At 43.6% G+C, this 144,179-nt stretch overlaps 2 protein-coding genes and 5 long non-coding RNA genes across 8 annotated transcripts; all 7 read left to right on the top strand.

Moving 5' to 3' along the window:
- Positions 1-57,259: 57,259 nt before the first annotated feature.
- On the top strand, positions 57,260-58,889 carry LOC117186020. Its single transcript, XR_004471184.1, has 3 exons — positions 57,260-57,581; positions 57,662-58,375; positions 58,476-58,889. It is a non-coding gene; the product is annotated as an uncharacterized LOC117186020 (long non-coding RNA).
- Positions 58,890-60,916: 2,027 nt separating this feature from the next.
- On the top strand, positions 60,917-79,024 carry LOC117191421 (AP2-associated protein kinase 1-like). Its single transcript, XM_033396295.1, has 2 exons — positions 60,917-61,756; positions 78,524-79,024. The coding sequence occupies exons 1-2, from the start codon at positions 61,004-61,006 to the stop codon at positions 78,884-78,886; spliced, it is 1,116 nt and encodes a 371-aa protein (XP_033252186.1). The 5' UTR covers positions 60,917-61,003; the 3' UTR covers positions 78,887-79,024.
- Positions 74,044-75,632, top strand: LOC117191431. Of its 2 annotated transcripts, none has more exons than XR_004474055.1 (3): positions 74,044-74,313; positions 74,394-75,117; positions 75,218-75,632. It is a non-coding gene; the product is annotated as an uncharacterized LOC117191431 (long non-coding RNA). The 2 variants fall into 2 exon arrangements; XR_004474054.1 differs by having other exon boundaries at positions 74,049-74,313; positions 74,394-74,564; positions 74,726-75,631.
- Positions 79,025-88,131: 9,107 nt separating the features above from the next.
- On the top strand, positions 88,132-89,977 carry LOC117186010. The gene is made up of 3 exons (XR_004471175.1): positions 88,132-88,750; positions 88,831-89,554; positions 89,655-89,977. It is a non-coding gene; the product is annotated as an uncharacterized LOC117186010 (long non-coding RNA).
- Positions 89,978-96,855: 6,878 nt separating this feature from the next.
- Positions 96,856-98,704, top strand: LOC108151047. The gene is made up of 3 exons (XR_001774709.2): positions 96,856-97,514; positions 97,596-98,319; positions 98,420-98,704. It is a non-coding gene; the product is annotated as an uncharacterized LOC108151047 (long non-coding RNA).
- Positions 98,705-104,383: 5,679 nt separating this feature from the next.
- Positions 104,384-106,363, top strand: LOC117192891. The gene is made up of 3 exons (XR_004474461.1): positions 104,384-105,042; positions 105,123-105,846; positions 105,947-106,363. It is a non-coding gene; the product is annotated as an uncharacterized LOC117192891 (long non-coding RNA).
- Positions 106,364-108,379: 2,016 nt separating this feature from the next.
- LOC117189160 (RNA polymerase II degradation factor 1-like) lies at positions 108,380-109,790 on the top strand. The gene is made up of 2 exons (XM_033394230.1): positions 108,380-109,172; positions 109,206-109,790. Exons 1-2 carry the CDS (start codon positions 108,510-108,512, stop codon positions 109,647-109,649), a joined length of 1,107 nt encoding a protein of 368 aa, XP_033250121.1. The 5' UTR covers positions 108,380-108,509; the 3' UTR covers positions 109,650-109,790.
- Positions 109,791-144,179: the final 34,389 nt, after the last annotated feature.

Raw genomic sequence — 144,179 nt, 5'->3', positions numbered from 1 at the left:
CTTATTATTGTCATTATAGTATGTTCTGTGACAAGCCTTCATACAAATTTCTCTTGTACGATCGCGAATTATATCCGTGCTATGAGTTTTTAACTTCAAGTAACTAATAGCCAGATCAACCCTCAACAGGGACTTGGGCGATATATATATACATAATTAATATAATATACTTAATCAGAATCCATATTCTATAGTACATCTGTTTCAATGCAAAGTTGCATTGACGATTATACCCAACATGTCTTGTCTCTCTGGTCGCCACCAAGTGACCAATCTATAACCACGGCAAACCACGATCACCACTAAAGCAATCCCTTTGATCAAATATGTGAACTATTTTTATTTATTTTTGTTCCCATTTTCAAATTTGTCATCGTTTCACGCACTAAGGTGGGAGAGGGAGATTTGGAAATTGAATTTCATCATCGACCTTGGGGCAGTCGGTCCCGCAGGGAGGGCCAAGAGGCTCGTGAATCCCAACGAAGAAGTTCACCTCAATGTTCTCGAGGTGTTTCTGACGGGCGGCGCGCTGTGTGACCAAGACGGGGCGCCTCGTTGTGGCTAACACACTTTTGTTGTCGGTGGTTGTCAACGGCCTGGAAAATTTGTTGCAGTTACACCGCGCCTTGTCGTTTTGAGGGACTTGTTGCTGCTCTTTTTCTTCGCATTGCGTTTGCTTTACAACTTCCGATCCAAGTCGAGACCATCCTCCCTTCGGTGGATTATCCAGGTTATCGGCAATACTTTGCGCATTGGCCTTGGGAAAGACTTTTGCGCGGATATTAGTACGGACCTTTTGCTGCTGGACGACCAACTTGTCGGGAGTGTGCTGCTTCTGCTCTTCGCCTTGTTGAGGGGATGGGGATGGTGGGCACTGCTTTAAAACTTCTGATCCGAGTCGGGTCCATCCCACCGTCAGTGGAGTGCGGGCACCGACACCATTACACTTTTCAAAGACGCTTTCTCCCGTATCGTCCAATCCAGATTTGCGATCCTCTCCTAGTACAGCGCTGATCGTGGACGCCCCCTTGGTGCTCACGGCTCCTCCAATCCAGTAACCTTTTGGTCCATTGTATTTTCTTTGCCAGCCTTGTTTCGTCTTCACATCGATGGAAGTTTCATTATTACCTTTTTGCTTTAATGTGTTGGCAGCTTGTTTTGGTTTTTCAGTTGTCATCCTTTTGCCGTTCTGCCGTGCCGATTTGTCCCCTTTTTCGTCCCGAAGCAACTGAAAGCCTTTACACCTTTGCGAATCCATGTTCTAACAATACTAATCCCAAAATATATCAGTTAAATCAAAATTTTAAAATTTTAAACTCTGTTTCTGTTCTTTGACAACACTAGATGTAGATTGATAGAGCCTGGCCACTCTGCTTCATAAAAAGAGTCAAAACAATAAATTTATCAAAATATGAAATAGGATTCTTTCTGAAAAGAAAAAAAACAAAAACCATCTCAAACTAAAAAACTTTCCAACTATTTTGTTTAACTCTGAATTCTGATAATTTTTCGCTTTTATTGGTAGCATCCATGTGTTGTCCTGTGTGGGTGTCGAAAGGAAGAATAGAGGGGTTTCCTACCACTGGTAAAGAGTCGGTAACGAAAATGTAAGTAATGTTATGTGCTTTTAAGGTTTTTAATTTCTTATTACGGGAAAGCCCAGAATACCGGAGTAGGATGAAATTTTCGTCTGTTTTATGGAAAACAACGTTGATAGTGCTGGGGGCCGAACTAGTGGCGATAGAGTGTCAGTTTTAGCGGCCTGCAAAGAGCTTACGGAGGAGCTAAGTGCCTCTGGGCCGACATGCAGGTCAGAAGAAGAATGGCGTTGAGTAAGTGATACCATACCCACAAAATCCAGCTCAAAGAGGTCGTAGACGGCGTGGCAGGAGCCAAAGCGTTTGCACTTGATGAGGATGTTTCCTTGGTACAAGCAGCACGCTGTCGTTGTCGAAGATGCTGCTGAGGACGGTAATTATATGCGATTTAGACTTTAATACGACCTATTTAAAGACGTTGATTTCAAAAAACGCAGTGAAAGATGAGAATATATATTATTTTGAATTTGCTTATATGTTTTAAAAAAAAAAAAACGTGGAGTCATGAATTGAAAACATGTCTGACGTTCATAAAAGCATCCTGCGCTCTACCATTTTTCTTGTAATTTCCTCTGTCTAAGATTATCTATAGACAGTAAAATAATAATTTGCATGTCTCTTTAATACTTTTTTTAAATTTAAAATGTTCACAACTACAACCGAGGCTGTCATTCAAGCAATGAGGGCAAAAAATCATATTTCGTATTTTATACATTTTTAACAAAAAATTATCATATTTGCATATGAAAGAGTAATATTTTCCAGACGGTTAGCTTAAGCTACAAAGTTGTGAGACCCGATTGATGGCAGCATTCAATGGCTTTTCTTAAATGCGAAATTCTTCAAAATTAGGTCTAACATACTCCAGTTAAATGGAAAAACGCAAGCCCAAATCTGATCAAATGAAGTTAAATAAATAAATAAAAATCTAACCGTACAAAACGAGTGGGAACATTGGGAGCCAACTTTTATATATCGGGTACACAGTCAGTATAAGTTATACACGCGTGAGCGTATGCTTTATGTGACTAATAAAATATATATATTATGCGTAATTATAATTACGTCAGCCCCTGAATTGGCATCGAAGCCAATGATTGCCGCATGATTTTTCTCTCTTTTGTTATCGCCGTTAGTAAAAGGGACGAATTGATTTGTGCGTTAGTTTGGGTGGGGGGAGATCTCACCGTGATCTCTCTCAATTTTGCTTGCACTTGTCATGAGATATGGGGAACAAAATAAAGAGAAAAAGAAGATTCAGACAGCTTTGTTATGTTCTAGTGTTTATTCCTACACTTCCTTACCCACATCCACAAAACTAAAATATCCCTAAGCTCTTCGAGTACCGGGTATAAAAATCATAATTGATGAGATCCCGATGAGATCTGTCAATAGTAGATGCCAGCCAACAAAGTGAAATAGCTTCGATTATATATGAGTGCTTACTGCGTATTCAATTGAAAAGTAAATTATTAGTTCACTTATACATGAGTGCTAAGAGTCGTGCTTACACATAGAGTTTTAGAGACACGGTTGCTACGTGAAAAAATTTAAAACCCGTTACAACTTTCGTTCAAAAGTCGGCAAAATATTTTTAATAAATATATTATTAAATATATATAAATATATTATCAAAAATATTAGCCCACGCACCGTTCCCTTTATAGACCAATAAACATTTTTTCATTGCGCAATAAATATGGTTCTCAATCGTTAAGTAAAAGTTTTGTGTTCCATAAAATAATTTAAGATTACCTTCAGAGGGGATTCCAGTCTGAAATAATGATAAGGTAACCGAATTTATTCTGATTGGAATTCCGTATTCAACTCATTTATAGTTTTAAGGATATAATTTAAAATGTAAAAATATGTGTCTTTAATGTTTCTTCATTACGTTGGCTTTGACTTTATATTATTTTCTTTAATACCGTGCGGCAAGAAAAATAGTTCCAGAGTTTTCAATTGCTGGAGAATACACCACATCCCTATTTCTAGCGACCACCTTCTAGTCATGTATATTCCCAAAACCTTATGAGGTTTTACCTCTCAAAATCACTGGAGTTTTTAAATTCCTGCGATCTTTTAAGACTCCATTTAAAATGGGAATGTGTGTTTCGAGGCTGTGATCCAATGTCCGATGGCAATTTTTTGCATGCGTAGCCATCACATAGGTTCAAGGAATGGAATGTATATTTTAAATAAATTAAGCTGGTGTCCCCACTTAGCTTGGTTTTAAGAATATTTAAGGTCCCATAAATTGTGTTTGAATGAAGACGCCTTCAGTAACCAGGCCGGATAAGATTTTTAATGGTATTTCCTTTGCTCAAAGGAACGAAGCCCCCTAGGCATGTCGGCTAAGAAGGCCTATAAGTATATGGCGGAAACTTATCATATGGATGCTTACGAAAGGCTCGATTGAGAGAGAGCCAAGTTCAGAGGAGCCGATTTCTCCGAATTGGATCGGGTCCGAAGGCTTGGGAACGAAAGTGAGGCAGGGACAGATTCCGATGAAGAGTGAAAAGTTCCGAATTACACGCAAGCTATTACCAAGTAAAAATCAAATACCAACGCGAAAAGCTAAACGCCCAACTAGCTGATTGAGTCACCTACGGGAGCAAGCCACGTTCAGCATCTGGCCGCAGCATACGGCAGCCCATCCTCAGCAGCTGGAAGCAGGCCACAACAGTGCCGGCCCCATCAGCGCTTGTCTCAGCAACCATCAGCCAGCATAACGACCTTCTACATATATGTACATTGTAAGTATGTGGTTTAGTCGCCTTCAGCGCAATTACTTAGTTTCTTCTCATGGGATGGAAATACAGACCGGGAAAGGGTATGCAGAAAGCGACAGCGTAGCGATAGCTGTAGACCCTCTCATTCCCTCTCCCATCTCTCTCCTTCATTTCCTCTTCCCTTCACTGATCGCACGATCTGGGAAGGAAAGTGAAAGAGCGAGACAGGCAACCGCCGGTGCGGACGATCGTGGGAGCTTCGAGAGCATGTTAGTGGTCTCATAGAGCTATTCGTTTTTTTGCCCGTTTCAGCCGACGTTGAAGCGCTTCTACGTTGGAGAGGAACGAAGAGCAGAGCGCATGTTGCATTGAATTAACTCTCTCGCCCGCTCTTAATCCGGCCTATGCTATGTATCGTCTCCCTCCAATCTCCCTCACACCCCCTTCTACCAATACCTCGGCAGAGCTATTCAGAACCTTGTGCTTGCTGAGGAGAGCGATTCTAGCTTGTAATATCGTAACATAACCTGAACATTATACGCGCCTACAATTCCATGTTCAATTTATAGATTACAGATTTTAGTTTTACCATTGTTGGGTGGAGTTCCACAAGGCAGCGTCCTTGGGCCAATCCTGTACACATTGTTTACACACGACATGCCGCTACCGCACGTCAACCCAAGCAACTTCCTGGTCGCCACTTACGCTGACGATACTGCTATTCTTTCCTCATCCACCTGCCACAGAGCCGTTGCTGAACAACTTCAAATCTACCTCGAATCCGTGGAAAAATGGGCAAAAAAATGGAACATCACAATTAACGAAACAAAGTCAGTTAACGTAAATTTTACTCTAAGAAGCAAGCACCCACCAGACCTAACCTTCAACGGAAATATAATTCCGCGCAAGAGCAGTCACTGCTACCTCGGTGTCCACTTCGATAAAAGCCTAACTTGGGGACCGCATATCAGAGCTACAGTCATCAAATGTCAAAACAAACTCAAAAAGTTGCACTGGCTCATGAACTCAAAAAGTAAGCTTCCCCTACGCAATAAAGTCATATTGTACAAGGCAACTATAATCCCTATATGGACATATGCCATTCAAGTCTGGGGATGTGCAGCGAAGACGCATCTGAATAAAATCAGAGTCATGCAAGCGAAGGCTCTAAGGGCGATGACAGGTGCCCCGTGGTTTGTTCGGACCACAATGCTGGAAAGAGATCTCCTCATCCCAAAAATTGGAGATCAAATAAACCATCATAGCAGTCGATACAACGATAGGCTCATTAACCATCCAAATGAAACAGCTAGAGGATTACTGCACCCCCAAATCCCACGCAGACTCAAACGTCTCCACCCATTGAACATAAAAAATAGAAAAATTTGCTGAATAACACATCATTAAAATGTATATATAAACCTAATCATTAAACTCTTATAATATGTAGTAAGCCAATGTAAATATCACTAATATTAGATCATAGTTTAAGTAAAGCTGATTTCTAATAAAATAAAATAAAAAAAAAAAAATAAAAATAAAAAAAACCATTGTTGGGTCAGTAAAGTTAAGTTTTTTTATGTTAAATAAATTTGTAATGTTGTAATATTTTTAAGGCCTTGCGTTGGGTAACGTTAATGTCTAGCTAGTCATAGTGGCATAAGGGATCATCGTATCTGGGAGATGGATACGATGATCATGGTTGGGAGCTGCGAGTATTTGCGCCACTGTGACCTTGTCCGTTTCTGTTCTTTCTATCACCCGCTTTAAGTGAATGGTTGTCCTGTGTTTTGTAGATAGTGTCAAATAGAACGGGAATAATAAATGTGTTTTTAATATTTGCGAGGATGCCATCTGAGCAATGCCCAATATATACCCATCCCTACTCTACCGAATTTGGATGCCAGAGACATCACGTGCCTTCGTGTCGGCTACTTCAACGATTTGATGGCCAGATAGATCGACTCCGAGTCGCATGTTTTAACTCAATGAGGGTAAAGAACTTGTCCTTTACCATACCTGATAGGGTGTGGAAATAGCGTGCTACTATCACAATAGTCTTTCGGTTTGCATCTTCAGTGGTTTCATCGACAATCAACGAGTATTATGAACTTCTTAAAGAGCTTACAGTGCGTTCAATAAATATTGTGCCGAATTCGCAAAAAAAAAAAATTCTAATAATATTAAACAGCCGCATAAAAACGAGGGGGAACGTTGTAAGTTGCTGCTGCGACCGCGAATCTACATTTAAATCCGATACTCAGTCAGTATGGTTCTTTCGCCAGAGGGTGCATACAAATCACGATGAAGAGAGTGTAAAGGAGTGAGAGAGAATGAAAAAGCGCGTGGAAGGCGTTGCGTAGCCACTACAATTTAATTTCTTCTTTCTGGCTATAATAATTAACCCTTCCAATCAAAATTCGGCAATCTGGTCATTTCCTATGATGCTGTAGATGCCACAGATTTTCGTCCTTTCAGGGGGCGGAAGAGGTTGCTTGCGAAATTTGGTTGCTCTTATAGTTTCCGAGAACTAGGCGACAGACAGACATAGTTATATCGATTGATGCTGATCAAGAATATATATGTACATATGTACTTTATGGTGTAGGAAGCGCGTAGGAAACTAGTGTAATCAATGGAAAACAAACATTCGCCCGAATATATTATATTTAGAAATTTACAGAAATAAAATTTTCTGTGGGAGGATCGAGCATTGGACAGACTGAGAGGCTGTACCTCGTCTGGAAAGGCTTCCTTACAAGCTCTCCAAGTTACTCTCAAAATACCGCAATTATAATTCATATGAAATCAATTCTTGAGAGAGACCCTGGTATCTACGGAAGGATATGGAATTTTCTTTCAAAATACGCGTGAGATACAATTTAACTAATTGTATTTAATAAATATGTATTTATGTAAATTATTTGTGTATGTGTACGTGTTTCTTTTGATTGAAAGAGATTCTGCAGCATCATCGGTTCCATAAAATATTTACAAATAGCTTAAACGAATCAAGTTGATATTTGTCCAAAATACTATAGGATGATTGCGAAAGAGGTGGGCTCTTTGCGCTTAAATTGTTCATATTGTCATTATTTCTCTGTGTGGGGCATATTGTCGTTTCGTCAGTGTGTATGCATTATTGTTTCTATGTATCTGTGTGCCTAATTGCAATAAGTGCTATATATGCACACACATATGTACGTATGTGGTACATACACTCCTCGCCAGTTGAATAGGACACTCCACTAAGTCAGTTTTTATAAGCCTCTGCTCACAAGCTAAGCACGTTAGACTCAATTTACTCTTTATAGTAAGATATATTGAATGATTAATTTAATTAATCATTAATTGGACCAAAAGAAAGATTTAGTTATTATGGTAAAAGTATTTATAAAATAGTATTTACGAAAACACGGCAACATTCGGGGTCATAATATTGTTTCACTTGAAAATGATATGTAATGCCTGCCGTATGGTCATGGTTACACTAGGCAACAAAATTGAACTTTTACCTTAAGCTTCGAACCAAACCGAATTTTTCTGATGGATTTGAAAAAGGGGGAACGTTGTGAGTCGCAGCTAGTGCCGCAGCTCTACATTTATGCCCGATGCTCCCCTCCGTCCGGGGGCGCACACTGCAACAGGAAGAGTGTGTGAAAGAGTGGGAATGAGTAAGCGGTTGGAAGGAGTTGCGTAGCCACTCCACTGAAATTTCAATTGTGTTCCAGATTCGGCAATCTGCTAGATAGTTTAGTCTTTTTTGTATCTTTAAATTTGTGGATGCCAAAGATTTTCGTTTTTTGTGGGAACGAAATACAAAAATGGATACAAAAATTTGTTTGCTAATGTTTTCTAATGGTATTTGGTATTTAAATATAACTTAATATGAAGATTTAAGATATAAATTTCAAAATGTAATAGTTTGTTGGCTCAACCATTCTGCTCCAAAATTTGGCAAATCCTGTTTAGAAGAGTGGCATACAAATTGATCAAATGTTTGAGCTATTCAAGAGGATTCCATGTCCTAGATTAATGTCCTGCCAACCATCCCCAAACGTTTTTGATGATATTCAAACCTGGTGAGAAGGGGGGGCCAGCTGAATATCTCCATGCTTTGGCTCTTTTTAAACGCATTAACAATCTAGGCTGTATGTATAGGCGGATTATCATGTTGATAAATCCACGATAGGTGTTTAGAAAGATTTTGCAAGTCTGGGAAAGCTTCTTTCAACAAAAAATTGTTCGAAAAAGAATTTATTGTGCATTATTGTACTCTGCTATGCAGACTATCAAAATGATGCGGATGTTGTAAAAATAGTAGCTATAGCCATATGAGAAGACCACACGATGACACTTCGAGTCCCAGGTCACAAATGCGAGACAAAAACGTATGCGTTGCGCTTTTCGAATCGGTTTAAGAGGTGGCCTCTTCTTTATTTGTAGTTTAATTTTTTTTAAGCATTCGAATTACCTCGATGAATTGTTGTTATTAAGAGCAGAGTTTAGGTTTTTCTAAGTGTTGGCTCCACCGTTAAGCTGTTTTAGCAGTAGATAGCTTCCGTGTGTGCTAAAATTTTTCCTGTTTCCATTTCTGTTAAATCTAGGTTGACTTTAGGTTTTTATACCCGATACTCAAAATGAGTATTGGGGTATATTAGATTTGTGGTAAAAGTGGATGTGTGTAACGTCCAGAAGGAATCGTTTCCGACCCCATAAAGTATATATATTCTTGATCAGCATCAATAGCCGAGTCGATTGAGCCATGTCTGTCTGTCCGTCTGTCCGTCCGTCCGTCTGTCCGTCCCCTTCAGCGCCTAGTGCTCAAAGACTATAACAGCTAGAGCAACGATGTTTTGGATCTGGACTTCTGTGATATGTCACTGCTACAAAAATATTTCAAAACTTCGCCCCGCCCACTTCCGCCCCCAAAAAGGACGAAAATCTGTGGCATCCACAATTTTAAAGATACGAGAAAACCAAAAACGCAGAATCGTAGAGAATGACTATATCTTTTAGACTACAGAATCTGAATTGGATCGTATTATTATTAGAGCCAGCATCAAGAAAACAATTTCATTTTTTCTTGCCCTGTCTCTCTCTAACACACACGTAGCATAGCCGGCTTTGCTTAGAGTAAAACATTAGCGCCTAGATCTCAGAGACTATAAAAGCTAGAGCAACCAAATTTGGTATCCACACTCCTAATATATCGGACCGAGACGAGTTTGTTTCAAAATTTCGCCACACCCCCTTCCGCCCCTGCAAAGGATGAAAATCTGGGGATATTCACAAATCTCAGAGACTATTAAGGCTAGAGTAACCAAATTTGGTATCCGCACTCCTGTTAGATCTTACTATAAAACGTATATCTCAGAATTTCGCCCCACCCCCTTCCGCCCCCACAAAGGACGAAAATCTGTTGCATCCACAATATTGAAGATACGAGAAAACTAAAAACGCAGAATCATAGATAATGATCATATCTATCAGATTGCTGAATCTGGATCAGATCAGATCATTTTATAGCCAAAAGGAACAAATCAATTTCCACTGGCTACGCAGCGCCCGACGTCACACTCAGACTGATTTTCTGTCTCTCTCGCACGCACTCTTTGTCGTGTCGTTCAATATTAACGGCGTCTGCCGGAGGACAGCCATACTGACTTAGTATCGGGTATAACTGTAGAGTTGCGGTGTCCGCTGCAACTCACAACGTTCCCCCTCGCTTTTTTTTTTTTAATTAAATAGTCAGTTTTAACACTAAAAATCGTATTAATTAATTATGTGTCCATTTGTAAAAGATTATGATTAAACCAAACGCATATTATATTGGTCAAATTACACTCATTCAATAAATCTAATTTTGAACTTACAATATTAATTGAAACTGTATTGTTCTTATTTTGTAACCAGTGTGTGATAGAAAACTGACTTAATGGGCTGTCCTATTCAAGTGGCGAGGAGTGTATATACATACATATATCCGAAGAACAGCTTAACAAATACTGCGCTAAAAGCATAACCTAAATGAATTAAATGCGGGACAGAGATAGGAAGAGAAAAAGAGAGAGACAAAAGGGAAGCCGTATACAGTGTACAACGCTTCAAGCGGTGCTCCTGCTGCCTACCATGCAATCCCATACCATACCATCCCGTACATCTACATATCTCGCTCTCTTTCCCATCTGGCGACTGGAAGTTTCCATGAAATATCACAAAATAAAAAGTGAATTATGCTCCTGTGCGGCCTATCCAAGCAGCGCAGCAGTAGTTTCGGAAACAGTCAGGGAGTAACGGCGGAAAAAGCGCGAGATGGAGAAGAGAAAATAAATAGAAACATAAACATCATGAAAAAGTATGTATAGAACTTAATTGAAACTTTTTAGTTTTAATCTTCACTTTAATTATGAAAAATAGAACAAGCTTCAGTAGCAAATCAAAGGAAGGGCCAGCGAAGAGCAACATGAAGTTGTCCGAAGTTGCAATGTATAATCTGCTAGTTCAGTAAAACCTCCCGCAGTTCAAGAGTTTCTATATCGACTCTCAGCACTGGCCGCAGATAGTTTGAGCAATGATTTCAGTTGCTTATGCAATAATTGGCACATCGTTATTTTGGATGAGATGGGCTATCGGAAAGTTGTAGGTAGTGTAGATTGGGAAGAGTTTTGCGAAGCCCTTAGGGGCCGGAATCAAGATCACAAGGATGATGTATTTATGGAAGTGCGAGTTTTTGATGTTTTTTAAGACGACTTAATGACTCTTGAGCTATTTCTCTGAATGAGGATAGATTAGTACCATTCTTGGCATTCTTAAAAAATCTAGATTTTAAGCAGAAATTTTACGTTATTGACTACGGCATTGGCGAGGTACTTGTACAGTTATCAGACGAGTGAGTAGAGAACATCATGGCGTTTATGTCCTTAATAGTGCACAACGCAACTATATTGTTCGAGAACGTGAGTGTCTCGCAGGTCTCGAGGCAATCGAACGATTCCGTTGCTACTTAGAGTTGCTGGAGTTTGAAGTATGGCTACTGCGATAATCAAATCTGAAAGGTAGATTAGATCGGTGGGCGGTACATTATCGGTCATTTATAAATAGTTGGAAACTATGGCTTCCAGTGGGATTGACTCAGGATGTTATTAAAATATTTCACGATTCTATTGTTTCTGCACACTGCGGTATGGGTAAGACCAAAATAAATAGAGAAAAAATTCCTGGCTTACCACGAGATATACGCACTCTACAGTGTACTTTACAATATAATGAAATATATATATATATAATGAAATATGGAAAATGAAATAAAATGAATAATGAAATATAATGAAACGAATTGTAGAGATAGGTGGGTAAATAGCTGAGATATGTATTTGCGGGCAATTCAAAGCCATGTGATCCCAATGTCTATTTTGATGAATTCGTCTTCAAGCTAGGAGAATTACTTAAATAAAGAATGATATTTCGAGATTTTGTTTCCGAATATCTGTGAGAGCATTTAAATGCGATGCGACAGCCCGCGCTTTTATGTACATTGAGTGTGAAATATCATTCGGGTTTTTATTCTTGTAACTATTGCATTCAGAAAGGAGAAACTTGCTGTGAGCTTTAATTTTCAAGAAATCATTTAACCCACCACGAACCAATAACAGCTTCTGTTAAGCTACTGAGCTTCTTCAGGAGCTGTAACGCTTGGATCAGCCAAGAGCAGGCCTCGCAAATAACGGTTGACCCTTTCGGCGTGTCTGATAAAAACCTCTCATTTACGGACACATTGAGAAAAGGGACAGAAAAGACCCGATCTAATCTGTTTTTGCTTAACTCGCTCTTCGCTCAAGCAAAGACCGATTTTTTCACTTTTCTTTTGTTCCTGTTTTTTACTGAACATCTTTTGCGTCTGTATGCGTGCTTGTACGTGTGGTGGCTGTGGCAACGATCACTTGCCTTTGTGAATTGTGTGCGTTTGGATTAGTGGAGCTTCAAATGAATCGGGAAAATCAAAACAAAAATGTTCGTTTTTGTTATAAATGTAATCCAACAAATAACAAATCATTCAACGTATGTGGTGTGGAACTGATCGGCAGGAACAAAACAAATGTGAGGCGCCATTTGACAGCAACAACATTGAAGAGCAACCAAAATCGAAAAATAACATACGAAACAAGTGAAGAGGCATTAGTTTGTTCAGCTATAAAGATTGTAACCACAGGCGGGAGGCCAGTTTTGCTTTTGGATAGCTAAGGGTTCCGCGAATTGTAAACCCAATATATGATGCGCTCTCAATGAGTCCTATAAAGTTACGTAATGTATTGAATTATGTGAAAATTAGAGAGCAGTCTATCAAAGACAACATAAAAAGTCCTACAAAGGGAAAACTAATATCACTTAAAATAGATGTTGCAACTAGAATGGACAAAGCAATTCTTGGTGTCAATTTACAAATAAAACACTTAACACTGTGTAAAGGTGAGATCGTCGCGAAGACTTTAGGGATGATACAGCTACTACATTCGCATACCGGGCTGTACATCAAAGAAAAAACTATGGAGATTCTACAAGATTACGGTATAGAGCTTGATCAAGTCTTCAGGTAAGAATTAAATTACAGACATCAAATTTTAATTGTCTTCAACGTCAAAGAAAAATAATTTTACGTGCAGCATTACATCGGATAATGGTACGAGCATTTTCAGCGCCTTATTATATTTTGAATGAAAAACGTTGCTCTTTAAGTGCGAAAAATAGTAACTCCTTGTTACATACATGTACAAAATAATTTATAACGGTGAGAGACCGTGTCTGCGTGGTCTTTTTCAGTTTCGTCAGTGACGAGACAGCAAAGGAAAAAAGTGTTGAGAGAAAGCGCCATCTATGCTTTAAGTATGGGTCACGAAAAGGGGCATAGAAAGGGGTGAGAGATTAACAGGCTGAATTGCCAACTTTCGCTGGAAGTTCACCTTCCTCTTTGAGATGGCCCGAGGGCTCTAGCTTTGGTAGGGGCTTGGCCTCGGTCTCATCCCGTTTTGGCGCTCGACCCGAGCATTTCGATTTTTAGCAACATAAAGATATTTTTATGTGCTTCGAAAGAGATCAACCGCAGCCAGAGGAGAAAAGTGTCATTCAGCAGTGCGAGGGAAGGGCGTTTGTATTACTCCTGCATCAGCTTATATTTCAGCCATATTTCGTGATTGATCTTCGTTTCACAAAGTTTCAACAACAAGACGCCGAGACGCCAAGGAAATCGGGTGTCCAAGCAACACGAATCAAACTTTAACCCGGCGACCCCACAAGGGTCGAGAGAAGCAGCCGCCAAGATCGGAGTTGAATTTGCCGGCCCAAGTCAACAGGCACGAAAAAGGGTCATGGCGAGGTTCTTAAATTAATAGTGCGATAGATTCTCATCAGCGGAAAGGTCCCGGAGGAAAAACGGAGTAAATGCGAAAAAAATAAAAATAAACGGAAAAAAATACCTTCAATAAGAATATGTTTTAGAGTTAAGTAATCTTAAATATTTTTTTTTTTTTTTTGTTTTTTTTGTGTGTAATAATTGGTGGCAGTCGGCGAAAGGCGGACGAAGGCAAGGGCAAAAAGGGAAGACCCGAAGCATTTTTCCATTCAAAAAGTGATATGAATGAATATACAGAGTAACAGTGGAGAAAACAAAGAATTTTTTTTTGTAAGTGAGTTGTTTCCGTTTTGCTTATGTGCTACTCAATCTTGGGGCCCAATCGGAGTTCCCTTTTCAGGTCCGGATCAGGTCAGGAAATTAATTTTGCATTTCGCCTCAAAGCCCGCCACTCACGAAGAAATGGAGAGTGAGATAAATACCCGGATTTTTACCCCTATTTTTGTTCCGTTGTCTTCCTCCCTGTTCGGTCTTGTTATTGACTCTCCGCAAGCGGAAACGCTTCCTTCTGGACGTTACACACATCCACTATCACCACAAATCTAAAATATTTTGAGTATCGGGTACAATAAAATTATTGTGTGCCAGACTGACCAAATCGGCCACTGTGCGTCGCCTCGACAGCACTGCAGCTGCCGCTGTAATGGAATCTTTAAGATTGTTGATACAACAGCATCAGGTCGGTTTAACGGCACGTGTTTGTTTTTAGAGCAACAAACTTGATAGAGATTTGCTAGTTTTTGCCTGCCGCCATCACATCAATGAGATTGTACTGAAAGCTCTGTATGAATTAAAAGTTACGCAAATAGCAAAAAGTCAAGATATTTCCCTTTTTACAAAGCTAAAGGATACTTGGAAATTATGGACCTTTCTAAAATACAGTCCGTTCTCCAAAATTTGGATGTGTAATTTAACCGTTCTCAATGTAATGAGTACATGGAGTTTTTTTCAAGCAAAACTTTAAGAAAATTATACAAGAGATGACTTTCATGAGTATATTGAAGTTTCTATAGAATTCCTTCGTGGCGATATTGGACGGAAACAGAAAATTTGGCCTCCTGGGCCATCAAGCTCGTTGCATGTCACGAGCAAAATTGCATTTTTAAGCTTTTATCTCAAGTTTACAAAAAAAAAAGGAATCGCAGTTGCCTACGACCTGTAATTTTTCATATTATCAACCTATGTATGTAAAGCCATGGCTTCAAAGTGCCTCGGCAGTGAAAGCACCGTATTTATGCTCTTTAAAATCTGAAAATATTGAAGAAGCTATATCAAAAGCAGCTTTAAAGAAATTTTTTTAAAAATTGTGCTATGTTAATGAAATATCAGTTCTCGTACTTTTGGATGACGAAGTTACTTCTGATGTAAAAGAAAGAATGGTGACGAATAGTAGTAGACTCAGTTTAGAAAAACGATACATACATATGTACCATCGATGGAAGAACTTAATGGTAAAGACGCTCGAAACTACCACCTACATAGCACACGTAGCGATTAGCGATTACATACTATGGAGGATTTGATCCAGGCTTTACTCCACTGACATGCAATTTGTCAAAAACTGTTCGCAGAAAAATTGTAAATTAAATTTAGAAATTTTAAGCCCTGAAACCCTGAATCCGATTCTGAAAATATTTTGTATAAAAAAAATTAAGCTCAGAAACGATTTTTACTTCGTCAAAATAATTATGCCGACTGAAAGTGACCATGTGGACAAATTTTTTATTATTTATTTATTTTTTTTTTACTAGAACATAGCTCATTAAAAAAATTATAATAAATATTGCAACAACATTACGCTTTTAAAAGTTAGGTATTTTTCATATTTGGATATGTTAGAGAATTTTTTTGTATCATGAATCATAATTCTTAGAGCATAATGTCAAAAAAAAAACTTTTAGTGATTTAATAAGTTTTCAAAGTAAATGAAATAATATGTCAATTTGTTAAGTTTTTTAAGTTTCAATAAATTTATAAGGTAGTATTAGGAGAGAATTGTGTACAGACTTTTAACTCCTTGGCTTGCTTTCCATGGAAATGTCGATCAGTTTGGAAAGGGTAATATTTACTTTAGCTGCCCAAAGATCAAATTTTTTAGTTTGGAATTGCTTATAAATTGTATGCAAGCACTGGCAAAATTGAATAGTTTTGTCAGAAAACTTAAATATCTAAGGATTCCGTGTCACCTACAGAAAGCTCGGAGGATTTCGAAAAATCATTCCAGGCAAAAACACTTGAGTATATATTTAGTTTTCTTATCTTATCTATAAATAATTTTCGAATAGAGCATACCTAATTTGCTTTGCTTCCCTATTTCTGTTCCTGTCCACCTTTCATCCCATGTTACCACAACCTTGGCAGATTATGAAATCAGAATTGTTTCCCATTATGAAAGAAAGGATGGCAGCGGGCAGAGGTAGAGTTTAAATGTTGGAGAAAACCTTAATTAGAGCATTTAAAACGTTTGCTTTATGGCCGTTGAGGTCATAATGAGCTGGAAGCGGGGTCCGGGGCTCCTTGTCGCTTGTCCTTTATGGTTAAAAATTGTCTGATACAACCGACACTCGAGGGCGCCTGTCGCCATTATGTGGATTGTCAAGGCGACTGCTGGCGGAAAGAATGGGAGGCCTCTTCATGCTGTCTTTCTCCCCTCTGCCCAGCTCTCTATTCTCTTGCTGTTAAACTTCTTTTGGAAATTTTCCTTTTTTATTGCATTAGTTCCCTTCTCCGCTCTGCTGTGTTGTTCTGTTCTGCACGGGTCTTGCACTGCCAGTTAATAGAAAAATCTGCAGACAGCAATGTCTTTCAAAGTTTTCCCGCTCCGCTACTCCGCCGCACAGTTGCGCTTTTCTTTGGCAGTGACTGCATTTCATAATTTAGCCAGGCTTGTCGCTGCCCTGCCTCTATCCCGGGCCTTTTTACTGCTACCTCCTTTGCCAGCAATTTTGATTGTGCCTGGCAACGCCTTCAGCCTCCTTTAGCGCGGCGGGGACCACACAATATTTGAGTTAAGTTAAGTGGATTTTCCTTTCTTCTCGCTGCTTCCTTTCCTCTGATCACCCATATTCCTTAGCCTTCCGTTCTGTTTCATTCGGCTCTGTTCCGGTTTGTTCGTCTTTTGCGGTTTTGTATGAAATTGAATTGGGTCAATGCGTCAAGGAAAAGTGCCAAATGTATGAATTGCAGTCTACTAAATACAAAAATAAAATACAACAGAACAGAGCTGTAAATGAAATATGCTCCCCTTCCCCTTGAACCCACCGTATCCGAAAGAGTACAATCGGAAAAGTGAAAGGGAAAGTGAAACGGGAACTACTGGGGGGAAACTGATGAAAAGCGCAACAAAGTTCAGACCACAAACTTCTGCAGCAGAATATGGCGATGCTGGAACTTTTGGAATTGGCGGGGCACGAAAAAGTTCGATGGGAAATCGATGGAGAATTCTTTGGGAAGCGCTACTCAAGGAGTTTCTCAAGGAGCAAGCTCATAAGAATTTTTTGAACTTTGTTGGACTGGAATTTCTATGAAGAGAATGCAGTTCCTGAGAGCTTTTATTGTCCACGCCATAATTGGGTAAGATTCAATCTTGGCTTCTGATCAGTGATTGCCATTCGAGACTTGCATTTTGCTTGTACACGATGCAATATTTTTTGACATTTTCCCTTCGAGTGTTGCCTATTCCATGACTTTTCACCTGCCTTCCTTTCTTCTCTATGTTTAGCTCTTAAAAGCCAATTTAAGTGCTCAAGTCAACCGATTCCGCATCAACCCTCTTCACTCATTAAGTGCAATCCCCGAAAACAAATTGAAATGTGAGGCAACAGGGAAACGCATTAGGAGATCCAATCAGCCCATGGCCCCCATTATTCAGCCAGACTGCAAGTGACAAATGAGGCAACTAAATCATAATTTTGCCATCCACTGGAGCGAGCACGATGCTGATGCTGTGCACAGCTTTTCATAGCCCGAAACCGCTCAGCTGAGCCTAGCTAACGCGCTGAGCCCATTAACAACTTTAAATTATTTCGCATAATTTATTGTCTGACATCCCGGTCGATTGAGCTCGAAATTATACCAGAAGCAACAGCAGACAGAACACCAATATTCCTGTTCCATTACAAAGAGCGTTCGAGCTCTGTTTACTTGTTCATATTGATTATTTAGGCATATACGTAAATATACCCGTACTTGTGTACGCCTATTAATTGAATTTGCGCATTAATAGGTCCGTAAGGCATTAAGCAGAACGCGGCATGCTAAAAATGCACCATTAACGAAGCCAACAAGATCTCGCCTTTTGGCATAGCAAAATGATCAACGTTTCACGAAATGAAGATTCATTGCGGAGGTTTAGGTACACTCCGAGAAGTGTGGTTGCGGAGGTTTAAAATCGCACCGAGGAGAATTGGCGGCGAAGGATAAAGTACACTCCGACAATAAAGTATCGTTAAAGCTGTTGGCTGCAGCCGTCAATGATGATTATGGCTCTGGCGGGGCTGCTTTTATTCACAAAAATCAGCTGTTACGCCCGTCCGTGTTCCTAACGCGCTTAGCCTTGATCAGCAAGTAGTGTGACCGTTGGTGGCTGCACTGCGGACACAATTGCACGAACAGCTGAGAGTGTGACCGTTGGTCTGTTGCCGGCGGTCCCACTGGCTCCGGGCGCGGTTTTTTTTTTAATATCTTTTTTTTTATAAAGTCAGATATAATTGAAATTATGACTAAGGTTTGACTGCCTTCAGCTGGCTGCTAAGGCCTTCGTCTTGGTAGTGGCCTATGTATATAAGGTTATCTATTTTTTAACTGTTTAAACTAGTTTTGGGACATTTTTGGGTCATAACAGGTGGTATGTGTTTGTTAGTTTCAGGAATTTAATTACTTTGGGGATGTTTTATGCGGTTGGGTATGCAAGGATCGATATAAGTCATGAGTTTTGGAAAATTTGGGTTTTAAGGTGGGAAGTTGCGGTACGGTTGGTTAAGATATGTTTGATGAAATGTTTTTTTGTTATACCCGATACTCAAAATGAGTATTGGGGTATATTAGATTTGTGGTAAAAGTGGATGTGTGTAACGTCCAGAAGGAATCGTTTCCGACCCCATAAAGTATATATATTCTTGATCAGCATCAATAGCCGAGTCGATTGAGCCATGTCTGTCTGTCCGTCTGTCCGTCTGTCCGTCCGTCCGTCTGTCCGTCTGTCCGTCCCTATTAGCGCCTAGTGCTCAAAGACTATAAGAGCTAGAGCAACGATGTTTTGGATCCAGACTTCTGTGATATGTCACTGCTACAAAAATATTTCGAAACTTCGCTCCGCCCACTTCCGCCCCCACAAAATACGAAAATCTGTGGCATCCACAATTTTAAAGATACGAGAAAACCAAAAACGCAGAATCGTAGAGAATGACCATATCTTTTAGACTGCAGAATTTGAATAAGATCGTATTATTATTATAGCCAGCATCAAGAAAACAATTTCATTTTTTCTCGCCCTGTCTCTCTCTAACACACACGTAGCATAGCCGGCTTTGCTTAGAGTAAAACATTAGCGCCTAGATCTCAGAGACTAAAAAAGCTAGAGCAACCAAATTTGGTATCCACACTCCTTATATATCGGACCGAGACGAGTTTGTTTCAAAATTTCGCCACACCCCCTTCCGCCCACGCAAAGGATGAAAAGGGGATATTCACAAATCTCAGAGACTATTAAGGCTAGAGTAACCAAATTTGGTATCCGCACTTCTGTTAGATCTCACTTTAAAACGTATATCTCAGAATTTCGCCCCACCCCCTTCCGCCCCCACAAAGGACGAAAATCTGTTGCATCCACAATATTGAGGATACGAGAAAACTAAAATCGCAGAATCATAGATAATGACCATATCTATGAGATTGCTGAATCTGGATCAGATCAGATCATTTTATAGCCAAAAGGAACAAATCAATTTGCACTGGCTACGCAGGCCCCGACGTCACGCTCAGACTGATTTTCTGTCTCTCTCGCACGCACTCTTTGTCGTGTCGTTCAATATTAGCGGCGTCTGCCGGAGGAGAGCCATACTGACTTAGTATCGGGTATAACTGTAGAGTTGCGGTGTCCGCTGCAACTCACAGCGTTCCCCCTCGTTTTGGATTAGTTTTATTGCGTCCAGGATGGCTATGCATTCGGCTGATAAGATGAAATGGTGTAGTAAGTAGTGGGGTAGAATGCATCTTTTTGGCAAAAGTGGCTGAGTTGTTTTGTTACGAGCCGTCTGTATATATGAATGTGTGGTTGTTGTATTTCTACTGGAGTTCAAGAAATGTTTGTCTATATGTGGTTGGAGGTGTGTTTGATCTGCTACGTTTTGTAGTGTGGTGTTGTAGAGAGAGGGAGTAAATAACCATTGGGGGCTGATGGTTTTGTTTGGAGGTGGGAGGTAGGGGATGTTGAAGTCTTCGCTTGAGTCTATGATTTTTATACCCGATACTCAAAGTGAGTATTGGGGTATATTAGATTTGTGGTAAAAGTGGATGTGTGTAACGTCCAGAAGGAATCGTTTCCGACCCCATAAAGTATATATATTCTGGATCAGCATCAATAGCCGAGTCGATTGAGCCCTGTCTGTCTGTCCGTCTGTCCATCCGTCCGTCCGTCCGTCCGTCCGTCCGTCCGTCTGTCCGTCCCCTTCAGCGCCTAGTGCTCAAAGACTATAAGAGCGAGAGCAACGATGTTTTGGATCCAGACTTCTGTGATATGTCACTGCTACAAGTATATTTCAAAACTTCACCCCGCCCACTTCCGCCCCCACAAAGGACGAAAATCTGTGGCATCTACATTTTTAAAGGTACGATAAAACCAAAAACGCAGAATCGTAGAGGATGACTATATGTTCTAGAGTGTAAAATCTCAACCAGATCGTATAATTATTATAGCCAGAATCAAGAAAACAATTTCATTCTTTCTCGCTCTGTCTCTCTCTAACACACAGGTTTCATGGTCGGTTTTGCCAATTGCAAAATATGAGTTCAAGGATCTCAGAACCTATAAGAGCCAGAGCAACCAAATTTGGTATCCACACTCCTGTGATATCGGACCTTGACCGTTTCGTGTCCAAATTTCGCCACACCCCCTTCCGCCCCCGCAAAGGACGAAAATCTGGGGCATCCACAATTCTCAGAGACTATTAAGGCTAGAGTAACCAAATTTGGTATCCGCACTTCTGTTAGATCTCACTATAAAACGTATATCTCAGAATTTCGCCCCACCCCCTTCCGCCCCCACAAAGGACGAAAATCTGTTGCATCCACAATATTGAGGATACGAGAAAACTAAAATCGCAGAATCATAGATAATGACCATATCTATGAGATTGCTGAATCTGGATCAGATCAGATCATTTTATAGCCAAAAGGAACAAATCAATTTGCACTGGCTACGCAGCCCCCGACGTCACGCTCAGACTGATTTTCTGTCTCTCTCGCACGCACTCTTTGTCGTGTCGTTTAATATTAGCTGCGTCTGCCGGAGGAGAGCCATACTGACTAAGTATCGGGTATAACTGTAGAGTTGCGGTGTCCGCAGCAACTCACAACGTTCCACCTCGTTTCTAATGTTTACGTTAGTTTGCTTTTTCGGGTGGCTGTCTTGTTTGATGTATTTCTGGAGTGTAGTAGTGTTTTGTACGATTTTGTTGTAATAAAGTCTTTTCTTTGTTCTATTGCGGGTATGTTTGATACGAAGAGCAAATTAGGGAAAGGGGTTGTTTATAGTGCTCCAAGTAATATGCGGAGCCAAATAAAGATTTGAGTTCATTGAGGGTTGATTAAGGGGAGTGGCCGTAGATATAAAGTGCGTATTCTATTTTTGATATTAGGGTTGCTTTTGTTATTTTTATAAGAGAGTCTAGTGTGTGTTGCAATTAAGTTAAGGGCTTGCTAAAATTTAATGGCGGTATGTTTGTTAATTAATGTTGGTTGAATTTGTTTTATGTGCGAGTGCCATCTGTATTTATTATTTGTTTATTTATTATTTATTGTTAATCCTAAATTGTTTAGGCTGGGGACTGCGGAAATGGGGTTATTGTTGCAAGATATGGTGCAGATGCAGTTCTGCTTTCGGCAAATGTGGAGTTTTTGTGATTTTTGTAGGGGTAGTGATGCTCCTGAATATGAGCGGAACTCATGGATGCTAGCGAGATGGTTGTCTAAGTTGTACGTTTGGTTATTTTTCTTGTCGAAAGAAATTTATTGATTTATTCAATTTAACTTTTATTTTTCATTTTTTAAATAAAAGTTACGGAATAGGTCTTATTTGTATCTTTTAAGATACAAATCAAAATAATTCCTTTTTTTTAAACTAATGGAAATACTATAAAAGTGGTTTTCCTCATTTTTATTAAAAAAAAAAAAATCAGAAAAAACATGTTTTTTATTTTTTTAATATAAGTTTTTTGAGATGTCGCTTCATTCATATATGTCATATTTCATTCACATTGATTTATTTAGGTAAAATTTGCATTCAAAACTCTTATTAGCTTTCCCTGGTTTTTACTACTGGTGACTACTGTTCATTTAATACTGTGATCAGGCCACTCATCAGCTATTCTTCAATAGTGTACAGAATGGGAGCACTCTGTAGCGGTATCACAATGGGAACATGCCGCACGGTTGTCCCCGTGTTGACAAGTGTGGGAGGTACACACTTTCAAAACTAAAAAGTGGAGACCTTACTGGCCATCGAGGACCTTCTTAAAGCTTTCACTGTCCAAATTAAGAGTAGAATAGGGCGTACACCTTCTTAAAGCTTTCACTGTTCAAATTAAGAAGTAAATTGACAGTGCAGGAGCACGGTTCAATGAAACCATAGCCGTGGAAAATTCACCATCCAACTTACAGGCGGAGGTTCATGCATTTGAAGTATGCCCTCGCCCTCGATGCAGGCAGCGCTTCTAGCGTTGAGATCATTCACGATCAAATAAAAACTGGTCGAGGAATATGTCCAAGAGCTCAATCAGCTTGGGGCATACAGCGCCCTCATGGTAGGGTGAGTTCCAGGCTATGAGTGACGCTAGTGAAACGAAATGACAGATTACTTCGCCAAGAAATGTTCAAAAGCCATTCAAAGTTCTTGAGCCATAGTATAAGTAAGTAGTTTATAGTATAGTATATTTCACCCGCAGAAATGTGAACTGATTTTGTTTTAATATTTTTATTACACAAATTAGTATTTGTCGCAGTTGCGAATGGAAAAGAGCAATCGATATAGTGGGTGGGGTTGGCAGTAGAAACCCTTTCATGCAGAGACTCCTCCTTTCAGTTGCACTTTAATTAACATTAAACCTGCGTCGCTCTGAGCCCGATGCCTGGGCTCAAAGCTGAAAATTGTTTTCATTACTCTAAAGGAGAAGCACGAAAGCAGCATCGTCATCAGCACCATTATCTATGATGATGATGATGGCCGTACCAAAGCTGGGCCACGCCTACCAGGCCGCACGAAGCCCCGGACCAGGCACCATCGCAGATCCCAGATCCGGCCCCGCTCGAGCTTCGGCAAATTTGCATTAACCAGACGTGGATGAGCTGAGTCAGACGCTGAGAGCAAATGCGGATGCGGATGCAGATGAGGATGTGAATGCGAATGCGGATACCATCAGTTTGAGAGACTTGCGTTGGGGTGAGGGCCTTGCCAGGTGGTTGGATTGAAATAAAGGTAAAGCTGTGCTCTCACGCCATAAACAAAAACTCATTAACCCAATTTCAATATTAACGCAAAGAAAGTGCAGCGATGCCAAAGCAAACAGAGCGGAGCGGACCAGATATAAGGCGGATAAAAAGGGCCAGGGACACACCAGGGAAGGGCGGACGGAGGGCAGACAAGCAGGCAGGGAGGAAAAGAGATTGGGCATCCGTATACCAGTAATACGATGGGAGGGCACAGTTGGCCGATAACCGCACATTCATTTGCCAAAGGAACTCTCTGCAATAATCACTTAAAGTGCAAGTCATTAATTTTCATTAAATTTCGAGAGGATTATTTGTCAAAAAACCATTTTTCGATGTCGTGTCCTGTTCCATTCCCATCCCGTACTTTTTCCATTGTTAGTCTGGAATAAATTTTCACGAGAGTGGACTGGTCAGCTGGCTCGATGGCCCAGCATAATGGACAAAAATAAAGGGAAGCAGAACGAAAATGAAAATGGTTAAAGCTTTGCTTTTATTCAGGCGACACCGGTTGGGGTCGTCCCCCAAATGGACCGAAAAAATTAACTATTTAAAATTGATATTTAAATATTAATAGTGGCTTGTAAAAAAAATGAATGCAGCGTGGTGCTGCGACCTTGTGCCAAATTTGGTGACTGTACAAGAAACCTTTTAGCTAAACGGAATCGCTTTAAAAGCTTCCCTAATCTTCAATCAATCAATCAATTTAACTATCAGTAGTCGAGTCTGTCGAAACAAGTCCATAGTTTCGACACGCGAATCCCGCTGGCTGGGGCTCTGTATCCTGATCAATCGATTTGCGGACTCTTGCGGTTCGGGATCGCAATTAATGATTGGAAAGGCTATATCGCACCTATCTGGCACCCGGCCAAAGGTGACGATAAAAAGAGGTCCAACAGAGCATTTCCTACCTAACCTGTCCCCAGAAATAGTGGGACATTCGAGTGGGATTGCCATGATTCCCAGCCCCGCTATCACCCCGCCATCCTGGCCAAAACAAAACTTTTGCAATAACTGCAAATGCAATGCATTAAGCTGGACCACTGAGAGGGTCAGAGTGGAAAGCCTTTTCCAAAGCTCAACCCCAACCAATCCGCACTGCCACTCAACGCACCTGTCGCAGAACTGACATTAAATTCACATTACAAAAATGGCTACCTGCATTTGGCGTATCAGTTTTCGGTTACCATGTTGCAGTTGGAGTCGTGGTGAGGGGCGAGGGTATGCTGGCTCAAAGGGGAAGCCATCGATGCGCTGCTTCCTACATGCCCGAAAAGTTTGTTTTAATGGACAAAGTTGGCTGCTCCGGCTCCGCTCTTTTCTGCCGTGCTTCGGTTTGGCCAGAATTACGGCGACTCGAGCAGCAGCTTTCGCCCTGCTCTATTTGAGTTTCAAGTTGTGAGCCGCAGACGAGAGAGGGTTTTGCCAACTTTTTCCGCCAACACACAAATTAAATTATAAATCAGTGGGCCATTGGGGGCGGAGAGGGTTGCTCCCGGTGCGCCTCCTGGTGCCCCTCGAAATGACTGATCCTGTGAGGATGGCCCATCGCCGGCTCTTGCTATGAGTGATTTTCTTGCTCGTTAAATTCAGCTGCAGCCGCTTCTCACGATGCCTGGCGACAACGACAACGTGGCGTATGCGTAATCTGAGATTGATCCACAAAACAAACTTTTCCTCGCACACATATACGTACAACTTGGACCTGACATTTGATTTTGATTTTGTTGGCCGGATTCCATTTAATTTGAAAGCTCAAAGAACTTTGGCTGGCAACGAAGGAAAGTACTCAAGCCGCATCCAACAGTGAGGAGAATTAGAGTTGAGAAAAGCCCCGCACGTGAGAATGAAATAATTGCTAGAGTGATGCCAATCAGCAAAAATGCAATGGCAAAATATCCGCATGCCTGCACTTCCAAAATTCCAAAATTTCAAATGAAATGATATTTGAATAGTATGGCATTGTTAAATGAATCAATTAAACTACTGGTCCCACCCATACACCCAGCTTAAGGCTTTCAAATTTGCAATCATACAATAATTTACCAGCTCTGCCAGCCTTCAAGGTTATCCGCAGTATGGCAGTATGGTATGGTATGGATCTCCATACAATTCAATGACAAGTCCCTGGATTACGAATAATGATGCTATTGTCGATTGTCGTTCATGCCATGTTTCCTCGAGCAACAATTTAGTCTTCTGTTTTGCATTAAATGCTTAAGCTGCTTAATGAAGAAAATTAGCAAAGTAACAGGGAAATAGGGCTAAGAGAGGAGGGTGAAACTGGTTAAGAATAGTTTTATGGACGGCGAGAGCAGGAACCCAAGGAAAGACAAATAAGTTGCAAATAACAAGGCATCCAGGGCCCATGTTGCATTCTGCTGGCAAAAAGTTGCAAGGTTTCAGCCCTGGCACTCGACACCCACGCAGTAACTACTCCACTCCCGCAGCCAGTCACGCCCCATCTACAGCACAGCACCCATCTGGCGAGTCAGTGGAGCATGGCAGTTATGTTTTCTTTGAAGTTCATGAAGCAAAATGTCTTAATTACTGAAATGAGATGAGGCCGAGCAATAAAGAAGGAGCAAATGAAGAAGTGGTAGCAGCTGAAGCAGCTATGGATTTGGATCCAGCAAGAACCTCCATTATAATTAATTTGTTGGGGATGCGTTCAACCTAGCCAAATTCCAACGAAATCCAAGCCAAACAGAAAGTCAAAATGAAGCCCTTCTTCCTGGAGCAGCAATGGAATAAAACGAAACAAAGCGGAACGGAAGGCATACATGCTCGTATATGTATAAGGCATGAGTATATCCTGGGCGTCCTGCTGCACATCCTGCGGCAATAACTCACGACCACTTTATGCGCTTAAGTGATTTCTAATGCAAACCAATTTCCGAAATCAGGCACCAGGCACTCGAACCCAAGGACAACGACTGAAGACTGAAGGCTGATGCCAGAAAGGATATTCTGTTGATATGGCAAAGAGACAGAGACAGATAAAACGAAAAAAAGAATAAAGGGAGCTCTGACTAGGAAGAAGGCGCCTATACTGTCTGTCCAGGCAAATGACAGGCGCATCCTGTTTTTCCTGCCGCTGCCTGTGCTTTTTTCTGTGTGTGTTCCGTTTCCTGTGCTCTATATGCAGACTGTGCTTGCCTTTGACTTGGTGCTGGCTTAATATCATAGGAAGAACTATGCACATGATATGCCAGAACAAGCCTAGACCTTGGACAACTTCCGCATCCAGCACGGATGGAGCAGCATGACAGCAGAAGGGCAGCAGCAGCGCCAAAATCATAAAGGAAAATATTGAATTTCCTAAAAACAAATGCAAATTTTTCCTGCTTTGAGCTTTGAGTGCGGGGTAATAAAGGGTGTATGTGTTTTGTCAATCCGTTCTGATTGAGAGAGCCAAAGAAAATGAAAGTGGGAATACAAAACTATTCCCGAAACCTGTTATAAGTAACAGTAAGTAAGTAAATTAATATCTATCAAACGAAAGCTATTTAAAATTCGTAATGTATATATATTAGGTATATTCAATAGCCGAGTCCATATGGCATTGTCCGTCCGTCCCGTTTGACGGCTACTTCTCAGAGACTATACTGCGCAGCCTCCTGCGGGATAACACATAATCAAGTTTCTTTAAATGTATTTATATTTTATTGTTAAGTCCATAGTTTTTAAGACATAAGAAAACCGAGAGCACCCAATTATCATAGTATATGCATAAATGTGTAAGTACGTATTACATATTAAAGCCACAGTGAAAAATAAGTTGAACAGTACCTGACCTTTGTCAGTTTGAACACCTGGCTTTCGAACAATGCTATTGCGTTTAATGGCGTTTTTCCTTAAGCACAAAAAATATCAGATTTGATTAAAATTTTTTGAGTAATTCCATGAAAAGACCACCATTTGAAATATACAAGAACACCGTGAAAATATTTCAAGAATAAAGAACTACATTTTCCGCCAGATGCAACAGCCGGATGGTTCTTCGTTAGTGGGCTGAGTGGGAGAAAGAGCGAGAGAGAGAGAAATGTTTTGGACGGATCTATCTAAACCGCAGAGGCCCCACTGTAGGACGGTTCGATATATGTAGAAGCAGCTAGAATATTTGTAATTAGGTGGAAATAGAATAGTCTGAATTAATGGATACATTTAATAATCATATATCATAGATCATAAAATTAAACATATTGAAAAAGAGTACCAGGTAGTATCCAAACGTTCACACCTTTCTTTACCGTTTGGTCGATACCCACAGAGTTTCCGCTGCGCCGAATCCTGCTGTCAACACAGGGTCTTGGGACTGGGCAAGAACTATGTGCATAGGACCCCCAATGGCCAGGTCTTGCTGCTGTTCTCTGATTTTCATTCGAATCAGCCCAGTTTCTGTATGGTGCTCGTTGAGTCACCCTTTGCCTCTGTCAGTCTTCTCCTCTCTCACACTCTATCCATATAACATACATATACTTTTTTGTGTGTCTCTCTCTGCAGCGTATTTCAGTTCCAGTCCCCACACACGCCTGTGTTATTTTGCAGAAATTTTCTGGACAATGCCAGAGCCAGAGACCAAAGCAATAAGCAAAACCCATGGCTACCACGACCCTACACGTCCACCCGATTAGACTGGGAAAAATTTGGCGAGAACCTCGCAATGTAATCAAACATATTAAAGGCTAGGGGAGAGAGGGAAAGAGCAGGAAATCCAAAATGTTTATTACGGAATACCGCGAGCAATAACATTTAATATGGGCAAACGATGCAGAGGAGAATGGACCTTATGGGTAGGAGTCATGTAACCAAAAATAAAAGCGACTGGCAGAGGCAATGGCAATAATGAGTACCCAAAGTTTTGATCCACTTGCATATCCATCAAAACAATGCATTGCAATAGCAGATTTGTAATATATCTATGTCCCATTTCGATTTTATTTGGTAAAGAAATCAGCTATGTTTTTGAATATCCTACGAAAGAGTTTACTGGCGATACAAAAGCACAGTTATGCAATGACTGTCTACCTTTTAGGACGTGTGTTTGTTTTTGTGTGTTTGCGTAGCAGAGAAGGAACCCTGCAGTACCAGCAGTGAGCGATGACGAATGTCATGTACATGTCATCTAGGCGTTGACCGCAGCCAAGTCGAAGCCTTTGTTTTCTCTTTGCTTCTTTCTTTGCCGCGCGTGTCGTAACAGGGATCGATTTCTGGAACCTCTATGATCTGTTGCCGCTAAACTTGCGAGTGGATGAAATAGCGGTACCACAGGGAAAGAGCGACGATGATCGTTGCCCTCTGACCGAAAAACAGTCGGCCTAATTAGCTGACGCGATCAAGACGCTTCCCTCTTTCGCCCAGGCAGGTCTCGGAAAAAAAAAAACCAAATCACCCATTCTATCGATGTGGAAAAGCAAAGCCGGTAAAGCAGAGACACTTTCCAGTTTTTCCAGCAGTGGAGAAAGCCATGTACACGCCATGTAGGCGTTATAAAAGAGTCCGACAGTCCTTGGTCCTCGCCCATTGTGATGGTCCTAAGGCCCTGCAAGGTCCGAATTTGTTTGGATTGCCGAAATGTAAATAGTTATACCGAAAAGGATGCATATCCTTTACTCCAGATCAGTGAAATCTTGAGTCGGTTACTTAAAGCAGAGTATACAACAAGTTTGGTTCTAAAGGAAGCTTATTGGCAAGTTCCATTAGACGAGAATTCCCGGTTGTTCTTTGTACCTATTTGAAGTAACGTCGTTCGGTTTATGTAATGCTACCAGCATCATGTCGCGCGTAATGGACAAGGTGATCCCAGCCAATCTCCGAAACGAGGCTTTTATATATCTAGCTGACCTTCTAGTAGTTTCAGACAGTTTCCGGCGATGTATAATAACGATCTGAGTTCTCGTTTAGCGCATTGGGCCTTGTCGTTGCAAAAATATCGATTTAAGATCGAACATCTGAAGGGTTCCCAAAATGTAGTTCCAGACGTTTTTCTAGCATAAGGTTCTCTAGTGGATCACTTAAAATCATCGGAATTTATGGACGATTCCCAATTTCGTTCAGAAGGGTTTCCAAAACTTTGGAAGGACAGGATGTGTACAGGCGAAAATTCAAGCAGAGTTGCTTCCAGACAGGTTATAACACCAAATTTGGAACCACCTTCATAAAAGCTCGCGTGCGGAAAAGGATAGTTAGTGCATATTATGCATTGGAGGATTCACAGAGACGGTTCTTGGGGAATTATTACGCCGAAAATATACGACAGTAACGTCGCTTCATCAGCCATCAAAGTTGAGAAACTGCAAAAAAATTAGGTACTAATGAATCCATATACTCAGGTACCCTCAATATTAGAATAATTTTCCATTTCTCGCTACCTCAATTATGTTGTTGGTTATAAATGAATAAGCAGGCTACTATTTCTACCTTTACCTGTCTTTTTGACCAGGTTTTGCATGCAAGAACTATATGTATGGAGTTCATTTTAAAACTTGCATATACCATTCCGCAAGAGGGAGAATCTTTTGACAACAGCACGCTAGCCAAGGGAAAAAAATGCACGAAAAATTCTTAGACAATCTATCACTGATGGTGGAGTGCCCAAACAAGGATACAATACGATGGAAACAATACGATGGAAACTCATCAAGGACATTCTTTAAGAAAAACGAAATTACTGCAGAAATAATTGAGGTTGATATTGACGTTATCACAAGATTGGTTGTCATTTTGAATATTTTAAACTGCAAAGAAAAAACGAGGGGGAACGTTGTGAGTTGCTGCGGACACCGCAACTCTACAGTTATACCCGATACTAAGTCAGTATGGCTCTCCTCCGGCAGACGCCGCTAATATTAAACGACACGACAAAGAGTGCGTGCGAGAGAGACAGAAAATCAGTCTGAGCGTGACGTCGGGCGCTGCGTAGCCAGTGCAAATTGATTTGTTCCTTTTGGGTATAAAAATGATCCGATCTGATCCAGATTCAGCAGTCTGATAGATATGGTCATTATCTATGATTCTGCGTTTTTAGTTTTCTCGAATGTGCAATATTGTGGATGCAACAGATTTTCGTCCTTTGTGGGGGCGGAACGGGGTGGGGCGAAATTCTGAGATATACGTTTTATAGTGAGATTTAACAGAAGTGCGGATACCAAATTTGGTTACTCTAGCCTTAATAGTCTCTGAGATTTGTGGATGCCCCAGATTTTCGTCCTTTGCGGGGGCGGAAGGGGGTGTGGCGAAATTTGGACACGAAACGGTCAAGGTCCGATATCACAGGAGTGTGGATACCAAATTTGGTTGCTCTGGCTCTTATAGGTTCTGAGATCCTTGAACTCACATTTTGCAATTGGCAAAGCCAACCATGAAACCTGTGTGTTAGAGAGAGACAGAGCGAGAAAGAATGAAATTGTTTTCTTGATTCTGGCTATAATAATTATACGATCTAGTTGAGATTTTACACTCTAGAACATATAGTCATCCTCTACGATTCTGCGTTTTTGGCTTTATCGTATCTTTAAAAATGTGGATGCCACAGATCTTCGTCCTTTGTGGGGGCGGAAGTGGGCGGGGCGAAGTTTTGAAATATTTTTGTAGCAGTGACATATCACAGAAGTCTGGATACAAAACATCGTTGCTCTAGCTCTTATAGTCTTTGAGCACTAGGCGCTGAAGGGGACGGACAGACGGACAGACGGACGGACGGACAGACGGACAGACAGACATGGCTCAATCGACTTGGCTATTGATGCTGATCAAGAATATATATACTTTATGGGGTCGGAAACGATTCCTTCTGAACGTTACACACATCCACTTTTACCACAAATCTAATATACCCCAATACTCATTTTGAGTATCGGGTATAATAAATACCCACAAGTTTGGTGAATATGCCTCGAAGACTGCAGAGCTGTTACTGGAAAAATATCCTGAAAAGAAGCTAACTCCCACGCTTAATAAAATTCTTTCACAGAATTCTGCCCAGGAAACGAAAAAAAAGAAAGATTACAAAAAATGGATTGCTGGACATCGAGGGCCAATGAAGGCTACTTGAATGTAACTATCCATTTCAAAAACGAAAATTTCGATCTGAAAAGTGCAGTGTTGTGAACCGAAAAACTAGAAGATCCCTTTAATCCTTCAACAGAAAACATCGCCAATTCATTGCACAAGGTTCTGGCTAAGTGGGGTGTATTTTGTAATGTTGGCGTCATTGTAACTGATGTCATGATTAAGGCATGTGACATTCTTCAAAGACGACACCTACCTTGCTATGACCACTGCTTCAATTTAGTGGTGCAAGACTGCTTGACCCAAGAAAATTTTAAGTTAGTGATGATAAAGGGCAAACGCACTGTTCCCTTTCTTAAAAGTAGCACGATTACATATGAGAAGTTCAAAGAAGCTCAAGGGGATGGCTCAAGAGGCTCAAGAGGTAAACACTCGCTGGAATAGTGCATTTAAACATTTGAAGATCGCTCAGCAACTAGACTTGCCACCGTATTAGATCCCCGATATAAAAAAATAAGGATTTCGTGCACAGTTCAATGATTTTCAATTTTCAATATGTTGGCTAATTCCAAGAAATTACAAAAATCGAATAAAAAACGAGGGGGAACGTTGTGAGTTGCTGCGGAGACCGCAACTCTACAGTTATACCCGATACTAAGTCAGTATGGCTCTCCTCCGGCAGACGCAGCTAATATTAAACGACACGACAAAGAGTGCGTGCGAGAGAGACAGAAAATCAGTCTGAGCGTGACGTCGGGCGCTGCGTAGCCAGTGCAAATTGATTTGTTCCTTTTGGGTATAAAAATGATCCGATCTGATCCAGATTCAGCAGTCTGATAGATATGGTCATTATCTATGATTCTGATTGATTTTTAGTTTTCTCGAATGTGCAATATTGTGGATGCAACAGATTTTCGTCCTTTGTGGGGGCGGAACGGGGTGGGGCGAAATTCTGAGATATACGTTTTATAGTGAGATTTAACAGAAGTGCGGATACCAAATTTGGTTACTCTAGCCTTAATAGTCTCTGAGATTTGTCGATGCCCCAGATTTTCGTCCTTTGCGGGGGCGGAAGGGGGTGTGGCGAAATTTGGACACGAAACGGTCAAGGTCCGATATCACAGGAGTGTGGATACCAAATTTGGTTGCTCTGGCTCTTATAGGTTCTGAGATCCTTGAACTCACATTTTGCAATTGGCAAAGCCAACCATGAAACCTGTGTGTTAGAGAGAGACAGAGCGAGAAAGAATGAAATTGTTTTCTTGATTCTGGCTATAATAATTATACGATCTAGTTGAGATTTTACACTCTAGAACATATAGTCATCCTCTACGATTCTGCGTTTTTGGCTTTATCGTATCTTTAAAAATGTGGATGCCACAGATTTTCGTCTTTTGTGGGGGCGGAAGTGGGCGGGGCGAAGTTTTGAAATATTTTTGTAGCAGTGACATATCACAGAAGTCTGGATCCAAAACATCGTTGCTCTAGATCTTATAGTCTTTGAGCACTAGGCGCTGAAGGGGACGGACGGACGGACGGACGGACGGACGGACGGACGGACGGACAGACGGACAGACAGACAGGGCTCAATCGACTCGGCTATTGATGCTGATCAAGAATATATATACTTTATGGGGTCGGAAACGATTCCTTCTGGACGTTACACACATCCACTTTTACCACAAATCTAATATACCCCAATACTCATTTTGAGTATCGGGTATAAAAAGGTAATTTTTGTATTATTATTAATTACCTTCCAATACATAAAGTGGTCTTGATTTTCGTCAAGATTATGATTTGAGTACTACTTCCTGATTTTTATTTTGGAATCAGCTCTATCGTTTTGAATTTTTTCGTCGATATTCCTTTTTAATCGTTAAAAAATGTCTGGTTGGATTTGACTGGCTAGAGCTAGAGCTAGAGCTAGAATCGGTGAGGATGACCATATCTTCTCCAGTGCAAAATCTGAACCAGATCGTATAATGATTATAGCCAGAATCAAGAAAACAATTTCATTCTTTCTCGCTCTGTCTCTCTCTAACACACAGGTTTCATGGTCGGTTTTGTCAATTGCAAAATATGAGTTCAAGGATCTCAGAACCTATAAGAGCCAGAGAAACCAAATTTGGTATCCACACTCCTGTGATATCGGACCTTGACCGTTTCGTGTCCAAATTTCGCCACACCCCCTTCCGCCCCCGCAAAGGACGAAAATCTGGGGCATCGACAAATCTCAGAGACTATTAAGGCTAGAGTAACCAAATTTGGTATCCGCACTTCTGTTAGATCTCACTATAAAACGTATATCTCAGAATTTCGCCCCACCCCCTTCCGCCCCCACAAAAGACGAAAATCTGTTGCATCCACAATATTGCACATTCGAGAAAACTAAAAACGCAGAATCATAGATAATGACCATATCTATCAGATTGCTGAATCTGGATCAGATCAGATCATTTTTGTAGCCAAAAGCAAGAAATCAATTTTCAGTGGCTACGCAGCGCCCGACGTCACGCTCAGACTGATTTTCTGTCTCTCGCACGCACTCTTTGTCGTGTGGTTCAATATTAGCGGCGTCTGCCGCAGGAGAGCCATACTGACTTAGTATCGGGTATAACTGTAGAGTTGCGGTGTCCGCAGCAACTCACAACGTTCCACCTCGTTTATATTAATGAATATACGTTTTTCAGAACGCCAACAACGACGTGGTACTTCAAACGCTGGCGCAAAAATATTTATGTATTCCCGCAACGTCTATTGAAAGCGAGTATATGTTTAGCAAAGATGGATTGATTGCCACTTCAAGACGAGCTTCCTTAAAGCCAGAAACTTTGAATCTCAACAAAACAAAAATGGATTTTTTTTAGTTTAACATATTAGTTCTTGAAGGATCTCAAGCAACCAATCAAAACCACCCGCAGATGAACGGTATAACGATACCCACAGCTGATCATACCCAGTGTGCCCGTAGCCAAAGCACCAACGGTGGCGACTCTCAGAGTGTACTTCATTCTCCGCCTTCCATCCCTCTCGGAACCTCCGCATTCAAACTTCTCACCTCCGCAACGCATCTTCTCCTCGAAGCGAACTTACACCTCCGCGACCTAGACCGACGCCAACCGGACGATCGTCCGGACCAGCATGCAGCTATCAATCACGTGCGAAGGACAACCCCGAAGGAAGACACAGAAGGGAGATACGAGCCATCCTAAACTCTGTGACATTTAGAGCAATAAAGCAACCCTATTTGTGTACCGCTTAATCCACGCCCTATTCTTGAACACTAGACTCTGTTTCAGCTACCACATCCACATTTGGGTGGTATGCCTCGAAATATGTACACTTGCTCGTATATCTCTGCGTACACATAGAAAAAGAAGTACATTTGTATGTTCAGTTGCGGATAACTTTTAATATAAGGCACTTTGGGCAACGATTTTTTTTTATAATATTCTATATATTATATACTATACTATACTATACTATACTATTACAATATTTTATAATATATATTTATAATATAATATATTTATAATATATATATAATATATTATAATATAATAATGATATTTTATAATATTGCTTATTTCTAAACTTATCTACATTTGTTTTTTATTCTATAAAACAAACTTACAAGGAAAAAATAATCATTCAAAAAAACATAAGGAAAATTTGACGCCTCAAAAGTCTGCGTACACTCTAACAATTCTGCGTACAATGCCGGAATTCGCGATTACCGTTAGTTTTTTATACCCGATACTCAAAATGAGTATTGGGGTATATTAGATTTGTGGTAAAAGTGGATGTGTGTAACGTCCAGAAGGAATCGTTTCCGACCCCATAAAGTATATATATTCTTGATCAGCATCAATAGCCGAGTCGATTGAGCCCTGTCTGTCTGTCCGTCCGTCCGTCTGTCCGTCTGTCCGTCCCCTTCAGCGCCTAGTGCTCAAAGACTATAAGAGCTAGAGCAACGTTGTTTTGGATCCAGACTTCTGTGATATGTCACTGCTACAAAAATATTTCAAAACTTCGCCCCGCCCCCTTCCGCCCCCACAAAGGACGAAAATCTGTGGCATCCACATTTTTTAAAAAACGCAGAATCGTAGAGGATGACTATATGTTCTAGAGTGTAAAATCTCAACCAGATCGTATAATTATTATAGCCAGAATCAAGAAAACAATTTCATTCTTTCTCGCTCTGTCTCTCTCTAACACACAGGTTTCATGGTCGGCTTTGCCAATTGCAAAATATGAGTTCAAGGATCTCAGAACCCATAAGAGCTAGAGCAACCAAATTTTTGTATCCACACTCCTGTGATATCGGACCTTGACCGTTTTATGTCAAAATTTCGCCACACCCTCTTCCGCCCCCGCAAAGGACGAAAATCTGGGGCATCCACAAATCTCAGAGACTATTAACGCTAGAGTAACCAAATTTAGTATCCGCACTCCTGTTAAATCTCACTATAAAACGTATATCTCAAAATTTCGCCTCACCCCCTTCCGCCCACACAAAAGACGAAAATCTGTTGCATCCACAATATTGCAGATTCGAGAAAACTAAAAACGCAGAATCATAGATAACGACCATATCTATCAGATTGCTGAATCTGCATCAGATCAGATAATTTTTATAGCCAAAAGGAACAAATCAATTTGCACTGGCTACGCAGCGCCCGACGTCACGCTCAGACTGATTTTCTGTCTCTCTTGCACGAACTCTTTGTCGTGTCGTTTAATATTAGCTGCGTCTGCCGGAGGAGAGCCATACTGACTAAGTATCGGGTATAACTGTAGAGTTGCGGTGTCCGCAGCAACTCACAACGTTCCCCCTCGTTTCACTTTGCTTTATCGTTTTTCGTTGATTTGCGTTCTTTGCCATTGCGTTGAAAAAATATTTGCACGCGGTTGATAATGGAGCAAAAAGGAAAGGAAATTTCTGTCGAAGTCCGAAAACTTATTTTAAAATATAAGTTGGAGGGCAAATCCTACCGGGAAATCGGTCAATTAATTGGCAGAACGCATTCCTCGTGCCAAAGAGTTTACGAAAATTATGTGTGTTTCGGGCTCCATACTGTCAAAGCCCCGGTCTGGCCGACCACCGTTGTTGACAGAACGGGAGAAAAAGCGTATTGAGCAACTGGTACCACTTAATCCAAGGATTACTGCTCACCAAGGACAACTGGAAGTTGCAGAACGTTTCTCCAAAGTGGTTTCTGAAGAAACTGTCCGACGCACTTGGAGAAAGGCGGGGTTTCATGGCCGAGTTGCTCGCAGGAAACCGCATGTATCAGAGGTCAATAGAAAAAAGCGTATGGATTTCGCCAATGAGTACATTTCCAAGGATCCCAGCTTCTGGAAAAGGGTAATTTTTTCAGATGAGTGCAAATTCTGCATATTTGGCATAAAGGGGGAAAAAATTGTTTGGAGAAAAAGCGGAACAGCCATGGACAAAGAAAATTTACTGCCGACTATAAAACATGGAGGTGGTGGTGTAATGGTGTGGGGTTGTATGGCGGCCAATGTTGTTGGGAATCTCGTCTTTATAGAATCCACAATGGACCACAAAACATACATTACAATTTTGAAAGAAAACCTTCAGCAATTGGAATCCGAAAATTGGACCTTGAAGACGACTTTTGCTTCCAACAAGACAATGAGCCGAAGCAGGATTCGTGAGCACACCATAACTTCCAAAAACATGTTGAAGGATGTCATCATGGAGGAATGGGGCAAAATAACTACCGAGGACACCAGGAATCTGGTTGACTCAATGCCTAGACGTCTGGCAGATGTTTTAAAACAAAATGCATATCCCACCAAATATTAACAGTTTCGAATTTTAGTGTTATACGCAGAATTGTTACAGTGTACGCAGACTTTTGAGTCGTTAAATTTTCCTTATGTTTTTTTGAATGTTTTTTTTTTCCTTTTAAGTTTGTTTTATAGAATAAAAAACAAATGTAGATAAGTTTAGAAATAAGCAAAGAATATTATAAAACGAGGGGGAACGTTGTGAGTTGCTGCGTACACCGCAACTCTACAGTTATACCCGATACTAAGTCAGTATGGCTCTCCTGCGGCAGACGCCGCTAATATTGAACCACACGACAAAGAGTGCGTGCGAGAGAGACAGAAAATCAGTCTGAGCGTGACGTCGGGCGCTGCGTGGCCACTGCAAATTGATTTCTTGCTTTTGGCTACAAAAATGATCCGATCTGATCCAGATTCAGCAATCTGATAGATATATTCATTATCTATGATTCTGCGTTTTTAGTTTTCTCGAATGTGCAATATTGTGGATGCAACAGATTTTCGTCCTTTGTGGGGGCGGAAGGGGGTGGAGCGAAATTCTGAGATATAAGTTTTATAGTGAGATCTAACAGAAGTGCGGATACCAAATTTGGTTACTCTAGCCTTAATAGTCTCTGAGATTTGTGGATGCCCCAGATTTTCGTCCTTTGCGGGGGCGGAAGGGGGTGTGGCGAAATTTGGACACGAAACGGTCAAGGTCCGATATCACAGGAGTGTGGATACCAAATTTGGTTGCTCTGGATCTTATAGGTTCTGAGATCCTTGAACTCATATTTTGCAATTGGCAAAGCCGACCATGAAACCTGTGTGTTAGAGAGAGACAGAGCGAGAAAGAATGAAATTGTTTTCTTGATTCTGGCTATAATAATAATACGATCTGGTTGAGATTTTTTGTGTGGACGTTGACATGCAATGACTGCATCTTTCAAGAGGCGATGCAGTTACTGCACCGTCAAGTGGCCCGTGTGACACCAGCAGAAGGCTGTTACGCGCGGATCCCAGGCAAAACGCAGCCCTCCTCCCGCCCAACCGACCGAGGGGCGCTGCCGCATGACGCGCGGTGCGTAGCCGAACCAAACGCGAACATGCAAGAAAGATAGCTATTAGACTAACATTCGAGGAAAATTAGTACTAAACTTACTAAGAAACTAAGCATGCAATCAAAGTACAAATACCACTACAGTTACTAATTAATAGAAAGGTGTGTAAGGATTAATAATTTAATAAGAGGAAGAGAATTAGTGGTGGATATAATATGGTAGAGGGAATTATAATCCGAGCATAAGACCCTAAACGGTTCATGCAAGGAATAATTCGATCTACAAAGTGGAAGGAACAACGGTATAAAATTTCTAGTCAGTCTAATAGGAATCGTGAAGTTTATGCGGCTCAACAGATCAGGGCTGTCTATGTCACCCCTGATCAAGTTGTGCATAAATATCACACCAAGCATTTTTCTACGGTTAACTAAGGATGGGAGGTTTACTAATAGTAGTCTACTAGAGTAAGATGGGAGTCTTACACCCGCATCCCAGTTAAGGCCCCGCAGAGCAAAGAGTAAAAAGTTTTTCTGTACTGATTCTATACGGTCCTGGTGTACTTTGTACTGAGGGCACCATACACAGGAGCCGTATTCTAAGATCGGACGAACAAGCGAGGTATAGAGAGTCTTTGTTATATAGGGGTCGTCAAATTCCTTTGACCACCTCTTTATAAACCCAAGCACGCCCATGGCCTTATTTACCATGGTAGAAATGTGTTCGGAAAACTTTAACTTGGGGTCTAACATAACACCCAGATCATCCACCAGGGTAATTCTCTCAAGAGAACCACCAAATAGGGTGTAAGGAGCCAACAAAGGGCTAGAACGATGAAATGTCATAACTTTGCATTTCGAGGCATTAAGGTGTAACAAGTTTGCACAACACCATGACTGAAAGTTATTGAGATCGGATTGCAAGCGAGAGTGAAATGAAATGTCCTTGTACTGGACACAGAGTTTAACATCATCCGCATTCATAAGTACTCGAGAGTATGTTAATACTGAAGGTAAGTCATTAATAAAGAGTGTGAAGAGTAAGGGGCCTAGATGGCTGCCTTGTGGTACTCCCGAAGAAACCTTTACTGGTAAAGAGAGGGAGTTTTTGAAGAGGACTCTTTGAGACCTAGAACAAAGATAGCTAGAAATCCATCTCAGGAGGTTGGGCGGAAACCCTAAAAGGTCAAGTTTATGCGCTAAAAGGGAATGGTTTACAGAGTCGAATGCTTTACTAAAGTCGGTGTAAATAACATCCGTCTGTAAGTTACATTGAAAGCCTTTAATAATGAAAGAGATAAACTCTAACAAGTTCGTGGTGGTTGATCGCCGCCTTATAAATCCATGCTGAGTTGGAGATATAAGTGACTTGCAGAGATGTTGCAAGTGCGGAGTTAAAACCTTCTCAAACATTTTAGGAATAGCGGATAACTTTGCTATACCTCTATAATTTTTTGCATCAGACTTGCTACCTTTTTTATTGAGAGGAATTATAAACGATTCCTTCCAGATTGGGGGGAAGCAAGAAGAATCAATGGACAGGGTGAATAGTTTAAGCAAAGGTCCACACAGAGCCTCGGCGCAGTACCTGAGTACACAACCTGGAACCCCGTCTGGACCCGGTGAAAACACCGGCTTAACTAGTCGAAGATCATGAAGTAGGGAACATTCATTTAACAAGGGACTGAAAATGCCGTTCGACCTCGGTAAGCCGTATGGGTACGGATGACCAGAGTAGCTTTCCTCAGAATAGGTGGTTTGGAAGAATTGGGCAAAAAGATCGGCAATTGCCTGATCATTATTTGCCGACGTATTACAAAATGATAGCGAGGATGGGTGTGCGGACGTTCTACGCTTACTGTTTACGAAGCAGTAAAACTGTTAAGGCTCCTGAGAAGAACGTATCCTGCATCGAGATAGGTAGTTCTTATAGCATTGAGCATTAAGAACTGAAAAGTTTGACCGAGCTATTACATAGCGAGAGTGAGAAGTAGGAGAACCCACTTCTTGAAATTTTTTATAAAGTCTTGATTTTAAGTTTTTTAGACTGGATAACTCTTTGGTAAACCAAGGGGGTTTTCCAGATCTAGTCGGACAAGAAAGCGGGACACAAGAATCGAAAAATGTGCCAAGAGCATTGTAAAAAATGTTTGTGCCTTTTATGATATCAGTGCACAAGTACAAAGCGGACCAATCAAAATCCCTAATGAGGTTGTTAAGCTTCACAAACTGGGCTTTACGAAAACAGCGGACACGTTCGGGCAGCCTACTCGACCGATCCAATACAGTTGGTCCTATATCTAGCGACACCTCGAAAGTAGGGTGGTAGGCGTCTTCAGGTATAGTGAGCGGAAGGGCTCGGGTTAACAACACTATGGTCGGATCCGATACAAAGCACAGATCAAGCAATCGACCCAAGGAATTTTTCACATGGTTGACTTGAGACAGGGATAGGTCAAGCAAGCCGTCAACAAAGTCATGTCGTGACATGGGCACTAGGATACTAGACTCGTTTACCGAAGACCAAACAGTTCCTGGCAAGTTGAAGTCACCAAGAACTATCATACGATCTTTATCAGATAGCGAGGAAGAAACAGCGGTTAAAGCGGACAAGTGCTGCTCATAAATTGAAATATCCGAAGAAGGTGGGATATACGAGCAAGTAACGAATATAGCGAAAGCGGGAAGAATAAGTTTTACACACAGGAATTCCAGTTCCTGTTGAACTTGGACTGTGAAGTGTTCCGACGTGAAGTAAGAGTCCACTGCAATTAGAACCCCCCCTGCACGTCGAGACGAACGGTCCTTTCTAAAAGTTGTGTACCGACCTGGCAAAACCTCGGAACTAAGAATGTCCGGCCTTAACCGGAACCGGAAGCAAATGCAACACTATCCCGGAAAAGAATGCTGAGCTTACTACGCAAGCCTCTTACATTCTGATAGGTTACTAAAAGAGAAGTTAGTTTTTTGGAAAGGTGGAAGCAAGACGGGAAGTTGAGGAAGAGGAAGTTGAGGTTGAGGGTGGCACACTGGAAAGATTTGGAAGGGATATGGGGGGCCTATTCTTCTTCTTAGCCTTAAACTCCTTCACCACCAAATGCTCCGGCCAAAATTTGGCGGAGCAAATGGTGTCAAATTAAGTTGGGGAGATGCTTATCTTAAACGAGGCTATCTCCCTGGCATAAGAGAAGTTAAATTTCTCCACCTTTAAGCCCACGGCTTTTATTTTGCTTTGAATAAAAGCAATTACATCATTAGATGTGAGGTCAGGGGCCAGCCGTGAAACAAAAACTTGTCGTTTTGGTGGGACTCCCACCAGTGGTTTAGTCACCACAGGCCTAGTACATGTGGTGGCAATATCCGGAGGTCCGGAACGTCTATTTACTGGTGGGATCGGGATAGACGGGACAACTAGCGAACTTGCGGACACCACGGACACGGACGCTGCAGACGTACTTGGCTGCACATTCTCCGAGGCGATGAATTCGGCTACCGAATCTGCGTCGCCAGCAGCTGTCGTTGCCCTTGGAGTGGCAAACGAGATCAACTGCTGCACACTTGGAGTGGTCGGAGTCAGTTTTTCGGCGGCGCACGGCTGAGTGACGGTTGGCAATTGCAGATCCCGCGGAGTGACCTTTTTGCGCCTCGGAGACTCATTCAGCAGTTTTAAACCGCTAAACTGAGCCTCCATGGCTAGGAGCCGATCGTATTGGTTTTTAAAACCAACGGTCAGCTCCTTAAAGCCACTCCGCGTCTGCCTCATAAAAGCTACCATGTCTTTCTCCAACGCACGGCATGCCTCGCAACTGTAGTGCAAACTACGCTGTCGCAGAGCCAGCAGGGGATAATCGGCTGATCGTGGGTGATCTGCTTATTGCATGATTTTTTGGCACATACAACAGAAAACTCCATAATAAAAAATTTGAACAAAATTAAAATCAAGTAATATTTCAAAACAACATATGAGGAGAGGGAACAGTTGCATCAACAGCTAATGAGAGAGAGAGAGCTACTGAACAGAAAGTTACGAGAGCGAGAGAGAAAGAACAGTTATTTAAGTTTAGGTGATAGGGAGAGAGTGATAACACAACAAAAGCTACTAGACGAGAGCGGACTGCAATGCAATGCAATGCGTACTCACTCACTGCAACAACACAAACACAAGCACAAGCACAAGCCGACGCCGAAAAATAAAAAGTTAAATAATGTTTTAACACAAATCAAAAGGCATGCACTCGCGTAATAGAATAGGTTTCCAGATTGTTGTCTGGTTAGGAAGTATAATTAGAATTTAGTTAGGAAAACACCGGCTGTTTATTCAAAACAAAAGGAAAAAATGCGGAGCGCAAAACAAAAACACGTCTGATCACTACGAAAGATGACTATATGTGAGAAGAAAAGACAAAACTGAAGATTTGTAACTTTTCTCGGGGGAGTACTGTGGCAGCCCGGATGGCAGCCCCTCAGCAACCATGATTTTAGAGTCGTTCGCTGGCGTGGCAACACCGGCGACTCGGACAAGCGGTCTGGCATCTTGATATCTTACTTCGTCGCTAAGAAGTTAAAACGAGGGGGAACGTTGTGAGTTGCTGCGGACACCGCAACTCTACATTTATACCCGATACTTAGTCAGTATGGCTCTACTCCGGCAGACGCCGCTAATATTGAACGACACGACAAAGAGTGCGTGCGAGAGAGACAGAAAATCAGTCTGAGCATGACGTCGGGCGCTGCGTAGCCACTGAAAATTGATTTGTTCCTTTTGGCTATAAAAATGATCTGATCTGATCCAGATTCAGCAATCTGATAGATATGGTCATTATCTATGATTCTGCGTTTTTAGTTTTCTCGAATGTGCAATAGTGTGGATGCAACAGATTTTCGTCCTTTGTGTGGGCGGAAGGGGGTGGGGCGAAATTTTGAGATACACGTTTTATAGTAAGATCTAACAGGAGTGCGGATACCAAATTTGGTTACTCTAGCCTTAATAGTCTCTGAGATTTTTGAATATCCCCAGATTTTCGTCCTTTGTGGGGGCGGAAGTGGGCGGGGCGAAGTTTTGAAATATTTTTGTAGCAGTGACATATCACAGAAGTCTGGATCCAAAACATCGTTGCTCTAGCTCTTATAGTCTTTGAGCACTAGGCGCTGAAGGGGACGGACAGACGGACAGACGGACGGACGGACAGACAGACAGGGCTCAATCGACTCGGCTATTGATGCTGGTCAAGAATATATATACTTTATTGGGTCGGAAACGATTCCTTCTGGACGTTACACACATCCACTTTTACCACAAATCTAATATACCCCAATACTCATTTTGAGTATCGGGTATAAAAAGAGAGTAACAGAGGTACTTATAAGCAGCATGAAGTTAGTGGAGAGCACCACATGGCGTAAGCCAGCAGCATATCCGTATCATGGCAAAAACTAGAGGTCCGAAACAGTTGAGGCAAATACTCCTAACGAGTGTAGCACCAATATGGTTTGATGCAATGAAGCAAAAAACATATGACCAGTACAGAGACGGTGCGCCCTGAAAGTATGATGTATTTTCAGAACGGTATCCCAAGACGCCGCAAGAGTGGGAGCAGAAATGATTCCAATCCATCAGCTGGCAATAGAAGCCACAGGAGAGAGGACACACTGGAATTACTGACCAAGAGAAAATAGAAAATGGAAATGAAAAGGTTCGTTGGATAATAGAAGCAAAGGCCGTGCAAGCCCCTGCAGCCTGTCCAAAAAAAAATTTTATAAAAATACAATCACTTTGACATCGCGCAATGTAATATATTGATATTACATTGCGCGATGTCAAAGTGACATAGGCTAACAGAGCCAAATGTCAATCGGTGCTTAAATAGGGAACGAGACGAAAAAAGGCCTACAACGACAAATAGTAAAACAAACGGAGGAGAGGTATAGACGGTTAAAAAAGGGAGATGAAGCGCCGATTTGAACACGAGGAGACCTCCGATAGCGGAGAAGAGGTGGAACTGACCGACGGTGCGCGCGCGCCAACCGCTGCAGAGAAGGCCAGATGGAGGCAGCAGCGAAGGGCGGAGCCGGACGTAGGAGCCAAAAAGCCGCTGACCCTACGCGACAGATTCGAGGCGGTGAAGCGGAGGTTTCTGCAGGCGACGCCGGACGAAAAGCGCAGGATCCACCGGGTGCTGGAGGCGGCGCTGGCGATGAGTCGTCGGAAGCGCGAGCGGAAGGAGGCGCTGCGACGACAGGCGCAAGAGGGCACCGGCACAAAGAAGCCCGGCGAGGAGAGCGACGAGGCGCCGCCACCCCCACCATTCCGGGTGGTGCTGCCGCCGATGCAGCCCCAGGCCGAGGAGCCGGAGGCCAAGGGGGCGCAAACCCAGGCCACGGGCGAGCTGCCGGGGTCGACCCAAGCCCAGCCCACGGATCCCGAGTCCGAGTGGCAGCGGCGGCTGCAGCAGGCCGAGGAGGAGGAGGAGGAAATGTGGCAGCCAACGCCACAGTCCGAGGACGACGAGGGCCCAGCGCGGCATGAACAGCAGGCCGAGGAGGAAGAGCAGCAGAATCAGCAGCAGCAGTGGCAGCGCCAAGGGCAGCAGCATCAGCAGCAGCAGTGGCGGCAGCAACAGCAGTGGAGAGGACCCGAGGCGGCAGTGATGGGCCCGTACGTGTCGCAAGAAGTGCGGACCGCCGTGCGACAGGGGATGGTGTGGCACCACCAAACCCTGCACATCACGTGGGCCTCGGGGCCCGCGCCATTTGAAGCCCAGCCAGAGGCCGGTGTTCGGGTATGGGAGGAGCCTCCCCGAGGCAGCAACAGCAGGGACCCGCGGAGGAGGGACCCCGGACCCGCCCCCACGACCGGGACGGCAGAGGCCGATGCGGCGGCCGAATCAGCGGCGACGGCAGAGCCAACCGAGACGGCAGCGACCGAGACGCCGGCTGCGGAGACAGAGAGGGCCGAGGCGGCGGCGGCCGAAGCAGCGGCGACGGCGACGGCAGAGCCAACGGCAGTGGGCGGCGGTGACCCGCGCGCAAGCCCAAATCCGGCTCGTGGGGAGGAGGATTAAGAAGCTGGTCAGCGAGCGGGCCACCCGATACCACATCGCGATGTCGGCCGCACGCACGGAGGTGTTCCGGGAGCAGAAGCAGTAAAAAACGGGCAAGTAGGAAAAAAAAGGAAAGAAAAGAGAAGCACACATTTAAGAAAAATCAAATAAAAAGGAAATGAATAAACGCCAAGAGAGGGCCGAAAAAAAAAGGAAGAAACCGAATACTTACTTGGGGAAGAAAGGGGGGGCGAGGAGGATCGCCTCAGGAAAAGGAACCGACCAGCGGCCCAGAAAACCAGACCGTGGGCGGATCCGGAAGAAGAAAGGAAGCGCTAGAAAGAGGTCGAATAAAAACGGGATGATAGTCAATACTTACCAGAGGCCATTCATGAAACCATGATGCGGAAGTGAAATACGCACACGCCGGCACGGAATATCGAGTAGATCGCACAGACGTCCCTACGCTATATCGATAGTGTTAGGTTCTCTGAAGAGAACGCGTGCTTAAGTTCTGAGTGTCAATACACTACATATGTAATTGGCGACGAGCGTAAAATAAAACGTATTAATATACATACACATGTTAATATATGAACAACAATATGTCGAAAAATGAAGTACCAACATTCTATCAAATGGCAACAATTGCTGAGTTTTCGCCACATCAAGAAACGTTCTGCATTTGGAAAGAAAAATTCGACATACAGTGACGAACTAAATTTTTGGCACAGTAAGCTTATTAAACTTTCTGGCCACCGTGTGACCCTTGCGATAACGATATATGGTAAAAATAAATTTAGCCAACCAGATCATAGTATTTAGTATATATATATATTAAATTTGTTTACAAAAATTCAAACTAAGCATTAGTATTAAATAAAAAACTTTAAAAAGTGTATATTTCGTTGAACAAAATTATTGGCACACTAGGCTTTATACATTAATTTTTCAGTATTATGTCCGATTGGGCAGCTCTTTTTTTTTGGAAATATGGCAGCCTGGTTATCCCGTTATTTAAAATTTTTTTTGCAAATTAGCATTTGGAAATTTAAATTTGCGCTTAAATTGGGCTTGTTTTGATTTTTGCTGTCAATATGCCACCGAAACAAAAGGAAACCACCGTAGCGCAGAGGAAAATAATCCTGCACTTGCATAATCAAGGCAAATCGTATGCGGAAATAGGCGAAATTACTAAAAAATTAGTAGACTCGATGCCAGCTCGCTTATCGGCCGTCATTAAGGCTAAGGGATTAAAAATTTTTTACATACGTACAATATCTTATTTTTAAGTTTTTCTTGGGGTGTGCCAATAATTTTGTTCATCGAAATATACCTTATTTTTTAGTTTTTTAATTTTTACTATTACTATGTTTAAGTTTTTGAAATAAGTTTTTTGTTTATGTATAATAAATACTTTAATCTCTTTGTTCAAGATACTTTTTACGATTTATTTTCATTCCAAGGGTCACACGGTGGCCAGAAAGTTTAAAAAGCTTACTGTGCCAAAAATTTAGTTCGTCACTGTATGTACATACATACATACATATGTACATTTGTGCGAATTGAATGTGAAAGAGGAAAACACAAAAAAGGCAGTTTTGTTGAAGTCGATCGGTACAGCGGCTTACACTGTACTACATAGTTTGTGCAATCCGGTATCACCCGTATCAAAAGCATACAAAGAATTATGTGAAATTTTAAAAACACACTACACACCACCTACACTCATATTCAGAGAGAGAAAAAAATTTCACATGTCCACAAAAAGTGAAGATGAGACTGTAGCGGAGTGGTATGCTCGAGTTAAACAATTGGCGTTGGAATGCAAGTTTGGCTCAAATCTGGAAGAGTTTGTATTAAACCAATTTGTGATGAGCCTTCCCAACCCCATATATGAAAGAATACATATGTATGTATGTATGTATGTGAAGAAGACGAAAATCTAACTCTGGCTGATGCACTCAAGAAGGCGATGATCATGGAGACGAAGATGAGCACAAGGAAGACAGAACACAACGTCAACTACATGTATCAAAAGAACGGGACTAGTCAATGGCAGAGGCAAAGAGGCGAGAACAGAGATCAAGCAAAGAGCAACGGCAGAAGTCATTTCAAGGGCAACCGAAACGTGAGTTACAGAGGCGGCAGAAGCGACGGTGACGGCGACGGCGAAAACGACTGCGACGCTGGCAGAGAAAAGAAGCAGCAGCCATGCAAATTAAATAACTGCGGTAGCGGATTGCGTTTTTAAAAAGTTTTTATTTAACTTCTAAGTTTACAGATATAGATTTAAGTTGAGGGTCACAAAGGATTTCGGACAAAGGGTTTGCGCGATCTTAGTTTTTAGCTCGACTTTTCGGGAATAGTTTTTCTATAAACATCTCAATTGATTTCGCCATCCCGAGTATTGGATTTCGTCATCCAAAGAGAGAACTGTAAAATGCCCAAAGTGCAGGATCTGCAGAAAGCCGGGTGTGAGATTGTTTATGGGAAGCCGGGTGTGGGCAAACATTGGTTTTCCATTTAGGCGAGTTTCAAAGATTGGGATTGTGGCGGGAGCCATTGAGATTGTACATCTTAGAAATCAATAAGGCGGAGGCCCAAGATTGAAATTGTTTTCGTTTTGGAAAGCCAAAGATTGTTTACAACTCGTATAAGAGCTCAATAGAATTGGGTACGTTAACTCCCCCCATTCTTAAATGTTTCGTCCCGATACATTATGAAGTTCTGATAGAGCTCTAATTTCTTCTGATAGTATTGGAATGCTGCTTTCCACTATTTCTTCTGTCGGTATTCTTATTGATTTAATAAGTACAAATTTGGTTAATTTATAGCCGAAGTAAAATAACATTATCAATATCAAAATGATTAAAAATAATGTTGTTAATGGTAAGGCCGTATTACCTTATGTTATAAGGGGATTTAAAATATTAACATTATCAAAAGAAAATTTTTTATCATTCGATTGTACATAATCAACTAATTCAAAATCGCTATATCTATGATGCGATATGTATTTTAGAATTTTACCCTTATCATTTATGTGGGTTATATTATTTATTTTAATTGTGTTGTTGAATATAAGGAGATACGAACCTACCAAAGTAGTATTGTCTACGTTATTTTTGCCTGAAACTAATATGGCACCATCCTGAATGATGTCTATTTCTTTTTTTTCCCCTTTTTATACCCGATACTCAAAATGAGTATTGGGGTATATTAGATTTGTGGTAAAAGTGGATGTGTGTAACGTCCAGAAGGAATCGTTTCCGACCCCATAAAGTATATATATTCTTGATCAGCATCAATAGCCGAGTCGATTGAGCCCTGTCTGTCTGTCCGTCTGTCCGTCCGTCCGTCTGTCCGTCTGTCCGTCCCCTTCAGCGCCTAGTGCTCAAAGACTATAAGAGCTAGAGCAACGATGTTTTGGATCCAGACTTCTGTGATATGTCACTGCTACAAAAATATTTCAAAACTTCGCCCCGCCCACTTCCGCCCCCACAAAGGACGAAAATCTGTGGCATCCACAATTTTAAAGATATGAGAAAACCAAAAACGTAGAATTGTAGAGAATGACCATATCTTTAAGACTGCGGAATCTGAATTGGATCGTATTATTATTATAGCCAGCATCAAGAAAACAATTTCATTTTTTCTCGCCCTGTCTCTCTCTAACACACACGTAGCATAGGCGGCTTTGCTTAGAGTAAAACATTAGCGCCTAGATCTCAGAGACTACAAAAGCTAGAGCAACCAAATTTGGTATCCACACTCCTAATATATCGGACCGAGACGAGTTTGTTTCAAAATTTCGCCACACCCCTTCCGCCACCGCAAAGGACGAAAATCTGGGGATATTCAAAAATCTCAGAGACTATTAAGGCTAGAGTAACCAAATTTGGTATCCGCACTCCTGTTAGATCTTACTATAAAACGTGTATCTCAAAATTTCGCCCCACCCCCTTCCGCCCACACAAAGGGCGAAAATCTGTTGCATCCACAATATTGCACATTCGAGAAAACTAAAAACGCAGAATCATAGATAATGACCATATCTATCAGATTGCTGAATCTGGATCAGATCAGATCATTTTTATAGCCAATAGGAACAAATCAATTTGCAGTGGCTACGCAGCGCCCGACGTCACGCTCAGACTGATTTTCTGTCTCTCTCGCACGCACTCTTTGTCGTGTCGTTTAATATTAGCGGCGTCTGCCGGAGGAGAGCCATACTGACTTAGTATCGGGTATAACCGTAGAGTTGCGGTCTCCGCAGCAACTCACAACGTTCCCCCTCGTTTTTAGTGCAGTTGGCTTTAAAGCCATTAAGTTAATTGGTGAAACAGGTCTTCTTTAAATTTATTTGTGCGTAATTGTTAAAAGTTTCACTTTTAAAATTATTCATTAAATAGTATTTCTCCTCACATTCACAAACTTTTTCACTTATAACTAACATTCCATCAATTTGTAAGATGGCTCTTGCATGGTAAAACTTGCAAATATCATTAATTTGAGGATATTTTATATAAATGATTATTAAATCTGCATTTCGAATTACTTTAACCGTTGCAATGTCCAGTAGATCAGACAGTTCAACAGGCTGTTTTTCATGCTTATAAATGTCCTCTATTTCATTTTTACTTAAAATTTTTGTATTGAAAATGTTTACTTTTAAGAGGGTTATGGTATCAACTAAATTTAGTAGGTCAAAAGTTATTAATTTTAAACGATGCTTTCTCAGTATCGTTTTTTCATTGAAGATGACATTTTTTAATGAATTTTATAGCAATTCAATTTCTTTGAAAAATTGGGAATTTATTATAAATTGTTTATTATTATTTTCAGTTAATTCATTTACTTTATTTTGTATTTTCAAAAAGTCGTCATGATCAGGGCTGCCTGCTATCCATTTCCAAATGGTACCTAATTCATTAATTTCCCTTTCATTCCGTTTTGGAACTAGTTCTGAAATCATTAATTTTATTAGACTTAAGTCCATTGATATTTCCCACTCATCGTCTGAATTAATTGATTTGTTGACATATTTGGATTCTATATCAATTATCTCTCTATAAAAACTCAAATTAGTAATATGGAAAAGTTCGACGTATGTTTCATAAGTGTAAACGACTCTGTCGTCTTTGAGCAATAGATAGTCAATATGCGTATAGTTAATTACTTCCGGAGTCGTCAATATAACAAAAGTCAGTATAAGTATATTCGCATACATTTTCTGGAAAAATGGAAAGCACTTCCTTAATATTTAATGTTATCTTTATGTATAATTCTGTTTCTATTGTTGATTATAATTTTATTCGGTCGATTTTCCTTAACTACCTGCTTTTTGTATCGGGATTGAAGTTTATTTCTTTCCCCGAATTTCTTTTCATAAACTACTTCTCCTATTTTATATTCTTTTTCTCTTCTATCTTCGTTATGTAGCTTAAGCATTTTGGTCTGAGCTTCCTTAAGTAATATTGGATTATTCTTGTGCTCTATTTTGTTATACAATATGTCATATGGCATTTGAATGGTCGTTGAATGTATCGTCAGATTATATTTCAGTGCCGCCCTTATTATTATTTCTGAATAATCTGTTAGATTTAGTTCATCCTTGATGCACCGCGCTATTTCTGTTAGTGTGGAATGTACCCTTTCTACCTGACCATTTGAGGTGCTGTGTCTGGGATCAGCATAATAAATAGTTAAGTTACTTCTTTGTATGAATGATCTAAATTGTGCTGAAGTAAAGCTTGGTTCGTTGTCAGTCATTAATGATGTTGCTAACGGAAAGTGTTGCAAAATTTCCATTACCTTATTTTCAATGTTTAATTTACTTTGGATTTCCTTGACCACCAAGTATTTGGAATAAGAATCTATACAAGTTATGAATGTTAGGTTTTGGGCATAGTATATGTCTAAATGTAATTGATCTCCTTCTTTTGCTGGGATGGGAGCTTCCCCAATTGGAATTTTTACAGGGTGTCTGTGATATTTGTTTTTGTTACAGATCTCACAATTTTTTATATATTCTTTTAATTTTTTGTGTAGGTTTGGCCAATAATACAACTTAGTTATATGTTTGTAATTTTAGTCTAGTCCTCTATGGGCTCTGCAATGCTCAATTCGAGTCTGCACTCTTTAAGTCTCTGGCGAATATGCTCGGAAGCGAGCACATTCACACGACGCCATACCACCCCCAGTCAAATGGCATGATCGAGCGTTGGCACAGGTCCATGAAAGCCTCCTTGATGTGCCAACCGGATATACCAGGGATCAAGCTGCTTCCAACCGTCATGCTGTGCCTCCGCACGTGCTTCAAGGAGGACATTAAGGCATCCGCAGCAGAGATGCTATATGGGTGTACGTTACGTCTTCCCAACGAATATTTTTCCGAAGTGGATGTGCCGTCGGAACCACTCGACTTTGCAGGCCAGTTCAGGAGAAGAATGCAGGTGGTGAAGCCAAATCCAGCTTCGCATCACATCAAGCGCAAACTCTTCCTGCTTAAGGATATTCACAATTGTTCTCATGTCTTTGTCCGGACTGATGCTGTAAAAAAACCCTTGGAGCCGCCGTACACAGGACCATACCCGATTGTATCCAAGTCATCAGACCGGGTGTTCACTATCCGCATTAATGGAAAAGAGACAGCTATTTCAGTCGACAGGCTCAAGCCAGCATTTATGGCGAATTCCGAGACCAGCTCTTCTGACGATCAGCTATCAAATGTCCCATTACGGACATGTGAGAAGAAAAGACAAAACTGAAGATTTGTAACTTTTCTAGGGGGAGTACTGTGGCAGCCCCTCAGCAACACTGATTCGGACAAGCGGTCTGGCATCTTGATATCTTACTTCGTCGCTAAGCACAATAAATGTAGTTAAAATAATAATTAATAAAAATCCAGAAGAAGAACTCAAGCGTACATTGGCCAATGCGCCAAACACTGTAGCATGGTGGCGCCCTCTGTCGAGACACCTAACCTTTGTTACACGTAGATTTACATACATACATAGATCGTGGTTCTTTCTGATCTAGCTGTGCATGTAAGTCGCGTAGATCAACCTCTGCCAGTGGCTCAATTGTTCCGCTGCGGTATTGCCATTTTAGCCTATTTAAGGCTAGATCTAGCTTATTTGAAAACTCTAGCCTTTTTTAATTTCACTTAAAAATTCACTACGCCCCTTGGCAAAGTACAGATGACACTTTAAAGCTGTAGTGCTCATGGGTGGCAGAAATATAAGAAACATAAAATTGGATGTAGTTTTCATCCAATTAAGATTTTGATTGTCGACTAGGCGGGATATTTAAACACATTACGTTTTTACTTACGATTCGCGAGAAGGGGTTCTTAAAGGGCTCAGCGATTTGTCTCTTCCTTTTGGATTTTACAAGCGCACCCGAACAGACCTTTTCGTCTTAAAGCAAAGAACTCACGCGAATAAAACCAAAAAATATATGTAAAGCAAAATACCCGACCATTAATTTGAATCGCAAAGTATTGAAGGCATCCGTGGACAATTTTAAATAATTCCCGGTATTAATAGTGGCAAAAGTTACATATTTTTCGGTCAGGTAAATATAGAGTGAAAAGAATTTAAAAGAAAACACATGGATTTTCAAAAAAATATTCTTCAATAGTTTTCGGATGGCCAGGGCGTTTGCAACCAGTGTTTTTGTTCACAACGAGCAACACAAGGAGACGGAAAAATTACGGTTCTACAGAAAAGGTGAGAAACAAGGAATATCTCTCTCTGCAAAGAAAACAACAAATTCTGACATAACCTTTCCTTAAAAATCAGATCAGTTTTCGTCAAGGGCAGGAAAACCCTGGAAAAGTGGCTAGGCTCCCCGACGCAACATTCTTTGGCAGACCAGCAGCCGCAGCAACGCGAATTTTGCGCAGTCTGGGTCTGTTCGATTGTCAGGAGCGGGTGAGCGGGGTCAACGACCGGAGCAGAACGTCGGGAGAAAAAAACTCTGGAGACAAAAAGAAAGAAAGCAGAGCGCAGGCGAGGGCATGCCGGCCGAATTTTGCTACTTCATTTCGATTTCGGGAGTGTAGTTTGGGAGTTTGTAGTTGTAGAGTTTGGGTTTAACTAAACGTTAAAATCATTTAAAGTTAAAATATCGAAAATCAAAAACAAATTCAAGATCACAAACACATTCACAACTGGACCAAAAAAAAGAACAAGTGAAAATTAACTGTAACATGCAAACTGTGTGCAAGAAGATCTGAAATGATTTGTGAAACAACCAAAACAACAATGTAACACGACGCAAATAGTCTATCAGGCAAAACCCCAAATTAAAACACAAAAACATCTAACTACCACCGATCTTCGAGAAGGCCTTCGTCGAGTATCTGGGTGAGTCTCAACAAAGAAAACCAAGAAAGAGAAAAAAATAAATAAAATAACTATGTAAAATCAATTGAAACACAGCACGAGCGTCGAAGCGCCATACCCTTCTTTGCAAGATAGAGTATGCGTTTGAGCGACGTGTTGAGTGTGGAGAGAGAGAACGATGCAAGCAGCACAGCCCTTACTCCGATTCTTTCGGTGTTTGTTTTGATTATTGCGTTTGCTGACTTCTTCGTCTCGTTGGTGGTTGAATTAGGAAACATTTGCATTTCATCTTTATACGTATATATGTATGTATACTATTATTAATGTTTCTTTTGCTATTGATTAACTAACAATTCTTTTCAGCCGGTTGTGTTGTGTTAAAGTGAAATTATGAAGAGAGAGCATTTTTGAAGAAAATTATGAAGAGAGAGAATTTTTGAAGAAAATTATGAAGAGAGAGAATTGTTAAAGAAAATTATGAAGAGAGAGAATTGCTAAAGAAAAATATGAAGAAAGAGAATTGTTAAAGAAGAAGATTAACAAAAAGGGGAAGAAAAATAATAGAAAAAATACATATGTACATACAAAATACAAAGAAAAACAAACATATGTACATTTACATACAAAATACATTTATCCAATTACAAATAACTGATTACAAAAATAGGAAAATAAGAGAAAAAGAAAAAAAACAAACAAAATCGTGTGCAGTTGGCACAATGGTGGTGGGTAGTTTTATCAGTTATGATAACTTATTATGAATTTAAGAATTAAAGTTTTAGTAAATATTATGGATTAATAAACACGTATGTATATTTCCTGGAAGTAATGTGAAGAAGAAGAGAAATAATAGTTATCGTTTTTTGGGAGTTTTTCAGATTCTTATTACGCGCAGAAAAGCGTTGCTGCATAACATCAAGCAGACTCACTAATACATATATATATTAGAATGTGTGTATTGGTTGAGAAATAGAGGAAAGTAAGTGGCAGGCTCAAATTTAACTATCACGTCGTTCGTTGGTGATCCCGTTACCCTCTGCATTGCGCGACTCGACGGATGCAAACATTAAGGAAAGGGACATTTTTTTAATGTGTGCCCTGAGGTTGGAGATGGAATGGGTCAAGAACCCCCCACAGGCTGTTTTTGCTAGCTGTGTCCCATCGACCTTCTTCTCTGCCAACCGGATACTCAGGGAAAGGCCAACGTTAAGACCGGCCTTACGCTACGGTCTGCACTGTTGTTGTTGTTTACATTTATACAGAGGCGGTTGGTACATTACAAAGCTTTGGTCAGAAGTACATACTGACTTATCAATATGCTGGCAAAAACAAATCTTTTGAATAAATCGCTTTATTTGCCATTGGAATTTTAAGTCTACCGTGGTCAAATGCTGTGTTTGAACGGGTATTCAGTCAAATGATTATCGTTAAGGCCAAACATAATATTAAATATAAGTTTTGTTTTAGAAATATTTAATTGTTTTATGTATATGACTAAAATTCTTTTGAAATTTAACGAATATGGATTGCGCCGTCTTGGCAAATGTTGCCACAACTACCAATCCCCGGGAAATATTTAAATTGAACACGTTCGAGCGATAAATATGCCGACTCGAGTAATAACGAATTAGATGAAATAACAATACAATTATAAATCTGTTTTATTTGTAGCTGAGCCAGTTTTTTTAAATTTGTAGCTTGTTCTAGCTTGTAATTTTCTAAAATCTAGCAAAACTTGGCATCACTGCTGCACTGTCGATCATCTCCATATTGGCTTGAAAACTTAACTGAGTAAACTTTTTTACATTTTAAAGTTAGAAGAAAGTTTGTGCTTTGATGTTAATATTGATGATCTTCCACTTTATAAAAACTCGAATGCACAACTTTGGCCCATCCTCATTCGATTAGTGAATGGAAAAATGCACCCATTCTGCCCATTGGTATTTTTCTGGGAAAATCAAAACCCACCTGTTGTGATGAATTTTTAAACAAATTTACATGTGAATTACAGGATTTATTTCAAAATGGAGGTGAGCTAGGCAACAAACTTATTAAAATAAATATCAGGGCCATAGTGTGTGATGCCCCTGCTAGGGCTTTCATCAGCGGTACTCCTGGCCATGCATCTTCTCATGGATGTTTAAAGTGTACACAAGTAGCACGAAAATTAAATAGTCCTTTAGCATTTAAAACTGATTGTGGAATTTTAATAACAGATAATGATTTCACCAACAGAATTTACCCTAAACAGCATTCCCAAAAATACTTGACATAGATGACTGCATTTGAATCGGTTAACATCAGTTCATCGCTTGCCCAGATTCCCTTAGACTGTATGCATCTAATCGATTTGGGAGTCATGAGCAAATTGCTAGTTAGGATTATTATCAACAAAATTTTTTCTAAAATAGAAAAGCCTAACATTATTAATATGTCCAACAAACTTATCTCTTTGCGTAGAAATATACCTAAGAAGTTCGTTTGGAAACCAAGACCCTTGAACGAACTACTCAAATGGAAAGCTACAGAACTTAGACAATTCTTACTGTACACAGGAATTTTCGTTTTTAAAAATAAACTATCTGCGGATCAGTATTATGTTTTCCTTTTATTGCATTGCGCCTATAGGTTGTTGTGCTTCCCAAAGCTACGAGGATCTAATTTAGACATCTCCCAGGGCATGTTAGACAATTTTGTAGACAATTTTCCTCGTATTTTTGGCGACAATAGTATTTCTTATAATATTCACAGCTTGTTGCATGTGAAAGACACAATACAACAAGTGGGCGACCCAGTTGAGGGCTCCTCGTACGCTTTCGAAAAATATTTACAGCTTTTAGAGCGCTATGTCAGAAAATCAACGAAAATATTGGAAACAATTTATAGAAAAATTTACGAAGAAAGGTTTCCGACTTCCTCGCTTGACTCAGAACCTAAAATCTCCAATAAAGTTATAACTTTTAAGGGATGCAAATTGACAGAACATGCATCAAACAACTACTGTTATGTAGAAGGTTGTATACCTATGTATATTTATTGTATCAATTTTAGAAGATTTTGACAGAACAGTTATAGGGCGAAGACTGATTAATTTGAGGATTTTTTCTGATGAGCCCATTCCTTCATCCAGCTTAGGAATTTATTTAGTGTAGACAGAACCCTCTCATACGGAAGAAGTATTTGCGTTAAGTCAAATTGAATGAAATGAAGGCTATAGTGATGACATATTTAGGCGAGCTAATAGTAATGCCATTGCTACATCACGTACAAAATTAAGCTGTTTTGTTTTACTTTTTTGAAAATGATATTTAAAACTCTATAAAAATTTCATAAGCAGGTTTTTAGTCCGTAGGCACGCTAGGCACTCGTGCTATACGTTAATCGGGCATGCCCTCCACAACGGTGTATGGGGCATCTTTCAAACATTTTCATACCTTGTTTCGAAAAAAAAACGAGGGGGAACGTTGTGAGTTGCTGCGGAGACCGCAACTCTACATTGTAGTGGCGCCTGTCCAACCAAAAATATCGGATAACCGTCCCACGGTTTCCCCTTCTCTTAGACATGCACCTTGCACCTTTTGGGCAGTTACGCGCAAGAAAAAAATGACATAAGTTAACAGCGGCTACTGTCAAGGTGTGGTGAGAAAAGGGGAATGAGAGAACCAAGGGCTCAAGCGGAAGGAGAGTGGCTTGGGCATGTTCTTTCCAATGTTACTCGCGATCCCAGACGGACGTCTGAGGAAAATACTCAAGTAGTGCAGTGAAAGGAAAAATTCTAACCTCGACCGTAATTACCGCGTGTCCATCGTGGCTAAGACCTAGTCAAAAGATCAGCCGACCATTCCTACGTTTATTAAGCGAAGGCCGAACCCATCGGGTGAGTGAAAATTGTACCCCAACTGCCGGCCAACAGAAAATTAAAGTTCGTTTTTTTTTTTCTTAAAAACCTAACCATAGGTTTGGCCGTACGTAATACCGTACGAAACGCCGGTCGTAGTGCCGTAAGCCGTACCCACTACAGTCTCGTCACCTTACCACACATATAAATACCCAGCGTCCCGATCGACTACAGTATGTGTTAGCCGTCTTCGCCCCCAAATCTTCTTTCGGCGTGGCGTCTGCATACATGTGAGCATCACTGTATTTACCGCAGCGTGTACCGGCGTGGGTCCACACACATACAAGCCTTGCTCGGCCTACACCAGTGAAAAACGGTCGATGGGCTTTTATCTACGCGTGCAGTGACATACATATGTACATCTGTGTGAAATTGACTATTCCCTCTTCAGTGACTTTCGTCATTGCTACGTCGCTTACGCCGCCCGCATACGAACAGTAACGCTAAAGGAGAAGACATTTACCGGTGCCGAAATACTGTTTGCGTTGCTGATGAAGTCATTCGGTGTCTCGATCATGATGGCTATGCCCATGCATTTCTTCATATTAGAATAATACTTTGGAACCCCACTATTGTACTGACCCTGGGATTAACATTAAAAGTTAAATTCGTGGGATTCGGTTTTGTTGGCTTATCATAAAGAAATGTGCAGCTAGAAGGAAACGAACTAAAACTAATACTCGCGCGTATCGCCTATCTACTCTGACACACTGATATTTACAAGTTTTCATCGACCACATGGAAGCGCTTTCATCGTTGGATTTGATCGTAATGTGAGTGATAACCTGTGAACGTCTGCTATATGTGAATTCAAAATTTTACGCAAGTCGAACCAACATTAAAGATTCCATGCCTCGACCGTAAACTTCCCAGCCGTACTGTAACGCTGACCAATCCAATTGTTCACGTGTTTGTTTTGTTCTGCTCTTTCGCAAGCAATGTAACTTTCTGCAATTCCGAATCTATCGACAACCGAACTTATGATTGGGATTACCCCACAAGCAATTGCTGTGCACTTTAAAGATGCACCCATCCGTCCCTTGTTTTTGCATTTAAACTGAAAACCATTCGAATATATTTCTATTTGTGTAACGTAATTACCATTATTCCTGAATATACTCTTTATAATTAGTTGACTCTAGTCTAATAAGATCTTTCATCATGATATTTTTATATATATATAATTAATCTTAATTGCAGCTTATTTGAACATATTATCCTTATTACTTTAGTAGCCTTTATACATATATATCTACCCTCTTAGCGGCCATGAGAGCTTGTAGGAAAGTTTAATGAATAAACTGTTTGTTAATTGTTGCCGTTATTAAGGATCATGTGGCGCCGAGATGACGTAACCTAGCAGAAGTAGAGCGTTTATTTTAGGGATCGTTACCCATTTCTCAGCCTATTTGGACCGGTGCGATCAAGGAAGGGTGGGCATACCGAGTTGCAATGATACCGCAAGCAACTCCCGCTCGAATTAGTTCCGCTGACTCATCTCCCTACACTGTCATTTCTCTGTAAATTTCTTCCGTCTGAACCTTGAACCGCACGCGAAACTTATTTTTATTGTCTTTGCTCCTAATGCTTGAGCTCGTGACGCGATCTCTCCCTACCCCACCCCCAATCTACCCGACTAACCATGAGACCGGCAGCAGCGCGTGCATGGATCTCGATCATACCCTCCATCTGCTCGTCTACCGTTTCAGATCCTAGCCTCCTGCTTCGTTATCTGTTACAACATTTATACCCGATACTTAGTCAGTATGGCTCTCCTCCGGCAGACGCCGCTAATATTAAACGACAGGACAAAGAGTGCGTGCGAGAGAGACAGAAACTCAGTCTGAGCGTGACGTCGGGCGCTGCGTAGCCACTGAAAATTGATTTGTTCCTTTTGGCTATACAAATTATCTGATCTGATCCAGATTTAGCAATCTGATAGATATGGTCATTATCTATGATTGTGCTTTTTTAGTTTTCTCGAATCTGCAATATTGTGGATGGAACAGATTTTCGTCCTTTGTGGGGGCGGAAGGGGGTGGGGCGAAATTTTGAGATATACGTTTTATAGTGACATCTTAAAGGAGTGTGTGTACCAAATTTGGTTACTCTAGCCTTAATAGTCTCTGAGATTTGTGGATGCCTCAGATTTTCGTCCTTTGCGGGGGCGGAAGGGGGTGTGGCGAAATTTTGACACAAAACGGTCAAGGTCCGATATCTCAGGAGATACAAAATTTGGTTGCTCTAGCTCTAATAGGCTCTGAGATCCTTGAACTCACATTTTGCAATTGGCAAAACCGACCCTGAAACCTGTGTGTTAGAGAGAGACAGAGCGAGAAAGAATGAAATTGTTTTCTTGATTCTGGCTATAATAATTATACTATCTGGTTCAGATCTTACACTCTAGAACATATAGTCATCCTCTACGATTCTACGCTTTCAGTTTTCTTGTATCGTCGAAATTGTGGATGCCACAGATCTTCGCCCTTTGTGGGTGCGGAAGGGGGCGGGGCAAAGTTTTGAAGTATACTTGTATCAGTGACATATCACAGAAGTCCGGATATAAAATGTCGTTGCTCTAGCTCTTATAGTCTTTGAGCACTAGACACTGATAGGGACGGACAGACGGACAGACGAACAGACGGACGGACGGACGGACAGACAGACAGGGCTCAATCGACTCGGCTACTGATGCTGATCAAGAATATATATACTTTATGGAGTCGGAAACGATTCCTTCTGGACGTTACACACATCCACTTTTACCACAAATTTAATATACCCCAATACTCATTTTGAGTATCGGGTATAAAAAGAGAGTAACAGAGGTACTTATAAGCAGCATGAAGTTAGTGGAGAGCACCACATGGCGTAAGCCAGCAGCATATCCGTATCATGGCAAAAACTAGAGGTCCGAAACAGTTGAGGCAAATACTCCTAACGAGTGTAGCACCAATATGGTTTGATGCAATGAAGCAAAAAACATATGACCAGTACAGAGACGGTGCGCCCTGAAAGTATGATGTATTTTCAGAACGGTATCCCAAGACGCCGCAAGAGTGGGAGCAGAAATGATTCCAATCCATCAGCTGGCAATAGAAGCCACAGGAGAGAGGACACACTGGAATTACTGACCAAGAGAAAATAGAAAATGGAAATGAAAAGAGTCGTTGGATAATAGAAGCAAAGGCCGTGCAAGCCCCTGCAGCCTGTCCAAAAAAAAATTTTATAAAAATACAACAAATATATTACAATATATTACATTGCGCGATGTCAAAGTGACATAGGCTAACAGAGCCAAATGTCAATCGGTGCTTAAATAGGGAACGAGACGAAAAAAGGCCTACAACGACAAATAGTAAAACAAACGGAGGAGAGGTATAGACGGTTAAAAAAGGGAGATGAAGCGCCGATTTGAACACGAGGAGACCTCCGATAGCGGAGAAGAGGTGGAACTGACCGACGGTGCGCGCGCGCCAACCGCTGCAGAGAAGGCCAGATGGAGGCAGCAGCGAAGGGCGGAGCCGGACGTAGGAGCCAAAAAGCCGCTGACCCTACGCGACAGATTCGAGGCGGTGAAGCGGAGGTTCCTGCAGGCGACGCCGGAGGAAAAGCGCAGGATCCACCGGGTGCTGGAGGCGGCGCTGGCGATGAGTCGTCGGAAGCGCGAGCGGAAGGAGGCGCTGCGACGACAGGCGGAAGAGGGCACCGGCACAAAGAAGCCCGGCGAGGAGAGCGACGAGGCGCCGCCACCCCCACCATTCCGGGTGGTGCTGCCGCCGATGCAGCCCCAGGCCGAGGAGCCGGAGGCCAAGGGGGCGCAAACCCAGGCCACGGGCGAGCTGCCGGGGTCGACCCAAGCCCAGCCCACGGATCCCGAGTCCGAGTGGCAGCGGCGGCTGCAGCAGGCCGAGGAGGAGGAGGAGGAAATGTGGCAGCCAACGCCACAGTCCGAGGACGACGAGGGCCCAGCGCGGCATGAACAGCAGGCCGAGGAGGAAGAGCAGCAGAATCAGCAGCAGCAGTGGCAGCGCCAAGGGCAGCAGCATCAGCAGCAGCAGTGGCGGCAGCAACAGCAGTGGAGAGGACCCGAGGCGGCAGTGATGGGCCCGTACGTGTCGCAAGAAGTGCGGACCGCCGTGCGACAGGGGATGGTGTGGCACCACCACCACCAACCACCAAACCAGCCAGAGGCCGGTGCTCGGGTATGGGAGGAGCCTCCCCGAGGCAGCAACAGCAGGGACCCGCGGAGGAGGGACCCCGGACCCGCCCCCACGACCGGGACGGCAGAGGCCGATGCGGCGGCCGAATCAGCGGCGACGGCAGAGCCAACCGAGACGGCAGCGACCGAGACGCCGGCTGCGGAGACAGAGAGGGCCGAGGCGGCGGCGGCCGAAGCAGCGGCGACGGCGACGGCAGAGCCAACGGCAGTGGGCGGCGGTGACCCGCGCGCAAGCCCAAATCCGGCTCGTGGGGAGGAGGATTAAGAAGCTGGTCAGCGAGCGGGCCACCCGATACCACATCGCGATGTCGGCCGCACGCACGGAGGTGTTCCGGGAGCAGAAGCAGTAAAAAACGGGCAAGTAAGAAAAAAAAGGAAAGAAAAGAGAAGCACACATTTAAGAAAAATCAAATAAAAAGGAAATGAATAAACGCCAAGAGAGGGGCGAAAAAAAAAGGAAGAAACCGAATACTTACTTGGGGAAGAAAGGGGGGGCGAGGAGGATCGCCTCAGGAAAAGGAACCGACCAGCGGCCCAGAAAACCAGACCGTGGGCGGATCCGGAAGAAGAAAGGAAGCGCTAGAAAGAGGTCGAATAAAAACGGGATGATAGTCAATACTTACCAGAGGCCATTCATGAAACCATGATGCGGAAGTGAATACGCATACGCACACGCCGGCACGGAATATCGAGTAGATCGCACAGACGTCCCTACGCTATATCGATAGTGTTAGGTTCTCTGAAGAGAACGCGTGCTTAAGTTCTGAGTGTCAATACACTACATATGTAATTGGCGACGAGCGTAAAATAAAACGTATTAATATACATACACATGTTAATATATGAACAACAATATGTCGAAAAATGAAGTACCAACATTCTATCAAATGGCAACAATTGCTGAGTTTTCGCCACATCAAGAAACGTTCTGCATTTGGAAAGAAAAATTCGACATACAGTGACGAACTAAATTTTTGGCACAGTAAGCTTATTAAACTTTCTGGCCACCGTGTGACCCTTTCGATAACGATATATGGTAAAAATAAATTTAGCCAACCAGATCATAGTATTTAGTATATATATATATTAAATTTGTTTACAAAAATTCAAACTAAGCATTAGTATTAAATAAAAAACTTTAAAAAGTGTATATTTCGTTGAACAAAATTATTGGCACACTAGGCTTTATACATTAATTTTTCAGTATTATGTCCGATTGGGCAGCTCTTTTTTTTTGGAAATATGGCAGCCTGGTTATCCCGTTATTTAAAATTTTGCAAATTAGCATTTGGAAATTTAAATTTGCGCTTAAATTGGGCTTGTTTTGATTTTTGCTGTCAATATGCCACCGAAACAAAAGGAAACCACCGTAGCGCAGAGGAAAATAATCCTGCACTTGCATAATCAAGGCAAATCGTATGCGGAAATAGGCGAAATTACTAAAAAATTAGTAGACTCGATGCCAGCTCGCTTATCGGCCGTCATTAAGGCTAAGGGATTAAACACCAAATATTAAAAATTTGTTACATACGTACAATATCTTATTTTTAAGTTTTTCTTGGGGTGTGCCAATAATTTTGTTCATCGAAATATACCTTATTTTTTAGTTTTTTAATTTTTACTATTACTTTGTTTAAGTTTTTGAAATAAGTTTTTTGTTTATGTATAATAAATACTTTAATCTCTTTGTTCAATATACTTTTTATACTTTTATACGGTGGCCAGAAAGTTTAAAAAGCTTACTGTGCCAAAAATTTAGTTCGTCACTGTATGTACATACATACATACATATGTACATTTGTGCGAATTGAATGTGAAAGAGGAAAACACAAAAAAGGCAGTTTTGTTGAAGTCGATCGGTACAGCGGCTTACACTGTACTACATATGTAGTTTGTGCAATCCGGTATCACCCGTATCAAAAGCATACAAAGAATTATGTGAAATTTTAAAAACACACTACACACCACCTACACTCATATTCAGAGAGAGAAAAAAATTTCACATGTCCACAAAAAGTGAAGATGAGACTGTAGCGGAGTGGTATGCTCGAGTTAAACAATTGGCGTTGGAATGCAAATTTGGCTCAAATCTGGAAGCGTTTGTATTAAACCAATTTGTGATGAGCCTTCCCAACCCCATATGTATATGAAAGAATACATATGTATGTATGTATGTATGTGAAAAAGACGAAAATCTAACTCTGGCTGATGCACTCAAGAAGGCGATGATCATGGAGACGAAGATGAGCACAAGGAAGACAGAACACAACGTCAACTACATGTATCAAAAGAACGGGACTAGTCAATGGCAGAGGCAAAGAGGCGAGAACAGAGATCAAGCAAAGAGCAACGGCAGAAGTCATTTCAAGGGCAACCGAAACGTGAGTTACAGAGGCGGCAGAAGCGACGGTGACGGCGACGGCGAAAACGACTGCGACGCTGGCAGAGAAAAGAAGCAGCAGCCATGCAAATTAAATAACTGCGGTAGCGGATTGCGTTTTTAAAAAGTTTTTATTTAACTTCTAAGTTTACAGATATAGATTTAAGTTGAGGGTCACAAAGGATTTCGGACAAAGGGTTTGCGCGATCTTAGTTTTTAGCTCGACTTTTCGGGAATAGTTTTTCTATAAACATCTCAATTGATTTCGCCATCCCGAGTATTGGATTTCGTCATCCAAAGAGAGAACTGTAAAATGCCCAAAGTGCAGGATCTGCAGAAAGCCGGGTGTGAGATTGTTTATGGGAAGCCGGGTGTGGGCAAACATTGGTTTTCCATTTAGGCGAGTTTCAAAGATTGGGATTGTGGCGGGAGCCATTGAGATTGTACATCTTAGAAATCAATAAGGCGGAGGCCCAAGATTGAAATTGTTTTCGTTTTGGAAAGCCAAAGATTGTTTACAACTCGTATAAGAGCTCAATAGAATTGGGTACGTTAACTCCCCCCATTCTTAAATGTTTCGTCCCGATACATTATGAAGTTCTGATAGAGCTCTAATTTCTTCTGATAGTATTGGAATGCTGCTTTCCACTATTTCTTCTGTCGGTATTCTTATTGATTTAATAAGTACAAATTTGGTTAATTTATAGCCGAAGTAAAATAACATTATCAATATCAAAATGATTAAAAATAATGTTGTTAATGGTAAGGCCGTATTACCTTATGTTATAAGGGGATTTAAAATATTAACATTATCAAAAGAAAATTTTTTATCATTCGATTGTACATAATCAACTAATTCAAAATCGCTATATCTATGATGCGATATGTATTTTAGAATTTTACCCTTATCATTTATGTGGGTTATATTATTTATTTTAATTGTGTTGTTGAATATAAGGAGATACGAACCTACCAAAGTAGTATTGTCTACGTTATTTTTGCCTGAAACTAATATGGCACCATCCTGAATGATGTCTATTTCTTTTTTTTTCCCTTTTTATACCCGATACTCAAAATAAGTATTGGGGTATATTAGATTTGTGGTAAAAGTGGATGTGTGTAACGTCCAGAAGGAATCGTTTCCGACCCCATAAAGTATATATATTCTTGATCAGCATCAATAGCCGAGTCGATTGGGCCCTGTCTGTCTGTCCGTCTGTCCGTCCGTCCGTCTGTCCGTCCGTCCGTCTGTCCGTCCCCTTCAGCGCCTAGTGCTCAAAGACTATAAGAGCTAGAGCAACGATGTTTTGGATCCAGACTTCTGTGATATGTCACTGCTACAAAAATATTTCAAAACTTCGGCCCGCCCACTTCCGCCCCCACAAAGGACGAAAATCTGTGGCATTCACAATTTTAAAGATATAAGAAAACCAAAAACGTAGAATTGTAGAGAATGACCATATCTTTAAGACTGCGGAATCTGAATTGGATCGTATTATTATTATAGCCAGCATCAAGAAAACAATTTCATTTTTTCTCGCCCTGTCTCTCTCTAACACACACGTAGCATAGGCGGCTTTGCTTAGAGTAAAACATTAGCGCCTAGATCTCAGAGACTACAAAAGCTAGAGCAACCAAATTTGGTATCCACACTCCTAATATATCGGACCGAGACGAGTTTGTTTCAAAATTTCGCCACACCCCTTCCGCCACCGCAAAGGACGAAAATCTGGGGATATTCAAAAATCTCAGAGACTATTAAGGCTAGAGTAACCAAATTTGGTATCCGCACTCCTGTTAGATCTTACTATAAAACGTGTGTCTCAAAATTTCGCCCCACCCCCTTCCGCCCACACAAAGGGCGAAAATCTGTTGCATCCACAATATTGCACATTCGAGAAAACTAAAAACGCAGAATCATAGATAATGACCATATCTATCAGATTGCTGAATCTGGATCAGATCAGATCATTTTTATAGCCAATAGGAACAAATCAATTTGCAGTGGCTACGCAGCGCCCGACGTCACGCTCAGACTGATTTTCTGTCTCTCTCGCACGCACTCTTTGTCGTGTCGTTTAATATTAGCGGCGTCTGCCGGAGGAGAGCCATACTGACTTAGTATCGGGTATAACCGTAGAGTTGCGGTCTCCGCAGCAACTCACAACGTTCCCCCTCGTTTTTAGTGCAGTTGGCTTTAAAGCCATTAAGTTAATTGGTGAAACAGGTCTTCTTTAAATTTATTTGTGCGTAATTGTTACAAGTTTCACTTTTAAAATTATTCATTAAATAGTATTTCTCCTCACATTCACAAACTTTTTCACTTATAACTAACATTCCATCAATTTGTGAGATGGCTCTGGCATGGTAAAACTTGCAAATATCATTAATTTGAGGATATTTTATATAAATGATTATTAAATCTTCATTTCGAATTACTTTAACCGTTGCAATGTCCAGTAGATCAGACAGTTCAACAGGCTGTTTTTCATGCTTATAAATGTCCTCTATTTCATTTTTATTTAAAATTTTTGTATTGAAAATGTTTACTTTTAAGAGGGTTATGGTATCAACTAAATTTAGTAGGTCAAAAGTTATTAATTTTAAACGATGCTTTCTCAGTATCGTTTTTTCATTGAAGATGACATTTTTTAATGAATTTTATAGCAATTCAATTTCTTTGAAAAATTGGGAATTTATTATAAATTGTTTATTATTATTTTCAGTTAATTCATTTACTTTATTTTGTATTTTAAAAAAGTCGTCATGATCAGGGCTGCCTGCTATCCATTTCCAAATGGTACCTAATTCATTTATTCCCCTTTCATTCCGTTTTGGAACTAATTCTGAAATCATTAATTTTATTAGACTTAAGTCCATTGATATTTCCCACTCATCGTCTGAATTAATTGATTTGTTGACATATTTGGATTCTATATCAATTATCTCTCTATAAAAACTCAAATTAGTAATATGGAAAAGTTCGACGTATGTTTCATAAGTGTAAACGACTCTGTCGTCTTTGAGCAATAGATAGTCAATATGCGTATAGTTAATTACTTCCGGAGTCGTCAATATAACAAAAGTCAGTATAAGTATATTCGCATACATTTTCTGGAAAAATGGAAAGCACTTCCTTAATATTTAATGTTATCTTTATGTATAATTCTGTTTCTATTGTTGATTATAATTTTATTCGGTCGATTTTCCTTAACTACCTGCTTTTTGTATCGGGATTGAAGTTTATTTCTTTCCCCGAATTTCTTTTCATAAACTACTTCTCCTATTTTATATTCTTTTTCTCTTCTATCTTTGTTATGTAGCTTAAGCATTTTGGTCTGAGCTTCCTTAAGTAATATTGGATTATTCTTGTGCTCTATTTTGTTATACAATATGTCATATGGCATTTGAATGGTCGTTGAATGTATCGTCAGATTATATTTCAGTGCCGCCCTTATTATTATTTCTGAATAATCTGTTAGATTTAGTTCATCCTTGATGCACCGCGCTATTTCTGTTAGTGTGGAATGTACCCTTTCTACCTGACCATTTGAGGTGCTGTGTCTGGGATCAGCATAATAAATAGTTAAGTTACTTCTTTGTATGAATGATCTAAATTGTGCTGAAGTAAAGCTTGGTTCGTTGTCAGTCATTAATGATGTTGCTAACGGAAAGTGTTGCAAAATTTCCATTACCTTATTTTTAATGTTTAATTTACTTTGGATTTCCTTGACCACCAAGTATTTGGAATAAGAATCTATACAAGTTATGAATGTTAGGTTTTGGGCATAGTATATGTCTAAATGTAATTGATCTCCTTCTTTTGCTGGGATGGGAGCTTCCCCAATTGGAATTTGTACAGGGTGTCTGTGATATTTGTTTTTGTTACAGATCTCACAATTTTTTATATATTCTTTTAATTTTTTGTGTAGGTTTGGCCAATAATACAACTTAGTTATATGTTTGTAATTTTAGTCTAGTCCTCTATGGGCTCTGCAATGCTCAATTCGAGTCTGCACTCTTTAAGTCTCTGGCGAATATGCTGGGAAGCGAGCACATTCACACGACGCCATACCACCCCCAGTCAAATGGCATGATCGAGCGTTGGCACAGGTCCATGAAAGCCTCCTTGATGTGCCAACCGGATATACCAGGGATCAAGCTGCTTCCAACCGTCATGCTGTGCCTCCGCACGTGCTTCAAGGAGGACATTAAGGCATCAGCAGCAGAGATGCTATATGGGTGTACGTTACGTCTTCCCAACGAGTAATTTTCCGAAGTGGATGTGCCGTCGGAACCACTCGACTTTGCAGGCCAGTTCAGGAGAAGAATGCAGGTGGTGAAGCCAAATCCAGCTTCGCATCACATCAAGCGCAAACTCTTCCTGCTTAAGGATATTCACAATTGTTCTCATGTCTTTGTCGGGACTGATGTTGTAAAAAAACCCTTGGAGCCGCCGTACACAGGACCATACCCGATTGTATCCAAGTCATCAGACCGGGTGTTCACTATCCGCATTAATGGAAAAGAGACAGCTATTTCAGTCGACAGGCTCAAGCCAGCATTTATGGCGAATTCCGAGACCAGCTCTTCTGACGATCAGCTATCAAATGTCCCATTACGGACATGTGAGAAGAAAAGACAAAACTGAAGATTTGTAACTTTTCTAGGGGGAGTACTGTGGCAGCCCCTCAGCAACACTGATTCGGACAAGCGGTCTGGCATCTTGATATCTTACTTCGTCGCTAAGCACAATAAATGTAGTTAAAATAATAATTAATAAAAATCCAGAAGAAGAACTCAAGCGTACATTGGCCAATGCGCCAAACACTGTAGCATGGTGGCGCCCTCTGTCGAGACACCTAACCTTTGTTACACGTAGATTTACATACATACATAGATCGTGGTTCTTTCTGATCTAGCTGTACATGTAAGTCGCGTAGATCAACCTCTGCCAGTGGCTCAATTGTTCCGCTGCGGTATTGCCATTTTAGCCTATTTAAGGCTAGATCTAGCTTATTTGAAAACTCTAGCCTTTTTTAATTTCACTTAAAAATTCACTACGTCCCTTGGCAAAGTACTGATGACACTTTAAAGCTGTAGTGCTCATGGCTGGCAGAAATATAAGAAACATAAAATTGGATGTAGTTTTCTTCCAATTAAGATTTTGACTGTCGACTAGGCGGGATATTTAAACACATTACGTTTTTACTTACGATTCGCGAGAAGGGGTTCTTGAAGGGCTCAGCGATTTGTCTCTTCCTTTTGGATTTTACAAGCGCACCCGAACAGACCTTTTCGTCTTAAAACAAAGAACTCACGCGAATAAAACCAAAAAATATATGTAAAGCAAAATACCCGACCATTAATTTGAATCGCAAAGTATTGAAGGCATCCGTGGACAATTTTAAATAATTCCCGGTATTAATAGTGGCAAAAGTTACATATTTTTCGGTCAGGTAAATATAGAGTGAAAAGAATTTAAAAGAAAACACATGGATTTTCAAAAAAATATTCTTCAATAGTTTTCGGATGGCCAGGGCGTTTGCAACCAGTGTTTTTGTTCACAACGAGCAACACAAGGAGACGGAAAAATTACGGTTCTACAGAAAAGGTGAGAAACAAGGAATATCTCTCTCTGCAAAGAAAACAACAAATTCTGACATAACCTTTCCTTAAAAATCAGATCAGTTTTCGTCAAGGGCAGGAAAACCCTGGAAAAGTGGCTAGGCTCCCCGACGCAACATTCTTTGGCAGACCAGCAGCCGCAGCAACGCGAATTTTGCGCAGTCTGGGTCTGTTCGATTGTCAGGAGCGGGTGAGCGGGGTCAACGACCGGAGCAGAACGTCGGGAGAAAAAAACTCTGGAGACAAAAAGAAAGAAAGCAGAGCGCAGGCGAGGGCATGCCGGCCGAATTTTGCTACTTCATTTCGATTTCGGGAGTGTAGTTTGGGAGTTTGTAGTTGTAGAGTTTGGGTTTAACTAAACGTTAAAATCATTTAAAGTTAAAATATCGAAAATCAAAAACAAATTCCAGATCACAAACACATTCACAACTGGACCAAAAAAAAGAACAAGTGAAAATTAACTGTAACATGCAAACTGTGTGCAAGAAGATCTGAAATGATTTGTGAAACAACCAAAACAACAATGTAACACGACGCAAATAGTCTATCAGGCAAAACCCCAAATTAAAACACAAAAACATCTAACTACCACCGATCTTCGAGAAGGCCTTCGTTGAGTATCTGGGTGAGTCTCAACAAAGAAAACCAAGAAAGAGAAAAAAATAAATAAAATAACTATGTAAAATCAATTGAAACACAGCACGAGCGTCGAAGCGCCATACCCTTCTTTGCAAGATAGAGTATGCGTTTGAGCGACGTGTTGAGTGTGGAGAGAGAGAACGATGCAAGCAGCACAGCCCTTACTCCGATTCTTTCGGTGTTTGTTTTGATTATTGCGTTTGCTGACTTCTTCGTCTCGTTGGTGGTTGAATTAGGAAACATTTGCATTTCATCTTTGTACGTATATATGTATGTATACTATTATTAATGTTTCTTTTGCTATTGATTAACTAACAATTCTTTTCAGCCGGTTGTGTTGTGTTAAAGTGAAATTATGAAGAGAGAGCATTTTTGAAGAAAATTATGAAGAGAAAGAATTTTTGAAGAAAATTATGAAGAGAGAGAATTGTTAAAGAAAATTATGAAGAGAGAGAATTGCTAAAGAAAAATATGAAGAAAGAGAATTGTTAAAGAAGAAGATTAACAAAAAGGGGAAGAAAAATTATAGAAAAAATACATATGTACATAAAAAATACAAAGAAAAACACACATACATTTACATACAAAATACATTTATCCAATTACAAATAACTGATTACAAAAATAGGAAAATAAGAGAAAAAGAAAAAAAACAAACAAAATCGTGTGCAGTTGGCACAATGGTGGTGGGTAGTTTTATCAGTTATGATAACTTATTATGAATTTAAGAATTAAAGTTTTAGTAAATATTATGGATTAATAAACACGTATGTATATTTCCTGGAAGTAATGTGAAGAAGAAGAGAAATAATAGGTATCGTTTTTTGGGAGTTTTTCAGATTCTTATTACGCGCAGAAAAGCGTTGCTGCATAACATCAAGCAGACTCACTAATACATATATATATTAGAATGTGTGTATTGGTTGAGAAATAGAGGAAAGTAAGTGGCAGGCTCAAATTTAACTATCACGTCGTTCGTTGGTGATCCCGTTACCCTCTGCATTGCGCGACTCGACGGATGCAAACATTAAGGAAAGGGACATTTTTTTAATGTGTGCCCTGAGGTTGGAGATGGAATGGGTCAAGAACCCCCCACAGGCTGTTTTTGCTAGCTGTGTCCCATCGACCTTCTTCTCTGCCAACCGGATACTCAGGGAAAGGCCAACGTTAAGACCGGCCTTACGCTACGGTCTGCACTGTTGTTGTTGTTTACATTTATACAGAGGCGGTTGGTACATTACAAAGCTTTGGTCAGAAGTACATACTGACTTATCAATATGCTGGCAAAAACAAATCTTTTGAATAAATCGCTTTATTTGCCATTGGAATTTTAAGTCTACCGTGGTCAAATGCTGTGTTTGAACGGGTATTCAGTCAAATGATTATCGTTAAGGCCAAACATAATATTAAATAATATTAGTTTTGTTTTAGAAATATTTAATTGTTTTATGTATATGACTAAAATTCTTTTGAAATTTAACGAATATGGATTGCGCCGTCTTGGCAAATGTTGCCACAACTACCAATCCCCGGGAAATATTTAAATTGAACACGTTCGAGCGATAAATATACCGACTCGAGTAATAACGAATTAGATGAAATAACAATACAATTATAAATCTGTTTTATTTGTAGCTGAGCCTGTTTTTTTAAATTTGTAGCTTGTTCTAGCTTGTAATTTTCTAAAATCTAGCAAAACTTGGCATCACTGCTGCACTGTCGATCATCTCCATATTGGCTTGAAAACTTAACTGAGTAAACTTTTTTACATTTTAAAGTTAGAAGAAAGTTTGTGCTTTGATGTTAATATTGATGATCTTCCACTTTATAAAAACTCGAATGCACAACTTTGGCCCATCCTCATTCGATTAGTGAATGGAAAAATGCACCCATTCTGCCCATTGGTATTTTTCTGGGAAAATCAAAACCCACCTGTTGTGATGAATTTTTAAACAAATTTACATGTGAATTACAGGATTTATTTCAAAATGGAGGTGAGCTAGGCAACAAACTTATTAAAATAAATATCAGGGCCATAGTGTGTGATGCCCCTGCTAGGGCTTTCATCAGCGGTACTCCTGGCCATGCATCTTCTCATGGATGTTTAAAGTGTACACAAGTAGCACGAAAATTAAATAGTCCTTTAGCATTTAAAACTGATTGTGGAATTTTAATAACTGATAATGATTTCACCAACAGAATTTACCCTAAACAGCATTCCCAAAAATACTTGACATAGATGACTGCATTTGAATCGGTTAACATCAGTTCATCGCTTGCCCAGATTCCCTTAGACTGTATGCATCTAATCGATTTGGGAGTCATGAGCAAATTGCTAGTTAGGATTATTATCAACAAAAATTTTTTCTAAAATAGAAAAGCCTAACATTATTAATATGTCTAACAAACTTATCTCTTTGCGTAGAAATATACCTAAGGAGTTTGTTTGGAAACCAAGACCCTTGAACGAACTACTCAAATGGAAAGCTACAGAACTTAGACAATTCTTACTGTACACAGGAATTTTCGTTTTTAAAAATGAACTATCTGCGGATTAGTATTATGTTTTCCTTTTATTGCATTGCGCCTATAGGTTGTTGTGCTTCCCAAAGCTACGAGGATCTAATTTAGACATCTCCCAGGGCATGTTAGACAATTTTGTAGACAATTTTCCTCGTATTTTTGGCGACAATAGTATTTCTTATAATATTCACAGCTTGTTGCATGTGAAAGACACAATACAACAAGTGGGCGACCCAGTTGAGGGCTCCTCGTACGCTTTCGAAAAATATTTACAGCTTTTAGAGCGCTATGTCAGAAAATCAACGAAAATATTGGAAACAATTTATAGAAAAATTTACGACGAAAGGTTTCCGACTTCCTCGCTTGACTCAGAACCTAAAATCTCCAATAAAGTTATAACTTTTAAGGGATGCAAATTGACAGAACATGCATCAAACAACTACTGTTATGTAGAAGGTTGTATACCTATGTATATTTATTGTATCAATTTTAGAAGATTTTGACAGAACAGTTATAGGGCGACGACTGATTAATTTGAGGATTTTTTCTGATGAGCCCATTCCTTCATCCAGCTTAGGAATTTATTTAGTGTAGACAGAACCCTCTCATACGGAAGAAGTATTTGCGTTAAGTCAAATTGAATGAAATGAAGGCTATAGTGATGACATATTTAGGCGAGCTAATAGTAATGCCATTGCTACATCACGTACAAAATTAAGTTGTTTTGTTTTACTTTTTTGAAAATGATATTTAAAACTCTATAAAAATTTCATAAGCAGGTTTTTAGTCCGTAGGCACGCTAGGCACTCGTGCTATACGTTAATCGGGCATGCCCTCCACAACGGTGTATGGGGCATCTTTCAAACATTTTCATACCTTGTTTCGAAAAAAAAACGAGGGGGAACGTTGTGAGTTGCTGCGGAGACCGCAACTCTACATTGTAGTGGCGCCTGTCCAACCAAAAATATCGGATAACCGTCCCACGGTTTCCCCTTCTCTTAGACATGCACCTTGCACCTTTTGGGCAGTTACGCGCAAGAAAAAAATTACATAAGTTAACAGCGGCTACTGTCAAGGTGTGGTGAGAAAAGGGGAATGAGAGAACCAAGGGCTCAAGCGGAAGGAGAGTGGCTTGGGCATGTTCTTTCCAATGTTACTCGCGATCCCAGACGGACGTCTGAGGAAAATACTCAAGTAGTGCAGTGAAAGGAAAAATTCTAACCTCGACCGTAATTACCGCGTGTCCATCGTGGCTAAGACCTAGTCAAAAGATCAGCCGACCATTCCTACGTTTATTAAGCGAAGGCCGAACCCATCGGGTGAGTGAAAATTGTACCCCAACTGCCGGCCAACAGAAAATTAAAGTTCTTTTTTTTTTTTCTTAAAAACCTAACCATAGGTTTGGCCGTACGTAATACCGTACGAAACGCCGGTCGTAGTGCCGTAAGCCGTACCCACTACAGTCTCGTCACCTTACCACACATATAAATACCCAGCGTCCCGATCGACTACAGTATGTGTTAGCCGTCTTCGCCCCCAAATCTTCTTTCGGCGTGGCGTCTGCATACATGTGAGCATCACTGTATTTACCGCACCGTGTACCGGCGTGGGTCCACACACATACAAGCCTTGCTCGGCCTACACCAGTGAAAAACGGTCGATGGGCTTTTATCTACGCGTGCAGTGACATACATATGTACATCTGTGTGAAATTGACTATTCCCTCTTCAGTGACTTTCGTCATTGCTACGTCGCTTACGCCGCCCGCATACGAACAGTAACGCTAAAGGAGAAGACATTTACCGGTGCCGAAATACTGTTTGCGTTGCTGATGAAGTCATTCGGTGTCTCGATCATGATGGCTATGCCCATGCATTTCTTCATATTAGAATAATACTTTGGAACCCCACTATTGTACTGACCCTAGGATTAACATTAAAAGTTAAATTCGTGGGATTCGGTTTGGTTGGCTTATCATAAAGAAATGTGCAGCTAGAAGGAAACGAACTAAAACTAATACTCGCGCGTATCGCCTATCTACTCTGACACACTGATATTTACAAGTTTTCAGCCACCCTCATCGACCACATGGAAGCGCTTTCATCGTTGGATTTGATCGTAATGTGAGTGATAACCTGTGAACGTCTGCTATATGTGAATTCAAAATTTTACGCAAGTCGAAGCAACATTAAAGATTCCATGCCTCGACCGTAAACTTCCCAGCCGTACTGTAACGCTGACCAATCCAATTGTTCACGTGTTTGTTTTGTTCTGCTCTTTCGCAAGCAATGTAACTTTCTGCAATTCCGAATCTATCGACAACCGAACTTATGATTGGGATTACCCCACAAGCAATTGCTGTGCACTTTAAAGGTGCACCCATCCGTCCCTTGTTTTTGCATTTAAACTGAAAACCATTCGAATATATTTCTATTTGTGTAACGTAATTACCATTATTCCTGAATATACTCTTTATAATTAGTTGACTCTAGTCTAATAAGATCTTTCATCATGATATTTTTATATATATATAATTAATCTTAATTGCAGCTTATTTGAACATATTATCCTTATTACTTTAGTAGCCTTTATACATATATATCTACCCTCTTAGCGGCCATGAGAGCTTGTAGGAAAGTTTAATGAATAAACTGTTTGTTAATTGTTGCCGTTATTAAGGATCATGTGGCGCCGAGATGACGTAACCTAGCAGAAGTAGAGCGTTTATTTTAGGGATCGTTACCCATTTCTCAGCCTATTTGGACCGGTGCGATCAAGGAAGGGTGGGCATACCGAGTTGCAATGATACCGCAAGCAACTCCCGCTCGAATTAGTTCCGCTGACTCATCTCCCTACACTGTCATTTCTCTGTAAATTTCTTCCGTCTGAACCTTGAACCGCACGCGAAACTTATTTTTATTGTCTTTGCTCCTAATGCTCGAGCTCGTGACGCGATCTCTCCCTACCCCACCCCCACTCTACCCGACTAACCATGAGACCGGCAGCAACGCGTGCATGGATCTCGATCATACCCTCCATCTGCTCGTCTACCGTTTCAGATCCTAGCCTCCTGCTTCGTTATCTGTTACAACATTTATACCCGATACTTAGTCAGTATGGCTCTCCTCCGGCAGACGCCGCTAATATTAAACGACAGGACAAAGAGTGCGTGCGAGAGAGACAGAAACTCAGTCTGAGCGTGACGTCGGGCGCTGCGTAGCCACTGAAAATTGATCTGTTCCTTTTGGCTATAAAAATTATCTGATCTGATCCAGATTTAGCAATCTGATAGATATAGTCATTATCTATGATTGTGCTTTTTTAGTTTTCTCGAATCTGCAATATTGTGGATGGAACAGATTTTCGTCCTTTGTGGGGGCGGAAGGGGGTGGGGCGAAATTTTGAGATATACGTTTTATAGTGACATCTTAAAGGAGTGTGTGTACCAAATTTGGTTACTCTAGCCTTAATAGTCTCTGAGATTTGTGGATGCCTCAGATTTTCGTCCTTTGCGGGGGCGGAAGGGGGTGTGGCGAAATTTTGACACAAAACGGTCAAGGTCCGATATCTCAGGAGATACAAAATTTGGTTGCTCTAGCTCTAATAGGCTCTGAGATCCTTGAACTCACATTTTGCAATTGGCAAAACCGACCCTGAAACCTGTGTGTTAGAGAGAGACAGAGCGAGAAAGAATGAAATTGTTTTCTTGATTCTGGCTATAATAATTATACTATCTGGTTCAGATCTTACACTCTAGAACATATAGTCATCCTCTACGATTCTACGCTTTCAGTTTTCTTGTATCGTCGAAATTGTGGATGCCACAGATTTTCGCCCTTTGTGGGTGCGGAAGGGGGCGGGGCAAAGTTTTGAAGTATACTTGTATCAGTGACATATCACAGAAGTCCGGATATAAAATGTCGTTGCTCTAGCTCTTATAGTCTTTGAGCACTAGACACTGATAGGGACGGACAGACGGACAGACGAACAGACGGACGGACGGACGGACAGACAGACAGGGCTCAATCGACTCGGCTACTGATGCTGATCAAGAATATATATACTTTATGGAGTCGGAAACGATTCCTTCTGGACGTTACACACATCCACTTTTACCACAAATTTAATATACCCCAATACTCATTTTGAGTATCGGGTATAAAAACAGAGTAACAGAGGTGCTTATAAGCAGCATGAAGTTAGTGGAGAGCACCACATGGCGTAAGCCAGCAGCATATCCGTATCATGGCAAAAACTAGAGGTCCGAAACAGTTGAGGCAAATACTCCTAACGAGTGTAGCACCAATATGGTTTGATGCAATGAAGCAAAAAACATATGACCAGTACAGAGACGGTGCGCCCTGAAAGTATGATGTATTTTCAGAACGGTATCCCAAGACGCCGCAAGAGTGGGAGCAGAAATGATTCCAATCCATCAGCTGGCAATAGAAGCCACAGGAGAGAGGACACACTGGGATTACTGACCAAGAGAAAATAGACAATGGAAATGAAAAGATTCGTTGGATAATAGAAGCAAAGGCCGTGCAAGCCCCTGCAGCCTGTCCAAAAAAAAATGTTATAAAAATACAACAAATATATTACAATATATTACGTTGCGCGATGTCAAAGTGACATAGGCTAACAGAGCCAAATGTCAATCGGTGCTTAAATAGGGAACGAGACGAAAAAAAGGCCTACAACGACAAATAGTAAAACAAACGGAGGAGAGGTATAGACGGTTAAAAAAGGGAGATGAAGCGCCGATTTGAACACGAGGAGACCTCCGATAGCGGAGAAGAGGTGGAACTGACCGACGGTGCGCGCGCGCCAACCGCTGCAGAGAAGGCCAGATGGAGGCAGCAGCGAAGGGCGGAGCCGGACGTAGGAGCCAAAAAGCCGCTGACCCTACGCGACAGATTCGAGGCGGTGAAGCGGAGGTTTCTGCAGGCGATGCCGGAGGAAAAGCGCAGGATCCACCGGGTGCTGGAGGCGGCGCTGGCGATGAGTCTTCGGAAGCGCGAGCGGAAGGAGGCGCTGCGACGACAGGCGGAAGAGGGCACCGGCACAAAGAAGCCCGGCGAGGAGAGCGACGAGGCGCCGCCACCCCCACCATTCCGGGTGGTGCTGCCGCCGATGCAGCCCCAGGCCGAGGAGCCGGAGGCCAAGGGGGCGCAAACCCAGGCCACGGGCGAGCTGCCGGGGTCGACCCAAGCCCAGCCCACGGATCCCGAGTCCGAGTGGCAGCGGCGGCTGCAGCAGGCCGAGGAGGAGGAGGAGGAAATGTGGCAGCCAACGCCACAGTCCGAGGACGACGAGGGCCCAGCGCGGCATGAACAGCAGGCCGAGGAGGAAGAGCAGCAGAATCAGCAGCAGCAGTGGCAGCGCCAAGGGCAGCAGCATCAGCAGCAGCAGTGGCAGCAGCATCAGCAACAACAGTGGCAGCAGCAACAGCAGTGGAGAGGACCCGAGGCGGCAGTGATGGGCCCGTACGTGTCGCAAGAAGTGCGGACCGCCGTGCGACAGGGGATGGTGTGGCACCACCAAACCCTGCACATCACGTGGGCCTCGGGGCCCGCGCCATGTGAAGCCCAGCCAGAGGCCGGTGCTCGGGTATGGGAGGAGCCTCCCCGAGGCAGCAACAGCAGGGACCCGCGGAGGAGGGACCCCGGACCCGCCCCCACGACCGGGACGGCAGAGGCCGATGCGGCGGCCGAATCAGCGGCGACGGCAGAGCCAACCGAGACGGCAGCGACCGAGACGCCGGCTGCGGAGACAGAGAGGGCCGAGGCGGCGGCGGCCGAAGCAGCGGCGACGGCGACGGCAGAGACAACGGCAGTGGGCGGCGGTGACCCGCGCGCAAGCCCAAATCCGGCTCGTGGGGAGGAGGATTAAGAAGCTGGTCAGCGAGCGGGCCACCCGATACCACATCGCGATGTCGGCCGCACGCACGGAGGTGTTCCGGGAGCAAAAGCAGTAAAAAACGGGCAAGTAAGAAAAAAAGGAAAGAAAAGAGAAGCACACATTTAAGAAAAATCAAATAAAAAGGAAATGAATAAACGCCAAGAGAGGGGCGAAAAAAAAAGGAAAAAACCGAATACTTACTTGTGGAAGAAAGGGGGGGCGAGGAGGATCGCCTCAGGAAAAGGAACCGACCAGCGGCCCAGAAAACCAGACCGTGGGCGGATCCGGAAGAAGAAAGGAAGCGCTAGAATAAGGTCGAATAAAAACGGGATGATAGTCAATACTTACCAGAGGCCATTCATGAAACCATGATGCGGAAGTGAAATACGCACACGCCGGCACGGAATATCGAGTAGATCGCACAGACGTCCCTACGCTATATCGATAGTGTTAGGTTCTCTGAAGAGAACGCGTGCTTAAGTTCTGAGTGTCAATACACTACATATGTAATTGGCGACGAGCGTAAAATAAAACGTATTAATATACATACACATGTTAATATATGAACAACAATATGTCGAAAAATGAAGTACCAACATTCTATCAAATGGCAACAATTGCTGAGTTTTCGCCACATCAAGAAACGTTCTGCATTTGGAAAGAAAAATTCGACATACAGTTACGAACTAAATTTTTGGCACAGTAAGCTTATTAAACTTTCTGGCCACCGTGTGACCCTTTCGATAACGATATATGGTAAAAATAAATTTAGCCAACCAGATCATAGTATTTAGTATATATATATATTAAATTTGTTTACAAAAATTCAAACTAAGCATTAGTATTAAATAAAAAACTTTAAAAAGTGTATATTTCGTTGAACAAAATTATTGGCACACTAGGCTTTATACATTAATTTTTCAGTATTATGTCCGATTGGGCAGCTCTTTTTTTTTTGGAAATATGGCAGCCTGGTTATCCCGTTATTTAAAATTTTTTTTGCAAATTAGCATTTGGAAATTTAAATTTGCGCTTAAATTGGGCTTGTTTTGATTTTTGCTGTCAATATGCCACCGAAACAAAAGGAAACCACCGTAGCGCAGAGGAAAATAATCCTGCACTTGCATAATCAAGGCAAATCGTATGCGGAAATAGGCGAAATTACTAAAAAAATTAGTAGACTCGATGCCAGCTCGCTTATCGGCCGTCATTAAGGCTAAGGGATTAAACACCAAATATTAAAAATTTTTTACATACGTACAATATCTTATTTTTAAGTTTTTCTTGGGGTGTGCCAATAATTTTGTTCATCGAAATATACCTTATTTTTTAGTTTTTTAATTTTTACTATTACTTTGTTTAAGTTTTTGAAATAAGTTTTTTGTTTATGTATAATAAATACTTTAATCTCTTTGTTCAATATACTTTTTATACTTTTATACGGTGGCCAGAAAGTTTAAAAAGCTTACTGTGCCAAAAATTTAGCTCGTCACTGTATGTACATACATACATACATATGTACATTTGTGCGAATTGAATGTGAAAGAGGAAAACACAAAAAAGGCAGTTTTGTTGAAGTCGATCGGTACAGCGGCTTACACTGTACTACATATGTAGTTTGTGCAATCCGGTATCACCCGTATCAAAAGCATACAAAGAATTATGTGAAATTTTAAAAACACACTACACACCACCTACACTCATATTCAGAGAGAGAAAAAAATTTCACATGTCCACAAAAAGTGAAGATGAGACTGTAGCGGAGTGGTATGCTCGAGTTAAACAATTGGCGTTGGAATGCAAATTTGGCTCAAATCTGGAAGCGTTTGTATTAAACCAATTTGTGATGAGCCTTTCCAACCCCATATATGAAAGAATACATATGTATGTATGTATGTATGTGAAGAAGACGAAAATCTAACTCTGGCTGATGCACTCAAGAAGGCGATGATCATGGAGACGAAGATGAGCACAAGGAAGACAGAACACAACGTCAACTACATGTATCAAAAGAACGGGACTAGTCAATGGCAGAGGCAAAGAGGCGAGAACAGAGAGCAAAGAGCAACGGCAGAAGTCATTTCAAGTGCAACCGAAACGTGAGTTACAGAGGCGGCAGAAGCGACGGTGACGGCGACGGCGAAAACGACTGCGACGCTGGCAGAGAAAAGAAGCAGCAGCCATGCAAATTAAATAACAGCGGTAGCGGATTGCGTTTTTTAAAAGTTTTTATTTAACTTCTAAGTTTACAGATATGTATAGATTTAAGTTGAGGGTCACAAAGGATTTCGGACAAAGGGTTTGCGCGATCTTAGTTTTTAGCTCGATTTTTCGGTGTCGCTTCTGGATCAAGACTGAATTGAACTTTTCGATCTTTGCATCGTCGATCCCTTTCGGGATCTGCAGAAAGCCGGGTGTGAGATTGTTTATGGGAAGCCGGGTGTGGGCAAACATTGGTTTTCCATTTAGGCGAGTTTCAAAGATTGGGATTGTGGCGGGAGCCATTGAGATTGTACATCTTAGAAATCAATTAGGCGGAGGCCCAAAACTGAAATTGTTTTCGTTTTAGAAAGCCAAAGATTGCTTACAACTCGTATAAGAGCTCAATAGAATTGGGTACGTTAACTCCCCCCATTCTTAAATGTTTCGTCCCGATACATTTTGAAGTTCTGATAGAGCTCTAATTTCTTCTGATAGTATTTGAATGCTGCTTTCCACTATTTCTTCTGTCGGTATTCCTATTGATTTAATAAGTACAAATTTGGTTAATTTATAGCCGAAGTAAAATAACATTATCAATATCAAAATGATTAAAAACGAGGGGGAACGTTGTGAGTTGCTGCGGACACCGCAACTCTACGGTTATACCCGATACTAAGTCAGTATGGCTCTCCTACGGCAGACGCCGCTAATATTAAACGACACGACAAAGAGTGCGTGCGAGAGAGACAGAAAATCAGTCTGAGCATGACGTCGGGCGCTGCGTAGCCACTGCAAATTGATTTGTTCCTATTGGCTATAAAAATGATCTGATCTGATCCAGATTCAGCAATCTGATAGATATGGTCATTATCTATGATTCTGCGTTTTTAGTTTTCTCGAATCTGCAATATTGTGGATGCAACAGATTTTCGTTCTTTGTGGGGGCGGAAGGGGGTGGGGCGAAATTCTGAGATATACGTTTTATAGTGAGATCTAACAGAAGTGCGGATACCAAATTTGGTTACTCTAGCCTTAATAGTCTCTGAGATTTGTGGATGCCCCAGATTTTCGTCCTTTGCGGGGGCGGAAGGGGGTGTGGCGAAATTTGGACACGAAACGGTCAAGGTCCGATATCACAGGAGTGTGGATACCAAATTTGGTTGCTCTGGCTCTTATAGGTTCTGAGATCCTTGAACTCATATTTTGCAATTGGCAAAACCGACCATGAAACCTGTGTGTTAGAGAGAGACAGAGCGAGAAAGAATGAAATTGTTTTCTTGATTCTGGCTATAATAATTATACGATCTGGTTGAGATTTTACACTTTAGAACATATAGTCATCCTCTACGATTCTGCGTTTTTTGCTTTATCGTATCTTTAAAAATGTGGATGCCACAGATTTTCGTCCTTTGTGGGGGCGGAAGTGGGCGGGGCGAAGTTTTGAAATATTTTTGTAGCAGTGACATATCCCAGAAGTCTGGATGCAAAACATCGTTGCTCTAGATCTTATAGTCTTTGAGCACTAGGCGCTGAAGGGGACGGACAGACGGACAGACGGACGGACGGACAGACGGACAGACAGACATGGCTCAATCGACTCGGCTATTGATGCTGATCAAGAATATATCTACTTTATGGGGTCGGAAACGATTCCTTCTGGACGTTACACACATCCACTTTTACCACAAATCTAATATACCCCAATACTCATTTTGAGTATCGGGTATAATAATTGGCGCCCAACGTGGGGCCCGAGCTGTCACAGCCCCAGTAAATGTCCGAAAGACAGTCAACTACACCCGACTGGAAATTCCTTATCCTTCTTGGTTCAGACAACCTTGCTAACTTCCTCAATATCGGTTGTGAAGGTATAGTGTAGCGAGAGAGACTGTTGAAATCCTGATGTTTTCCATTAAGCTCTTGGTCCAGTCCACTTAAGCTGCATCTGACTTAACCACTGCCGGTATATCGATCGAGTGCAAGTAGATCTTCCCTCCGTCGATCGAAATTGGGTTAATTTATGGCGACAAGCTATAACCTATCTCGCGGAGTTGAGAGTATACGCAAGGAAGTTTATGTGCAGTTTTGTCTATTTTCTATCATCCTCCCAACTATAAAGAGCGTCGTCGACTGTCGAAATCCTGAAGCTTTTAGAATAAGCTCTTGGTCCAGTTGATGCAAAGTAAGACCTACTTGGTCCAGTTTTTGTGATAGGATTCAGCCGTTGATAGAAATCAGGTGTGTATGTATGGCAAAAAGCTATCGCCTGTCTCGCGGTAGAAAGAACCTGTCCGACTCAGTATCTTTGTTTTCTACACGAATTCGTCTCTTAGACAGTGAGATTAGATAGCGAACGAGATTCAGTCTATCTCTTATGTGCATCGAAGCAGAATCATGATCCTTTTATTTAAAAACATTTTGTCATTTCTATTCCTTTGCCTTTATATATAAATTAGTCCGTATTTAGTGTCGTTATTATCTATAAAAGATCGTTGGGTAACAGATTTTGTACGATAATCATGCCCCTAAGTCGTAGTCCCGAGAATTTCGCTCAAATAGAGAATCAGGGAATAATTTGTAGCACGTGCGCCAAGGAAGTTGACTACCTAGCTCAGTTAATTACCACCAGCTGTGGACACCAATTCCACCGAGTCTGTTTTAACCGTAAAGCTGGAGCCAAAAAGCTTTGTCCTGTCTGCCACGTTAGCTTGCATGGATCGGCTTTGAATTTAGCTGAGGAGATTGCCGCAGTCCAGACTGCAAGCCAAGACCCCAGCACAACCATGCACCAGACTAGGTCTAAGGGTAGGGCAACCGATCCCAACGCAGACGCCCCAAGCGGGTCAACTGTTAGTGAGACTAACTCGGAAGTACAAATGGAAGCAAATGCCGCTTCGACCAATGCAGGTCTACACCAGGTTATTGCCGATGCTTTGGCAGCTGCAATGCAGGATCAAACCAACATATTAGCGCAGACCATAGAAACTGGCCTAAAGAAATTATCGATTCAGCAAACGGCGTCCCGTGAAAGTATTGAAAGTGTTCGTTCACAACCAATCAATACACAAACCATCGACGAAGTAGAACAACAAACGTTTCAGCAACTGTTCGGGGGTAGTTCGGAAAGACAGACGGCCAGAGAGCCACCAACTAGATATAGTCTAGGAGGGACCCCGCCAGTCTCAGAGCTACGAGCTAATAGAATAAGCCAAATCATTTCAAATTGGAAAATACGGTTTTCAGGTCATTCCTCCATTGGCGTGGACGACTTCATTGATAGGGTAAATGCCATGACCAACCAATCCTTAAATGGAAATTTTGAACTGTTAGCCAGATATGCGAGCAACCTGTTTGAGGGCAGTGCCAGTGAATGGTTCTGGCGATACCACAAGAGTGTCCCCCTCATCCGATGGTCCGACTTGTGCGTAGCACTCAAGACTCAATTCAAAGACGGACGTACCGACTTGGATATCCGCTCAGCGATCACGCAGCGGAAACAGAAGCCAAATGAACCGTTTGATTTATTCTATGAAGCCATAGTCGCATTGGCAGACAAACTAGTACAGCCAATGACTGAGCCCTATCTGTGAGAAGCTCTTAAAGCCAATTTAGTTCCAGAAATTCAACACGAAATCTTGTATGTACCCATCAAGAGTATCGCAGATCTTGTCCAAATCTACGACAATTTTGCAGCGTGCTGCGTCTAAACGACATATTAATGAGATGCATCAAACGTTCAGTGAGACGGATGACGATGCTGATGGTGTAGATGATGTAAGTATTGATGCCATGACCCTTAACTGTTGGAATTGTGGGAAGTTAGGTCACCGTTACCAAGAATGTACTGGAGAGCGGAGGGTTTTTTGTTATGGGTGTGGGAAAGCTGACACTTACAAGCCCTCTTGTAGAAAATGCAATCCAAAAAACTTGGCAGCTCGTGCACCGTTGATCAGTGCACGCAGACAGATGGTATCGAAAGCCACCAATACGGAGTAACGAGTTCAAAAACAAACTCGCTACCACTTCAACCGGCCATGTCACAAATACCAGACTTACCAACCAGGACAGAGATAGAGAATGGTAGCCAACGCTCCCTACGAATGAAGTTGCGTAGATGTGCGTATAATGTAGCACGAAAGCAAGAACGAAAAGTTTTGTTATCCGCCATAGTTGGGAATGCGCAGGACATAAGACCGTATGCAAAGGTCCAACTATTGGGGAGAACAGTCACTGGTCTTTTGGATACAGGAGCAACAATCAGTTGTATAGGAGGGGAGTTAGCGTTGAAAGTTAGTCATGCGATCGTCAAAACCGTTAATGCATCTGTGCGAACTGCTGATGGAGCTGCGCAGAAAATTGTAGGCAAGATCTCCACTCCCGTGCTGTTTCGAAATGAAACTAAACCCATAACATTGTATTTAGTACCATCACTCGCTCAAGAATTATACCTTGGAATGGACTTTTGGGCTGCATTTAAATTGTTACCTCCAGGTGTAGTAACCCAGAATGCCAAGCCCGAAGTGGCTGCCTTAGCCAAGGATGACCATATGCATATAAGCCTAACGTATTCGCAACAGGCCATGTTGTCAGAGGCTATCCAAACGTTCCCGTCATTCGCCAAAGAAGGTCTAGGTCGAACCAGCTGGATAAGTCACGATATCGATATAGGGGATGCAAAGCCAATTAAACAGCGGCACTATTCGGTATCTCCTGCCGTCGAAAAGGTCATGTTTGAGGAAGTAGATAGAATGATAGCGCTTGGCGTTATTGAGGAGTCTGATAGTCCATGGTCGTCACCAGTCGTTCTCGTTAGGAAACCTGGAAAGGTGAGAATATGTCTCGATAGCCGTAAGGTCAACGAAGTCACAGTAAAGAGCGCATATCCCATGCCTTTGATCGATGGAATATTAAGCCGACTACCAAAAGCTGAATATATTTCCAGCATCGACCTGAAGGATGCCTATTGGCAGATCCCATTGACTTCAGACGCTCGCGAAAAGACCGCGTTCACCGTCCCGGGGAGACCCCTGTATCAATACACAGTGATGCCGTTTGGACTAACCAACGCTCCACAAACCATGTGTAAATTAATGGATAAAGTTATACCCTCTCAGTTACGACATGAAGTGTTCGTCTATCTAGATGATTTGCTCGTTGTATCTTCTACTTTCGAAATCCATGTGCGTGTGTTATCCGAGTTAGCATCTCGGTTAAAACAAGCTGGGTTAACAAATAATGTAGAAAAAAGTAAATTTTGTTTGAAGGAAGTAAGATACCTTGGCCATGTCATTGGGGATGGAACTATTAAAACCGATCCAGAAAAAGTTTCAGCCATTCGGGAATTCCCGACACCTCGTTCAGTCAAACAGGTACGAAGGTTTTTAGGAGTAACTGGCTGGTATCATAAATTCATTCGAAATTATGCCGGTCTGGCCGCTCCATTGTCGGACACGTTGAAACAGAAACGTAAGTTTGAATGGACGAATGAGGCCCAACTTGCATTTGAAGACCTGAAAAGTAAACTTTGCAGTGCTCCCGTTTTGCATAGTCCAAATTTTCGGATTCCATTCGCTATTCACTGCGATGCGAGTCATACTGGCGTGGGCGAAGTACTTATGCAAAAAGATGTAGAAGGTAACGAGGTTCCGATCGCATATATGTCTAGAAAGCTAAATCAATGCCAACGAAATTACTCGGTTACAGAAAAAGAGTGTTTAGCAGCTGTACTGTGTGTTAAAAAGTTTCGCGCCTTCATCGAAGGGCATGAATTTGTCATTATTACCGATCATGCTTCGTTAAAATGGCTTATGAGTCAAGCGGATTTGAGCTCTAGACTCGCCAGATGGTCGTTAAAATTACAAGGTTTTGACTTCCAAGTTCATCACCGAAAAGGAGTCAACAACAAAGTGCCAGACGCCCTGTCCCGAGCCTATACTGAAGACCTGTCCGAGCTCCAAATGGACAGTCTGCTAGATCTCAGTTCACCACAGTTTCACTCAGTTGAGAATGAGTATGAGAATCTAAAAACCAAAATAACCGCCAACCAGACGAAAATGCCTGATGTCAAAGTAATTGATGGTTTCATTTATCGCCGTGCTGAACATGCAGTAGGAGAAAAAGTATCAGATGACCTCTGCTGGAAGTTATGGGTACCATCCGCCCTAACGTCCGTTGTACTGAGGCAAGCACACGAACATCCTCTCTCCTCACACGGTGGTATCCACAAAACGCTGGAGCGAATACGGCGATATTGGCCGAATTTGGTCACCGATGTGAAGGCATATGTTAATCGGTGCGAGGTATGCAAATGTTCAAAACATCCAAGTTATTGTTTACGACCTCCCATGGGAAAAACTCAGGGAACTAACAGATTCTTTCAGAAACTGTATGTAGATTTCTTGGGACCGTATCCCCGTAGTAAGTCAGGGAACATAGGAATCTTTATATTCCTGGATCATTTCGCCAAATTCCCATTTCTCAAACCCGTAAAGAAGTTTACAGCGGATTCGATCATCCGATTTATCGAGGAAGAGTTGTTTCACTGCTTCGGCGTACCCGAGACGGTAGTATCGGATAATGGAGTCCAGTTTAAATCACAGGTATTCCAGAGCTTGCTGCAAAACTACGGTGTCAAACATATGTTTACAGCCGTGCATGCACCCCAAGCAAATGCGTCAGAACGTGTGAATCGTTCGGTCATTGCCGCGATAAAGGCCTATATAAAACCAGACCAGTCCAATTGGGATGAAAAGTTGAGCCATATTGCCTGTGCACTACGTTCGAGCACACATACCGCCATTAATTCGACCCCATACAGAATAGCGTTTGGTCAACATATGGTTACCAATGGCTCTAGCTATCAGCTATTAAGACAGTTAGAAATGCTGGAGGATCGAACAGTACAGTTTTCGCGAGACGATTCGTTCAATATCATTCGGCAAAAAGCTTTGCATTCAGCTCAACAGCAGCATAGTCGCAACGAAAGAGTATATAATTTGCGTAGTCGAGACGTCTCGTTTGTCGTTGGGCAGGAAGTGTATAAAAGAAACTTCCAGCAAAGTAACTTTAGCAGAGGCTTTAATGCCAAGCTGGCACCTACTTTCGTGAAAGCCCGGGTGAGAAAAAGACTTGGTAATAGTTACTACGAACTCGAGGACCTACAAGGACGAATCCTAGGGAAATTCCATGCTAAAGATATAAAACAATGAGGTTTCAGGCGTGGATCACTCTTTTCAGTGTATCACTGCCAAGTGTGATCTTGGTAGGGGGGTGTTGTAGTGGCGCCTGTCCAACCAAAAATATCGGATAACCGTCCCACGGTTTCCCCTTCCCTTAGACATGCACCTTGCACCTTTTGGGCAGTTACGCGCAAGAAAAAAATGACATAAGTTAACAGCGGCTACTGTCAAGGTGTGGTGAGAAAAGGGGAATGAGAGAACCAAGGGCTCAAGCGGAAGGAGAGTGGCTTGGGCATGTTCTTTCCAATGTTACTCGCGATCCCAGACGGACGTCTGAGGAAAATACTCAAGTAGTGCAGTGAAAGGAAAAATTCTAACCTCGACCGTAATTACCGCGTGTCCATCGTGGCTAAGACCTAGTCAAAAGATCAGCCGACCATTCCTACGTTTATTAAGCGAAGGCCGAACCCATCGGGTGAGTGAAAATTGTACCCCAACTGCCGGCCAACAGAAAATTAAAGTTCGTTTTTTTTTTTCTTAAAAACCTAACCATAGGTTTGGCCGTACGTAATACCGTACGAAACGCCGGTCGTAGTGCCGTAAGCCGTACCCACTACAGTCTCGTCACCTTACCACACATATAAATACCCAGCGTCCCGATCGACTACAGTATGTGTTAGCCGTCTTCGCCCCCAAATCTTCTTTCGGCGTGGCGTCTGCATACATGTGAGCATCACTGTATTTACCGCAGCGTGTACCGGCGTGGGTCCACACACATACAAGCCTTGCTCGGCCTACACCAGTGAAAAACGGTCGATGGGCTTTTATCTACGCGTGCAGTGACATACATATGTACATCTGTGTGAAATTGACTATTCCCTCTTCAGTGACTTTCGTCATTGCTACGTCGCTTACGCCGCCCGCATACGAACAGTAACGCTAAAGGAGAAGACATTTACCGGTGCCGAAATACTGTTTGCGTTGCTGATGAAGTCATTCGGTGTCTCGATCATGATGGCTATGCCCATGCATTTCTTCATATTAGAATAATACTTTGGAACCCCACTATTGTACTGACCCTAGGATTAACATTAAAAGTTAAATTCGTGGGATTCGGTTTGGTTGGCTTATCATAAAGAAATGTGCAGCTAGAAGGAAACGAACTAAAACTAATACTCGCGCGTATCGCCTATCTACTCTGACACACTGATATTTACAAGTTTTCAGCCACCCTCATCGACCACATGGAAGCGCTTTCATCGTTGGATTTGATCGTAATGTGAGTGATAACCTGTGAACGTCTGCTATATGTGAATTCAAAATTTTACGCAAGTCGAAGCAACATTAAAGATTCCATGCCTCGACCGTAAACTTCCCAGCCGTACTGTAACGCTGACCAATCCAATTGTTCACGTGTTTGTTTTGTTCTGCTCTTTCGCAAGCAATGTAACTTTCTGCAATTCCGAATCTATCGACAACCGAACTTATGATTGGGATTACCCCACAAGCAATTGCTGTGCACTTTAAAGATGCACCCATCCGTCCCTTGTTTTTGCATTTAAACTGAAAACCATTCGAATATATTTCTATTTGTGTAACGTAATTACCATTATTCCTGAATATACTCTTTATAATTAGTTGACTCTAGTCTAATAAGATCTTTCATCATGATATTTTTATATATATATAATTAATCTTAATTGCAGCTTATTTGAACATATTATCCCTATTACTTTAGTAGCCTTTATACATATATATATCTACCCTCTTAGCGGCCATGAGATCTTGTAGGAAAGTTTAATGAATAAACTGTTTGTTAATTGTTGCCGTTATTAAGGATCATGTGGCGCCGAGATGACGTAACCTAGCAGAAGTAGAGCGTTTATTTTAGGGATCGTTACCCATTTCTCAGCCTATTTGGACCGGTGCGATCAAGGAAGGGTGGGCATACCGAGTTGCAATGATACCGCGAGCAACTCCCGCTCGAATTAGTTCCGCTGTAAATTCTCTGTAAATTTCTTCCGTCTGAACCTTGAACCGCACGCGAAACTTATTTTTATTGTCTTTGCTCCTAATGCTCGAGCTCGTGACGCGATCTCTCCCTACCCCACCCCCACTCTACCCGACTAACCATGAGACCGGCAGCAACGCGTGCATGGATCTCGATCATACCCTCCATCTGCTCGTCTACCGTTTCAGATCCTAGCCTACTGCTTCGTTATCTGTTACAACATTTATACCCGATACTTAGTCAGTATGGCTCTCCTCCGGCAGACGCCGCTAATATTAAACGACAGGACAAAGAGTGCGTGCGAGAGAGACAGAAACTCAGTCTGAGCGTGACGTCGGGCGCTGCGTAGCCACTGAAAATTGATTTGTTCCTTTTGGCTATAAAAATTATCTGATCTGATCCAGATTTAGCAATCTGATAGATATAGTCATTATCTATGATTGTGCTTTTTTAGTTTTCTCGAATCTGCAATATTGTGGATGGAACAGATTTTCGTCCTTTGTGGGGGCGGAAGGGGGTGGGGCGAAATTTTGAGATATACGTTTTATAGTGACATCTTAAAGGAGTGTGTGTACCAAATTTGGTTACTCTAGCCTTAATAGTCTCTGAGATTTGTGGATGCCTCAGATTTTCGTCCTTTGCGGGGGCGGAAGGGGGTGTGGCGAAATTTTGACACAAAACGGTCAAGGTCCGATATCTCAGGAGATACAAAATTTGGTTGCTCTAGCTCTAATAGGCTCTGAGATCCTTGAACTCATATTTTGCCATTGGCAAAGCCGACCATGAAACCTGTGTGTTAGAGAGAGACAGAGCGAGAAAGAATGAAATTGTTTTCTTGATTCTGGCTATAATAATTATACGATCTGGTTGAGATTTTACACTTTAGAACATATAGTCATCCTCTACGATTCTGCGTTTTTTGCTTTATCGTATCTTTAAAAATATGGATGCCACAGATTTTCGTCCTTTGTGGGGGCGGAAGTGGGCGGGGCGAAGTTTTGAAATATTTTTGTAGCAGTGACATATCACAGAAGTCTGGATGCAAAACATCGTTGCTCTAGATCTTATAGTCTTTGAGCACTAGGCGCTGAAGGGGACGGACAGACGGACAGACGGACGGACGGACAGACGGACAGACGGACAGACAGACATGGCTCAATCGACTCGGCTATTGATGCTGATCAAGAATATATATACTTTATGGGGTCGGAAACGATTCCTTCTGGACGTTACACACATCCACTTTTACCACAAATCTAATATACCCCAATACTCATTTTGAGTATCGGGTATAATAATTGGCGCCCAACGTGGGGCCCGAGCTGTCACAGCCCCAGTAAATGTCCGAAAGACAGTCAACTACACCCGACTGGAAATTCCTTATCCTTCTTGGTTCAGACAACCTTGCTAACTTCCTCAATATCGGTTGTGAAGGTATAGTGTAGCGAGAGAGACTGTTGAAATCCTGATGTTTTCCATTAAGCTCTTGGTCCAGTCCACTTAAGCTGCATCTGACTTAACCACTGCCGGTATATCGATCGAGTGCAAGTAGATCTTCCCTCCGTCGATCGAAATTGGGTTAATTTATGGCGACAAGCTATAACCTATCTCGCGGAGTTGAGAGTATACGCAAGGAAGTTTATGTGCAGTTTTGTCTATTTTCTATCATCCTCCCAACTATAAAGAGCGTCGTCGACTGTCGAAATCCTGAAGCTTTTAGAATAAGCTCTTGGTCCAGTTGATGCAAAGTAAGACCTACTTGGTCCAGTTTTTGTGATAGGATTCAGCCGTTGATAGAAATCAGGTGTGTATGTATGGCAAAAAGCTATCGCCTGTCTCGCGGTAGAAAGAACCTGTCCGACTCAGTATCTTTGTTTTCTACACGAATTCGTCCCTTAGACAGTGAGATTAGATAGCGAACGAGATTCAGTCTATCTCTTATGTGCATCGAAGCAGAATCATGATCCTTTTATTTAAAAAAATTTTGTCATTTCTATTCCTTTGCCTTTATATATAAATTAGTCCGTATTTAGTGTCGTTATTATCTATAAAAGATCGTTGGGTAACAGATTTTGTACGATAATCATGCCCCTAAGTCGTAGTCCCGAGAATTTCGCTCAAATAGAGAATCAGGGAATAATTTGTAGCACGTGCGCCAAGGAAGTTGACTACCTAGCTCAGTTAATTACCACCAGCTGTGGACACCAATTCCACCGAGTCTGTTTTAACCGTAAAGCTGGAGCCAAAAAGCTTTGTCCTGTCTGCCACGTTAGCTTGCATGGATCGGCTTTGAATTTAGCTGAGGAGATTGCCGCAGTCCAGACTGCAAGCCAAGACCCCAGCACAACCATGCACCAGACTAGGTCTAAGGGTAGGGCAACCGATCCCAACGCAGACGCCCCAAGCGGGTCAACTGTTAGTGAGACTAACTCGGAAGTACAAATGGAAGCAAATGCCGCTTCGACCAATGCAGGTCTACACCAGGTTATTGCCGATTCTTTGGCAGCTGCAATGCAGGCTCAAACCAACATATTAGCGCAGACCATAGAAACTGGCCTGCAGAAAGTATAGATTCAGCAAACGGCGTCCCGTGAAAGTATTGAAAGTGTTCGTTCACAACCAATCAATACACAAACCATCGACGAAGTAGAACAACAAACGTTTCAGCATCTGTTCGGGGGTAGTTCGGAAAGACAGACGGCCAGAGAGCCACCAACTAGATATAGTCTAGGAGGGACCCCGCCAGTCTCAGAGCTACGAGCTAATAGAATAAGCCAAATCATTTCAAATTGGAAAATACGGTTTTCAGGTCATTCCTCCATTGGCGTGGACGACTTCATTGATAGGGTAAATGCCATGACCAACCAATCCTTAAATGGAAATTTTGAACTGTTAGCCAGATATGCGAGCAACCTGTTTGAGGGCAGTGCCAGTGAATGGTTCTGGCGATACCACAAGAGTGTCCCCCTCATCCGATGGTCCGACTTGTGCGTAGCACTCAAGACTCAATTCAAAGACGGACGTACCGACTTGGATATCCGCTCAGCGATCACGCAGCGGAAACAGAAGCCAAATGAACCGTTTGATTTATTCTATGAAGCCATAGTCGCATTGGCAGACAAACTAGTACAGCCAATGACTGAGCCCTATCTGTTAGAAGCTCTTAAAGCCAATTTAGTTCCAGAAATTCAACACGAAATCTTGTATGTACCCATCAAGAGTATCGCAGATCTTGTCCAAATCTACGACAATTTTGCAGCGTGCTGCGTCTAAACGACATATTAATGAGATGCATCAAACGTTCAGTGAGACGGATGACGATGCTGATGGTGTAGATGATGTAAGTATTGATGCCATGACCCTTAACTGTTGGAATTGTGGGAAGTTAGGTCACCGTTACCAAGAATGTACTGGAGAGCGGAGGGTTTTTTGTTATGGGTGTTGGAAAGCTGACACTTACAAGCCCTCTTGTAGAAAATGCAATCCAAAAAACTTGGCAGCTCGTGCACCGTTGATCAGTGCACGCAGACAGATGGTATCGAAAGCCACCAATACGGAGTAACGAGTTCAAAAACAAACTCGCTACCACTTCAACCGGCCATGTCACAAATACCAGACTTACCAACCAGGACAGAGATAGAGAATGGTAGCCAACGCTCCCTACGAATGAAGTTGCGTAGATGTGCGTATAATGTAGCACGAAAGCAAGAACGAAAAGTTTTGTTATCCGCCATAGTTGGGAATGCGCAGGACATAAGACCGTATGCAAAGGTCCAACTATTGGGGAGAACAGTCACTGGTCTTTTGGATACAGGAGCAACAATCAGTTGTATAGGAGGGGAGTTAGCGTTGAAAGTTAGTCATGCGATCGTCAAAACCGTTAATGCATCTGTGCGAACTGCTGATGGAGCTGCGCAGAAAATTGTAGGCAAGATCTCCACTCCCGTGCTGTTTCGAAATGAAACTAAGCCCATAACATTGTATTTAGTACCATCACTCGCTCAAGAATTATACCTTGGAATGGACTTTTGGGCTGCATTTAAATTGTTACCTCCAGGTGTAGTAACCCAGAATGCCAAGCCCGAAGTGGCTGCCTTAGCCAAGGATGACCATATGCATATAAGCCTAACGTATTCGCAACAGGCCATGTTGTCAGAGGCTATCCAAACGTTCCCGTCATTCGCCAAAGAAGGTCTAGGTCGAACCAGCTGGATAAGTCACGATATCGATATAGGGGATGCAAAGCCAATTAAACAGCGGCAATATTCGGTATCTCCTGCCGTCGAAAAGGTCATGTTTGAGGAAGTAGATAGAATGATAGCGCTTGGCGTTATTGAGGAGTCTGATAGTCCATGGTCGTCACCAGTCGTTCTCGTTAGGAAACCTGGAAAGGTGAGAATATGTCTCGATAGCCGTAAGGTCAACGAGGTCACAGTAAAGAGCGCATATCCCATGCCTTTGATCGATGGAATATTAAGCCGACTACCAAAAGCTGAATATATTTCCAGCATCGACCTGAAGGATGCCTATTGGCAGATCCCATTGACTTCAGACGCTCGCGAAAAGACCGCGTTCACCGTCCCGGGGAGACCCCTGTATCAATACACAGTGATGCCATTTGGACTAATCAACGCTCCACAAACCATGTGTAAATTAATGTATAAAGTTATACCCTCTCAGTTACGACATGAAGTTTTCGTCTATCTAGACGATTTGCTCGTTGTATCTTCTACTTTCGAAATCCATGTGCGTGTGTTATCCGAGTTAGCATCTCGGTTAAAACAAGCTGGGTTAACAAATAATGTCGAAAAAAGTAAATTTTGTTTGAAGGAAGTAAGATACCTTGGCCATGTCATTGGGGATGGAACTATTAAAACCGATCCAGAAAAAGTTTCAGCCATTCGGGAATTCCCAACACCTCGTTCAGTCAAACAGGTACGAAGGTTTTTAGGAGTAACTGGCTGGTATCATAAATTCATTCGAAATTATGCCGGTCTGGCCGCTCCATTGTCGGACACGTTGAAACAGAAACGTAAGTTTGAATGGACGAATGAGGCCCAACTTGCATTTGAAGACCTGAAAAGTAAACTTTGCAGTGCTCCCGTTTTGCATAGTCCAAATTTTCGGATTCCATTCGCTATTCACTGCGATGCGAGTCATACTGGCGTGGGCGAAGTACTTATGCAAAAAGATGTAGAAGGTAACGAGGTTCCGATCGCATATATGTCTAGAAAGCTAAATCAATGCCAACGAAATTACTCGGTTACAGAAAAAGAGTGTTTAGCAGCTGTACTGTGTGTTAAAAAGTTTCGCGCCTACATCGAAGGGCATGAATTTGTCATTATTACCGATCATGCTTCGTTAAAATGGCTTATGAGTCAAGCGGATTTGAGCTCTAGACTCGCCAGATGGTCGTTAAAATTACAAGGTTTTGACTTCCAAATTCATCACCGAAAAGGAGTCAACAACAAAGTGCCAGACGCCCTGTCCCGAGCCTATACTGAAGACCTGTCCGAGCTCCAAATGGACAGTCTGCTAGATCTCAGTTCACCACAGTTTCACTCAGTTGAGAATGAGTATGAGAATCTAAAAACCAAAATAACCGCCAACCAGACGAAAATGCCTGATGTCAAAGTAATTGATGGTTTCATTTATCGCCGTGCTGAACATGCAGTAGGAGAAAAAGTATCCGATGACCTCTGCTGGAAGTTATGGGTACCATCCGCCCTAACGTCCGTTGTACTGAGGCAAGCACACGAACATCCTCTCTCCTCCACAAAACGTGGTATCCACAAAACGCTGGAGCGAATACGGCGATACTACTATTGGCCGAATTTGGTCACCGATGTGAAGGCATATGTTAATCGGTGCGAGGTATGCAAATGTTCAAAACATCCAAGTTATTGTTTACGACCTCCCATGGGAAAAACTCAGGGAACTAACAGATTCTTTCAGAAACTGTATGTAGATTTCTTGGGACCGTATCCCCGTAGTAAGTCAGGGAACATAGGAATCTTTATAGTCCTGGATCATTTCGCCAAATTCCCATTTCTCAAACCCGTAAAGAAGTTTACAGCGGATTCGATCATCCGATTTATCGAGGAAGAGTTGTTTCACTGCTTCGGCGTACCCGAGACGGTAGTATCGGATAATGGAGTCCAGTTTAAATCACAGGTATTCCAAAGCTTGCTGCAAAACTACGGTGTCAAACATATGTTTACAGCCGTGCATGCACCCCAAGCAAATGCGTCAGAACGTGTGAATCGTTCGGTCATTGCCGCGATAAAGGCCTATATAAAACCAGACCAGTCCAATTGGGATGAAAAGTTGAGCCATATTGCCTGTGCACTACGTTCGAGCACACATACCGCCATTAATTCGACCCCATACAGAATAGCGTTTGGTCAACATATGGTTACCAATGGTTCTAGCTATCAGCTATTAAGACAGTTAGAAATGCTGGAGGATCGAACAGTACAGTTTTCGCGAGACGATTCGTTCAATATCATTCGGCAAAAAGCTTTGCATTCAGCTCAACAGCAGCATAGTCGCAACGAAAGAGTATATAATTTGCGTAGTCGAGACGTCTCGTTTGTCGTTGGTCAGGAAGTGTATAAAAGAAACTTCCAGCAAAGTAACTTTAGCAGAGGCTTTAATGCCAAGCTGGCACCTACTTTCGTGAAAGCCCGGGTGAGAAAAAGACTTGGTAATAGTTACTACGAACTCGAGGACCTACAAGGACGAATCCTAGGGAAATTCCATGCTAAAGATATAAAACAATGAGGTTTCAGGCGTGGATCACTCTTTTCAGTGTATCACTGCCAAGTGTGATCTTGGTAGGGGGGTGTTGTAGTGGCGCCTGTCCAACCAAAAATATCGGATAACCGTCCCACGGTTTCCCCTTCCCTTAGACATGCACCTTGCACCTTTTGGGCAGTTACGCGCAAGAAAAAAATGACATAAGTTAACAGCGGCTACTGTCAAGGTGTGGTGAGAAAAGGGGAATGAGAGAACCAAGGGCTCAAGCGGAAGGAGAGTGGCTTGGGCATGTTCTTTCCAATGTTACTCGCGATCCCAGACGGACGTCTGAGGAAAATACTCAAGTAGTGCAGTGAAAGGAAAAATTCTAACCTCGACCGTAATTACCGCGTGTCCATCGTGGCTAAGACCTAGTCAAAAGATCAGCCGACCATTCCTACGTTTATTAAGCGAAGGCCGAACCCATCGGGTGAGTGAAAATTGTACCCCAACTGCCGGCCAACAGAAAATTAAAGTTCGTTTTTTTTTTTTCTTAAAAACCTAACCATAGGTTTGGCCGTACGTAATACCGTACGAAACGCCGGTCGTAGTGCCGTAAGCCGTACCCACTACAGTCTCGTCACCTTACCACACATATAAATACCCAGCGTCCCGATCGACTACAGTATGTGTTAGCCGTCTTCGCCCCCAAATCTTCTTTCGGCGTGGCGTCTGCATACATGTGAGCATCACTGTATTTACCGCAGCGTGTACCGGCGTGGGTCCACACACATACAAGCCTTGCTCGGCCTACACCAGTGAAAAACGGTCGATGGGCTTTTATCTACGCGTGCAGTGACATACATATGTACATCTGTGTGAAATTGACTATTCCCTCTTCAGTGACTTTCGTCATTGCTACGTCGCTTACGCCGCCCGCATACGAACAGTAACGCTAAAGGAGAAGACATTTACCGGTGCCGAAATACTGTTTGCGTTGCTGATGAAGTCATTCGGTGTCTCGATCATGATGGCTATGCCCATGCATTTCTTCATATTAGAATAATACTTTGGAACCCCACTATTGTACTGACCCTAGGATTAACATTAAAAGTTAAATTCGTGGGATTCGGTTTGGTTGGCTTATCATAAAGAAATGTGCAGCTAGAAGGAAACGAACTAAAACTAATACTCGCGCGTATCGCCTATCTACTCTGACACACTGATATTTACAAGTTTTCAGCCACCCTCATCGACCACATGGAAGCGCTTTCATCGTTGGATTTGATCGTAATGTGAGTGATAACCTGTGAACGTCTGCTATATGTGAATTCAAAATTTTACGCAAGTCGAAGCAACATTAAAGATTCCATGCCTCGACCGTAAACTTCCCAGCCGTACTGTAACGCTGACCAATCCAATTGTTCACGTGTTTGTTTTGTTCTGCTCTTTCGCAAGCAATGTAACTTTCTGCAATTCCGAATCTATCGACAACCGAACTTATGATTGGGATTACCCCACAAGCAATTGCTGTGCACTTTAAAGGTGCACCCATCCGTCCCTTGTTTTTGCATTTAAACTGAAAACCATTCGAATATATTTCTATTTGTGTAACGTAATTACCATTATTCCTGAATATACTCTTTATAATTAGTTGACTCTAGTCTAATAAGATCTTTCATCATGTTGCAATGATACCGCAAGCAACTCCCGCTCGAATTAGTTCCGCTGACTCATCTCCCTACACTGTCATTTCTCTGTAAATTTCTTCCGTCTGAACCTTGAACCGCACGCGAAACTTATTTTTATTGTCTTTGCTCCTAATGCTCGAGCTCGTGACGCGATCTCTCCCTACCCCACCCCCACTCTACCCGACTAACCATGAGACCGGCAGCAACGCGTGCATGGATCTCGATCATACCCTCCATCTGCTCGTCTACCGTTTCAGATCCTAGCCTCCTGCTTCGTTATCTGTTACAACATTTATACCCGATACTTAGTCAGTATGGCTCTCCTCCGGCAGACGCCGCTAATATTAAACGACAGGACAAAGAGTGCGTGCGAGAGAGACAGAAACTCAGTCTGAGCGTGACGTCGGCCGTGGGGCCCGAGCTGTCACAGCCCCAGTAAATGTCCGAAAGACAGTCAACTACACCCGACTGGAAATTCCTTATCCTTCTTGGTTCAGACAACCTTGCTAACTTCCTCAATATCGGTTGTGAAGGTATAGTGTAGCGAGAGAGACTGTTGAAATCCTGATGTTTTCCATTAAGCTCTTGGTCCAGTCCACTTAAGCTGCATCTGACTTAACCACTGCCGGTATATCGATCGAGTGCAAGTAGATCTTCCCTCCGTCGATCGAAATTGGGTTAATTTATGGCGACAAGCTATAACCTATCTCGCGGAGTTGAGAGTATACGCAAGGAAGTTTATGTGCAGTTTTGTCTATTTTCTATCATCCTCCCAACTATAAAGAGCGTCGTCGACTGTCGAAATCCTGAAGCTTTTAGAATAAGCTCTTGGTCCAGTTGATGCAAAGTAAGACCTACTTGGTCCAGTTTTTGTGATAGGATTCAGCCGTTGATAGAAATCAGGTGTGTATGTATGGCAAAAAGCTATCGCCTGTCTCGCGGTAGAAAGAACCTGTCCGACTCAGTATCTTTGTTTTCTACACGAATTCGTCTCTTAGACAGTGAGATTAGATAGCGAACGAGATTCAGTCTATCTCTTATGTGCATCGAAGCAGAATCATGATCCTTTTATTTAAAAACATTTTGTCATTTCTATTCCTTTGCCTTTATATATAAATTAGTCCGTATTTAGTGTCGTTATTATCTATAAAAGATCGTTGGGTAACAGATTTTGTACGATAATCATGCCCCTAAGTCGTAGTCCCGAGAATTTCGCTCAAATAGAGAATCAGGGAATAATTTGTAGCACGTGCGCCAAGGAAGTTGACTACCTAGCTCAGTTAATTACCACCAGCTGTGGACACCAATTCCACCGAGTCTGTTTTAACCGTAAAGCTGGAGCCAAAAAGCTTTGTCCTGTCTGCCACGTTAGCTTGCATGGATCGGCTTTGAATTTAGCTGAGGAGATTGCCGCAGTCCAGACTGCAAGCCAAGACCCCAGCACAACCATGCACCAGACTAGGTCTAAGGGTAGGGCAACCGATCCCAACGCAGACGCCCCAAGCGGGTCAACTGTTAGTGAGACTAACTCGGAAGTACAAATGGAAGCAAATGCCGCTTCGACCAATGCAGGTCTACACCAGGTTATTGCCGATGCTTTGGCAGCTGCAATGCAGGATCAAACCAACATATTAGCGCAGACCATAGAAACTGGCCTAAAGAAATTATCGATTCAGCAAACGGCGTCCCGTGAAAGTATTGAAAGTGTTCGTTCACAACCAATCAATACACAAACCATCGACGAAGTAGAACAACAAACGTTTCAGCAACTGTTCGGGGGTAGTTCGGAAAGACAGACGGCCAGAGAGCCACCAACTAGATATAGTCTAGGAGGGACCCCGCCAGTCTCAGAGCTACGAGCTAATAGAATAAGCCAAATCATTTCAAATTGGAAAATACGGTTTTCAGGTCATTCCTCCATTGGCGTGGACGACTTCATTGATAGGGTAAATGCCATGACCAACCAATCCTTAAATGGAAATTTTGAACTGTTAGCCAGATATGCGAGCAACCTGTTTGAGGGCAGTGCCAGTGAATGGTTCTGGCGATACCACAAGAGTGTCCCCCTCATCCGATGGTCCGACTTGTGCGTAGCACTCAAGACTCAATTCAAAGACGGACGTACCGACTTGGATATCCGCTCAGCGATCACGCAGCGGAAACAGAAGCCAAATGAACCGTTTGATTTATTCTATGAAGCCATAGTCGCATTGGCAGACAAACTAGTACAGCCAATGACTGAGCCCTATCTGTGAGAAGCTCTTAAAGCCAATTTAGTTCCAGAAATTCAACACGAAATCTTGTATGTACCCATCAAGAGTATCGCAGATCTTGTCCAAATCTACGACAATTTTGCAGCGTGCTGCGTCTAAACGACATATTAATGAGATGCATCAAACGTTCAGTGAGACGGATGACGATGCTGATGGTGTAGATGATGTAAGTATTGATGCCATGACCCTTAACTGTTGGAATTGTGGGAAGTTAGGTCACCGTTACCAAGAATGTACTGGAGAGCGGAGGGTTTTTTGTTATGGGTGTGGGAAAGCTGACACTTACAAGCCCTCTTGTAGAAAATGCAATCCAAAAAACTTGGCAGCTCGTGCACCGTTGATCAGTGCACGCAGACAGATGGTATCGAAAGCCACCAATACGGAGTAACGAGTTCAAAAACAAACTCGCTACCACTTCAACCGGCCATGTCACAAATACCAGACTTACCAACCAGGACAGAGATAGAGAATGGTAGCCATTGCTCCCTACGAATGAAGTTGCGTAGATGTGCGTATAATGTAGCACGAAAGCAAGAACGAAAAGTTTTGTTATCCGCCATAGTTGGGAATGCGCAGGACATAAGACCGTATGCAAAGGTCCAACTATTGGGGAGAACAGTCACTGGTCTTTTGGATACAGGAGCAACAATCAGTTGTATAGGAGGGGAGTTAGCGTTGAAAGTTAGTCATGCGATCGTCAAAACCGTTAATGCATCTGTGCGAACTGCTGATGGAGCTGCGCAGAAAATTGTAGGCAAGATCTCCACTCCCGTGCTGTTTCGAAATGAAACTAAACCCATAACATTGTATTTAGTACCATCACTCGCTCAAGAATTATACCTTGGAATGGACTTTTGGGCTGCATTTAAATTGTTACCTCCAGGTGTAGTAACCCAGAATGCCAAGCCCGAAGTTGCTGCCTTAGCCAAGGATGACCATATGCATATAAGCCTAACGTATTCGCAACAGGCCATGTTGTCAGAGGCTATCCAAACGTTCCCGTCATTCGCCAAAGAAGGTCTAGGTCGAACCAGCTGGATAAGTCACGATATCGATATAGGGGATGCAAAGCCAATTAAACAGCGACACTATTCGGTATCTCCTGCCGTCGAAAAGGTCATGTTTGAGGAAGTAGATAGAATGATAGCGCTTGGCGTTATTGAGGAGTCTGATAGTCCATGGTCGTCACCAGTCGTTCTCGTTAGGAAACCTGGAAAGGTGAGAATATGTCTCGATAGCCGTAAGGTCAACGAAGTCACAGTAAAGAGCGCATATCCCATGCCTTTGATCGATGGAATATTAAGCCGACTACCAAAAGCTGAATATATTTCCAGCATCGACCTGAAGGATGCCTATTGGCAGATCCCATTGACTTCAGACGCTCGCGAAAAGACCGCGTTCACCGTCCCGGGGAGACCCCTGTATCAATACACAGTGATGCCATTTGGACTAACCAACGCTCCACAAACCATGTGTAAATTAATGGATAAAGTTATACCCTCTCAGTTACGACATGAAGTGTTCGTCTATCTAGATGATTTGCTCGTTGTATCTTCTACTTTCGAAATCCATGTGCGTGTGTTATCCGAGTTAGCATCTCGGTTAAAACAAGCTGGGTTAACAAATAATGTCGAAAAAAGTAAATTTTGTTTGAAGGAAGTAAGATACCTTGGCCATGTCATTGGGGATGGAACTATTAAAACCGATCCAGAAAAAGTTTCAGCCATTCGGGAATTCCCAACACCTCGTTCAGTCAAACAGGTACGAAGGTTTTTAGGAGTAACTGGCTGGTATCATAAATTCATTCGAAATTATGCCGGTCTGGCCGCTCCATTGTCGGACACGTTGAAACAGAAACGTAAGTTTGAATGGACGAATGAGGCCCAACTTGCATTTGAAGACCTGAAAAGTAAACTTTGCAGTGCTCCCGTTTTGCATAGTCCAAATTTTCGGATTCCATTCGCTATTCACTGCGATGCGAGTCATACTGGCGTGGGCGAAGTACTTATGCAAAAAGATGTAGAAGGTAACGAGGTTCCGATCGCATATATGTCTAGAAAGCTAAATCAATGCCAACGAAATTACTCGGTTACAGAAAAAGAGTGTTTAGCAGCTGTACTGTGTGTTAAAAAGTTTCGCGCCTACATCGAAGGGCATGAATTTGTCATTATTACCGATCATGCTTCGTTAAAATGGCTTATGAGTCAAGCGGATTTGAGCTCTAGACTCGCCAGATGGTCGTTAAAATTACAAGGTTTTGACTTCCAAATTCATCACCGAAAAGGAGTCAACAACAAAGTGCCAGACGCCCTGTCCCGAGCCTATACTGAAGACCTGTCCGAGCTCCAAATGGACAGTCTGCTAGATCTCAGTTCACCACAGTTTCACTCAGTTGAGAATGAGTATGAGAATCTAAAAACCAAAATAACCGCCAACCAGACGAAAATGCCTGATGTCAAAGTAATTGATGGTTTCATTTATCGCCGTGCTGAACATGCAGTAGGAGAAAAAGTATCCGATGACCTCTGCTGGAAGTTATGGGTACCATCCGCCCTAACGTCCGTTGTACTGAGGCAAGCACACGAACATCCTCTCTCCTCCACAAAACGTGGTATCCACAAAACGCTGGAGCGAATACGGCGATACTACTATTGGCCGAATTTGGTCACCGATGTGAAGGCATATGTTAATCGGTGCGAGGTATGCAAATGTTCAAAACATCCAAGTTATTGTTTACGACCTCCCATGGGAAAAACTCAGGGAACTAACAGATTCTTTCAGAAACTGTATGTAGATTTCTTGGGACCGTATCCCCGTAGTAAGTCAGGGAACATAGGAATCTTTATAGTCCTGGATCATTTCGACAAATTCCCATTTCTCAAACCCGTAAAGAAGTTTACAGCGGATTCGATCATCCGATTTATCGAGGAAGAGTTGTTTCACTGCTTCGGCGTACCCGAGACGGTAGTATCGGATAATGGAGTCCAGTTTAAATCACAGGTATTCCAGAGCTTGCTGCAAAACTACGGTGTCAAACATATGTTTACAGCCGTGCATGCACCCCAAGCAAATGCGTCAGAACGTGTGAATCGTTCGGTCATTGCCGCGATAAAGGCCTATATAAAACCAGACCAGTCCAATTGGGATGAAAAGTTGAGCCATATTGCCTGTGCACTACGTTCGAGCACACATACCGCCATTAATTCGACCCCATACAGAATAGCGTTTGGTCAACATATGGTTACCAATGGCTCTAGCTATCAGCTATTAAAACAGTTAGAAATGCTGGAGGATCGAACAGTACAGTTTTCGCGAGACGATTCGTTCAATATCATTCGGCAAAAAGCTTTGCATTCAGCTCAACAGCAGCATAGTCGCAACGAAAGAGTATATAATTTGCGTAGTCGAGACGTCTCGTTTGTCGTTGGTCAGGAAGTGTATAAAAGAAACTTCCAGCAAAGTAACTTTAGCAGAGGCTTTAATGCCAAGCTGGCACCTACTTTCGTGAAAGCCCGGGTGAGAAAAAGACTTGGTAATAGTTACTACGAACTCGAGGACCTACAAGGACGAATCCTAGGGAAATTCCATGCTAAAGATATAAAACAATGAGGTTTCAGGCGTGGATCACTCTTTTCAGTGTATCACTGCCAAGTGTGATCTTGGTAGGGGGGTGTTGTAGTGGCGCCTGTCCAACCAAAAATATCGGATAACCGTCCCACGGTTTCCCCTTCCCTTAGACATGCACCTTGCACCTTTTGGGCAGTTACGCGCAAGAAAAAAATGACATAAGTTAACAGCGGCTACTGTCAAGGTGTGGTGAGAAAAGGGGAATGAGAGAACCAAGGGCTCAAGCGGAAGGAGAGTGGCTTGGGCATGTTCTTTCCAATGTTACTCGCGATCCCAGACGGACGTCTGAGGAAAATACTCAAGTAGTGCAGTGAAAGGAAAAATTCTAACCTCGACCGTAATTACCGCGTGTCCATCGTGGCTAAGACCTAGTCAAAAGATCAGCCGACCATTCCTACGTTTATTAAGCGAAGGCCGAACCCATCGGGTGAGTGAAAATTGTACCCCAACTGCCGGCCAACAGAAAATTAAAGTTCGTTTTTTTTTTTCTTAAAAACCTAACCATAGGTTTGGCCGTACGTAATACCGTACGAAACGCCAGTCGTAGTGCCGTAAGCCGTACCCACTACAGTCTCGTCACCTTACCACACATATAAATACCCAGCGTCCCGATCGACTACAGTATGTGTTAGCCGTCTTCGCCCCCAAATCTTCTTTCGGCGTGGCGTCTGCATACATGTGAGCATCACTGTATTTACCGCAGCGTGTACCGGCGTGGGTCCACACACATACAAGCCTTGCTCGGCCTACACCAGTGAAAAACGGTCGATGGGCTTTTATCTACGCGTGCAGTGACATACATATGTACATCTGTGTGAAATTGACTATTCCCTCTTCAGTGACTTTCGTCATTGCTACGTCGCTTACGCCGCCCGCATACGAACAGTAACGCTAAAGGAGAAGACATTTACCGGTGCCGAAATACTGTTTGCGTTGCTGATGAAGTCATTCGGTGTCTCGATCATGATGGCTATGCCCATGCATTTCTTCATATTAGAATAATACTTTGGAACCCCACTATTGTACTGACCCTAGGATTAACATTAAAAGTTAAATTCGTGGGATTCGGTTTGGTTGGCTTATCATAAAGAAATGTGCAGCTAGAAGGAAACGAACTAAAACTAATACTCGCGCGTATCGCCTATCTACTCTGACACACTGATATTTACAAGTTTTCAGCCACCCTCATCGACCACATGGAAGCGCTTTCATCGTTGGATTTGATCGTAATGTGAGTGATAACCTGTGAACGTCTGCTATATGTGAATTCAAAATTTTACGCAAGTCGAAGCAACATTAAAGATTCCATGCCTCGACCGTAAACTTCCCAGCCGTACTGTAACGCTGACCAATCCAATTGTTCACGTGTTTGTTTTGTTCTGCTCTTTCGCAAGCAATGTAACTTTCTGCAATTCCGAATCTATCGACAACCGAACTTATGATTGGGATTACCCCACAAGCAATTGCTGTGCACTTTAAAGGTGCACCCATCCGTCCCTTGTTTTTGCATTTAAACTGAAAACCATTCGAATATATTTCTATTTGTGTAACGTAATTACCATTATTCCTGAATATACTCTTTATAATTAGTTGACTCTAGTCTAATAAGATCTTTCATCATGATATTTTTATATATATATAATTAATCTTAATTGCAGCTTATTTGAACATATTATCCTTATTACTTTAGTAGCCTTTATACATATATATCTACCCTCTTAGCGGCCATGAGAGCTTGTAGGAAAGTTTAATGAATAAACTGTTTGTTAATTGTTGCCGTTATTAAGGATCATGTGGCGCCGAGATGACGTAACCTAGCAGAAGTAGAGCGTTTATTTTAGGGATCGTTACCCATTTCTCAGCCTATTTGGACCGGTGCGATCAAGGAAGGGTGGGCATACCGAGTTGCAATGATACCGCAAGCAACTCCCGCTCGAATTAGTTCCGCTGACTCATCTCCCTACACTGTCATTTCTCTGTAAATTTCTTCCGTCTGAACCTTGAACCGCACGCGAAACTTATTTTTATTGTCTTTGCTCCTAATGCTCGAGCTCGTGACGCGATCTCTCCCTACCCCACCCCCACTCTACCCGACTAACCATGAGACCGGCAGCAACGCGTGCATGGATCTCGATCATACCCTCCATCTGCTCGTCTACCGTTTCAGATCCTAGCCTCCTGCTTCGTTATCTGTTACAACATTTATACCCGATACTTAGTCAGTATGGCTCTCCTCCGGCAGACGCCGCTAATATTAAACGACAGGACAAAGAGTGCGTGCGAGAGAGACAGAAACTCAGTCTGAGCGTGACGTCGGGCGCTGCGTAGCCACTGAAAATTGATCTGTTCCTTTTGGCTATAAAAATTATCTGATCTGATCCAGATTTAGCAATCTGATAGATATAGTCATTATCTATGATTGTGCTTTTTTAGTTTTCTCGAATCTGCAATATTGTGGATGGAACAGATTTTCGTCCTTTGTGGGGGCGGAAGGGGGTGGGGCGAAATTTTGAGATATACGTTTTATAGTGACATCTTAAAGGAGTGTGTGTACCAAATTTGGTTACTCTAGCCTTAATAGTCTCTGAGATTTGTGGATGCCTCAGATTTTCGTCCTTTGCGGGGGCGGAAGGGGGTGTGGCGAAATTTTGACACAAAACGGTCAAGGTCCGATATCTCAGGAGATACAAAATTTGGTTGCTCTAGCTCTAATAGGCTCTGAGATCCTTGAACTCACATTTTGCAATTGGCAAAACCGACCATGAAACCTGTGTGTTAGAGAGAGACAGAGCGAGAAAGAATGAAATTGTTTTCTTGATTCTGGCTATAATAATTATACTATCTGGTTCAGATCTTACACTCTAGAACATATAGTCATCCTCTACGATTCTACGCTTTCAGTTTTCTTGTATCGTCGAAATTGTGGATGCCACAGATTTTCGCCCTTTGTGGGTGCGGAAGGGGGCGGGGCAAAGTTTTGAAGTATACTTGTATCAGTGACATATCACAGAAGTCCGGATATAAAATGTCGTTGCTCTAGCTCTTATAGTCTTTGAGCACTAAACACTGATAGGGACGGACAGACGGACAGACGAACAGACGGACGGACGGACGGACAGACAGACAGGGCTCAATCGACTCGGCTACTGATGCTGAATATATATACTTTATGGAGTCGGAAACGATTCCTTCTGGACGTTACACACATCCACTTTTACCACAAATTTAATATACCCCAATACTCATTTTGAGTATCGGGTATAAAAAGAGAGTAACAGAGGTACTTATAAGCAGCATGAAGTTAGTGGAGAGCACCATATCCGTATCATGGCAAAAACTAGAGGTCCGAAACAGTTGAGGCAAATACTCCTAACGAGTGTAGCACCAATATGGTTTGATGCAATGAAGCAAAAAACATATGACCAGTACAGAGACGGTGCGCCCTGAAAGTATGATGTATTTTCAGAACGGTATCCCAAGACGCCGCAAGAGTGGGAGCAGAAATGATTCCAATCCATCAGCTGGCAATAGAAGCCACAGGAGAGAGGACACACTGGGATTACTGACCAAGAGAAAATAGAAAATGGAAATGAAAAGATTCGTTGGATAATAGAAGCAAAGGCCGTGCAAGCCCCTGCAGCCTGTCAAAAAAAAAATGTTATAAAAATACAACAAATATATTACAATATATTACATTGCGCGATGCAAACCGTTTCCCCCTTTCCTTCAAATGCACCTTACACTTTTAGGGCCGTTAGGCGCGTGTCAAAGTCACATAGGCTAACAGAGCCAAATGTCAATCGGTGCTTAAATAGGGAACGAGACGAAAAAAAGGCCTACAACGACAAATAGTAAAACAAACGGTGGAGAGGTATAGACGGTTAAAAAAGGGAGATGAAGCGCCGATTTGAACACGAGGAGACCTCCGATAGCGGAGAAGAGGTGGAACTGACCGACGGTGCGCGCGCGCCAACCGCTGCAGAGAAGGCCAGATGGAGGCAGCAGCGAAGGGCGGACCCGGACGTAGGAGCCAAAAAGCCGCTGACCCTACGCGACAGATTCGAGGCGGTGAAGCGGAGGTTTCTGCAGGCGATGCCGGAGGAAAAGCGCAGGATCCACCGGGTGCTGGAGGCGGCGCTGGCGATGAGTCGTCGGAAGCGCGAGCGGAAGGAGGCGCTGCGACGACAGGCGGAAGAGGGCACCGGCACAAAGAAGCCCGGCGAGGAGAGCGACGAGGCGCCGCCACCCCCACCATTCCGGGTGGTGCTGCCGCCGATGCAGCCCCAGGCCGAGGAGCCGGAGGCCAAGGGGGCGCAAACCCAGGCCACGGGCGAGCTGCCGGGGTCGACCCAAGCCCAGCCCACGGATCCCGAGTCCGAGTGGCAGCGGCGGCTGCAGCAGGCCGAGGAGGAGGAGGAGGAAATGTGGCAGCCAACGCCACAGTCCGAGGACGACGAGGGCCCAGCGCGGCATGAACAGCAGGCCGAGGAGGAAGAGCAGCAGAATCAGCAGCAGCAGTGGCAGCGCCAAGGGCAGCAGCATCAGCAGCAGCAGTGGCAGCAGCATCAGCAACAACAGTGGCGGCAGCAACAGCAGTGGAGAGGACCCGAGGCGGCAGTGATGGGCCCGTACGTGTCGCAAGAAGTGCGGACCGCCGTGCGACAGGGGATGGTGTGGCACCACCAAACCCTGCACATCACGTGGGCCTCGGGGCCCGCGCCATGTGAAGCCCAGCCAGAGGCCGGTGCTCGGGTATGGGAGGAACCTCCCCGAGGCAGCAACAGCAGGGACCCGCGGAGGAGGGACCCCGGACCCGCCCCCACGACCGGGACGGCAGAGGCCGATGCGGCGGCCGAATCAGCGGCGACGGCAGAGCCAACCGAGACGGCAGCGACCGAGACGCCGGCTGCGGAGACAGAGAGGGCCGAGGCGGCGGCGGCCGAAGCAGCGGCGACGGCGACGGCAGAGACAACGGCAGTGGGCGGCGGTGACCCGCGCGCAAGCCCAAATCCGGCTCGTGGGGAGGAGGATTAAGAAGCTGGTCAGCGAGCGGGCCACCCGATACCACATCGCGATGTCGGCCGCACGCACGGAGGTGTTCCGGGAGCAAAAGCAGTAAAAAACGGGCAAGTAAGAAAAAAAGGAAAGAAAAGAGAAGCACACATTTAAGAAAAATCAAATAAAAAGGAAATGAATAAACGCCAAGAGAGGGGCGAAAAAAAAAGGAAAAAACCGAATACTTACTTGGGGAAGAAAGGGGGGCGAGGAGGATCGCCTCAGGAAAAGGAACCGACCAGCGGCCCAGAAAACCAGACCGTGGGCGGATCCGGAAGAAGAAAGGAAGCGCTAGAAAGAGGTCGAATAAAAACGGGATGATAGTCAATACTTACCAGAGGCCATTCATGAAACCATGATGCGGAAGTGAATACGCATACGCACACGCCGGCACGGAATATCGAGTAGATCGCACAGACGTCCCTACGCTATATCGATAGTGTTAGGTTCTCTGAAGAGAACGCGAGCTTAAGTTCTGAGTGTCAATACACTACATATGTAATTGGCGTCGAGCGTAAAATAAAACGTATTAATATACATACACATGTTAATATATGAACAACAATATGTCGAAAAATGAAGTACCAACATTCTATCAAATGGCAACAATTGCTGAGTTTTCGCCACATCAAGAAACGTTCTGCATTTGGAAAGAAAAATTCGACATACAGTGACGAACTAAATTTTTGGCACAGTAAGCTTATTAAGCTTTCTGGCCACCGTGTGGCCCTTTCGATAACGATATATGGTAAAAATAAATTTAGCCAACCAGATCATAGTATTTAGTATATATATATATTAAATTTGTTTACAAAAATTCAAACTAAGCATTAGTATTAAATAAAAAACTTTAAAAAGTGTATATTTCGTTGAACAAAATTATTGGCACACTAGGCTTTATACATTAATTTTTCAGTATTATGTCCGATTGGGCAGCTTTTTTTTTGGAAATATGGCAGCCTGGTTATCCCGTTATTTAAAATTTTTTTTGCAAATTAGCATTTGGAAATTTAAATTTGCGCTTAAATTGGGCTTGTTTTGATTTTTGCTGTCAATATGCCACCGAAACAAAAGGAAACCACCGTAGCGCAGAGGAAAATAATCCTGCACTTGCATAATCAAGGCAAATCGTATGCGGAAATAGGCGAAATTACTAAAAAATTAGTAGACTCGATGCCAGCTCGCTTATCGGCCGTCATTAAGGCTAAGGGATTAAACACCAAATATTAAAAATTTTTTACATACGTACAATATCTTATTTTTAAGTTTTTCTTGGGGTGTGCCAATAATTTTGTTCATCGAAATATACCTTATTTTTTAGTTTTTTAATTTTTACTATTACTATGTTTAAGTTTTTGAAATAAGTTTTTTGTTTATGTATAATAAATACTTTAATCTCTTTGTTCAATATACTTTTTACGATTTATTTTCATTCCAAGGGTCACACGGTGGCCAGAAAGTTTAAGAAGCTTACTGTGCCAAAAATTTAGTTCGTCACTGTATGTACATACATACATATGTACATTTGTGCGAATTGAATGTGAAAGAGGAAAACACAAAAAAGGCAGTTTTGTTGAAGTCGATCGGTACAGCGGCTTACACTGTACTACATAGTTTGTGCAATCCGGTATCACCCGTATCAAAAGCATACAAAGAATTATGTGAAATTTTAAAAAAACACTACACACCACCTACACTCATATTCAGAGAGAGAACAAAATTTCACATGTCCACAAAAAGTGAAGATGAGACTGTAGCGGAGTGGTATGCTCGAGTTAAACAATTGGCGTTGGAATGCAAATTTGGCTCAAATCTGGAAGCGTTTGTATTAAACCAATTTGTGATGAGCCTTCCCAACCCCATATATCAGTTCTTTCCATACATTCGTCGAAGACGGACGTGTCGCGCATTGAAGTTTCTAAATAATCGCAAAGAGCATTCTGTGTGCTTATCTCGCACGAGAATCTATTTTTAGACACTGCGTAGCGGTGTCGGTAACACGAGATCCACAAAGAACAGTAAGCGAAGTAAGCTGTCGTACAGCGGGCAAGCTTTTGCCCTCGCCCTGCGCGCAGCCGCAAACGAAGGGCAACAAAAGCTCAGCTTTTCTTAGTAGCAAGAATTCTTGATGCTAGGCAATCACAAATTTGTAACAAGCAAATTTCGTGAAGTGCCAAAAAATGGACGTAGACTCACCTGATCATTCCCAGCTTAGTGATAAGCTTTCAGCGACTGATAAGATGAGGAAAATAGCTGGTGCACCTGCAGAATTCCGTGCCAGCTTGGCTAAAGACCTATATAAGGCAATTGGAACGCCTAACTACAATAGTAGCTTGATCGCAACGACTACAAGCACTATTACCACGAGCACACTATCTTTTTCAACAGGGAAATGTCCAGCGAATTACTCAATGGCAAATACCGTAACTGGCAGCATATGTTCAGTACCGAGCACCTCGAGAGCTGAGGCGTCTACTTCAAGCTTAGCCAAAAAAGTATCCCAAGGAAAAGATTGTAGCTTTCAGATGCCGATGGTCTCTATTAGTAAAAAGCAAAAAAGAGCTGATAAAGTCTCAAAAACAATTAAAAAAACTACACACCCAGCTATTCCAAAAAATCACCCATTCAAGGGCCGCCAAAATTTTACACCTGTTACTACCCCTTCAGTAGCACTTCTAAATAATCGCTATGCAGCGCTATCTGAAGAAGCTGAATCTGTCATGGAACTGGACGAAGAAGAGCAACATGGGCTAGTAGCAAACGAAGCTAGCAATGAGCAGCAGCCAAGCATAGTGCCTGAGCCTCCAGCTATTTGCGTGCCGCAAGTGAATAAAATGGACAAACTCGAAGACGCCCTCAATTCTGTAATTCCAGCTGATGAGTATGACATTCGCACATCCAGATTTGGAGTTTCGCGTATATATGCAAAAAATTCCCAAGCTTTTCGAACAGTTATTGATATGCTGACGAAGCAAAACTGTGAATTCTGGCACCATCAGTTGAGAGAGGATACGCCGTACAGATTGATTATTCGAGATATCCATCTAAATGTACCAAAACACTTAATTGAGCACACTTTCACCGACAAGGGTTTCACAGTCATGAACATCTACTGCCCCAGGAAGCCAAACTGGCGTAATATTGAAATAAATGAAGAGGATGATCATGAAATAAATAACTTAAAAACAAGACAGAGTATGTTCTACGTGAACCTAAAGAAAACACCAAATATTGCAGAGGCACTTAAGATTACTCAAATTGGAAGGCACAGAGTAACAGTAATTAAGGCAAAGCACAGTAAAGAATTGGTGCAGTGCTTTAGATGCCAAGATTTTGGACATACGCGAAACTACTGCCTTAAAAAGCCAGTCTGTGGAAAATGCTCTGGCGACCACTATACTGGATCAAAATCGTGCGAACTAAGTCTTAGTAACAAATCCATTTGTGCAAACTGCGGCGAAGATCACCTATCTAGCTATAAAAGTTGTTCAGTCCGAATTGAACTCAGCAAGAAGCTTAAGCCGACAGCCAGACTACCAGAAGATGAGATGCCTGCCAGTAGCAAAAATAAAAATCACCCAGTCGGATCGCAAGTCATCTCAAATGCCAATGTGAGGAGTGGGTTCTCCTATGCAGACATAACAAGACCGCGTGCAGAGAAAAATATTAACGTGAACACATTACATGACAGCTCCCGGTCGTTTAATGGTGCTGAAGATCAACATTTTAGTAGCAAATTCAAAATATTAGAAAAAGCTATAAACGACCTTAATAGTAGAATGGATCAAATGTTCAAACTAATACAGGATACGATGGAGGCAAACAAAGCCTTCCGCGACCTGGTACAGAAGCTTATTTCAAAATGAACAAGCTTCAATTAAAAATCGGATTATGGAATGCACGAGGGCTAGTCAAGAACATTGAAGAACTTAGACTTTTCCTTAATGCTAATAAAATCGATGTAATGTTGATAACAGAGACACATATGCGCCCTGGTCGGAGAGCATTCGTACCAGGATACGATCAATATTACGCTGATCATCCCAGCGGAACATCGAAAAGTGGCTCTGCTCTGTTCATACGATCGTCCATTGCCCATACTCAGAACGAACCTATGTCCAGGATAAACATACAAGTTGCCAGCGTGAGTGTGCCGACTAATGTTGGATGCATCAAGATCTCCTCAATATACCTGCCACCCAACCAACCTTGGAGTACAACTGATTTTGAGCAACTTTTTCTTAGCCTGGGGAACAGATTCATCGCAGGCGGTGACTTTAACGCAAAGCACCCATGGTGGGGTAACGTCAGATCATGCTGTCGAGGGAAGCGATTGCAAGAGGCCATCGTCAGTAGCACATGCGAAATCCTTGCCACTGGCGAGGCAACTTTCTTCTCATACAACACTCGCCTTACACCTTCTGCTCTCGACTTTTTCATTGTCAACGGGATTGCGCAAAACAAGCTGTCAGTCGAAACTAAATATGAACTCTCCTCGGATCACCTGCCAATTGTAGCATCAGTGCATCATTCTCCTCAAATCAAAACTATGAAGCAACAAATTCTCCCTCGAGGCTCTTGCGTTGAAGTATTTCAAGCCGAACTAGATAGTAGAATCAACCTCAACACGGAAATAAAAAGTCCCGATGATATAGAAGATGCAATCTCGATATTTATGAGAAACGTAATATTGGCTGCATCTTCTGCTGCGCCTGTAAACCAATGTTCACCAAGCCAACGACGACAAGATACTCTTCCCCCAAGTGCCGTAGCTCTCCTGCGCCTGAAAAGAAGAGTAAGAAGAGAGTATGCGAGAACGGGTGATACTCGAGTTCATCAAATCTACTTGAGACTATCAAACCGTTTGCAAAAGGTACTTGCAAAAGTCAAGCAGACGAGCATTGATAACATTTTAGAAAAAGCTGGCCCCGATGCATCTTTCAACTATACTCTCTGGAAGCTTACAAGCCGATTTAAAAGAGTAGTCATGCCTAAATCGCCAATTAAAAATCCAGCAGGCGGTTGGTGCTACTCCAGTCAGCAAAAGGCTGATATCTTCGCAGACAGTTTAGAGCAAAGATTTAAGCCATTTAATCTTACGTCTGCTGTTACACGAAGGGCCGTCGAGCTACAATTGGAAATGCCATTTCAAATGTCCTTGCCAGCAAGCCCAGTCACATTTCAAGAGGTGGTGCAGCAAATTAAGAAGCTGAAGGCCAAAAAATCCCCTGGTGAGGACCTGCTGGACAACAGGACTTTAAAACTTCTGCCTAAAAAAGCGCTGCTATTTATAGTGCTGCTCCTCAACAGCATTCTTAGGATAGGACACTTTCCTACCTGCTGGAAGATGGCGCTAATCTCCATGGTACCTAAGCCAGAAAAACAACACACAGAAGTCGATGGCTACAGACCAATTAGCCTGCTCTCAGCGCTAGGGAAGATGGCGGAAAGAATGATACTGAACCGCATCATGCAGCTTGAACCTGTAAAGAAAAGAATTCCAAAGTGGCAGTTTGGATTTAGACAAGGTCACGGCACGCCAGAACAACTTCATCGAGTGGTCAACTTCGCGCTTGATGCAATGGAGCAAAAAATGTATTCGGTAGCTGTGTTTATGGACATTCAACAAGCGTTTGACAGGGTGTGGCATGATGGCCTCCTCTTTAAGCTGAGAAACATATTGCCGCCGCAGCTATTCCAGCTGGTGAGTAGCTTTCTAATGGACAGAAGTTTTAGAGTTGTTGTAAATGGAGCAAAATCATCGAAGCGCCCAATCTGTGCAGGCGTCCCACAAGGCAGCGTTCTTGGACCAACGTTATATACCCTATATACAGCCGATATGCCTTCCTCAAGGGTAATAACTGGGTTGGACGAGGACGATGTGTTGATAGCAACCTACGCGGATGACACTGCAGTGCTGACCAGAAGTCCAAGCATAAATCTAGCTACGGAAGCTCTGCAACAATATGTGAGCAGCTTTGAGGTCTGGGCTCAGAAATGGAACATAGGCATCAACAGCAGCAAATGTGCTAATGTTACTTTTGCTACGAGAACACTTTCTTGCGGAGGCATTAATATGCTGGGCTCCACACTTACGCACAAGAGCTCGTACAAATACCTGGGTGTTGTACTCGACAGGTCACTAAATTTCAAAACCCATACTACCATGGTTCGACAGTCTGTGATGGCGAAAGCGGGAAAGATGGCGTGGCTACTTGCACCAAGAAATAAGCTATCGCTGTACAGCAAAGTCACGATATACAAGTCCATCCTCAGCCCCATATGGAAATACGCACTTCAAGTTTACGGCATCGCGTCAAAAACCAACTTAAATAAAATTAGAGTTGCTCAGTCAAAAATTCTACGACGAATATGCAATGCTCCATGGTACATACGAAACAGCGACATCGAGAGGGACCTAAAGGTTCCCAAAGTGGGCGATGTTATACAATTACATGCAGCAAGGTACTTGCAACGACTTGGTGGTCACCCTAATGCGCTAGCCAGACGTCTAATTAACCCGCCAAGAAAAAGAAGACTCAAAAGGAGTCATCCACTGGATCTCCCTACTAGATCCCTCCTATAACATCTCATTAACTTTTTGTAAATATTCTAAATAATGTATGTACCTACTCCATATATGTAACATTAAGTTTAAGTATGTATCTCCTGTGATCAATTGTTTTTCCCCTTAAATGTAAAACTAGATTAAGTTGCCACGAAAGGTAGCAGTAAACTTGTTTACAATAAAATACAAATTTTCCACATGAAAAAAAAAAAAAAAAAAAAAAAAACCCCCATATATGAAAGAATACATATGTATGTGAAGAAGACGAAAATCTAACTCTGGCTGATGCACTCAAGAAGGCGATGATCATGGAGACGAAGATGAGCACAAGGAAGACAGAACACAACGTCAACTACATGTATCAAAAGAACGGGACTAGTCAATGGCAGAGGCAAAGAGGCGAGAACAGAGAGCAAAGAGCAACGGCAGAAGTCATTTCAAGGGCAACCGAAACGTGAGTTACAGAGGCGGCAGAGGCGACGGTGACGGCGACGGCGAAAACGACTGCGACGCTGGCAGAGAAAAGAAGCAGCAGCCATGCAAATTAAATAACAGCGGTAGCGGATTGCGTTTTTTAAAAGTTTTTATTTAACTTCTAAGTTTACAGATATGTATAGATTTAAGTTGAGGGTCACAAAGGATTTCGGACAAAGGGTTTGCGCGATCTTAGTTTTTAGCTCGACTTTTCGGTGTCGCTTCTGGATCAAGACTGAATTGAACTTTTCGATCTTTCCCCTTCGGGAATAGTTTTTCTATAAACATCTCAATTGATTTCGCCATCCCGAGTATTGGATTTCGTCATCCAAAGAGAGAACTGTAAAATGCCCAAAGTGCAGGATCTGCAGAAAGCCGGGTGTGAGATTGTTTATGGGAAGCCGGGTGTGGGCAAACATTGGTTTTCCATTTAGGCGAGTTTCAAAGATTGGGATTGTGGCGGGAGCCATTGAGATTGTACATCTTAGAAATCAATTAGGCGGAGGCCCAAAACTGAAATTGTTTTCGTTTTAGAAAGCCAAAGATTGCTTACAACTCGTATAAGAGCTCAATAGAATTGGGTACGTTAACTCCCCCCATTCTTAAATGTTTCGTCCCGATACATTTTGAAGTTCTGATAGAGCTCTAATTTCTTCTGATAGTATTTGAATGCTGCTTTCCACTATTTCTTCTGTCGGTATTCTTTTTGATTTAATAAGTACAAATTTGGTTAATTTATAGCCGAAGTAAAATAACATTATCAATATCAAAATGATTAAAAATAATGTTGTTAATGGTAAGGCCGTATTACCTTATGTTATAAGGGGATTTAAAATATTGACATTATCAAAAGAAAATTGTTTATCATTCGATTGTACATAATCAACTAATTCAAAATCGCTATATCTATGATGCGATATGTGTTTTAGAATTTTACCCTTATCATTTATGTGGGTTATATTATTTATTATAATTGTGTTGTTGAATATAAGGAGATACGAACCTACCAAAGTAGTATTGTCTACGTTATTTTTGCCTGAAACTAATATGGCACCATCCTGAATGATGTCTATTTCTTTTTTTTTCCCCTTTTTTTTAGTGCAGTTGGCTTTAAAGCCATTAAGTTAATTGGTGAAACAGGTCTTCTTTAAATTTATTTGTGCGTAATTGTTAAAAGTTTCACTTTTAAAATTATTCATTAAATAGTATTTCTCCTTACATTCACAAACTTTTTCACTTATAACTAACATTCCATCAATTTGTGAGATGGCTCTTGCATGGTAAAACTTGCAAATATCATTAATTTGAGGTTATTTTATATAAATGATTATTAAATCTGCATTTCGAATTACTTTAACCGTTGCAATGTCCAGTAGATCAGACAGTTCAACAGGCTGTTTTTCATGCTTATAAATGTCCTCTATTTCATTTTTATTTAAAATTTTTGTATTGAAAATGTTTACTTTTAAGAGGGTTATGGTATCAACTAAACTTAGTAGGTCAAAAGTTATTAATTTTAAACGATGCTTTCTCAGTATCGTTTCTTCATTGAAGATGACATTTTTTAATGAATTTGATAGCAATTCAATTTCTTTGAAAAATTGGGAGTTCATTATAAATTGTTTATTATTATTTTCAGTTAATTCATTTACTTTATTTTGTATTTTCAAAAAGTCGTCATGATCAGGGCTGCCTGCTATCCATTTCCAAATGGTACCTAATTCATTAATTTCCCTTTCTTTCCGTTTTGGAACTAATTCTGAAATCATTAATTTTATTAGACTTAAGTCCATTGATATTTCCCACTCGTCGTCTGAATTAATTGATTTGTTGACATATTTGGATTCTATATCAATTATCTCTCTATAAAAACTCAAATTAGTAATATGGAAAAGTTCGACGTATGTTTCATAGGTGTAAACGACTCTGTCGTCTTTGAGCAATAGATAGTCAATATGCGTATAGTTAATTACTTCCGAAGTCGTCAATATAACAAAAGTCAGTATAAGTATATTCGCATACATTTTCTGGAAAAATGGAAAGCACTTCCTTAATATTTAATGTTATCTTTATGTATAATTATACCCGATACTCAAAATGAGTATTGGGGTATATTAAATTTGTGGTAAAAGTGGATGTGTGTAACGTCCAGAAGGAATCGTTTCCGACCCCATAAAGTATATATATTCTTGATCAGCATCAATAGCCGAGTCGATTGAGCCCTGTCTGTCTGTCCGTCTGTCCGTCCGTCCGTCCGTCCGTCCGTCCGTCCCCTTCAGCGCCTAGTGCTAAAGACTATAAGAGCTAGAGCAACGATGTTTTGGATCCAGACTTCTGTGATATGTCACTGCTACAAAAATATTTCAAAACTTCGCCCCGCCCACTTCCGCCCCCACAAAGGACGAAAATCTGTGGCATCCACATTTTTAAAGATACGATAAAACCAAAAACGCAGAATCGGTGAGGATGACCATATCTTCTACAGTGCAAAATCTGAACCAGATCGAATAATGATTATAGCCAGAATCAAGAAAACAATTTCATTCTTTCTCGCTCTGTCTCTCTCTAACACACAGGTTTCATGGTCGGTTTTGTCAATTGCAAAATATGAGTTCAAGGATCTCAGAACCTATAAGAGCCAGAGCAACCAAATTTGGTATCCACACTCCTGTGATATCGGACCTTGACCGTTTCGTGTCCAAATTTCGCCACACCCCCTTCCGCCACCGCAAAGGACGAAAATCTGGGGCATCCACAAATCTCAGAGACTATTAAGGCTAGAGTAACCAAATTTGGTATCCGCACTTCTGTTAGATCTCACTATAAAACGTGTATCTCAAAATGTCGCCATACTTCCTTCCGCCCCCACAAAGGACGAAAATCTGTTGCATCCACAATATTGCACATTCGAGAAAACTAAAAACGCAGAATCATAGATAATGACCATATCTATCAGATTGCTAAATCTGGATCAGATCAGATAATTTGTATAGCCAAAGGTTAGGTTAGGTTAAGGCGGTAGCCGGGAGGGGGGGGATAAGAGCCTCCCGCCCCCAAGCTCACTTGGACCTATAAAAGGTCCGTTGTGTTGCCGCATGGGCATGTGCCCCTTCGCGTTGCCCGAACCGTGAGAGCATACTTCTGCAGGTTAAGGGCAGTCCCATCCGGTGGCTTGGATGTATTTGGACAAGGTCCCTGGTTTGATTACGGACAGGTCCGAAATGTCCGTGAGGAAAGCGGCCCCGAGAATACGAAGACGACGATTTCCAAGGGCTGGGCAGTGGCAGAAGAAGTGGGGGACCGATTCCTCCTCCTCCTCGTCGCGACAACTCCTGCAGAAGTCGTTATGAGGGATTGACAGTCTAGAGGCGTGAGTGCCGATCTGCCAGTGTCCCGTAATGGCTCTAGTAACTGCAGAGCACTGTGCTCTGCTGAGTTTATACAGCTCTGCTGAGCGCTTCTTCGATCGATATGGCCATATCAATCTTGAGACTTTACAGGAAACGGTTTGCTGCCATCTCCTATTGGCATTTTGCTCGAACAATTCGTGCGTTAGGAGCCTGCAGGTAGCCAAGGGCATCGCTACTTGCTCCCTCTCCGGTAGGAGAGGAATCGTAGTACCCTGCCTGGCTAGCTCGTCGGCGGCGTCATTCCCCTCGATGTCCCTGTGGCCGGGGACCCATATAAGGAAGAGATCTAACTGCTCTGCGATCTCGTGCAGAGACCTGCGGCAGTCATTTACAGTCGCTGAGTTCGACGATATTGAGCCTAGAGCTTTGATAGCTGCTTGGCTGTCCGAGAAGACGCACACTAAGTGCGTATCTAGAAGTAATTTGGAGACAATCGAAATGGCCTCCTTGATGGCTTCAACCTCCGCTTGGAACACACTACAGTGATCCGGGAGCCTGAAGCAATGACTGATGTTCAGCTCGCTGCAGTAGACTCCGCCTCCCACGCGGCCGTCTAGCTTTGAGCCATCAGTGTAGAAGTGGACCGCATTTGCAGGTCCTGGTTCGCCCATCTCCCAGTCCTCCCTAGATGGGATTGATACCTGGAAGGGCGTCGAGAGGTGATCACTGGGGATACAGTAATCTGTCCTCTCTGGTAATTGCGGGAGTCTCATCAGGATTCCCGAGTGCCCAACCGCGGATGCTTTCCACAGTCTGGCTTCTCTCATTCTGAGGGCGGAAAGTGTTGCCACCTTCTTTCCCATGAGATCCACAGGGAGGAGGTCCAGCACAGTATCCAGGGCTTCCCCTGGAGTAGTGCGTAGCCCGCCAGTTATGCATAGCTCTGCCATGCGTTGAACTCTGCTGAGTTTATTGAGGCATGTCCTTCTGTCCAAGGCTGGCCACCATACCACCACTCCATAGAGCATGATTGGTCGTATGATGGCGGTGTAGAGCCACCGAACTATATAGGGGGTCATTCCCCATTTTAGTCCGATGGCTTTCCTGCAGGTATAGAGGGCCACTGTGGCCTTCTTTACTCTATCCTCTATGCTCAATTTCCAATCGAGCTTTCTATCGAGGATTAGGCCAAGATACTTGGCGTTGTTGCTGAAGACTAGCGTTTCCCCACATAGTCTTGGGGAATCAGTACCGGAACTTTGTACTTCCTAGTGAAAAGCACCAGTTCCGTTTTAGACGGGTTGACGCCTAACCCGCATTTGTCTGCCCCTTTCGACATTTTCGTGAGAGTACTTGTCATGCACTCACACAATGTCTGCGGAAATTTTCCGGAGAATGCTATGGCAACATCGTCCGCGTACGCCACCACACGGCAGCCACCCCCCTCTATCTCCCGCAGCAGTGTGTTCACTGCCACGTTCCATAGGAGGGGCGAGAGGACTCCGCCCTGCGGTGTGCCTCTGCTGACAAATCTGGTACACGTTGACGTCCCCAGTGATGCCTCAACCGTCCTGCATTGTAGCATCTGATCGATCAGGCTCACCGTCCTGGAGTCAACGCCCAGATCCGTCAGTGCGCCCGTGATGGCGGTCGGAAGGATGTTGTTAAAGGCGCCTTCTATGTCGAGGAAGGCTACTAGGGTGTACTCCTTAAAGTTAAGGGACGCTTCGATGATCGATGTGATCGAGTGTAGGGCCGTTTCGGTGGATCTTCCCTTCCGATAGGCATGCTGGGAGTCTGAGATCAGACTGGACGGAATGCACGCCGTTAGATGCAGCCCCAGGAGCCGCTCCATCGCCTTTAGAAGAAAAGACGATAGACTTATGGGTCTGAAATCTTTTGGGGCAGTGTGCGAGGGCTTGCCTGCCTTGGGTATGAATACGACTTTGGTCTGAAGCCAGGTGTCAGGAATGCACCCGTGGGAGAAGATTCCCTCGTAAATTATTTTGAGCCAGTTAATGGCTTTATGTCCCGCGTGAATCAGTTGGGCAGGGAAAATGCCGTCTGGCCCCGCGGACTTGTAGGGTTTAAAGCTTCTGATCGCCCAGGAAATGTTTTCCTGGCTTAGCAGTCCCAAGATGGCATTTGAGGCGACAGAAGGAGGCGCGAGGTAGTTGGGTCTGTTTTCATCGCAGCCAGGGAAGTGGGTATTTAGGAGAAGATTTAGCGACTCCTCGCTGGACGTAGTCCACGACTGGTCGGTGTTCTTCAAGTAGCCCAGGGTGGGTGTTGTCTTCGAGAGAACTCTGCGCAAGCGTGAGGCTTCTGAGTTACTCTCGATTTCGCTGCAGAACTTACGCCAGGAGGCGCGTTTGGCTTTTCTAAGTTCTTTGTTGTAGGTTGACAGACTGGCCTTGTATTCGGCCCAGTTTTGCTCAACGTTCTCAGCCTTAGCTTTATTGAAGAGTCTCCGGGAGGCTTTCCGGAGTTCACCCAGTTTCGGATTCCACCATTCAGGTTTCTTCCGGCCTCTGTTCTTGCCAGAGGGGCATGCTTTGTCGAGCGCCTTATTGCAGGCGTCGGTAAAGATCTTAAGAAGACGAGTCGTGGCCTCCGTGGAGAACTCCTCCTCAGATGGGGGCTCAGGGAGAACACGACAGAGGTAATCAGAGTACCGAGTCCAGTTTGTCCGCCTGATGTTTCGGAATCGGACTGGCTTCGGTACTGAGAAGGAGAAGACAGTTTCCACGTACCTGTGGTCCGAGAAGGAGTGCTCTTCCAGGACCCTCCAGGATACAATGTTACGCTGTATCTCATGAGAGGCAAGCGTGAGGTCCAGGACCTCCTTGCGGTTTTTAATGATAAAGGTGGGATCACTACCCCGGTTTAGTAAGACCATCTGAGTGGTCAGTAAGTAACTGAAAAGGTACTCACCCCTTTCGTTTGTGTCAGTGCTTCCCCACTGACAGTGATGTGCATTGGCATCGCACCCCACAATTAGGCCGATGTCCTTGGCCGAGCAGTCTGCGATTAGAGCCCGGAGAGGCGCGTGTGGAGGGGGGTCTGTTTGTTCATGCCCCATGTATGCGGAGCAGATCCTCAGTGAGCGCTCCTGGCCTTCGAGGCTCACTGCGGTGTGGTCTTCATTGCTGAAATTTGGGAGCAAAAATAGGTGCAACTCTCTTTTTGCAAGAATGCAGGTGCGAATTTTACCTGCGGTTTCAGCTACATATAGCTTGTAGTCAGAAGTCCTCAGACCGGAGACCCTGTTTCCGAGGATCCAGGGCTCCTGAATGAGGACTATGTCGGCTCCATCCTTGGCCAGGTGGAGCAGTAGAGCAGCGCATGCTGCCTTACAATGGTGGAGGTTTATCTGCAGGAGCGTCAACGACATTCCTGAGGCTCGCCTCCACCATTGTTACTTCTAGATCGCTGTCAGGGGACTCCGGCTCCTCCCCGACAACGATGTGGCTGAGACCTCTGGCTAGGTCGCTCTCGTCGAACGCGTAGTCGTCCAAGATATCGTCCGACATCATGGACGCCGCATCCGACGCCGGGTTGTCTTCCTCGCACGAGGCCCCCTCTTTCGGGATCTCCGGCAGCTCCGGGTCTGGCTCGACCTCCACTTGCCTGCCCTTGCGATCGGACTTGTAAGTGGATATGGTGACCTTCTTGTAGCCATAATCCACTACACCGTCCGACTTTGCGAGGAGATCAATGGATTCCTCATTTAGGACGAGGATAACCTGGCGCCTCTGCCCTTGGATATCCTCCACCTTTGCCACCTTCCAATCGGCTGTAGGAAGGTGGGGGTTGCAGACCTGCAGTAACCTGAGGATCTTCTCAGGCTCTGCAGGCTTAGCCGAGACCCACGCTCTGGCTCTCGGGCGACTAGGGACATCTTCCCACTTCACGGCCTCCAGTTTCGCCCCTGGATAGACCTCTTTTAGGGCCGCCACCGCCTTCATGTAGAGGGCCGCAGAGCGAGCGTCTTGGCAGGCGATGGCTTTCACCTTGCCTTGATGCCACCCTGCGTCCTCACACTTTGGCGGTGGTCCGCCGTTCTCCTCCAGTTCCAGTAGGAACCGGTCCTGGAGCTCGTTCTCCACCAGGTGCCACTTATCGCGAGGGACATGGCCGTCCTCGGCGCCCCTGTCCAGGACACCGATCAGGGTCCTGCCCCTCGCCACCTCAGCGAACGACCGGTTCGTGAGGTGGGTCTTCACCCGCTTGGCTTGCTGGGCTTGGCCTGGCTGATTTGCGGGGTCCTCCGCTGAGCGTTGCCGCTTGTTGGCGGCCTTGGCTGCGCCCTTTCCGGCTTTGGCTGGCTGGAACAGTGGAAGGATTGAGCAGGCCCACAGCCTCTGCTCCTTTCCTTCGGCTGACGCCTTGAAGTTCGGGTCTTCGTTGGACAGGATGAAAGCCGCTCGTCTCCTGTCCTGGTACGACGGCTTTCCACCCCGTGGTGCAGAGACGCTGCCCGCCGGGGCTCCCATGGGTTCTTCGGTCCCGGTGCGCTCACCAGCCGCGATTACGCTCTGCTTGGCAGCCACCCCGGTATCCGCTTCGCCCTTGGAGCCACCCGACTTGGAAGGACCCGATTGGCTTTTCGGGCCCCCCCTCACTGCGGCTGCTGCCTGAAGACGGTGGACCGACTCAGTCTCCTTCCCCGTCTTCTTTGGACCCGGTTTCCCAGGCGCTGGTGCAGAGGGATTGGCTTGTCCCTCCGGTACTTTAAGAGGAGTACCGAGCTCCTTTGCGGCTTTGTTGGTTTTTATTTGTTTTTTATTTGGCATAGTAGTTCCCACGAGTAGGCGGGAAGGGGATGGTCACCCGAGGCATAGCCCGCTTGCCCCGGGAAGCCTGATTTAAACTGGAGGTCGGCAGGTATCCAGAGTCCGCATATTAGCGACCGGGCACCCCCCCGGCCATGCATCCCTCGGCATATAACAGTGTCACCTTGGATTGGGGTAATTTCACTGAGAGTTTTCTTCTCTCCGCCCGACTACCATTCGCCAGCATCATAGCAGAGACATGACCGTGCTAGGACCTGTTTCCAGCCGCCCTCACGGGGAGAGTATAGTCGCACTTCCACCGGTGTGCACAGTTACGGCGGGTGACGGTTCGCTCGCAACCCTCTGTGTCCTAGGGGGGGGGTGTGAGACGCAGACCGCACCGGGTAATTACTAACCGGAGCGGCTGCGCCTCAGTTCCGAGTTCACAGTTGTGCGAGCCGACCCGTCATCCGTTTGTCCCCCTGTAGCACCCGATGGCTGACGGCATCTTTAAAGTGCACAGCAATTGCTTGTGGGGTAATCCCAATCATAAGTTCGGTTGTCGATAGATTCGGAATTGCAGAAAGTTACATTGCTTGCGAAAGAGCAGAACAAAACGAGGGGGAACGTTGTGAGTTGCTGCGGAGACCGCAACTCTACAGTTATACCCGATACTAAGTCAGTATGGCTCTCCTCCGGCAGACGCCGCTAATATTAAACGACAGGACAAAGAGTGCGTGCGAGAGAGACAGAAACTCAGTCTGAGCGTGACGTCGGGCGCTGCGTAGCCACTGAAAATTGATCTGTTCCTTTTGGCTATAAAAATTATCTGATCTGATCCAGATTTAGCAATCTGATAGATATAGTCATTATCTATGATTGTGTTTTTTTAGTTTTCTCGAATCTGCAATATTGTGGATGGAACAGATTTTCGTCCTTTGTGGGGGCGGAAGGGGGTGGGGCGAAATTTTGAGATATACGTTTTATAGTGACATCTTAAAGGAGTGTGTGTACCAAATTTGGTTACTCTAGCCTTAATAGTCTCTGAGATTTGTGGATGCCTCAGATTTTCGTCCTTTGCGGGGGCGGAAGGGGGTGTGGCGAAATTTTGACACAAAACGGTCAAGGTCCGATATCTCAGGAGATACAAAATTTGGTTGCTCTAGCTCTAATAGGCTCTGAGATCCTTGAACTCACATTTTGCAATTGGCAAAACCGACCATGAAACCTGTGTGTTAGAGAGAGACAGAGCGAGAAAGAATGAAACGGACGGACAGACAGACAGGGCTCAATCGACTCGGCTACTGATGCTGATCAAGAATATATATACTTTATGGAGTCGGAAACGATTCCTTCTGGACGTTACACACATCCACTTTTACCACAAATTTAATATACCCCAATACTCATTTTGAGTATCGGGTATAAAAAGAGAGTAACAGAGGTACTTATAAGCAGCATGAAGTTAGTGGAGAGCACCATATCCGTATCATGGCAAAAACTAGAGGTCCGAAACAGTTGAGGCAAATACTCCTAACGAGTGTAGCACCAATATGTTTTGATGCAATGAAGCAAAAAACATATGACCAGTACAGAGACGGTGCGCCCTGAAAGTATGATGTATTTTCAGAACGGTATTCCAAGACGCCGCAAGAGTGGGAGCAGAAATGATTCCAATCCATCAGCTGGCATTAGAAGCCACAGGAGAGAGGACACACTGGAATTACTGACCAAGAGAAAATAGAAAATGGAAATGAAAAGATTCGTTGGATAATAGAAGCAAAGGCCGTGCAAGCCCCTGCAGCCTGTCAAAAAAAAAATGTTATAAAAATACAACAAATATATTACAATATATTACATTGCGCGATGCAAACCGTTTCCCCCTTTCCTTCAAATGCACCTTACACTTTTAGGGCCGTTAGGCGCGTGTCAAAGTGACATAGGCTAACAGAGCCAAATGTCAATCGGTGCTTAAATAGGGAACGAGACGAAAAAAAGGCCTACAACGACAAATAGTAAAACAAACGGAGGAGAGGTATAGACGGTTAAAAAAGGGAGATGAAGCGCCGATTTGAACACGAGGAGACCTCCGATAGCGGAGAAGAGGTGGAACTGACCGACGGTGCGCGCGCGCCAACCGCTGCAGAGAAGGCCAGATGGAGGCAGCAGCGAAGGGCGGACCCGGACGTAGGAGCCAAAAAGCCGCTGACCCTACGCGACAGATTCGAGGCGGTGAAGCGGAGGTTTCTGCAGGCGATGCCGGAGGAAAAGCGCAGGATCCACCGGGTGCTGGAGGCGGCGCTGGCGATGAGTCGTCGGAAGCGCGAGCGGAAGGAGGCGCTGCGACGACAGTCGCAAGAGGGCACCAGCACAAAGAAGCCCGGCGAGGAGAGCGACGAGGCGCCGCCACCCCCACCATTCCGGGTGGTGCTGCCGCCGATGCAGCCCCAGGCCGAGGAGCCGGAGGCCAAGGGGGCGCAAACCCAGGCCACGGGCGAGCTGCCGGGGTCGACCCAAGCCCAGCCCACGGATCCCGAGTCCGAGTGGCAGCGGCGGCTGCAGCAGGCCGAGGAGGAGGAGGAGGAAATGTGGCAGCCAACGCCACAGTCCGAGGACGACGAGGGCCCAGCGCGGCATGAACAGCAGGCCGAGGAGGAAGAGCAGCAGAATCAGCAGCAGCAGTGGCAGCGCCAAGGGCAGCAGCATCAGCAGCAGCAGTGGCAGCAGCATCAGCAACAACAGTGGCAGCAGCAACAGCAGTGGAGAGGACCCGAGGCGGCAGTGATGGGCCCGTACGTGTCGCAAGAAGTGCGGACCGCCGTGCGACAGGGGATGGTGTGGCACCACCAAACCCTGCACATCACGTGGGCCTCGGGGCCCGCGCCATGTAAAGCCCAGCCAGAGGCCGGTGCTCGGGTATGGGAGGAGCCTCCCCGAGGCAGCAACAGCAGGGACCCGCGGAGGAGGGACCCCGGACCCGCCCCCACGACCGGGACGGCAGAGGCCGATGCGGCGGCCGAATCAGCGGCGACGGCAGAGCCAACCGAGACGGCAGCGACCGAGACGCCGGCTGCGGAGACAGAGAGGGCCGAGGCGGCGGCGGCCGAAGCAGCGGCGACGGCGACGGCAGAGACAACGGCAGTGGGCGGCGGTGACCCGCGCGCAAGCCCAAATCCGGCTCGTGGGGAGGAGGATTAAGAAGCTGGTCAGCGAGCGGGCCACCCGATACCACATCGCGATGTCGGCCGCACGCACGGAGGTGTTCCGGGAGCAAAAGCAGTAAAAAACGGGCAAGTAAGAAAAAAAGGAAAGAAAAGAGAAGCACACATTTAAGAAAAATCAAATAAAAAGGAAATGAATAAACGCCAAGAGAGGGGCGAAAAAAAAAAGGAAAAAACCGAATACTTACTTGGGGAAGAAAGGGGGGCGAGGAGGATCGCCTCAGGAAAAGGAACCGACCAGCGGCCCAGAAAACCAGACCGTGGGCGGATCCGGAAGAAGAAAGGAAGCGCTAGAATAAGGTCGAATAAAAACGGGATGATAGTCAATACTTACCAGAGGCCATTCATGAAACCATGATGCGGAAGTGAATACGCATACGCACACGCCGGCACGGAATATCGAGTAGATCGCACAGACGTCCCTACGCTATATCGATAGTGTTAGGTTCTCTGAAGAGAACGCGAGCTTAAGTTCTGAGTGTCAATACACTACATATGTAATTGGCGTCGAGCGTAAAATAAAACGTATTAATATACATACACATGTTAATATATGAACAACAATATGTCGAAAAATGAAGTACCAACATTCTATCAAATGGCAACAATTGCTGAGTTTTCGCCACATCAAGAAACGTTCTGCATTTGGAAAGAAAAATTCGACATACAGTGACGAACTAAATTTTTGGCACAGTAAGCTTATTAAACTTTCTGGCCACCGTGTGACCCTTTCGATAACGATATATGGTAAAAATAAATTTAGCCAACCAGATCATAGTATTTAGTATATATATATATTAAATTTGTTTACAAAAATTCAAACTAAGCATTAGTATTAAATAAAAAACTTTAAAAAGTGTATATTTCGTTGAACAAAATTATTGGCACACTAGGCTTTATACATTAATTTTTCAGTATTATGTCCGATTGGGCAGCTCTTTTTTTTGGAAATATGGCAGCCTGGTTATCCCGTTATTTAAAATTTTGCAAATTAGCATTTGGAAATTTAAATTTGCGCTTAAATTGGGCTTGTTTTGATTTTTGCTGTCAATATGCCACCGAAACAAAAGGAAACCACCGTAGCGCAGAGGAAAATAATCCTGCACTTGCATAATCAAGGCAAATCGTATGCGGAAATAGGCGAAATTACTAAAAAATTAGTAGACTCGATGCCAGCTCGCTTATCGGCCGTCATTAAGGCTAAGGGATTAAACACCAAATATTAAAAATTTTTTACATACGTACAATATCTTATTTTTAAGTTTTTCTTGGGGTGTGCCGATAATTTTGTTCATCGAAATATACCTTATTTTTTAGTTTTTTAATTTTTACTATTACTATGTTTAAGTTTTTGAAATAAGTTTTTTGTTTATGTATAATAAATACTTTAATCTCTTTGTTCAATATACTTTTTACGATCTATTTTTTAATTCCAAGGGTCACACGGTGGCCAGAAAGTTTAAAAAGCTTACTGTGCCAAAAATTTAGTTCGTCACTGTATGTACATACATACATACATATGTATGTACATTTGTGCGAATTGAATGTGAAAGAGGAAAACACAAAAAAGGCAGTTTTGTTGAAGTCGATCGGTACAGCGGCTTACACTGTACTACATAGTTTGTGCAATCCGGTATCACCCGTATCAAAAGCATACAAAGAATTATGTGAAATTTTAAAAACACACTACACACCACCTACACTCATATTCAGAGAGAGAACAAAATTTCACATGTCCACAAAAAGTGAAGATGAGACTGTAGCGGAGTGGTATGCTCGAGTTAAACAATTGGCGTTGGAATGCAAATTTGGCTCAAATCTGGAAGCGTTTGTATTAAACCAATTTGTGATAAGCCTTCCCAACCCCATATATGAAAGAATACATATGTATGTATGTATGTACATATGTACATATGTGAAGAAGACGAAAATCTAACTCTGGCTGATGCACTCAAGAAGGCGATGATCATGGAGACGAAGATGAGCACAAGGAAGACAGAACACAACGTCAACTACATGTATCAAAAGAACGGGACTAGTCAATGGCAGAGGCAAAGAGGCGAGAACAGAGATCAAGCAAAGAGCAACGGCAGAAGTCATTTCAAGGGCAACCGAAACGTGAGTTACAGAGGCGGCAGAAGCGACGGTGACGGTGACGGCGACGGCGAAAACGACTGCGACGCTGGCAGAGAAAAGAAGCAGCAGCCATGCAAATTAAATAACTGCGGTAGCGGATTGCGTTTTTAAAAAGTTTTTATTTAACTTCTAAGTTTACAGATATAGATTTAAGTTGAGGGTCACAAAGGATTTCGGACAAAGGGTTTGCGCGATCTTAGTTTTTAGCTCGACTTTTCGGTGTCGCTTCTGGATCAAGACTGAATTGAACTTTTCGATCTTTGCATCGTCGATCCCCTCAATTGATTTCGCCAGGATCTGCAGAAAGCCGGGTGTGAGATTGTTTATGAGAAGCCGGGTGTGGGCAAACATTGGTTTTCCATTTAGGCGAGTTTCAAAGATTGGGATTGTGGCGGGAGCCATTGAGATTGTAAATCTTAGAAATCAATTAGGCGGAGGCCCAAGATTGAAATTGTTTTCGTTTTGGAAAGCCAAAGATTGTTTACAACTCGTATAAGAGCTCAATAGAATTGGGTACGTCAACTCCCCCCATTCTTAAATGTTTCGTCCCGATACATTTTGAAGTTCTGATAGAGCTCTAATTTCTTCTGATAGTATTTGAATGCTGCTTTCCACAATTTTTTCTGTCGGTATTCTTTTTGATATAATAAGTACAAATTTGGTTAATTTATAGCCGAAGTAAAATAACATTAATTATAATTATCTGGTGTGATGAGCTCGTGAGGTAGCTCAAAGGGGGCCTAGCTGAGGCCACCGGACGGGTCGCGGGTTGCGGATAGCGAACGGCCTACCTCGGTAGGTCAGCTGCGAATAAGCGGGCATCCCTCACGGGAGAGTACCGAAATAAGCAGTCCCGGACAGCCAGCGGGTGTTAGCTAGGTAGCAGCACTGACGATGCGCTTGTGGTTCCGCCTCAATAAGTAGCTCACACACTCCCATCCATACACAATACCTGGAGACAGGTCGGAGTTGAGCGTTTTCAAGTGCGGTTGTTTTGAATCACGGGCTCCTGATTTTCCGTTTTTAGCATCCGCGCTGCGCGTGTTACCTGGAAGAAAAGCTTTTGAGAGCAGGTTGCTGTCGCACCGGTACGTACTGCGTATAAAAACCGGCCCCACCGGCATCCCACTCTGTTGCAGGGGCACAATCAGTGCGCTCCAGGCAGCAGGGGAGGGGGGGGTGAACCCTTGTTTTGGCGCCTTCCACTTCCACTTTCCACATTGTTGGTGGAGGGAAAAAAGGAATTTTCACTCAACTTTTCTTCTTTCTTCTTCTTCTCGTCCGGAGCTTCACACACAGCAGCTGATCGCGCCGCCAGACAGGTGATCGCGTAGAGTTGCCACACGGACGGTGTTGCCAGACAGCTCCGATCGACCCAGGGCTGCCAGAGTGTTGGAGAGAGCTGGAGTTGCGCGCCAACGGAGGGAGATTTTAATTTCGAAATTCAAATTCTAAAGTAAACAATAGAAATGGAGGAGGATGAAAAGCTCGCCTTCAGGAAGGGTAGCATGCTCGCTCGATCGCCGGCACGCGAGCCATCTCCATCTCCAGCAGCAGCGGCGCAGAGTCGGGACCTTGACTCTAGGAAGACCCCCAAGAGGGTTCGGGACCCAGCCAGCCCGGGAAGTTCCCAGAGGCAAACGCCGCCCAAGAAGAGCAAGGCCCACCAGGAGGCTACCTGCCTTGAGAACCTCTCGGAGCTGGGAAAAATCCTTGATGAGGTTCAGACCAGGATGATGGACAAAAATACGCGCCACATCAACATGGCCACCAGAGCACTGTTCGTGCGCATGAAGGAGCTGCACTCGAACATCATCGAATCGAGCCAAGAGGCTGCAGCGGGTAGAAGCGCGCTGCAGGAAGGCTCCGACGCCCAAGGCCTGTGCCCGAAATGCTCACAGAGCACGCGGAGCGCAGACAAGGAGCATCAGACAACGACCGTCTGGAGGAAAGATGCCGCAGCGCAAACCGAACCGTGGCGTAAACTTAGCCAGCCATCCGTGGCCGAAGGTCCAATGGGGGAGCCGGGAACCCCACATACGCGCCCAAGGCAGCGAAAAGGAGCTATCGCAACCAAGAGGACCCTTAAAAAGGCCCCGTTGCGGCCACACGGAGACGTGGCGACGACCAGCGCCATGAGGCAGCCCAAGAGCCCCGGAATCCCGGACAGCGAATGGAGCGTGGTGGCCAAGAGGCCGAGAGCAGCACGCCGCGCTCGCCCAGACGCGGTCATAGTTCAGGCCCCGGGAAGTCGTACAGCGAGGTTCTGGCAATGGTCACCAGACGACACGACAACCAGCTTTCCGACCTGGGAAGCTGCGTCTCCAAGGTACGCCGCACCATAAACGGCAACCTTCTGCTGGAGGTGGCAAAAGACAGCGTGGAGAGTGCTGGGGGCATGAAAGCCAGAATCGCACGTGTCCTCGGCGATGGAGCGTCTGTGCGCGCAATGACGGAAGACTCGAAGGTGGTCATATTGGAGATACGGGACATCGACTCCCTCGCGACAGAGCAGGAGATCTGTGCCGCTCTAACTCGCCAATTCAACATTGACGAGGGTCGAGTAAGAGTCCGCAGTCTGCGCCGCGGATACGCGGAGTCCCAGCTGGCGGTGGTCAGCTTGCCCTTTTCCCTGGGCCAAGCGGTCCTGAAAGGCGGCAAGGTGAGGATCGGCTGGACCATATGTAGGATCCGGGAAAGAGATGGACTCCCAAGGTGCTACCGATGCCTGGAACCCGGGCATATCGCACGGAACTGCAAGAGTACAGTGGACAGGAGTGGCTGCTGCATCAAATGCGGGGAGAAAGGGCACAAAGTTGCCGAATGCAAAAAAGAGCCTGCGTGCGTCATCTGCTCAGCAGCTGGAAAGAAGGAGGTCACGCACCAGGCAGGCACTAAAAACTGCCCAGCCACGCCAAGCCACGCCCACTGCAGGGCCGCACAGGATCTCCTGACGCAGACGGTGCGCGAGCTTGGCTCTGAGGTGGCACTCCTCAGCGAACCGCATAAGGTGGGCAGCAGCAGCGATTGGGCCACGGACCTTACTGGCAAAGCGGCCCTGTGGCTCTGTGGCGTCGACGCGCCACAATTGCGCGACACCAAGTCGGCAGACGGGTTCGTCCGAGGGTATGTAGGCGGCATATGGTTCTACAGCTGCTACCTGGCACCCAGCCTCTCACTGGAGACCTTCAGCCGCATTATGGACGAGCTGAGCTGCGATCTGCGAGGACGGAACAACGTCGTAGTCGGAGGCGACTTCAACGCCTGGGCCCTGGAATGGGGGTCCTCCCGTACAAACGCCAGATGCCGCACGGTGTTGGAGGCTTTTGCCTCTCTGGACGTCGTCCTTCTGAACGAAGGGTCCCAGCAAACTTTCAGCAGGGCAGGTGTAGGGTCGATCATCGATCTCACCTATGCCAGCAGCACGCTGGCCCGGAACGCCCGATGGAGGATCAGCGGCGTATATACTGCCAGCGACCACGAGGCCATACTATGCACCCTGGGCACCCTTGCCCGATCGAGAGGTACCCCGTTCCGGCATGGGAAGGCGTACCGCCAGGAAACGCTGAGGGCCCAAGCCTTCGCAAGCGCCCTTGAGAGCTACTCTGCAAACGATGCAGACGGAGCCAACGATATGGCGACCAAATTGGCGGACGCACTTGAAGGCGCCTGCGACCAGAGCATGCTACCGAGAGGGACGTTCCGGAAGCACAAGGATCCAGTTTTCTGGTGGAGCGAAGCGATTGCGGTTCTCCGTAGAACCTGCCACCGGGCCAGAAGGCTGCTCCAGCGAGCCAGAGGCACACCGCGCTTGGCCCGATGCAGCGAGACCTACAAAGCGGCGAGGAAGGATCTGAAGACCGCCATAAGGAACAGCAAGAGGGAATGCTTTCTTAAGCTGTGTGATGCCGCCGAAGAGGACCCCTGGGGAGGCGCGTACAGGATGGTGGTGAAGAGGCTGAACGCGGGCAGTAAAGCTCCAACAGATCCAGAGGCACTGGAGGGTATAGTCAGGGCACTGTTTCCTCGAGGACGGCAGATCCCTAGCTCCCTGCGGTTCGAGCATAGCCCGAGCGACATCTGCGAGGTTACGGAAGCCGAGGTGTTGCAGGCAGGCAGAAACCTGATACCTAGGAAGGCTCCGGGTCCGAATGCGATCCCCAACAGCGCGCTGAAACTGGCACTTCTTCTACTCCCGAGGGAAGTTGCGGGCCTTTTCAACAAATGCCTCCAGGAGGGGACGTTCCCCGAGAGGTGGAAAAGGCAACGGCTGCTACTATTAACCAAGCCGGGCAAGCCGCCAGGGGTGGCCTCTTCCTACAGGCCCATCTGCCTTCTGGACTCCATGGGAAAGGTCTTCGAAAGGGTGATCGGTGCGAGGCTGAGCGCAGCCATCGAAGCAGCAGGCGGTCTCTCCCAGAACCAATACGGGTTCAGGAAAGGGAGGTCGACGCTGGACGCCATCTTGAGGGTCGTACAAACGGCGGAGGAAGCCATTGCTGGGACTAGGTGGAGAGGCGGAACCAAGTCCTATTGTCTGGTGGTGACACTGGACATAAGGAACGCCTTCAACTCGGCCGACTGGACCCGGACGTTGGAGGCACTGAGGTCCTTCAACATCCCGGGCTACCTACTGAATATAGCGCGCAGCTATTTCAGCAATAGGGTGCTGACAATGGACACGTGTCAGGGCTCTAGGGCATACGAAGTCTCAGCCGGAGTCCCGCAGGGCTCCGTTTTGGGACCTCTGCTCTGGAACGCCATGTACGACGGGGTCCTACGGCTCCCGATGCCAGCCAACACTATCCTGGTGGGTTTCGCTGACGACGTCGCAATAGTGGCGGTAGCGAAGGAACTTGCCGCAGTGGATGAGCTTGCTAACGTCGCCATACAAGCCGTTGAGGCGTGGCTAGCCGCCGCGGGGCTGGAGCTGGCGGCCCAAAAAACGGAGGCGGTCCTGATATCCAGCCGTAAAGTGGTCGCGACCGCCAGAGTGCAGGTTGGTGGGACCGCGATCCAATCGCAGAGGTCCATCAAGTACCTAGGAGTCCTCATCGACACGCGCCTGTCCTTCAAAGAGCATCTGGAATACGTCCACACGAAGGCCGGTGGGACCGCGGGAGCGCTATCCAGGATGCTGCTAAACACCAGAGGGCCAAAGCAGGCAACGAGGAAACTGCTGACGAGCGTCGTGACGTCGCAGATGCTCTACGCCGCACCGGTGTGGGCAGAAGCCGCGAAGGTGAGGAGCTACATGCGAGGAGTGGAGGCAACGTACAGACTGTGCGCCATTAGGATCGCGTGCTCGCTCCGGACCATCTCAGACGAAGCCGCGTTAGTCATTGCCGGGCAAGTTCCGCTCAGGGAGCTGATAAGGGAGAGGAAGGAGATCCATGATGCCATGACGGACAGTGCAGCCGAGGTACGCTCCAAAGCAGAAATTAAGGACGCCGCCAGAAGGACCAGCATAGACAGATGGCAGACTCGATGGGACCACTCACCCAAAGGCCGATGGACCCACACCCTCATCCCAAGCATAGCATGCTGGGTTGAAAGGAAGCACGGCCAGGTGGATTTCTACCTTACCCAGGTACTGAGCGGACATGGCTGCTTCCGCGGCTACCTCAAGCGCTTCGGCCACGAGACAGAGGACTGGTGCCCCGAGTGTGGCACAGGCATAGAGGAGGACGCTCGCCACGTCCTCTTCGACTGCCACAGGTTTGACCTCGAGCGTCAGACATTGGAGACAGAATGAATCTGATCTCTCAGCTTTATTTTACGTGGCGGTTCCTCAGGGAGGGATTTCAACCACGGCGTCTAATGTTTATTTGCAGCTTAGCCTCGATTAGTGCGATATATATACATATATCACGCCATCACGCACCACCGCTACATACGCAGGAACCTGGTACGATGCGCCAGTTAGCGCCCGTAAAGAGAAGCTATAGCTATGTACATAGCGACTCTTCCGGTACCAATTGAAAGTATCCTGGTCGGGCATACAATCCCCCTTGGTGAGGGGCGAGGTGTATCTAACACGTCTTCCGATCTATGGGTCTCGGCACCCGGTTGAGAGCGCAACTCCACGAGGAGCCTAGCGGCTCTCCCCGCGTAACGTTTGGGTATCAACCACAGCCACCACGATACTCCCACTAGGGGGCCGACCTCAATGTGCAGCCTTGGAACTGCACAACCCGTGGTACCGATCTTAAGGACTCAGCTCGATCCTCCCTTTTAGCCCCGACCGGCCTGGATAGGGAATCCACCCAGCCCGTGCGCCGCTTGCGCGTTCAGCAGCTGCTGTCGCCTGGAGAACGCCAGTCCGGCGAACCCGTCGAGAGTCCGCATTCTCTCCTGAGAAGCCGTCACATCGGAGAAGGTCCAGTCGCCATCCGTGTACTGCACTGCGAGTCCATCGAGGTCTCGCAAGTCTGCATAAAGGGGACAAGCACATAGGAAGTGCTGCCAATCCTCGCGTTCTGCGCCGCATAGACATGCTGGCGTGTCGCTAAGGCTTCTTCCATGCAAAAATGCATTGAGCGATCCGTGGCCCGTCAGCAGGAACCCAGCGCGCAGCGTGAAGCCAAACCTTCGTTCGCTGTAAACGAAGCCTGCGTTCGGGATGAAGCGGTGCGTCACCCGACCTGGGGAGTCACCATCATCCCATCTGCGTTGCCACTCGCACAACAGGCCTTCGTCTAGTCGCGCCATCTTCTGCTTCCAGCTAAGATTTGCCAAATCTTCGCCGTACAGCCAATCGCTCTCCTCCAGCGGGTAGTCACGCTTTAGTTTGAAGCTGATTGCCAGGCGTCTGGCAACCAGATCAAACGGGGGGGCTCCAGCTAGTACTTGCAGCGCCATGGTGGACACTGTTCGGCATACCGGTAGGCATCCAATCAGGATGATCCTTTGGCACGCAAGCAGATGCCTCCTGGCAACCACTTGCGTCGTCGTCACGACAGACCAAACCGAGGCACCAAATAGTGCGCAGGGCACCATGAGTCCGGCATATATTGTCCGCTTTGCGCGGGGACTGAGTCCCCAGTCAACCCGCAGTACGCGCGACAATGCCCCTACGACTCCGGTCAGCTTATCACGCAAGCCCGAGACATTGGAGACAGCAGCAGGGTCTAGGGTCAGCACCGAGACTCTGGTGCCGCTGATGCTGGCAGACCCGAAGGTGTGGGAAGCGGCCGCGGAGTTCGCCTCTAGCGTGATGCGAACGCTTAGGTCCTTGGAGAGAAGGCGGAAGGAGCAGACGGAGTAGGTGTCCACGCCACTGCGAAGCAATGCTTTGCGGCAGTACCGCAGTCCGCGGGGCCCCTAGTCCCAACATACTCTTGTCCGTTTAATTAAGTTAAATATAAATTGTACAGTATATATTATAGAGCAAATAAATAAGTATATGAATATAAAAAAAAAAAAAAAAAAAAAAAAAAAAAATACACAATACCTACCCACATCCCAACCCCCACACCCACCTCACACCGGGCCGGACTAAGTGTGTTACTCGAAAGGAAGGAAAGCTAAGCAATATTGCGGCTGCCCGACCTTCTGGTAAAGCGGAGGGGGTTGACTTGCCGTCGACAAGCGCCCAAGCCAGACGCTACACATATGCCGAAAAGAGGAGTGCAGGGCACATACTCCGTCGGCAACACGCCAGCAGTGAAGCCAGCCCATCAGCCGACTGGCTGAAGAAGGTGGAATGGGCTTCGGCCGTGCTCCCGGAGTTCACCTTAGAACAGAAAAAGGTGGCTCCCCAAGCCAAGAGGCAGCGCTCGCAGGAGACACCGGGACCGGTAGCAAAGCGCTCCAGAGTGCTGCCAAATGTCTCCTTTGCCTCGACAGAGGCAGCGCAGAGGGTAGAATCCCAAGGAGTCAGTGGAAGTGGGTGGAAGCGGCACTGGCCGACCGCTGCTTCGAACTCCTCGACAAAGACCCTGGACCTCCGCCAGTCTGCAAGGACATGGGGTGGGTTCAGGGCAATGTTAAGATAATTGCCTGCGAAGACGAGCGCTCTGTAAAGCTTTATAAAGCGGCGGTAGCGCAGGTCGGCGAGGTCTATGCTGGGGCGAAACTCGTCGCAGTCGACTGGAGCGAGGTGCCCAGCAGACCGAGGGCCAGAATTTGGGTGCCGGCTACCTTTAAGGAGCCAGAATGCATCCTCAAGATGCTGCAGAGATGCAACCCAGGACTACCAACCTCAGATTGGAAGGTAGCCAAGGTTGAGACGACACAAGGGCCGACTAACCAGGCAGTGCTCGTTCTCAATAAAGAGTCGCTGGCCCCGATAGAGGCAGCAAAAGGAGAGCTAAACTTCGGCTTCAGCTCGGTCACCATCAAGGTGTACAAATCGGACGCGGCGGCCGCGGGGCTTCCTGTAGTCAACCCAGACGTGCAGGATGTCGCTGCGGAGATCGAAGCGCCTGTCGACGAGCTGGAGCCAGACCAGGAAGGCTTCTTCTCAGAGACAGAGCTGATGCTCGACTTTGAGTCAATGTGCCGAGAGAGAGTCTCAGATGACTCGGACGCGGACATCACGGTGGTGGAGAATCTTGAAGATGGTCCTAAGGATCCTTCAAATAAATCTCCACCACTGTAAAGCAGCATCGGCTGCTCTCATAATCCGCCTAGACGCAAGCGGAGCCGACGTAGTCCTGATCCAGGAGCCTTGGGTGGTAGGAGGCAAGGTCTGTGGATTGGGGACGAGGGAATACAAGATCATTGTATCCCAAAATGAAGGTTAAATCCGTACCTGCATACTTGCTAGAAAGCACCTAAATATCTTTCTGCTCCATAATTATAGCGATGGCGATAACACGGCGGCAAGCCTAGAACTAAAAGGGAATCATCTCAGGCTGGTGGCGTCCTATATGGCCCACGAGGAGGATGATCCTCCGAACGACCTTGTTCGCAAAATAGCCAGCGACAGCGAAAGGACGGACAAAGACCTACTTATAGGTTGCGATGCCAACGCCCACCACACCCAATGGGGGAGCACGGACACGAATGTAAGGGGTGAGTCACTGTTCAGCTTCATCCTGAACTCAAATTTATTCATATGCAATCGGGGTAACGACCCCACATTTATAATTAAAAATCGGCAGGAGGTCATTGACCTCACGCTAGTGTCAAGCAAACTGCTGGACACAATCAGGAGCTGGAGAGTCCTAGGAGACCACTCCTTTTCGGACCACAGGTATATCGAGACGATGTTATCCTTCGATATTCCCAAACCAACCGACTATATCAACCCCAGAAAAGCCAACTGGGAAAAATATAACACAACCCTGGAGGAGCTACTCCCTCCTAACGCCCCTAATTGCCCGAACACTGAAGACAACCTAAACCGTCTTGTGAACAGGTTTACGGATGCGTGCAACAAAGCCTTCAAGGCAGCATGCCCTTCTACCAGACCAAGGGGGAAAATAAAACCCCCCTGGTGGTCTAAGCAACTAGACACCCTTCGTAGAACTTGTAGGACTCTATTCAATAGAGCCACATGAACTAAGGAGGATACTCACTGGGCAGACTATAAAACCAGTCTAGCACTATACAAAAAGGAAACGAGGAAGGCTAAAAGAGCCTCCTGGCAAAAATGTTGCTCCGAAATCGAGGAAACTTCGGAGGCCGCAAGACTCCGGAAAGTTCTCTCAAAAACTACCCCCTCGGTAGGTTACCTCAAAAAGAATGATGGCACGTGGACCAACTCTAGTGAGGAGTCCCTACACATTCTGCTCGACACGCATTTCCCCGGATGCACATCCACCGAGCCGTCACACCTCCCAGGAGAGGGATCGGTAGAATCGATGGACCATATCCTTACAAAACGGAACATAAGTTGGGCAGTAAACAGCTTCAACCCGTTTAAATCGCCAGGCCCGGACCAGGTAATCCCGGCCAACTTCAGAAGGCCGGGGAGGCGGCCATCAACTGGCTACATAGTATCTTCAGGAAGATACTGGCGGTATGTACACTACCGCAAGCGTGGCTTAAGGCTAGGATAGTTTTCATCCCTAAAGCAGGCAAAGCCTCACACTCAACCCCGAAAGACTTTAGACCAATCAGTTTATCGTCTTTCCTACTCAAAACCTTTGAGAGACTTATCGGGTTACAATTACGGACTACCATAAGTCCCCAGCTGTACTCAAGTGCGCAGCATGCCTACCGGAAAGGAAAATCCACGGAAACGGCACTTCACGAAGTGATCTCGAGTTTAGAAAAATCCCTGCATCTCAAAGAATACTCACTAATAGCTTTTCTCGATATCGAGGGAGCCTTCAACAACGTCACACCGGGCGCCATTACAGAAGCCCTGACTGACCTGGGGGTGGACCGTCACTTGGTGATGCTCATTGATCAATTGCTCATACGCAGGACGGTGACATCATCGATGGGATCGTCCACCCAGTCAAGGTATGTCAACAGAGGAACCCCGCAAGGCGGAGTTCTGTCTCCTCTTCTATGGAACATTGCAGTCAATAAGATTCTGTGCGACCTGGAAGAGGGGGGCTGTAAAGTAGTGGCATACGCGGATGACGTTGCAATTATCTTTGCGGGGAAATACCCCCAAACACTATGCGACCTAATGACCGCAAAGCTTGCTCGATTGTCCGAATGGACAGAATCGCGCGGATTGGGACTAAGTCCCTCGAAAACGGAACTCGTGTTATTCACAAAAAAATACAAGGTCCCGCCCCTCAACCCCCCAACACTAAACGGATACAGGCTCTCCTTCAGCGACGGTGCCAGTTACTTAGGGTTGGTAATTGACAAAAAGCTTAGCTGGAACCTGAATGTCAAGGATAGAGTGAGGAAGGCAACGACAGCACTCTATACTTGCAAAAAAGCTATCGGCCTAAAGTGGGGCATGAACCCAAGCATAGTCCGATGGATATATCTGGCAATAGTCAGACCTATAATACTCTACGGAGTTACTGTCTGGTGGCCTGCCCTAACAAAAAGGACAATCACCAATCAGCTGGGCAAGGTTCAGCGAACAGCCGCCCTCTGCATCAGTGGAGCTCTTCGAACTACACCAAATGATGCGCTAAACGCCATGTTATGCCTTCAGAGCCTTGACTTTGCAGGAAAGGAGCGGGCAGAAATGGCAGCAATACGTCTTAGGGACTCTGAACAATGGGTACCCCAGAACATAGGTCACTCATCTATACTAAATAAAAACAACATGGTCCCAGCAAGAACGGACTATCAAGTTCCAATGGAGCACACGGAGACTCCATTCAGCATAATCATCCCTCATAGAGACGATTGGCTCGAGGGACTCCCCGGCCCAGACGGGGCCATAAGCATCTTCACGGATGGCTCAAAACTGGACGGCAGGGTTGGAGGAGGAATCTACTCTGAACAACTTAACATAAGGCAATCTTTCAGGCTTCCGGATCACTGTAGCGTCTTCCAAGCGGAAGTTACAGCAATAAGGGAGGCTCTGTACTGCCTTCACACGGTTACCACCACGGCAACCAATCTAAACATCTACAGCGACAGCCAAGCTGCGATCAGATCACTTAACGCGATCTCCTCGAACTCGGCTACTGTGGCGAAGTGCCGCAGATCTCTTCACGAGATGGCTCAGCAATTTGCTATCAGCCTTATATGGGTCCCGGGCCACCGGGATATCGAGGGCAACTGCATAGCGGACGAGCTGGCCAGATCTGGCACTACAACCCCCCTTCTCCAAGATAAGGAGGATATTTGTATGCCTATGGCCACATGCAAGCTCATCATAAAGGAGCAGTACACGCGACTGATAGACAACAAGTGGCAAATAGGGCCACGTTGTCGCACAGCTCGGCAAACATGGCCGACCATAGATAAGAAGCGCACCTCAGAGCTCTGCAAACTAGGCAGGGAAAGGTGCAGCGCAGTCATACGTTCCCTCACAGGACACTGGCTAGTAGGCACCCACGCAAACAGGCTGGGTGCCCCATACAATGATTTCTGCCGCAGCTGCAGAGACGAGGACGAGGAGGAAACAGTGGAACACCTGTTCTGTTCCTGTCCAGCTCTCAGCAGAAGGAGGCTGCATCACTTGGGCTCTGCCTTTCTGAACGACATCTCGGAGATGTCCACGCTATGTCCCAGAAAGATCGTCAACTTTATAAGGGCATCTGGATGGGACAACTGTTGACATGAAGTCTCATCTGCAGGGAGGGAATGATCCCAAGCGGTATCACAACGGGCCGAAACCGGCCTAGTGTGCTGGGCTCCGAGCGAGCTTGGCGGCCGTCTCTACCTAACCTAACCTAACCTAACCTAAAATAACATTATCAATATCAAAATGATTAAAAATAATGTTGTTAATGGTAAGGCCGTATTACCTAATGTTATAAGGGAATTTAAAATATTAACATTATCAAAAGAAAATTGTTTATCATTCGATTGTACATAATCAACTAATTCAAAATCGCTATATCTATCTTGCGATATGTATTTTAGAATTTTACCCTTATCATTTATGTGGGTTATATTATTTACTATAATTGTGTTGTTGAATATAAGGAGATACGAACCTACCAAAGTAGTATTGTCTACGTTATTTTTGCCTGAAACTAATATGGCACCATCCTGAATGATGCCTATTTATTTGTTTTTTTCCCTTTTTTTTAGTGCAGTTGGCTTTAAAGCCATTAAATAAATTGGTGAAACAGGTCTTCTTTAAATTTATTTGTGCGTAATTGTTAAAAGTTTCACTTTTAAAATTATTCATTAAATAGTATTTCTCCTTGCATTCACAAACTTTTTCACTTATAACTAACATTCCATCAATTTGTAAGATGGCTCTTGCATGGTAAAACTTGCAAATATCATTAATTTGAGGATATTTTATATAAATGATTATTAAATCTGCATTTCGAATTATTTTAACCGTTGCAATGTCCAGTAAATCAGACAGTTCAACAGCCAACAGCTGTTTTTCATGCTTATAAATGTCCTCTATTTCATTTTTATTTAAAATTTTTGTATTGAAAATGTTTACTTTTAAGAGGGTTATGGTATCAACTAAATTTAGTAGGTCAAAAGTTATTAATTTTAAACGATGCTTTCTCAGTATCGTTTCTTCATAGAAGATGACATTTTTTAATGAATTTGATAGCATTTATGGGAATTTATTATAAATTGTTTATTATTATTTTCAGTTAATTCATTTACTTTATTTTGTATTTTCAAAAAGTCGTCATGATCAGGGCTGCCTGCTATCCATTTCCAAATGGTACCTAATTCATTAATTTCCCTTTCATTCCGTTTTGGAACTAATTCTGAAATCATTAATTTTATTAGACTTAAGTCCATTGATATTTCCCACTCATCGTCTGAATTAATTGATTTGTTGACATATTTGGATTCTATATCAATTATCTCTCTATAAAAACTCAAATTAGTAATATAGAAAAGTTCGACGTATGTTTCATAAGTGTAAACGACTCTGTCGTCTTTGAGCAATAGATAGTCAATATGCCTATAGTTAATTACTTCCGAAGTCGTCAATATAACAAAAGTCAGTATAAGTATATTCGCATACATTTTCTGGAAAAATGGAAAGCATTTCCTTAATATTTAATGTTATCTTTATGTATAATTCTGTTTCTATTGTTGATTATAATTTTATTCGGTCGATTTTCCTTAACTACCTGCTTTTTGTATCGGGATTGAAGTTTATTTCTTTCCCCGAATTTCTTTTCATAAACTACTTCTCCTATTTTATATTCTTTTTCTCTTCTATTTTTGTTATGTAGCTTAAGCATTTTGGTCTGAGCTTCCTTAAGTAATATTGGATTATTCTTGTGCTCTATTTTGTTATACAATATGTCATATGGCATTTGATTGGTCGTTGAATGTATCGTCAGATTATATTTCAGTGCCGCCCTTATTGTTATTTCTGAATAATCTGTTAGATTTAGTTCATCCTTGATGCACCGCGCTATTTCTGTTAGTGTGGAATGTACCCTTTCTACCTGACCATA

This window comes from Drosophila miranda, chromosome XL (genome assembly GCF_003369915.1).
Source record: "Drosophila miranda strain MSH22 chromosome XL, D.miranda_PacBio2.1, whole genome shotgun sequence".
NCBI lineage: Eukaryota > Metazoa > Arthropoda > Insecta > Diptera > Drosophilidae > Drosophila > Drosophila miranda.
The sequence above is the reverse complement of the archived record's forward strand: the minus strand, read 5'-3'. Positions and strand labels throughout refer to the sequence as shown.

Excerpts from the sequence above, each read along its gene's own strand:
- LOC117191421 (XM_033396295.1), top strand. The coding sequence starts at position 61,004 with ATGAAGCGCCGATTTGAACACGAGGAGACCTCCGATAGCGGAGAAGAG. Across the intron at positions 61,757-78,523 it reads CCGCCGTGCGACAGGGGATG|GTGTGGCACCACCAAACCCT; the intron begins GTGTGGCACCAC and ends CGACAGGGGATG.
- LOC117189160 (XM_033394230.1), top strand. The coding sequence starts at position 108,510 with ATGAAGCGCCGATTTGAACACGAGGAGACCTCCGATAGCGGAGAAGAG. Across the intron at positions 109,173-109,205 it reads AGCATCAGCAGCAGCAGTGG|CAGCAGTGGAGAGGACCCGA; the intron begins CAGCAGCATCAG and ends TGGCGGCAGCAA.